General features: G+C 40.7%; 1 protein-coding gene, 1 non-coding gene and 1 pseudogene across 3 annotated transcripts; 1 reads left to right on the top strand and 2 right to left on the bottom strand.

Moving 5' to 3' along the window:
* Positions 1-15,002: 15,002 nt before the first annotated feature.
* Positions 15,003-15,132, bottom strand: LOC132654967 (small nucleolar RNA SNORA17). The gene has a single exon (XR_009592567.1). It is a non-coding gene; the product is annotated as a small nucleolar RNA SNORA17 (small nucleolar RNA).
* A 21,526-nt stretch (positions 15,133-36,658) lies between these two features.
* Plod2 (procollagen-lysine,2-oxoglutarate 5-dioxygenase 2) lies at positions 36,659-107,465 on the top strand. 2 transcript variants are annotated; one of them, XM_021642336.2, is made up of 20 exons: positions 36,659-36,792; positions 69,709-69,800; positions 71,422-71,558; positions 79,181-79,344; positions 81,539-81,651; positions 83,481-83,544; positions 85,212-85,309; positions 87,219-87,320; positions 90,356-90,481; positions 91,927-92,048; positions 93,934-94,038; positions 97,239-97,364; positions 99,261-99,402; positions 100,376-100,438; positions 101,390-101,503; positions 103,818-103,883; positions 104,376-104,480; positions 105,547-105,693; positions 105,796-105,921; positions 106,084-107,465. In XM_021642336.2, exons 1-20 carry the CDS (start codon positions 36,684-36,686, stop codon positions 106,237-106,239), a joined length of 2,277 nt encoding a protein of 758 aa, XP_021498011.1. In that variant the 5' UTR covers positions 36,659-36,683; the 3' UTR covers positions 106,240-107,465. The 2 variants fall into 2 exon arrangements, with proteins under 2 accessions (XP_021498011.1, XP_021498012.1); XM_021642337.2 differs by lacking the exon at positions 100,376-100,438.
* LOC110551633 (transcription factor BTF3-like) lies at positions 65,011-65,653 on the bottom strand (annotated as a pseudogene).
* Positions 107,466-144,179: the final 36,714 nt, after the last annotated feature.

Below are 144,179 nucleotides of genomic sequence, written 5' to 3'. Positions count from 1 at the left end.
TTTCTTCCTCCCATCATTCCTTCCTTTCTGATGGTTGAATATCTGGGAAAATATATAGACATGTGAGTAAATGTACTTTTGAAGTTTTGAACCATCTGATAGACAGAATCCTTGTTTTGTTGTGGTTGTTAGTAAATACATATCATTCATTCAGATTTTCCCCATATAGAGAGGAAAAGATGAGGGAAAGTTTATCTTAGAAAATGTACCAAATGCCCGGGGTTTTATTCCAAGCAACAATAATTAACAAATAAATTAATTAATTAAAATTAGACAGCATGGATAAACCTTACTGTGATCTACAAATTAAGTTAAAGGGAATTTTTAGGAGCGTCCACATCCTTATTCTTTTTTGTTTGTTGTTTTTTTTTTTGTTGTTGTTTTACAAGACAGGGTTTCTTTGTGCAGCCTTGTTTGTCTGAAACTCACTTTCTAGACCAGGTTGGTCTTGAACTCTCAGAGATCAACTTGCCTCTGCCTCCCTGAGTGCTGGGATTACAGGTGTGTAACACCAAACCTGGCTCACATGCTTATCCTTTATATGTACAGTATGAACAGTGGTCTGTCCATTTCTAACCTAGTATGTGAGGTAAAAGTATTGAGCAGGAGGTAGACCATTTACAAGCTGGAATCTCACGCTTGATCAAAATTCTTTCCCTGTGATAAAATTCCACAAGGCCTCAGCCCTACACAAAGAACTACAGGTAACTGAGAAAAGCCGTGAGTCAGTGAGGAGGACTTCCCTAAGGAAGAGCACACCAATTGCTTGTACAATGCCAAGACTCAGCCTTGAAGACATATATGCAAGTAACATTAGATAGTCTCAAGAGGTTATATTTGGTAAAATGCTGAATAATTTAAAATCACCTAAAGTCATGGTTCTGCTCCACGGTTCAAATATTTTCCCCAGAGAGAGTCAGGTAGAAAGGCTATAGCGTGGCTCTAGACATGCCATGTGTCCAGGGCACAGAAGGTAACAGAAGCCAGTACCTGAGAAGAGCTCATCGCAAGAGGCAGGGCATCTTGAAGCACAAAACGTGGTCTCACAACTGCCTCATTTTTCACAGTCCACTGAATCCCCAAGGAGATGCTGTTACTGGTAAAATCTGAAGCGATTAACGGAAGCAACAACAATGACAAGTCACGTTAGCAGAGCATGGTAAGGAAGACCATGCCTCATGGCAGGTTCTTCACACTGCCTTAAGCCAAAATACAACTTTATTCCAGCTTACAACAAAAAGCTGCTTCGGATTCCTTTCATAAAGCTGTACCCATGAAAACCTCAGCAATCGCCCGACCAGGAGGGAACCACATGGTACCCAATCTAAGGTCACCTTGTTGGGGAACCCTATTAGGAGAGTCTCCTCACCTCCCTATGGTGTTCCTCCATCATTTCAAGCCACCCACATGTTTTCACTACAGTGTAGGCTTTAGACTGATGTCATGGCTTCTTAGTTGAATTTTGGAACTGTGCCATGTATAATACTTAGAATGTATTCAGTCCTGGAAAGAATGAATCCTACCAAGATTAAATAAAGGTATGCGATGGAAACCTTCTCCCCTCTGAATGGATCAGCACTGACACTCACTCCAGGAGTAACAGTGATTTCTGCAATATGTTTTGGGGAACTGTCTTTGTTTAAAAAGGTATTGAATTTGAATCACTTCTGTGGCTATACCTTGTTAAACTTATTGACAACAGTAAGGAAAATTTATGCATAGAAACTACAAAGTTTTCTGACATGTGGATGCAATTACAAATCATATTCTGTCTGGAAAACCTGTTATTGTATCGTTTTACGTGCCTACATTCTAGCCGTGGTGATGTCATTACAACAGTTCATGTGTGTGAGTTACTGTACTGCTCTGTCCACCACAGGATAAACACATGTGCAGCCATCATACAGAGTTCTGTAGGCTCTAGACTGGGAATGCAATCTTATATTTTCATATTGCTCACAGTGACTGGAAGAAGCCTTAATATCAAACTGTGAGGGCTTTAAAAACCTAGAGGCTGAGCTGGAAACATGGTACAATGGTTAACAGCACTTAATTCTCTTGCAGAGAAGCCTAGGTTCAGTTCCCAGCACCTACATGGAGGCTCAGAACCATCCTTAGCTCCAGTTCAAGAGTGTCTAATGTCCCTTCTTATACCATGGAACCTGACATGCATACAGTGCAGACATGTATGCATGCAAAAACATCATACACATAAAAATTTAAATTTTGTTATGTAAATCATAAATTTAAATGTTATTAAAAGCACTGAACAAAGTTATTATTTAACTCAAAATCTTTGCCTTCTAGTTTTGTGTGTATGTGTGTGTTTGGGCATGTGTGTGTGTATGAAGTTTATTTCTGCTTTACTCTAAGAAAGAACCTTCTGCTTCTAAGTCTAAGTTGTTTTTTTTTTTTTTTTTTTTTTTTTTTTTACTATGTATGGTCTGTTTTGCTTTGATACTTGTAAATAGTCTTGTATGATGAATGCGGATTATTTTAAGTATGAATAAGATTCCATTTCTATGACTCACTGTAAGATGTTTTCTTCTGTAGAACCTCAGCTACCAGGTGCTGACCTGGGTCCACTCAGCTGCTGGCAGCACAGCAAATCTGGATCTCCAGGCTTGGAGATACGGCCATTTATAACAAATGGGTTAAGAAATACAAGACAGATGATTAACGTAGAAGTGTTTTTCTTCAAATACCTTTCTGCCGTATTTCATTCAGTATGCTAGATACATTTAGAATGTTTCTGGTTTCAAGATAATAATTACCAATACACTTTCATTTGTGATTTGGTCTGCTTGTCTGAACAAGGCAAAAGCCAGCCAAGTGTAAATGTGTTACAGAAACCACAAATCTGTTTTTATTAATTCCCAAAACTCCACAACTTGTCCCTTAAAAACTCTCAGAACTCAGCAGCCTGGGAAAATGTCAACTAGTGTACAACAAGTAAATTGCAAGAGGAAACTCTTCCTGCATGCTGCCGTTCATCATGCTTATGGGGAAATGACTGGCATTCACAATACTGCTATGGCTAAGCCAGGAAACACACAGTTTTATGATCTTACCATAATTTTATAGTTGCTAGAGAGCAATTTTTATGAGCGTCAGTTCCTCCCCTTTTCTTACTGATGTCATTGTTATGAAGGTTCTCTGATAGAAAACATGTTGGCTCTAATTCTATCTTATTTAAAAATCTATGTTTCTTTATTTGGGATAAAAATTCACAAACCAAAAAAAAAAAAGATTTAAAAAAATTCACAAACCACGATGTAAAACTGCAAAATGGCATCATTCTTTTACTAATACTAAAGACTTTCAATGTTTCAGAAAAGGAAAATATGGCGCAGCTGAACTCCAGGGGTCTAAAATTTCATAATCTACAGAAGCCAGTTCTCTCTTAAAGCCTTTATTATCCTCTTAACTCTAGGTTCCTGGCATTGCAACAACAACAAAGTGGAGATGGGAGGATTCACAAAGACATAAAGGAGAGAACATATGCAAATAGGGAGACACTACTATAATGACATTAAGAGTATAGATTAGGGTTCAACATTACAAGAAGTGAATCTTGTTTTATTTGGCCACATAGGAAGTTAAAGAGGTATGTCTCAACTACTGAAGAACTGCTCAGAGGAGGGAATCAATGAACTGGGTCTTTATATGTAGCAAAAAAGAAAAAAAAAGTAAATGTATTCATTCACTCATTCACTTATTCATCAAGTGGTTATTACATGCCTGCAGTTTCAAGGCGCTGTGCCAGGGCTTTTGGGCAATACAAACATGAGTCAGGCATGTCCCCACTTCAGAGGAAAATACATCCCTTGTATGAGGACCTTGGTATACTCAGAAACATTGCCTTTCCTCCCTCAGTTAGAAAAGTAAATAAAGTTTGGAAATTGATTAAACATTTACTTGTTTCCTTACTGTGCACATAAGTAGATCTTGTGAGCCTCTGGCAGTAACTCTACATGTGATAATATAAGCAATTAGACTCATAGAGACAGAGGAACTTAGAAAGGAAGGTTGAATGCCGAGATCTGCCAGACTGGGCAGAGCAGAAGGGATTGTTATTCTCAGTTGCAGAAACCTGGAAAACCCTTTAACTGATAAAACTGTTTACTGCTCTCTTATTTTTTTTTTCTTGTGAAAATTTGCTAATACCAAATTCATTCTTCAGTGACTAAACTGTTGGTGACAAAGTTTTAAAAGGATATATGTTTAATACGTTGGTTACTCAGAGTTTATTCACACATTTACAAAAGCTGAAACTTGGTTAACTAAGTTAAAATTCTACTGTGAAACAAAATAATTCTTACAAAAAAAAAAAAGACTTTGTAGTTTAGGCTATTGAATTTAGGGTATCAGATTATGCAATGGAGACACCAGTGAAAAGGTTTCTTTGTCCTCTGTCCAGAACATGTGGGATAGAAAAGTGGTCCAGCTTTGAGTGTATGCCAGTAAAATGGAGATTGACTCCCTACAGACTGTGGGGGTGCAAGAACGCAAATAAGATCAGCCCAACAAAGCACAAGACATCAGTGTATCACACTACTTTTCTTTCTTATCCACTTTAGGAACCACAATGTAACAGCCAGGCTAAAAATGTTGTAATCTAACACTAAGTTTAAAAGCTATGCCACTCCTACTTTTAGAATAGAGGTTTTTATCTAAAGATAAGTTTTATCAGAAGAGAAGGCAGACACTCACAGTTGGATCTGTCCCCAACAAAAGAAGAGTGTAGGGAGCAGAATATGTGGCCGCCAATACCCCTTTTGATTCCTGGGAGATATTTAGGCAATTGGAAATCTGATAGCTCAAAATGCCTTCAGTAGGGTGCTTGTCTGTCTGCAAGAGAAGGAGAGCTCCTGTAGGTGTTGTGGCCTGAGAAGCAGTCTGATCAGGACTCTAACTTCATATTCTTACATGGGATATATATAATCAGGAATGGGATAGCTGGATCATACAAACAGTAATTCTATTTTTTAGCTTTTATAAATCCATTATATTGATTTCAATACTTGCATTGTTTATACTTTATTTTTAATTTTTTATTATTTCAGTTTATTTACTTTACATCCCATGGATGTTCCCTCCCTTCTCCCCTGCCAGTCCTCCCTTCCCCTTCTTCCTCTTTCTCCTCTCCCTTTCCTTCCAGAAAAGAGCAAACCACCTCCCCCATATTAGCTCTCCCTAGCACATCAAGTCACCTCAGGACTAAGCATATTCTCATCTCCTGAGGCCAGGCAAGGCAGTACTGCCAGAGGGAAGTGATCTGAAAGCAGAGTCATGTTAGAACCCCCCCCCCCCCGCCTCCACTCAACAGGGGACCCTCCTGAGGACTAAGCTGCCCATAGGCCACATATATTCAGGGACCCTAGGTCCAGACCATGCATGCTCCTTAGTTGATGTCTCAGTCTCTGTAATCCCTCATGGGATTGAGTTAGTTGTCTCTGTTGGTCTTCTTGTGAGGTTTCTGTCCCCTCAGGTCCTTCCATCTTCCCCCAACACTTCCACAGGACCACCAGAGCTCCTCCTCATGCTTGGCTGCAAGTCCCAGCATCTGTCTTGATCCACTGCTGGCTGGAGATTTCCATACAACAGTCAAGTTAGGCTCCTGTCTGCAAGCATAGCAGAACATCATTAATAGTGCCAAGAGCTGGCTCTCTATACTACAGAGCAATAGTAATTAGAATTGCATGGTATTGACATAGAAACAGACAGGTTGATCAATGAAACTGAATTGAATACCCAGAAACGAACCCATACTCCTACTGGCACTTGATTTTTATTTAAGAAGCCAAAACCATATAATGGAAAAAAGACAGAATCTTCAATAAATGGTGCTGGTCTAACTGGATGTCTTCATGCAGACAAATGCAAATAGACCCATATTTATCACCCTGCACAAAACTCAAGTCCAAGTGGCTCAAAGACCTTGACATAAAACCAGAGACTCTAAACCTATTAGAAGACAAAGTGTGGAAAAGTCTGGAACTCATTGGCATAGAAGACAACTTCCTGAACAGAACACCAACAGCACAGGATCTGAGGCCAAAAATTCATAAATGTTACCTCATGAAACTGAGAAGCTTCTGTAAGTCAAAGGACACTGTCAGTAGAACAATGGCAACCAACAGATTGGGAAAATATCTTCAACAACCCTACATCAGAGAGAAGGCCAATATCCAAAATATGCAAAGAACTTAAGAAGTTAAACATCAAGAAATCAAATAATCCAATTAAAAATGGGGTACGGAACTAAATAGAGAATTTACAACAGAGGAATCTAGAATGGCTGTGAAGTACTGAAATGATCAATGTCCTTGGCCATCAGAGAAATGCAAATCAAAATGACTCTAAGATTCCATCTTACACCTGTCAGAATGGCTAAGATCAAAAACTCAAGTGACAACACACATTGGAGAGAATGTGGAGAAAGGGGAACCCTCCTCCATTGCTAGTGGGATTGCAAACTTGTACAACTTCTCTGGAAATCAATCTGACACTTTCTCAGAAAACTAGGAATAGATCTACCTCAACACCGAGCTACACCACTCCGTGCATACATCTGAAAGATGTGCCACCATTCAACACAGACATGTGCTCAACTGTGCTGTTTGCACTTTAATCATCGGTGAACAGGATTCTCTTTTCCCACATCTTTACCAGCATTTGATGTCAGCCATTCTGAATGGGGTAAGATGGAATCTCGAAGCAGTTTTCATCCTCCTTTTCTTGATGGCTAAGTGTGACTGGAAATATGGGGGAATCTCAAGAGTTGCCATATGTTACCTTGGAAATTGGGGTCTCATCTCAGGATTCTTAGTTGCATTAATAAAATAAGTTAATAAAAGATTGAAAAACTTGAGGATAATATTATTAGCATTTGACAGAAAAACACCAGGACAAGCAAGCTGTAAGTCCTGGCAGCTGCCCGAAGGAGGAAGATGATGCTGAGAAAAAAGAAACCGTAGTAGTGGACTGAGTGAAACTGGCATGGATGCCAAACACAAGGCAGACACATGGTGGGCAAGCAGGTGCCTCAGAGAAAGTGAAGCCCAAATTTTTAAGGAAATGGTGCTTAGAAAAGAGAGAGAAAGAAGAAAATGAGCAATTCAGAGAAGTCTGAAGACAGACTTACTAAGGTATGTGACTGTGGCTCTGCCAGCTGCTGTGCTAGGGGACAGGAAATTCTGGAAAGGAAAAGTACAGTATCTATAATTAATCCTCCTCTTTCTTTAGTATGCTTTAAGGCAAGGTGTGAGGGGTGGTCCCTTGGCTCCATGACTGACATGCACAACTGGAAGGTTTGGTTTCCACCCAGGCCAGAGATTCTCTTGGTCAAAAGGAATTTTTCCTAAGTGGACTTTTATTGCTCCTGCAAAATAAGGGTGTTGCACACTTTTTAAATTGTCCATTTGTCCATTGGCTATCTACATTTCTGTTATTTAAAAAACAATCAGTTCATTTCCTTAGCCCATTTACTTAATGAAAAATTTGAATTCTTTGGCATTTATATTTTCAGTTCTTTAGACGTTGTTATAAACATTTTCTTCCTTTTGAATATTAAAGGGCAACAATTTTTTTCCCCACTCTCTAGGCTGTCTTTTTACTCTGCTGTTTGTTTCCATTGCTGTGTAGAAGCTTTATGATTTCATGTAATCCCATTTGTCATTTCCTTGGTAGGATTGTCATTTGCACAGTATTAATTCTATTTATTGTGTGTGTCGGAAATCTTTCCATTTTCTAGTATTGTCCTCAATCCCTTTCTTCTTAGATTTAATGTTTTCACTGTGGAATTCTTTCATTTCCTTGGTTAAGCTTATTCCTAGATACATTTTATTATTATTATTATTATTATTATTATTATTATTTGTGAGTAAAGCTGCTTCCACAATTTCTTTCTCAGTATATTGTTATTGATATAAAAAAAAAGCTGTGAAATTTTGTATGCTGCCAATTTCCTGAGAATGTTGATCCTTTCTAAAGTTCTCTGGTGAATTCTTTGGGTTTTCTTATGCATACTACATCATTTACAAATAGACAAAATTTGATTCCTTTTCTTATTTGTATCTCTTCAATTTTCTTCACTTACTGGTCTAGCTAGTGCCTCAAGCACCATGTAGTGCGAATATCTGACATACCAGTCTTGCTCCTGGTTTTAATGGGATCGCTTTGAGTTTTCCTCCATGAAGATGATGGTGGTTCCAGGCTTGCTTATTATGTTGAGGTATGTTTCCTTGAGTCCTATTGACTCTAGGAGTTATATCACAAAGGCATATTAGATTCAGTCAAAGACCTTCTCTGCATCTATTAAGATAATTGTGTAATTTTAGTCTTTAATTCATCATATGATTTATTACATTTATTGACTTTTATATATTGACTCATTCCTTAATCTCTGAGTTAAAACTGATTTGATGTGGTGGATGATATGTCTGTATTTGGGCTTCAAGAACTTTATACACGATTTTTGCATATATATTCATCAGGGAATTTGTGTGTGTGTGTGTGTGTGTGTGTGTGTGTGTGTGTGTGTGTTTACCTGGGTTTTGGTACTAGAGCAATACTGGCTTTATAGGAGTTTGGGACTTTTCCTTCTGCTCCCTCTCTTTTTTGATAATTTAAGGATTGTGGTTGTAGATCTAAAAGTCAAGATCTAGCTATACCTCTCCTAGACATATAGCCAAAATATGCTCAAATATACAACAAGGACATTTGCTCAACCATGTTCATAGCAGCTTTTTTGTAATAGCCAGAACCTGGAAACAACCCAGATGTCCCTAAATTGAGGAATGGATACAGAAATTGTGATACATTTACAAAATGGAATATACTCAGTAATTTGAAACAAGGAAATCATGAAATTTGCAGGCAAATGGTGGGACTAGAAAAGATCATCTTGAGTGAAGTATTCCAGAAGCAGAATGACACAACTGGTATATACTCACTTATTAGTAGACATATAATATAGAATAAACATACTAAAATATCTATACCTAAAGAAGCTAAGCAAGAAGGAGGACCCTGGGTAAGATGTTCAATCTTTATTCAGAAAGGCAAATGGGATAGACATCAGAAGAAGGTGAAAACAAGGAACAAGACAGGAGCCTACCACAGAGGGCCTCTGAAAGGCTCAGATGCTGAGACTCATAACCAAACTTTGGGCAGAGAATCTTATGAAAGAAGGGAGAAAGACCTGGAAGGTCTTGAGATCTACAAGGAGAGCAACAGAACCAAAAAAATCTGGGCACAGGGGTCTTTTCTGAGACTGATGTTCCAACCAAGGACCATTCATGGAGATAACCTAGAATGCCTGGACAGATGTAGCTCTTGGAAGCTCAGTCTGCAGATGGGCTCCTTAGTAAGGTGAACAGGGGCTGTCTCTGACATAAACTCAGCAGCTGGCTCTTTGACACCCCCCCGGGGGTGGGGGAGCAGCCTTACCAGGCCACAGAGGAAAACTATGAAAGACAGTCCTGATGAGACCTGATAGGCTAGGGTCAGATGGAAGGGGAGAAGGTTCTCCCCTATCAGTGGACTGGGGAAGGGGTATGAGAGGAGATGAGGGAAGGAGAAAGGGCAGGATTGGGAGGAGACCAGGGTGGGGGCTACAGCTGGGATACAAAGTAAAAAAATCGTAATAAATAAAAAAATTATATTAAAAAAATTAAAGAATGCTATAGTTAAAGAGTCCGGGATGCTCTCCAGTAGGACGCTCTTAGCTCTGGAGCACCTGAGGCAACCCCCCCACCCTGGCCTGAGCCTTCAATGAACTGTTAGGTTTATTTTCCTGTACTGCACAAAGATCCTGAAGGCTACATTGGGAAAATTCTCTGCTTGAAAAGTAATAGATGGTCTATCACAGAGCTATACCAAAAGATGCCGTAACACAGAGCAAAGAGATTCCCCACCCAGACTGACTGCTGTCTGCTCAGTTTCCTCAACTATTGACATTGTATACTAATATGGTACGTCTACGATCAAATGAACCAGTTACTTAGCCTGACTACCATGTTTTGGATGCGCTCTATTTTTCACCTAATTTTTACCAATCCTAGAATCCCCCCCCCCCAGGACACCACATGACATCTAGTCTTTGTGTCTTTTTAGAATCCCCATGGACTTGACAGCCTCTTGGCTCTCTTGTTTGGGGTGACATTTCTGATTTTGAGGAACAATGTTCAGAGATTTTACAGACACTCCCTCCCCCTGTTAGACTGCAGCTTTAAATTCTTTAGAGAAAGATTGCAGACACAACTGCCCTTCTCACCTCAAGTCAATGGTAGGTACCATTATTGACCTTGGTCTCCTTGCTGGACTACTGTTTGTTCATTATCTCCTGCTACACTGCTTCTTTATCTCCGTTCCACATTAGACTTTTAGATGAACTTTCTGTGCGCAGCCCACATTAGGAGGAAACACTGAGCTCCATATCTTTGACAGTAGAATATGTATCTACGGTCTTTAGACTCATCAGTATGGGAGATTTGTCTATTGCTTTCTATTTGTTTATGCAGTCATTTATTTACGTCAGTATGGACTCATGAATATCTGTCTTTATGCTGTCAGTTTTGTGGCATCTTGCTTATATTGTTACTTACACAGATCATAACAAATCTTCAGTAGTCTACTTGAAAACCAAAAATTTTAAATTTGTGAACAATTTAATTTTTTTTAAAGCCACTGTTCTGATTTCTCTGGATATATGTGCTGCAATCCATTATTTGAGCTATTTCCTCACTCCACTTGCTGTCTGCCTCCCTCACTATAGCTACTGCTATGTGAAGGCAGTCACATAGACCTGGTTCACCACACTATCTTTAGGATTCAATACAATCCTGGTACATGTAGAGGTAGATGACAAAGATAGGGAATATTCTGTAGACGTCTGAAACCTGCTAGCTCACAAGTGCTCTGCTTTCAGACTTGTTTTCACTTGTGACTACACCAAACTAGAAAATTAATGTACCTTCCCCACCTCCCTCAAGCAATCGATATTTGAACTGGTTAGTTTTAATGTCAACCTGACACCGCTCACATTCAGCTGGCAAGAAAGAATACCAGTTGAAGAATTGCCACCATCAAATTGACCCCAGGGCACATCTGTGGGGCATTCTCTTTTTACTAAATGATACAGAAGAACTTAGCCCAGTTCAGATGGTGCCATCCCTGGACAGGGGATCCTGGGTTGTATAAGGAAGCAAGCTGGACAAGCCAGAGAAGGGGTTCTCCTAAATAAGTACAATACTTCTATGATTCCTGCTGAGTTACTTCCCAACTTCCTTCAATGATGGACTATGGCCTAGAAGTGTAAGCTGAAATAAACCATTCCCCCCCCCCCAAAAAAAAAAAAACCAAATGTCTGGTAGAATTCTGTGATAAATTCATCTGGTCCTTGGCTTTTCATTTTAGTATGATCTTTTATTACTGTTTCAATTTCCTTATTCATTAGGAGTCTGTTTAAATTATTGATCCAGCCATACCACTCCTGGGCATATATCCAAATGAGGCTCAAGTACACAAAAAGGACATTTGCTCAACCATGTTTATAGCAGCTTTATTTGTAATAGCCAGAAGCTGGAAACAAACCAGATGCCCCTCAACTGAAGAATGGATGCAGAAATTGTGGTACATCTACACAATGGAATATTACTCAGCAATGAAAAATACGGAAATCATGAAATTTGCAGGTAAATGGTGGGATCTGGAAAGGATCATCCTGAGTGAGTTGTCCCAGAAGCAAAAAGACACACATGGTATATATTCACTCATATAGACATACAACATAGGACAAACCCACTATAACCTGTGCATCTAAAGAAACTAAGCAAGAGAGAGGACCCTAACTAAAATGTCTAATCCCCATCTGGAAAGGCAAAGAGGATGGACATCAGAAGAAGAAGAAAACAGGAAACAACCTAGGAACCTACCACAGAGGGCCTCTGAAAGCCTCTGCCCTTCAGACTATCAAAGCAGATGCTGAGCCTGATGGCCAACTGTTGGGCAGAGTGAATGGAATTCTATGTAAAAACTGGGAAATAGTAAGAGCTGGAGAGGACAGGGTCTCCACAAGGAGAGCAACAGAACAAGAAAATTTGAACACAGGGAACTTCCCAGAGACTCATACTCCAACCAAGGACTATTCATAGAGATAACCCAGAACCCCTGCATAGATGTAGCCCAGGGCAGTTCAGAGTCCAATTGGGTTACATAGTAATGTGAAGAGAGACTGCCTCTGACACAATCTGATTGGCCTGCTCTTTGATCACCTCCCCCTGGGGGGGAGCAGCCTTACCAGGCCATAGTAGAGGACAATGCAGCCACTTTTGATGTGAACTGATAGACTAAGATCAGAAAGGAGAGGAGAACCTCCCCTATCAATGGACTTGGGGAGTGGCATGCATGCAGAGGGAGGAGGGAGGGTAGGATTGGGAGGGGAGGAGGGAGGGGCTTATGGGGGGATGCAAAATGAATAAAGTGTAATTGATGAAAAATTAAAAAAAAAGAAAAAAATTATTGAACTATTGTTGACATGATAGTAGTTTGGATAAATCTGGAAAACGGTCTCTCTTTTAGATTTTTTTATCCTTATAATATATAGGGTTTTAAAGTGTGCCCTTATTCTGAATTTCTCTGGTGTCTGTTGCAACACTGCCCTCTTGGATACTGATCTGCCTTAGGCTACTTCTGTGCAGGGGTTCTAAGTTATCTCCATGCGTGGTCCTTGTTTGGAGTATCTGTCTCAGAAAAGACTCCTGTGCCCAGATTTCTTGGGTCTGTTGCTCCCTTTGTGGATCTTCTGTTCCCTGCAGGTCTTTCAATTTCCCCCTTTTTTCATAAGATTCCCCGCACTCTACCCAAGGTTTGGCTGTGCATCTCAGCATGTTTTTCTCTTTCTCTCTTTAACTCTCTACCGGCATCATTAAGTCAGGTGCACTTAGAGCTCCAAATTTACTTCTTAGGACTGCTTTAATGTGTTTCTGAGGGTTTGATATGTTTCATTTTCACTTTCATTTCCAGCCTTTCAAACATTTCTTTCTTGATTTCTTCTGTGACACACTCATCATTCGGTAATGTGTTGCTTAATCTCTACGAATTTATGTAATTAGTAGAGACTTGTCTGCTCTTGATTTTTAGCCTCATACCGCTGTGATCAGACAGCTATTTCTGATATATCTGAACTTGCTATGATTTTTTCTTTTTTTGGTGTCCTAACATGTGTTTAGAGAAGCCTCCATGAGCTGTTGAGTAGAATGTTTGTTCGTTTGTTTGTTTTTGTGGAATAGACTGTTTTAGCTGTAATTCACTGTGAAGAGTTTCTTTTCTGAACTTGCCTGCTTACTCTTGGTGTGTTTCATATCTCTGCATGTGTACGCCTTTCCTTAATTTGGGGAAGTTTCCTTCTGCAATCTCATTGAAGATCTAGTCTATACCATCGAGCTGAGATTCTTCTTCTTACCTACTCATGAGTCAAGGGTTTGGTCTTTTCACTGTGTCTCATGGTTTCTGTGTGTTTCTTTCTTGTGTATTTTTGTTTGTTTTGTTTTAATGGTTTTTTTTTTCATATTACTTGCTTTTATATTACTTGTGGGGTCTAATTCAGCCACTTTATCTTTTTTAAAACTTTTTATTGGTTCTTTGTGAATTTCACATCATGAACCCCAATACCATTCATCTTCACCTACCCTCATATCCACCCTCCACCCCTGCAACCTTCTCCCAACACAGAAAAAAGAAATCATTGTAAAGGCTGGAACAGCAATACTGGAACATCACTGGGACTCCTTTCAAATATTATGTTGTCCTGTGCAATGAAGATCCTGTGGTTTTAGATCTGTAGGACTAGCCCCTTCATGCGCTTCAGGAGTTCACTGATGGAGTAGATGTTGGGATGGGTCATCTCAAAGCCCTGGATCTGGATTTAGAGGTGTCTGAGCAGTTCAGCTCACCAGTGGCTCTCCCTCTCTCACATCCTCAGGGCTGGCTACCAGCAATCTCCCCCCACCCCTGCCAGGGTTAACTTTATCCTGCTTCCCAGGCGAGCTGCAGGACCCACTCTCTTGAATGTTGCACCAGGTGAGGGACATGGCAGTTCTCCCACTCTCCTGACCCGGAGACCAGCTCTGCTGCCTGCTGTGTCAAGGAACAAGGGAGGGTAGGAGAGCATCTCTCCCTCATCGGCGCCAAAGCCCAGGAGACAAGAGGCAGCGCTAGCAGTAGGTGAGTGTTGCAGTGGGCGAGGGGAAGAGACAGCTTTCTGTTTTGATGAACCCATGCCCAGCTCTCCCACGATGCCTAGATGAGGGGGTGGGGCAAATTCTGCACAGCCCTCAGACATCAACATGTCCCTGGGCAGAAGGCCAGACCAGAGACAGCCACCTGGCCTTTTGTGGTAACAGACCCCTGCTGCTGCAGGGCCACAGACCGGAGGTGGACCCCAGTGGCAGGCCAGGCCAGGCCCCCACCATGGTCTCAGGTGGTGTCACCAGCCTCTCACATCAGCCTGTTCCTCACTAACTTTGATTCTCCAGTTTTGCTTCTCTTTATTGTGCCCACATCCTTCCGGTTCTGTTTCTCTTCCAGTTCTCTACCACTTACTTGGTCCTCTTAGGGGTGCCCGGAGTCTCTGAGTGTCCGGAGTCATTTCAGGAGTGGTCTCAGGAGTGATAGGCTCTACTCATCTACTATGGCAGTGGGCAAGGGTCATCTGCCCCCCACGGCCTGCAGCAGCACCAAACTGGTGGTCGCCTCAGGCTAACTCTCTGTCCAGGCCCCATGGATCCGGTCTGGTGGTTGTCTTGGGCTTGCTCCCTGCCTGGGCTGGCCCCAGTTGCCCCATCTGAGAGCCGTTTATCTTGGGCTCATTACTATCTGGGTCCTGTAATCCCAGGCAGGATTCTTCTAATCTCTGGCTAGATCCCTGCCCTGGGAGCCTGTCTGGGCCTGCAAAGTGATGGACTGCTGGTTGTCTCAGGTTTGCTTTTTTTTCAGGGAATGTTAGGCTACTAATCATTCGGATGTTCACAGGTCAGAACACTGAGTGTAGACAGCCTCTCTCCTCTCTGCCACCCACTGACACACATGTGACACAGCAGCCACACCTGCAATGCCTCCAGGAGCAGTCCTACTTTATCTTTTAGTCTTGATATTTTATCTTTGACCATTCTGCTTGCAAAGCATTCCACTGAGTTTTCGAATTGAGTTATTGGATTTTAAAATTTCAGCTTAATTTTGGCTTGATCTCTCTTCAATAATTCTATCTCTTTATTGAAATCAGTTTGCAAGTCCTGAATTGTCTTTATCCACTTATTTATTTTTATGTTTGTGTTTTCTTGGGCAGTACTCAGGTATTTATTGCCATTCTCTTTAAGTTTGTTAACATGTTTTTGTCTTCTTTAATATCCCTGATTTTTTTTTATCAAGGTCATGATTATTCTGTGCCATAGATAATTCTCACAGCATACCATTTTTATGGGACATGTAGATTTGGAAGGAGATACACTGTCTTGGTCTTTCATATTGCTTATGTTTGTTGTTGTTGTTTGTTTGTTTGTTTGTTTTTGGTACTAAAACTTGAGCACAGAGACTTCTTTTATTGGTTGTGTGTCTGATGTGAAATCCTTGGCTACCTCTGCTGAGAAAAAGTTAGGTTTTTGTTTGTTTGTTTCCCTAGATTGGTTGACTTCTGATCAGGTATACAGAGTTGGTAGGTCAATTCTTCAAATAGTCAGTGACGAATCTGCATTGGAGAAATGGAAGTGATTCCAATTCAGCGTAAAGCAAGAAAGCAGGTGAATGCAAAAAACGGCTGGATTGCTTAGGTTGGTGTAAAAGCTGTGCCACTCAAACTATGATTGGGAGTGTGGACATAGCATAGATGGGTCTTGAACCAGTGTCATGCTATGAGACTGAGGCTAGGGCTGATGTTGGGGGATGTTGGGAAGGATCCAGGCTGGTCTGGCGCAGACATAAATGTTCACATGGGATTAAGCTTTGAAGTTGACTGTGGTGCAAAGAGGCTTGCATCTGGGAGACTCACCATACTGAACCAATGCACAACTTGTAACTTGGGATAATTCTGGACATTAGGTACCGGCAGTCTAAAACCAAGCATATTTTCCAGACTGGACTAGTGCACTGGGTGTATGATTTTGGCCAAGCCTGGGGTTGGAAATGTATTGGAAGACTAGAATCTGTGGGACTCACCAGGATGAGCCAACAGATAGGACGTGTGATCCAGCCTATGACTGGATATTGGATATTGTGTGGAGGTCTGTGGTCAGCTGTAATCCTAAGTCTGGGCTGGTGAACAGAATTTTAAGCTAGACTAAGTCTGGAATTTGGGGACTATGCAGGTAAAACTCACCAGGCTGTGTAAATGCACCACATGAGTGGGATATGAAACCCAGGCTAGGTAACGGGATTAGAGAAGGTGCTGGCAAGCTAGAATGTAGAAGGCTCGCCAGACTGGAAAGGTGTACAAGATGTGAAACCTTGGGTAGGACAGGCAACTTGGCTGTTATAGGCGTGCTAGTGTCAGTCTGACTCACCAGGATGGGCTGGTACACAGGCTCCAGAATGATTATACTCTAAAGAGACATTATGTCCCTCATTCTGACCACAGAACTATTAATTCAAGAGACACCCCCCAAGCTGTAATTTCCATAGAAACCTCATACTGTGAGAAGGAAAGACTGAACTTACTATCAGTCAGAGAGTGATCCTGCCTCTCTGAAAGAGATTTCACACATCTCTAAGAACTTATCCGACTTTGATGGAAAATTGGAGCCCAAATAAAGATGAGCCAGTGGTGAGTGGCATGACGTCTTGACTGAGACTGCTGAGATACACATAAGCCTGGCCATCTATCATGTCAAGACCTCAATGATAGACTGGAAGGGAATCACTGGGTTTCTGTATCCTTATTTCCAATGTCCTCACATTCGGTAAGTCTTCTGTCTTTTGCTTTTTACAATTAATTAGACTGTTTTGATTGTCTTCTCAAAGTCAGGCGGCTCAACCAGGCTTCTGGAAGTCAGACTGTAACTGCCAAATTTGCTAACAGTTTCTACATTTCAGGTTTTTACATTAGGAGCTTTGACTCATTTTAATTGATTTTTGCTCAGGGTGAGACATATGAATTTTTTTTTTTCTGTGTGAGTTTTTCCAGCACTTTTAACACAGTTAAGAAATGGAACCAGCCTAGATCCTCATCAACAGATGACTGGATAAGAAAAATTGCTACATATGAACAATGAAATTTCATTCAGCTGTAAAAAAAACAAACAAACAAAAAATCAGGAAAACAGAATAAACTTGAAATCATCGTATTAAGCAAAATATCCCAAACTCAGAAAAGTGAATATTGAATATTTTTCATATGCAGATTCTATAATTAATATGTGTGTGTACATGTCTGTAGGCATAAAACCTACGTGTCTGTAGATTAGAAAGCTGGAAAGGAGACCATGAAATGGGAAAAGAAAGTCGTAAGGGAAGGTTGGCAGAGAAAAATAAAAGAATAAATGAATAAACAGAATAAATACGATATGAAAACAAAAGGTAGTCTAGTGGAGAAAAGGGAGCAGAAAGAGGTGGGATTAGAGGGGAGGGGAGGGAAGTAGAAAAGGAGAGTAACCAAAACCAGGTACATGTAAAAATGCCATCAAGAAACCCAGCACTGAGCATGCTAACCTTAAGAAATTAAACATAATACAATGAAAAACAAAAAACAACTTTGTGACAAAAAAACTTAGAGAATATTTAAGGTAGATGACAAGTTGTTTTGACCAACAGTAAAAACTACAAATAAGAAAGACAAAAGAATGGAAGGAAGAAAAGAAGAAAAAGAGAATAAGGGGGGGAAAGAAGAAAAAAAAGGAAAAAAAAAAGAATTGCCTCCTAGTATCTATGATTGGCATAAATATCAATTATATCTTTCCTTGGTTTGTGTTACTTTTCTTTTCTTTTTTTTTTTTACTTGTTTAAGATTGTTCTCATAACTTTATTGACTGTATTTTTTACTGTGTTTGAAATGTTTCTGTCTGTCAGCCTCTTAGTCATATTCAAATTTATTTATTTATTAATTACACTTTATTCACTTTGTATCCCCCCATAAGCCCCTACTTCCTCCCCTCCCAATCGATCCCACCCTCCCTCCCCCTTCTTCACGCATGCCCCTCCCCAAGTCCACTGATAGGGGAGGTTCTCCTTTCTTCCTTCTGATCTTAGCCTATCAGATTTCATTAGGAGTGGCTGCATTGCCATCATCTGTGGCCTGTTAAGGCTGCACAGTATTCTTTTAAAGGGATAATACAATCCAACATAGACAAAATAGGCACAAGGGCTGACAAGAAGACTCAACAAATAAACATGACTGCTGCCAAGCCCGTGTCCTGAGTTCAATGTGCTGGAAGAAGAGAACCAACAGAAGTTGGTTGTTCTCCGAGCTTCACAAATGTCTTGTGGCATGAGTACACACACACACACACACACACACACACGACTTGTGGCATGAGTACACACACACACACACACACACACACACACACACACACGTGTGCACAAAAGCACATAAAGTAAAAATCTAATAATTTCTTTAAATAAAACAACACAAAAGATCGTAAGCTTCAGGATGTTTTTTACTTAATGACACAGCAATATCAAACACATCTTACTACAATAAATAAGTTATCTAGGAAAAAGTTACTCAAATTATTTTTTACCTAGAATATTGAGATATCTTTAAAATGTCTATTATTCAATACTCAAATAGCATTTTTACCTAACAAACTTTTATTGAGATATACTTTTAAAAAATAACAGCAGTTGGTAGGTATTTGAAGGAAGAGAGTCTGATTCATTGTGGAAGTTACCCAGGAGTGCCGGAATGCAAAAGCAACCTGGCCATTGCTAGCTCTAGCCATCCCTCTGGTAGAGATGGCTCCATTTTGAGTAAGCAGTGACAATGGCAATTAAAGTAACTTGTCTTTCTAGGCTGTTGCCTTTCCCTCTCTGTTGACCTCTGTGACCTTTCAATGATGACTGCCTATGTAAACAGCCTTGAATGAAATAAAGAAAAAAAAGGAGATTTTTTTTTGTACTTTTATGAATCATTTTTGGGCTTTTTTTTTCTGCATGGAAATCATATGGTATTTGTTTTGAGTAAGGCAATAAATATTCAGTGTCATAAAGCTGAAAAAGTCAAATGAACCATTAAAATAATCAATTTCGTAGTGTTTTCCATTTCATGTTTAAAGCTTTTTCGGGAAAACTGAACCTTATTTAAAAACACAGTTTAAGTGGTCACATGCCTTTTATAGCCTCTACCTGTATTTTTGGATAGATGTTTATTATCCTTTGAACTGAGTAGCTTTTACTCTGGTATAAAATTCATGTCAATTATCTCAAATTGTGATATTTAACAATCATATTAATGGCTAGAAGAAAAAAACTAGGAGTGCCCACATGCATTAACAAGGTAACATTACCGTTCCTTAGGAAAATACCGTGATTAAGTGAGAGATAAATTAGAGGCCTGCTTCCAAATGGCAGCTTTTTGATACTGGAGTGGTATGATGATAAAGTCAGAGGACCTTATAAAATAGCATCTGCAAGGAGCTCTTGAGTATTTCATGTGCAGTGAGCAGGAAGCTGCATGCTCATTATGGTGAGGTTCACAAAGTATCAAATGGCTCTGAGCTCTGCCATCTGTGCCTGTAATCAGAAAATTACACCTGATGCAAAGTATGGCTTTAGAAACCCGTAATGGAAACTATTCTAAAGAAGACAGCGTGGGTTTCTGAGGTGGTGTGTGCAGACTCGGCATGGAATGGCCACCCGAGAGTGTTTTCTCAGTTGGCACACCATTTCAAGTACACGTTCCTTTCCAGTTCCGTTGCAAATACATTTCCCGATGCCACAGAACTCATTCTCCAGACCAAGAATGGTGTTAGTGCTTTCAGGATATATATCTGAATAATGGGCATTTCCCTTAGACCAAAGCTTTTAACTTCTATTATTTCATCTTCTGTTCTTTTCATAGCATCTTACACTTTCATTACCTGCAATTATTTTCATTACTGATGAATCTCTTTTTACCCATGTTGGGTTGTGTTTCATTTCAGGGTAAACATTCTTGGAGAGTTCACCACAGGGCATCATAATGAAATTATGTACATCAAACTGCTCTTGTTGAATCAAATACAGTCAATGTGTATTAAGTTCAGGTCTGCCAAAATAAGCACTGCAAGAATAAAGTTTAGAATACCAACAGCAGTGACAGGGCATGAAAGTAATTACTTGGTAGCAGCAATACAATGATTGGTGCCACCAAGAGGCCTACAGGAGTTCCAGGGGCTCAGGGAAGTGGTAGAATTCCACTTGTTTGAAGCTGTGTGTTGACGGTAACTTCAGCTTAAAATAGCTCAATGTAAAAACACAGCTATGGGCCTTGCATGCTATATGATAATATTGCCAGCCTTTGGGTTGGTGGAAGCTAGTGGTCTCTTGTACACAGCAAATTGATTTACTTAATAGTCACAGGATGGATATTAAGTGAGAAACAGTGAGGGGCAATGAATGACCATAATGAGGGCTAGAGGTAATCCAAACAGGTTGTTTCTTGACCTGAAACTTCCCAGCTCTCCACGGTCACAGCGGTTCTATTTGTTCCTTCCACCCTTATGGGATTCCGGGAGTTGAAATCATGTCTTCAGTCTTCTAAGGCAAGCACTTTACTTGCTGAGCCATCTTCTAGGCCCCATCACAGAGGTTCTTATCTATCCATCAGACTTGAAGAACCTTTAAAACTGGTGTGGCTGTTTTCTGTTTTTCCTCAAACATCAATTCATAGATGAATTCATCAAGATGAAGATTTTTAAACAAAGCTGTATAAGAAAGTGCTTAGTCACCGAGGAGTAAAATAATACCACCATGGGAAAGGAACACAGCATACAGAGCTGATCCAGGGAACCCTAGTGCAAGGCAGTTCTCAGATTCTCAGTACTGTGCGTCAGACTATTACAGATTCAAGGGAAAGACAAGAGGTCAAGCAAAGTCTATTAGGACTTTAGTATTTTCAAGAAAGGAGTATAAAGGCTGTGAATGTAAACAGGATAAGGATGTTATGGTGGGATGGCACAGCAGCAGGGAAGAGACTGGCAAGAAGTGAGTGATCTCAACAGAAAGAAAACCGGGTTATTCAGTCTACTGTCAAAGGCAGCAGACTGGACGGGGGGGGGGGGGCGGGGGGGGGAAGTGTCCCACCTTCAGTATGAGGCACTGGGTTGCAGTGTCTCCATTCTAGAGAAAAGTCCTGTTCTGTCAGGATGAGCTGCTTGCTACTCTGCAGTTTCTTGGCATGTCATCCCTGCCATGTGGTTAAAGGCAGTCAAGACTGATTTGTGTATGGTCTTGGGAGAATAACATGAGTTACTGTTTGTGTGTGTAATTGATAGTCATGGAATCTTCACCACGCAAATAAGGGCTGTCCTGAGGCTGTCTGAGGAGAAACGTAGGCTACAGCACTCTGCAGTTAGCAGTTTGGCTGAAGGCAAACTTTTCTCTTTGAGATTTCTGGACTAAGACGGTGACAGTTCCCTAACAAAGACTGTAATAATAAATAATGCTGGTTCATGGGGAAGTGGAGACTAATTACCCTTTAAAATGATCTTTTTTAGGGAGGTTGTAGCCACGGGGCCATGACCAGGCCTTGAGATGGGAGAACCTTAGAAGAGATAGGCTTCAAATGAAAGAAAAGAAAACACAGAAGGACAGCATGAAAAGGAACCTGAGGGAATCTTCCAAGAAAATCACAAACAAAAAGGATATCTGGCTTTTGTTAGTTTTTTTTTTGGGGGGGGGGATGGGAAATTCCACCCTACACTGATTTAGTTTAACATAGTGACTCCTGTTATGCACACAGCTAATACTATAAATTTCTCTTCCAGCTAAGAGAGAAAAGCATTCAGCTTGTTACAATGTTTTCTTGGTAACTGACTATAGAAGAGCATGGCCTTCTTATAGAGTGAAATTAGGGTTCCCTTTAGGCTCTTGGTCTCATTAATAAAAGAATTTAAAAACAGACTTGGAAGCAATCAAGTGTGGGTGGTTGGTCTAATGCTTGTACTTTGATGCTAATTAATGGACTTCACAATCTGGTTACTGCCCTATCCTTGTTATATAAAACTGCCTAAGGCATTACTCCTGAGAGAAATAGATAGGAAGAGAGGTTCCTTTTCCACACTAACCCATCCTTGGTGTCCTTCTTCCTCCTCTCTTCCTATCTATGTCTCTCCTTTCTGTGATTCTCTTGTCTCTAAATCCCAGGAACCTTAGCCACACCTACCTCCTTCCACCCTTGCCAGGCAGGGATCTTATTTATTAACCAATCAGGAGTAATGCCTTAGGCCTGGGAGGTGGATGGGGATGTTTCTGAAATAGGGTAGGTGGAATTATTTGCCCAGTCTAAGGTGTTATAAGGCACTTATAAAATCTAACAGGTGTTTGTGTCTTATTGATTGTGATACGGGCTTAGATAATACTGCTTTAATAATAATAGGGCAAATAACAAACAGTATATAGCCTAATACCAATTTACTGCCAACAAAACTTGAAGACAATTTCATTAAACTCTGAGAGAAAAACAACAGGACAGGAAGGCTAACAATTCCAGTGAGAGACCAAAGATTAAAAATCAGTAGCTATTATTAATGTTTAAGGCCTGAACTAAGACTAGCTGGGTGGAGAGATCCAGTAATGCCCTGAGGGGAAGAACTTGTCTTACTGCATTCTTTCCCTATTCACTAGAGATACAGTTGCTAGGAAACTGGCCCATCCCTCTAGGGAGGGACACCAGATCATTAATGGTTTGGGGACCTTCCTGTAGCCAATCAATTAAAAATGCAATATCCCTTTTGTGTTTCAACCAATAGATGCTTGCCAGGCAGGAATCACCCCTGCTTTGGGCACACTGGGAAGGACTGGAATCTTTAAATCATCCAACTAACCTGAGCACAGGGCTCTTGGTTGTCACCGCTTTGGCGGTGGGGGCGGGGGGGGGGGGGACGGACGGCAAGCTGCAGCTTGTAATTTATAATAAAAAGATCCTCATGTGTTTTGCAATGGACTTGACTCCTGGTGGTGGTCTTTTGGGGTATTGCGATTTGGGCACCAGCAACCAAAAGGTACAGGGGGTGTGGAGAAAAATGGCATGCTTGTTAACTAGGCATGGAGGCCAGAGAAAGGGTTAGAAAGCCCAGAGTGTCAGAAAAAAAAAAAAAAAAAAAAAGGTTTGGGAATGAGTCATAGATCTGAGTTCAGAAGGCACCCAATTCTAGTCACTTTTGCCCCACGGCAAAGGACTGCATTATAGATACACGGAAAGAAATAGGACTAGCATATAGAACTTAAAAAGACCCCTGACAGCCAAAACCATCCTGAGCAAAAAGAAAAATGTCAGAGGGATTTCCCTTCCAGAACTCCAGACATTTTATATAGCCATAGTAGTAAAAAAATATGGTGCTGACATAAAAAATATACATGTAGATAAATGGAACAAAATAGGAGATAGAATCATAAGCACATGTAATTACAGCCATCTAATATTTGACAAAGATGTCAAAAACATACATTGAGAAAAGACATCTTCAACAAATGGTGCTGGGAAAACTGGATGTCTACACATAGAAGAATGAAATCAGAGCCATGTCTATTACCCTGCACAAAAACCTAAATCCAAATGGAATCAAAGACCTAAATGTGAAACCTCAAACACTAAGCCTGCTACAAGAAAGCATGAGGAGTGCCCTACAAAGCACAGATGTTGAAAGGAAGTTATGAATAGGGCCTGATTGCCAGGAATTGGGGCCAGTGATTGACAAGTGGGACCTCTAAAACTAAAACACTTCTGAACAGCTAAGGAAACCACCAAAACAGATTTTGGCTATTCTGAACATTTAGAAAATTGTTTCTAGGCCATTTGTACTTCATCTTTGGAGAAATCTCTGTTTATATTCATGTCCCATTTTTACAAGACCAGTGCTCTCCTCTGAGCTGTGGAGCCATTTAAATTGAGTTGTGTGTTTTCTTGATGTGTATTTTTTTGTTATGTGTATATATCAGAAATGAATCCTATGTTAGACATATAATTGGCAAATATTTTTTTTCATTCTGTGGGCTGTCTCTTCACTAGGATGATGGTTTCCTTTGCTGTATTAAAACTTATAGCTTCACAAGGTCCTAGTTGCTAATTGTTGATCTTAACGTTTGTACTTTTAAGGTTCTATTCAGAAAGTCCTTTCACATTCCTGCAAGTTCAAGTGTGTTCCCTACTTTCCTCCCCTATCAGATTCAGGGTATCAGGTCTCATCTGAAAGTCCTTGATCCATTCGGAGTTATTTTGTACAAGGTGAGAGGAAAGGATCTCGCTTTCTTCTTCTCCATGCAGCTATCCAACTTGACTAGCACCATTTGTTGAAGATGCTGTCTTTTCTTTAGTGTGCATTTTTTAATTCTTTGTCAAAATTCATAGTGTGTGGATTTGTGTCTGGGGCTTTACTTTGCTTTGTTGGTCAATATATTTGTATAATGCCTGTGTCATTTTATTTACATTCTGTAGTATAAGTTATAATCAGAAATGGTTATACAGCTATATCCACTTCTATTATTTATGATTATCTTGTCTACTGTATAGTTTTTTGTTTTCAAATGAAATTTAAGATTTTTTTTGTCAATTTCTGTGAAAAACTGTATTGGAATTTTGATAGGCATTGCTTTGAATTTTTAAGTTGCTTTTCAGCAGGATGGCCTTTCTGCAATATTCATCCTATCAATTCATGAGCATGAGAGAATTTTCCATCTTCTCATGTTTTAAAAAATGTTTTCAGTATGTTTTAAGTTATTATATGTTTCATTTTCTTACTTAGAAATAATTCAAAGATATTTTAACTTTTCAAATGTGATTTTTTTCTTTGATTTCTTGGTATGAGTGTCATTTGTATTCAGGAAGGCTACTGTTTTTTTGTTTGTTTGTTTGTTCTTTGCATGTTTATTTTGCAACTTACTTTGCTGAAAGCATTTATCAGATGTAGAATTTTCAGGTGGAGTATTTAGTTTTTCTTCTGTGTGTATAGAATCCTATTTGTAAACAAGGATGATTTGATTTCTCTTTTCTATTTGAATTTTTTCTAATTCCTTCACTTGTGTTAATTGATCTGGCTAATGTAAAAATAAAAGAATAGACTTTTTTTTTTAACCCCTGCTTTAGCTCTCAAATAATGACACCAAGACCTATTACATTTATTACCAAACTTTGGGCACTCTAGCTGGGCAGGTATTGAGCTATTAACCCATCCACGCTGGTTTGATCTACTTTTCAGCCATGTTCCCCATTAGCTGCCTACTTTTACCCTAGCTGCTCCTGCTCCATCATGCCCTCATGGCGATTCTCTCATGTGACCTTCTTGTGATGACTTCCTCTCTCTCTCCTTCACCTGGGACCCTTCCTCCTGGGATTACAAGTCCCACCTCAACTTTCCTGCTGAGCTAATGGCTGTTCAGCTCCTTATTAACCAATCAGAGGTGATGGAGAACATTTTTTTACTCAACATTGAGACAGCAGATGCTTCAGTAGAAGTGGCAATGCCCATGTCTAGGCTCCAACTAGCTCTCTAGGTATAGAAGTCAGAATCTGAATACACAGAAAACCATCCCCGAGTCAGCTAAGGCTTCAGACACTATTTTGAAAAAACAAAAACAACAACAACAAAAAAATGGGGACAGCAGGTATCCTTGTCTTGATCCCAGTTTGATGGCAATGCCTTGAAGGTTTTAAAAATTCATTTAACATGACGATGGTTGTAAGTTTGTTGTACAGTTCCTTTGTTCTTAGATTTGTCACTTATATTCTTACATTCTCTACTACTTTTAGCATAAAGTAGCTTTTTTCAAAAGCCTTTTCTATAGCTAATGAAGTGACCCTGTGATTTCTGCCTTTGAGTGTGTTAATGTTGTGGATTACATTAACTGATTTATGTATATTGAACCGTTCCTACACTTTTGGGATGAAATCAGCTTGTTTATAGGGGACAATCTTTTTGATGTGCTTTTGAATTTCATTTTCAAGTATTTTATTGAGAATTTTTGAATCTATGTTCTTAAAGGTATTGGGACATAATTTTTCTTTCTTTTCTATTTATTTACTTTTTTCTTTGGTATCAGGCAATCTAGGAATCATAAAAAGAGTTTGGAAGTGTTTTATTCTTTTCTAATTTGTGGCATAATTTGCAGAATACTGGTGTTAGTTCTTATTTGAATTCTGTGCTAAACCAGTCTGGCTATGGACTTTTTTTTTTCAGTTGGGAGATATCCTCTTTGTTCCTATGGACCTACTGCCTATTATTGGTTGCTATAGGCCCATTTAAATTATTTACTTCATCTTAATGTAGTATTAGTACGTCATGCATATTGAAAAATTTATTCATTTATTTTATGCTTTCCAGTTTAGTGTATTTTACATTTTTTTAAGGTTGGTCTGTATAAGTCACTTAATTTTTTCAGTATCTTTGTAAAAGTTTCCCTTTTAATCTGTAATTTTATTAATTTGTGTCTTTACTTTTTCTTATAATTTGGCTATTTATCAATCTTGTTAGTTTTTGAAAAGAACCAACTCTTGGTTTCATAGATTCTTTACACTTTTGTTGTTTGAATTTCATTAAACCCAACCCTGATTTCTCTTTCTATCTAATCTTTTTGGGTATTGTATGTCCTTGTTTTTCCAGTGCCTTTTGGTGCAGTGTTAAGGTATTAATGTGGGATTTCTCCAGGTTTTTTTATGTAGGCGCTTCATGCTTTAAACTTCACTGTTAGGACTTTTAATTCTGTCTCATGATATTGTAATATGTTATATTTTCATTTCATTAAATTCTAGACTTTTTATTTTTTTCTTCTTGATTTCTTCCTTCACCCAGTTTTGATTCAGTAGGGTGTTCTTTACCGTCCATGACTTTGTGTACTTTCTGTTGTCGCTAGTATCTGGTTTAATCCCTTTGTCACATAATACACAGAGTACTTCAATATTCCTAAATTTGTTGATTCTCGCTTTGTATCCCAGTATGTGGCTGATTTTAGAAAACTTTCCATGGGCTACTGAGGAGAAGATGTATTCTTCAGTGCCTGGGTGGACTGTTAAGTAGGCGTCTGTGAGCACCATTTAATTTATAATGTAATTTTGCTCCTATGTTTTCCTATTTAGTTTTTGTCTTGATGATATATTAATAGGAGTATTGAAGTCACACGCTGTCACTGTGTTGTGGTCAATTTAGAGTTTTAAATATGACATTGTTTATGATCCTGGTATACCTGTGTTTGGTGCATAAATGTTAAGAACTGTAATATCCTCTCAGTGGATTTTTTTTCTTTAACGACTATGAAATGTCCTTCCCTATCTCTTCTGAATAGTTATTTTGTCAGATATTAGAATAGCTACTCTCCTGCTTCTTTGTCCTATTTGCTTGAAAACTTTTTCAATCCTTTTACCCTAAGGTGTGTCTACCCCACATGGTAAGGTGTATTTCTTGGATGCAGCGAAAAGATAGATTCTGTTTTCTAATCCAGTTTGTTAATCTGCACCTTTTTGTTGGGAAACTGAACGTGTTAATACTGAAACCATTATTAAATGGTACTTATTTGCCTGTTGTCTTCTTGTGGAGTTCTGTTCCTAGACCTCTTGTGGTTAATGCTCTGAGATTATATATCTTTTTGCCTTCTTGGGAATGTCAGATGTTCTCTTCAGCATGATAGCTGGGTTTATGAGTGTGTGTGTACACACACACACACACACACACACACACACACACACGTGTGTGTGTGTGTATTTTGGTATAGTAGTTTGGGTTGGTCATTTAGAACTTGAAGCACATCAGGCTCCCTGGCTTTCAAGATTTCTACTGGAAAGGCAGATGTTATTATGATGGTCCTGCTGTCATATGTAACTTTTCTCTCCTGACATTTTCAATAACCTTCTTTGTACATTTTGTGTTTTGATTCTGTAATTTTTTTTTCCTGGTTTTGTATATCTGGTGGTCTATATGCCTCTTGTACCTCAACAGGCATCTCCTTCTTTAGATTTTGGTAATTTTCTTCTACGACATTGCTGAAAATATTCTCTGATCCTCTGTCCAGTTTCTTCTCCTTCCTATACACATACTATTCATAAATTTGCTCTTTCTATAGTGTCACAGATTTTCTTCATGTTCTATTCATGATTTTTTTTTAGACATTTAACCTTTTTTTAAAAATTTATTTCCTCTACCTTGTCTTCAAGATTTCATATTATTGCTTCAATTTGTTTCAACCTATTGTTGAGACTTTCCTGGGCTTGATATTCCTTGCTTTCCTGATAGGCGGGTGTTCAATCGCATAGCTGTCTACAACTTTTCAACCTTAGGATGAAATGAAAGTATCTAGACATATAGGTTCATCTAGGGAAGACAGGGGTCTAGTGTCTCTGTGCTTCTCTTGTAAGCTCTAATGAACCTAACACTGATGATGGATGCTAATAAATCATTTCTTACAGGCTGAGGAACCCTCAAAGTGGTGAACCAAATCCCCTGACCCTTCAAAGGATGTTCACAGGATATTACCTGCCTCTCAAAAGTTTTTCACAGCATGAGCTTTTCTGGAGCATGCTCTGTTCCTTAGAAGTTTAGGGAACAAAAGCATCCTACTCTTCACCAAAGTGAGTTTTTTCTTTTCCATGTTAATCTTGGTGTTTCATTCCAGTCCCTGTTCTTTAGCCACAGCTTGATTGCTGAGAGAAAAGGTGAGAAAAGGAGAGGAGGGAAGAGGAGGTGAGAAGACAGGGAAAGAGAGAAGAGCAGAGAGTCTAATAGTTTGTGATATAACACAGACTGTTCCCATTTTTTCTCATTGAGACTAGGCTGTACTCTTTTATAAGCCTTTCTAAACTGTGGCTCTTTAGACTGTCTTTCCCAAACAGACTCCATTTACAGTCAGCTTTTGATTCCATTTTGATGAGGGAGGATAACAGTGCAGTTAGTGGGCATATAACCCCTCCCATCGATCTGGAAGTATCCAAGCACAGACTGATACTTAACTTATGCAAAAAAGTAAAAAGCTATCTGAGAATTTTATCAAAGAAATGTGGGACTCTAATAAGAACACAGGAAAATATAAAAATCGTTATTAAGAAAACTGCACCTAAGAACTTACTGGACATTAGGCTGGAGAAAAGGTGAAACTCCTCACTTGAATCCTGTTAAATTAGGGCTTTTCTATGCCCACTCTAGCTCGGAACTAATGACACAATGACCTATTACATCTATTAATAGGCTTCAAGCACTACAGCTGGGCAGATACTCATCTATTTTAACAAGACTGTGCTGGTCTGATCTATTTCCCAGTCAAATGTCCCATTACCTGCCATCTTAATCTCGCCTTGGCTGTTCCTGCTTGATCCATTTCATCATGGTGACTCCCTCATTGTGATGATCTTCTTCTCATGGCTTCTCCTCTTTGCTCTACACCTGGGACTCCTACTCTGGGATCAGAAGTCCCTCCTTATCTCCTACTGCCTTGCTACTGGCTGTGCAGGTCTTTATTAACCAATCACAGGGTGATAGGTAACAACTGTTACACAACATTGAGACTGGGGATGCTTCACAGAAATGACAGTGACACTGTCTGAACTGCCCTCGGATCTCTGGGTACAGAAATCAGCATTTGAATACACACTGGACAAAACTATCCCCCAACAGAAGCACAAGTGGAGGAGACCTAACACTGCCCACAGTTCTGCCATCTGATCACCGAGTGTGTTCATCGGAGACGTCAACTCAGCTTTGTGGATATAGCCTCTTAAAGTGCCATCCATTCATCACTCTTCATCTTGTCATCCAACTGTGCACCTATTCTTTCATCTGGATCTGGTCCTGCCCTTCACCTTCTATAGCTACCACAGTCCCACACCTCACTCCAGCAGCTCAACTCTCACCTTACAGACTGTCTCAATGGCAGCAACAGTAAGACCAGGAGTATCTCCAGCAGATTCCCCATCTAGGCTCCCTGTCTTCTGCAGATACTTTCTTACACTCCCATCGGTTCCCCAACTTCTCACCCCCAAGCGTCTTTGAAATTTCTTGAACTCTGCTTCAACCTCTTTAACCCTTACAACCATTCTGTACCAACAAAGAGATATTATGTTTATGGTGTGATATGTAAAGTGTGCTCTGAGAGTGATATTAATGATGAAGATTGAAAAGAAAAAACACGTATTCACTTTGGCTGCTGTCTTAAGAGTTTCTATTGTGCTAAAAACATAACTAATGGAGGAAAGGGTTTATTCCATCGAACAGGCAAGCACATTACCAAAAGAAGTCATAGCAGGAACTGGAGGCAGGATCTAATCATGGAGTAGTGCTGCTTACTGGCTTGCTCCTTCTGGCTTGCTCTGCCTTTCTTTTAGCATCCAGGACCACTAGTCCAAGGATGACACCACTTGCAATGGGCTTTGCTCTCCCAGGACATTCACTAATTAAGAAAATCAGTACAGACTTGTTTACATGCCAATATTACAGAGTCATTTTCCTCAGTTGAGAGAGAGCCTTTCTTCACTCATGGCTGCAGCTGTGTCAAGTTGACGTAAAACTAGGCTGTCAGGGAAGTGGGCTTACTTGGCAAACCTTCTGAACTGATTTTTTTTTTTTCAATAAATCCTGGCACTGTTGAAGGACACAAACTTGTTTGACTATGGTTCTAATGTAAACGTCTTCATGCAGTTGTCTTGTATTTGTGGCCTTCCTTTCACAGACTTGAGTACTTATTTAGTATAATGGAAAAAAAAAATCCTAATACTTTCCTGGATAAATCAAACTCACGCCCTGGGTCATGGAACTGCTCAGTGAGTTAAAGGTCTGTGCGCCGAGTGCCATCCCTGAAATTCATAAAGTAATCACTCAGTTCTACAAGGTTGTTCTTGGACTCCCACACAGCTGCTGCAGCACACATGAACCCCCGTGCTAAAAATAAAATGTAAATTAAATCTCACGCCCCTCTCTCTAAGACCTTCATAGCGCCGTCTAAGAGACCCTTTCTTAGTGTCTCTTCCTTATTATGCCCTGGCTTTCTTCCCAACCAAGACTAAGCGGCAACTCCCAAGTTACTCCTTATATCTGCAGAACATTCATGACTCCTGAACTTTCTTAGCTTCAGGGCAATGGGGCTTTGGGGTAGTACTTAAGTAAGGAAATGAAAAATAAAAAGTAAAAAAACAAGAGAACCAGAAGGAAATCATTAGAAACTACTGTTGAACAAGAAAATGCGACACTACCACAGGGCTTGTCGTAATTATTGGAGTTTTAGTGTTATCTATGTCAGGAGACATGTTGCAGCACTGGACTTCAGTGAAGCAGTAAATGCAGACACCACAAATGTCTGCCGACGGGCTCGTGGGGTGACTCACAGCGCAGACGGCTCTGTCTCCATTATTCTGACTCGTCAGAAAACATCTGCTAGAATCATCTTCTCAGAATACCAGGCACGATTTGGCTCTCTATGTGGTTCTGGCCTGCTTTTGTTCTTTTCACTTGGCTGGTTTAGTTTCATGTATGACATCATTTTCCAATGTACATGGACTTCATGACTCATATCTAACTAGGGAAGATTCTACATAAGATGACAAAAGCATGTAATCAAGGTTTAAAAAAAATGATCTTTAATCTGAAAGTGTTGGATGACAACCAAGATTTCTTACAGAAAACTGTATACTTATTAATCTCTAATGACATATAAAAAAGAAGAGTAAATTTTAAAAAATCATAATACAAATGAATCAAAGTTTCCTTTTATAAGTAAGTAGCTTTGTTTGCTTATTATTTGATATGCTAAGCAGCTTACTTAATTTTCTGTCACTGGCTGAAAAGAGATTCAACGCTAAAATATATGTACCACCTGGGAAACTGTCTTTCCTCATGCTACAGCTTGGAAAAGTGCTGGGGCCCCTGGAGCATGTTACAAACCTTTCATACTTGAAGGGCGGGGTCAGCTTTGTGGTAACTCAAGCATCCCCAAGTGGGGAAGGCTGCACTCTGACATGCGCAGAAAAGGCCTGGTTTAGATGTAGTCACAAAGGAAGGGTCCGCTGTTTTCTCCTGCTTTCTTCTCCACCACGTGGTTTCTACTGCCTTCTGAGGTTTTGATCTTAGACTTGTATACCTTACCTCTCAAACCTTTTCCTAAACTTTTTTTTTGCAGATCAGTCTTGTTTATCTGACTTTGTCGGTTTCCTTTACTGACTACTGCTCCTCCCTCTCCAGAAAGGCCTGCTTTCTTTCATTTTAATTCTTGGCTGTCTGGTTATTTTCCTTCTGGTTTGTTTCCTATAATGTTCCTCTCTCTGTACACCCCTGTTATGAAGGATGTTCTCAGAGCATTGCTCCTCAGTCACTCAACAAATATTCACTGAATAAATACTCCACATTTTTTCTCTTACACCCACATACAGACCATCAAATTTTCCTGTCTTTACAGTAAAACTTGTTGAGAAACTGACTTTGATTTACTAGTACCAATGTGTTTCGTGCCACCGTGGCTTCTTTGCTGGGCACCAGTCTCTAAATGGGTCTCTAGCGTTGCTTTTCACCACCACCAGCCCCTTGGTTCTTCATCTAACATCTGGAATCTCATCCTTTTTAAAACCCACCTCAAAGCACATTTGCTCTGTCTCAGACATTCACAGGACTTTTCACCTAGATCAAAGGAGGAAGGCTCAGGTGTTTGCCTGTTCCCTCATTATCAGTTCTTAGGCATTATCTTACTATTCTTACACAGTATAGAACCCAGTTTGGCTTCTCTTTTCCCCCTAACTTCAGGGTCTTTGCACACAAGTTAATTGTGCCAGGATCACTTTTCCTTCTTACCACATACAACCCAAGTATGTTTTTAGTAATGCTGTACCAGAACCCTTCACTTAAATTTACAGCAAATTTCTTCTTTTGTTGTTGGAGGTTGGTCTAATGCTAATTACTGGTCCTGAAGATCTATCTGGTTACTGCCTGCCGGACACACCCATCCTTGTTTGTGTAAACCTGCCTAAGACATAGCTGACCAGTTGATTAAACAGCCTATACCTGGGTAGGGCAGTATGGGGTAGGTGTGACTAGGGTTCCTGGGCTTTTGAGGAGAATCACAGGAAACAGACAGATGGGTGGAGGGGAAGAAGGAGGATGGCTTGATGGGTCAACTTAGAGAAGAAACCATGTGGGACTGGAGAAAGGACTCCAATGATGGCGTGGAAAGGTACCATCATTGATGGTACCATGAGATTATGGGTGAAAGGTAGTCCAACTGAGGACAACTAAGGTGGATCACATTGGATGGGGGCTCGGGGATGGATGGTGAGGATATTGAGACAGTATAAGTATCTGCCTGGCCCAAGGTATATAAGGCAATTATAAATCTAACACATGGCTGTGTCTTATTATTTGTGCCAGCAGGTTAAATAATACCATCATGATAGTCTTAGGGCTAATAGTAAACATTATAAAGCCCACCACCAATTTTTAATTTACTACAGTATTTTGTGGTTTTACTTTTCTCGATTTTTCCTCTGTATCACTCATTTACACATTTAATATCTTTTCTTCACTTCATAATGTTTTTACTGATATTAAAAAATGTCTAATAAAAAGCTATAAAAGAAGTAAACTTGGACAGGACGTAGCATGAACACAAACTGAATATTCTGCCCCATCTAAGTTGTAATAGGACAAGACATACAGAGTCTTTATGGTGGAACTTGAGCTGGTTAGTTCAATGAAGGAACAGTGGGTTGTTTGTTAGAAGGATAACGTGAACAGAAAGAAAGATACCAGGAACAAAGGAATACAGGCTTACACCCTGATTTCGCCCCCGGTCCTGCCATCTCTGAACACACCAACCTGTCTTCTTGTCGTCCAGAGATATGCAATCAGTGATGGATTGCTCCATCTCTGAACATAGCAGGCTGGCAATGTGCGGAAAGGAAGAAGCGTTTCATGGCCCTTCGGTCAATGAATGTCGGAGTAGAGAATAAAGATACCGCAGATACCTTCTTGAACCTGGGCTAGGTTATCTATGAAGTTATACATCAGGTCTGTGGACTAAAGACCATACCTACAGGGTTAGCTTGCTGAAATCCACTCCCGGTTGTCTTTTCTGAAATTTCTTCAACCTTATCTACTCAAGTTTCTCCTGAATACATTCCTCCTATAACCTTGGGCCAAGGTTGGCCTGTGTTGGAACCCAAATGATGACAATGATTGCTATCCAATTTTTATCCTCTGGAGGAAAAAAAAATTAAAATGTTTATCTTGCGCTGGGAGACAAAGTAAGACAAATCAATCAAGCATAAGGTATAAAATTAGTTGGCTTATATTTTAGTGGAATAATTTGAATTGTAGGTGAGTGGGTTAGGATGGCTTCCATATCTTCTGTGAGATCTTTGTTTAGAGGTGAAAAAAAAAATCACTGCATATGATAGATCAACCATAATATAGAGTGCCAAAGTTTGAGGACAGGAAGCAGCCATAGGAAAGTTGGTCAGTGAGAAAACGCTTAAGCTGGGATAGTAAAAGATGTGTTATTAAGCAGGAAAGAAAAAGGGGAAGGAGACAGAGAAACTATGAAGGGAAAATGTAACCATTCTCTGGGTTGGTGGTATTGACAGCAGAGATTAGAAACAAATCTGAAGCCATGTGAGAGCATCATTAACAGAGATGAAGAACTAGGAACTGGGTGTGAGATGTGGATTCGATAAGCTAAAGATGCTGAGTGCTTGCCATGGGAACATACAAATAGACAGCAGGGCTGGAAACCTGAGAGGGCAGGAAGTAATTTGGTTTCATAATGGGGCACTTTGGGGCTGTGATGGAAGCGTCTGGCTATTTTGAACATCTCAGAGACACTTCCTTTATAGAAGCTTTTAAGTTCTGACTCTGAGACTCAACAGAGGAGGAGAATGTCATAGCAACCCATAATTACTGGTGGCCTCCACAGTTAGGCCTACATGGAGTTTCCAGTTCTAGCCAGGCAAGTTGAGGAATCCAGAGGTTCGGGGGAGTAGGACTCAAGTTCAAAAAAACCTGGCAGCGTTCAGCCTGGAAGTCTGGAAACATATTTATCCGAACGACCAGCCGTTCTGTTGAGGGCTGGTCCTGTTTGCCCCTGCCTGGATTCGTGAGTCTGCACCTGCCACTCACTCACTGTAAAGGAATGCATCCCCTAGCTGTTCCTTCGTCAGAGGAAGTAACTCCCACTTCAACCTTCCTTTTTCCCATTCTTCTCCAGTCTCACAGTTTTCCATTTCCTTGATTACGTCTACTTGTCCCTGACCTTTCCCCAATTTTCCTTTATTAAAAAGAGAGGGAGTGGGGAGGGAGAGAGACACACCAAAAGCATCAAAACACAGTAATAAATGGCTTAGTTCTAGTCACACTCCAAATATGTACAGAATTTCCCACCTGTTTTCAATTTGTTAACCAGGATTCCTCTTGACTTTACGCTAAATGTACAAAAACTGTGATCATGAATTTAGGTAATTTTAATTAAAAAAAAAAAAAAGGAATTCCGAGTTAGAACGTGTATTTCCCGCCTCCTCTTATTTCAGGAAGATTTAAGCAGCAGATCTAGAATCTGATCCTTTGTTCTTTCTTAAAGTAAGCCTACCAGAGAATGTGTGGGATAAAGCTGTCGAAACTTTTGCCCTTGCACCATTCGGTGTAAATCTACGGCTAAAGTGTGAGAACAAAGGGAAAAAAACGACTTTGTATAGACATACTAACCAAAACCCAAAGTAGTGGAGGCGGCTCCCAGGAGCCCTTGACTGGCTCCCCTTACATCTTCGGAAGTAATTTTCCATGTGCCCGGCAGGAAGACCTTGTAAAGCGCAGCCCCAGGTCGCACAAGCTGGGCTTGGACTCCACTGGATTTACAAGCTTCATTACTGGAAAGAGTCTAAGGCTCTCCTGGCAGCAGCGGCGGGAGAGATGTTCACCGGACAGTGAAAAGTTTCTGTTCACCGAGTACAATCGAAGCAAGGCCTTCTCTGACACGGTGATGCTTAAGCTCAGAAGCAGCGGTGCCCCGGGAAGCCCCAACCCTGCTGGCTGGGAGTGTGACAGGAGCCTACTCAGCCAAGCGAGCGGAAGACCCCCGCGGTCACCACTCACCTCCGGTTCAGCAGAGAAGAAGGAGATCTAGGCAGGGCCCGCAGAAGTGGAAGCTTCTGGAACACAGGGAGAGGCAGAGGAGCGCACGTCCCGCAAGAACGCTCGGGGCCGGGGCGTGAGGCGGTGCACGTAGGCGTCGGCGACTCCGAGGGTGGGGGCGCAGCCCCGACGGCTCGGGACCCGGGGTTCCAGGAGCAGCGCCCCGCCCCCGGCCCCGCCCTCCTTGGCGGCTCTTAAGCCCGCACCGCCCGAGCCGCTGGTTCCGTCGTCCGCTCCACGCGCTCGGGCTCGGCGCTCGTCCGCTCCGTCCCCTCCGCCCGCTTCTCCATCCACGCAGTCCGCTAGCCGCCGCCGCCCGGGGCCCACGCCTGGCCGGGCTGCTCCTCGGGGTCTCCGCATCTCGCGAGAAGTCTCCGCCGCAGGCCTCGGGCTCCCGGGAGCAGGGGCGGAATGGGGGGCGGCGGAGCGAGACCCGGGAGACTGCTGCCCGTGCTCGCCCTGCTGTCCTGGGCAGCCGGCCTGGGCGTGGCGGAGGAGACGCCCTCGTGCATCCCTGCAGGTGAGGTCCCCACGCCGCCTCCCGCGGGCGCGTCTGGAGGGAACCGGGCAACTTTTCTTCCCTCTTTGCAGGCTTCATCCCTGCCGGACCCTAACTGCGGGGCTCCGTGCTTTGCTGCGGTTGATGGGGACATTCCTTCCAGCGCCCCGGAAAGCAGCTCGCCATCCTGCCCCGAGTAGCCAAGCCGTGCTCGGGACCTGGCTGCTGGCAGACGCCCTGCGCGCCCACCTACTCCTCCTCCTGTTCCACCTTGGGGCGCGAGTCAGGCTTCCCCGAGCCCTGGCCCTGGTGGGTGTTCGGAAGCTGAGCGAAAGCTAGTAGTTGGAGGCAAGTTCGTGTGAACAAAACTTTCTGGGTTCAGCCAGAGGAGAACCCCGCCGCCTGTTTGTCTTAACAGGACTTGCAGCGCTTTATCGCGCTGGGGAGTTTCTCTGGCCGTTTCCACTTCTGGGCCCTGGACTTAGCTCCCTGGAACTGAGCCTAGCGTTTAAAGGACCTGATGTGCTTTGGTGGTGAGTGGGTGGATGAGCTAATTTTGCCTTCCTCAATAACCAGCTAGACGCTTTCCTTCTGGAAAGTAAGACCACGAGCAAACATTTCCACCTCGGATTTCTAATTCCGAGGGTGACACTTGGCACAAGACCTGCTGGTCCGTGTAGCCATCTTTTTATCTTCTCTGGACAATTCACGAAGTCTGCGCTTGCTAAGCAGCCCCTCGCTCTTTGTGGAGCAGCGCTTGCTCTGTTGGCTGCAGAAATGGTTGCCCTTATCCTGTCAGTCACAAGGAAATCTGAACCGGTATGACTATTCTGACTTTGAACTAAGTTTAATCACAGAACAATGGTATTTCTTTTAGCATAACACTTGAAAAACCACACAAATAAATGCAAATAGAGACGCAAAATATAAAAACGTGCTCCGAAAACTGTCTTTGTTGAAACACCCAAATCAAATTTATTGATAAATAAAAATAACCTTGAGGCTTTGGCTTTTGTGTATTTTACGCCAACTCTCGATGCCAGCACTCACTTTTTACAGAGCTTATCCGTGCCAGGCTTGCTACCTTTAAATTTGTAGTAAAAAACCAATCCCTTCCCTGTGCAAGCTTTTACGTTTCGTTGAATTGGATGTTAAATTTAAAATGGATTGTAATATCAGAGGAAGGGAATTTCAGATATGAATGTTTTCCATATAAAACCCACGGTTGATATCTGAGACCTGGTTTCTGTGGCAGGTGGGCACGGAGTTATGAGCTAAACGTTGGAAATGTTAGTGTGTGCTAATGGGAGCTAGAGAGCAGAAGCCAAGCTGGTTGCATACATGGGCCGATGGTCTTAAGTGTTCTGTGCTAAGCTAAGAAGCGCAGAAGATACATCGTTTGGTAATTTGGTCAGATTTATCAGCGGTCTTTACTTTTACCCCTGAAGTAGTATAACTGAAAATTACCACACAAATACAGAAATGATCTTTGAGGTCTAGATTAGTAGGTCTTCAAGAAGAGTGACGTTGTCTAAGATCACCTCTGACCACATCATTTGTCAGTGTGTCCTAGTAGGTCGGTAAAAAGTGTACTCGGAGCTGGGGAGATGGCTGCGTTAGTTGTCCCGATTGTGTGAGGGTCTGAGTCTGCATCTCCCGGGTTCACTTAAAAGCTAGGCATGGTGGCCTACGCTTAGAATCCCATTGATGATGAGTCGGTAGGCCGACTTGGGCAGATCCTTGAAGCTGACCGGCTGGCTATCATAGCCTGCTTGACAGAAGTTGCAGGCTAATGAGATCATAGCCTGCTTGACAGAAGTTGCAGGCTAATGAGAGACCCTGTGTCAAGTAAACGCTGCTGGTACCTGAGGCATGGCTTCACACCTTCTCAGGCACACCCAGTGTGCCTCTGCTCCCACGTAAGAGGAGTGGAGTCACTCAGCATTTCTCCTTGGCTCTGCTGACAATTTGCTCTTGGTGACTGTTTTATGCATTGTGAGTTTAGCTTTGTCTTTGACCTCTATGCACTAGATGCGGGTAGCATCCAGAACTGAAATGTGAGAACAAAAGACATCTTCAAAACAGCCAAATGCCAGTCTCCTGAGGGGCAAATGGTCCAGGCTTGAGATAAATAGGTGTCCTAAAAGCACTGTGACATTTTCTGCTACTTGTCCATTGTTGCTGCGAATGTGCTTTTGGAATATGTTTCCTGGCTTTGTGCTCTGTGTTCAACAGTTGGGAATGTCCTGCTAGTTATAGTCTGCTGTGTGCTGCCCTGAGAGTCTTTTGGCTGCCCCTCCATTTCAGGCGCAGAGAGAATGTAGACAAGATTTCGGTTAAAGTCATCATTTGTCCTCATTTATCCTTGCAGCATTTATCAGAATTATCTTTCTTGGAGCTCTCCTCAGGCGGAGGTCTTCAGCCAAGTTCATACGTTGATGCTTCTTTCTGTACCCCACGCCTTCTAGATGAGAGAAGTGGGAGATTGTGTTCCTGCCAAGTCTCTGCAGTCGGGATCCTAGACCTGGATTGAGACTAGTGCGTGCTTTTAGAGGCACCTTGACTGTTTTATGAACTAAACTGGGGTGGGGTGGGGGAGTTTGGAGAAAAATTGAAGGACATGGTTTCAGACATTTCTGTTATGACTGGTATTTTTCAGTGATATTCATTTATAAGCTCTTTAATTTGCGATGGCGCATTCAAGGAAGGAAGAAAAAGCTTGTCCCTGTCTGCTGATGCAAACCAGCAATTTACAGGGTGGAGAGGGAGAGAGCAAATCTCTGGAAAGGCTGTGGGGAGGGAAGGAGGCAAACTCCTTCTCTGTACTTGGTCTGTCTTCTGCACTTTCCCCCCAGTCAGTCTAGTACCTAGGAAATGCCTCCCCTTGCTGTTTTTGGTTTTTTCTTTTTTTTTTTATAATGTCTTCATGTGGTTGGGTTATGCAGCTCAAACCTGTTTTGCTTTGTGTTTATGATTTCATGACTTACATTTGAAGTGGTGTTTTACTCCTTTTTACAGTCCTCAGCTTGCATGCTTGGCCCTTTTACCACAAAGAGATTCACTGTTTATTTTGTTAAGCTTAAGGTCTTCTTTAAGAATTGTGAAAAGTGGTATGCAGCCATTAAGGTTAGTAGCTGCTCCCTTTATAGGCACTTGGCCCAGTGTTCTTTCTCCCTTAGGGACCCTTGCCACCAAGACTGAGTACTTTTAAAACCATGTCCTATCAGCTGGGACCTTGTTTCCAAGCCACTGATGGCAGCTCTTCCCCATGGCTCATGTTTTCCCCGATTTCTCTTGATAAAAGACGGTCCAGTCAGGGTTCCTCTCTGTGCCGCAATCAGTTGTAGGGACAGAATTGCGATTTAGGATGATACTCAGTTGTGCTTATGTGCCGCAATCAGTTGTAGGGACAGAATTGCGATTTAGGATGATACTCATTTGCCACAAGGCCATTGGGGAGCAACAAGAGTAGCCTGTACCCTTTTTCCAGGCTGTTTCTGTTTCTTCTTGTCCTCATTATTGTTGTTTGACTTTTGGGTATGTGGGAAAGAAATAGCAGCTACCTTCATTGACTTAAAGAGAGAGGTGTTTATCAGGGAGAGCATGCTGTTTGTAGGTTATCTACATAGTGGTATATGTGCGAGACTGAAGGCCAGTTCACCCCTCAGCCAGGGAGAGACTGCAAACCACGGGCCAAATCCACAAGGTCAAACCCAGCTATGTATTTTTGTGTGGCCTTTAAGCAAACACAGGCCACAATTTAGGATGGGTGGAAAAAGATCAGGAGGAAAGTAATATATCATGGCATGTGAAGACTTAATGAACTAGAAGCTGTAGAGGCTACAGTCATATTTGTGTGCTGGTACATTGTCTGTGGTGGCTTTAGTGCTCCCAAGCAGAGCGGAGTAGCTCTACACAGATGGAATTGACCACACAGTCTTAAAATGTTTACCATCTTGCCCTGTGCTGGCCCTTGCCAAAGGAGATGACATTCAGACTGAAACTGTAACACATGTAGATTGCTCCTCTCTTGGAAAGAGCAGCATTTGGGACAGTAGCAGCTGGCTGTGGGCATGCCAGAGGCCTGGTTTTCATTAGATGTTGCCAGTGATTTTTGCAACTTTTGAAACATAACGCTTGAAATCTAACTAGGTATATACTTTGGTGCAAGTACTGTTTACGTCTTTAGAAACAAAATATCTGTATTTTGCCCAGATGGGAAGAGGATGCGTTTTTTCAAGGGACTTGGTGTGAACTTTGGCTTAGTGTCCTTGAATGAAATAATTAGTACATTTGTCACTTGGAAGTCTTCGTCTCCCATAACTGTAGCAGTAAATCAGGCTGAATTGAGAGAGTGGTGCATTTTCAAGTGACTGGAACTGTTGTGTGTGTGTATTTTAACTCCTTCCCTCCCCCTCCCCCATGCCCCATGAACACACTATAAAGGAGGAATTTTCAAAGGTATTACCATTGCAGTTACCCCCAGATAGCTCCTCCTCGGAGTCAGAGAATATGGGCACTGTTACTGCACTAAAGCTGCCTTGAAAGCTTGGTTTGTAAAGCAGTGGCTGGCATTCAGTGGAGCACTGTTAGGTTATTGCCCTACTGACTGGGTCACAAGGATACTTTTGATACTTGAAACACTTCATAGTTTTAAAATGTAACTTCAAGTAAGTTACTGTGTATGTCAAAATGCAGCTTATAATTAAAAACATAGTAACTTCATGTAAGTCTCAATATTTTTCACTCAGGATAACTTCACTTGAAAACTTAGATTGGGAGGTATGTGATTTTTTTTTTACCAGAAGAGTAGATTTCTTTTAGTTTTATGTGTTGTTAGGTGTAAAATTAAGTCTTAGTGGCATTTCTATAACATAAGTATCATTTTTTTTAAATATTTAAGCCAGAACATTTATACATTCTTTTTTGCTTGACTCATGACTTGGTACAGTTGTCTCAGTGTAAAAAGAGGGCTGTATTCACATTCCTGTTGACATGAGAATTTTCTTGGATTTCATAAGGGAGATGCAATTATGTGCAGAGGGACTTATGGTGACTTGATTTGTTAGTTCTGTGTAGCGTTTCTGTAGTGCTACCAGAACTGTAGCTTGACGTCTAGTCTATACAGGTTTAGAATGCTGACCAGCCAGGGACACGTCTCTGTGTAAGGAGGCCCCGGGCTGCCTTTGTGCCTCGTCTAATGGGCAGACAACACTGAAATCTTTCCTTTCCCTGTTCTTTTTGATTGCCACTTCTCATCTTAATACCAGCATCTGTGCAGGTTTCTGAGTGACAGGGACACTCTCCACGTTGCCAAGACAGGGAGATCCCATGCCTTGGGGTACTCTTCTCTTCTGCCTGTGGATTTCTGTTCCCGAAGGACAACTGATTGTAGAGTCTTCACAAGACATGAAAACAACAAACCACATTTAATTTATGCAACCTATAGAACATGCTTATCACTATAAATAGGCCCTGTAATGATTTTCAGTGGGGTTAATGAGGGCTTGTCAGGAGGTATTTCTGTCAAACTGGTGTGAGTTTCCTAAGTAGGACAAAGTTAAAATTACATCTCTTTTGTTTTACTGTTTGTCAATTTTAGTATTATTTAGCTTATTGTTGAATGAATAAGATATCTGTTTATTACATTAACTTATCTTTGGCTTTTTTTTTTTTTTTTTTTTTTTTGCTTAGGGTTGCAGCGTCAAATATTGCTAAGGAATTGCTTCATTTGCTTTCCAGTCTTAAGGTTTTTTCCAAAATTAGTGTGAAAGAGGCTTTTCATTTGGTTTCAATATGATGGTTATATTCCACACAGCGAGGTGACAATATTCTGTGGAATGAAGGACCTTTCAAATACATGTTTCTGTGTTTTGAGAAGAGGAGGTCTGACTGTCTAGCTTAGCCTGGCTTCAAACTTACCTTCCCCTGCCTCAGCCTGTCCAAGGCTGGGGTTATAGGCATGGACCATGATGTCCACGTCAGCACAGACAGCAATTTGCTCTCATTGCCACTACCCCAGACTCTCAGATATACACAAGAGATATTAGCTATCTCTTAGCTTTCAGTTCTTCACACATTGGGCCACCTCCACCCTATCTGCACTCTGGGCCACTATCCCCACTCTGGGGGGAGGGGGCTGACAGGCAAGTGCTGCTTCTTAGATTCCCCACAGATCCTACTGGTCTCATAAAAGCTAGCCTGGCTCCTTCACACCAGGCATTTACAGATAACTAGGACTGCAGATGACAGCCTGACTCATGACCTCCAGCTATGGCCTGTGCAATGCCGTTGGGACGTTTGTTTTTAACTTCCCTTAGCCAGAAGACAAGAAAGCATTTCCCTAAGTTCTAATTGGGTGATGTCAGATGACCTTGGGCCCATTTCCTTGGATGCAGCACCTTCCTTCTCCCAACTAATTGTCTCACCAGAAACTTTAAACATAACTCTGTTCTTTCTGGGCTAGTTGAAGCTTCCCCCTTTCCCCACTGTCCTGTCCTGTTCTCTAGTTAATTCTTGGCCTGAAAATTGGTCCTACTTGGTGTCGCTCTGTTGGATGCCTTTCTTCCCTATAACAGTATGCAGCATGGTTGACTTTCCTGCAAGCTTAGCAAGAAGTGAAAGAAGTGCACAAATTCAAGCAGTTGTTCCTGATGCTGGAGCATCATTGGTTGGCAGGAGACACTCCCAGAATCCTTCCTTCCCTCTAGAGCACGTTTCTGCAGCTGATTTTGGTTTAGTTACTTGGAGCCAAAGTTTATATGGGGTTTTAGGGCACTAATTACTCAATACTTATTACACAGAGGGGAGCCAGTTACTTTTCCTTTTTTTAAAGGCCACATCTTACTTAAATACCCCAGGCTGGTCTTAACAATGCTGGGATTACAGACCTGTGTCACCATGCATGCCTCTTGTTTTTGGTATTCTGGATTGAGTTTCTAGCCATTCCTCAAGCATTTGAAAACTTTCCTTCTTGGTTCTATAAGTATGCTAAATACCAGTAGCTGTTTTGTTTTGAAAAATCCTGCAAATAGATAATTTAGATTACGTCTTTCAAAACCCAAATGACCCGACTAATTCACCCTCCCAGGAAGTCCTGCAGGCTCTCGTGCCCAGGTCCAACTGGCTGGTTGGCTGGTTGGGTTTTTCCAGTCCTGCCCACGCCAACTCTGAGGCTTCTTGTCTTCAGAGGTCCCGGCTCCCACTCCAGCCATGCTGGTATTTCTTGGCTGCCAGCCTGCACTGTGGCTGTGACCAGAATGCCCTGCTCATCCAGGCTCCACTAATTCCTGCCGTCCGCTTCTAGAGGACAGTTCTCTTTTTCTTCTCAGTTTAGTGTAGACAAGGTTGGAATTTTTTAAACAGTGACTTTACTAGGTAACCAAGGGCTAAACAAAACCAAACCCAAATCTGGAAAATCACCAAAGCAAAGAAACGAACAGACCCATGCAGCAGACAGAGTTCTCAGTGTTTTCTGACTCGGCGTCCTTAGAACCCCATGCTCCTGGCACACTCCTGGATTCCAAAAATCCTTGCCCAACTTTTGTTTGGCTAATCCTTTATCTCCTTGCTTTTCCCAGCACTGTATTTTAGAAGGATAACTGTTTTCCAAGGTAGTAGTCCTTGACGTTCAAGGTAGAAAGGGCCCGGTGGATGGTTCTATTTGTAGCCTCTCGGTGTCGTGTTAGCATAAGCCTACCCATTTAGCAATCCATTTTCTTCATAGCAGGAAGATTCTGTGTCTTTATTTATCTACTTACTGATTTTTTTTTGCCTGTATAATTCCTTTTTTTTTCTTTATTAATTATTTGAGAGTTTCAATGTTTGGATCATATTCAACACCTCCTAGCTTTCCAGGAGTATAATCCCCTTTCCTACCAACCCAGCTTTGTGTCCTTAAAAAAAAAATCTTCAAGGCCAGTGTGTGCTGGCCAAATATTCTTGGATGTGTGGTTGTCCAGTGGAGCTGTTAAGCTAACTTGTTTGCTTTGCTATAATTCTTGATTTTGAGTAGTAATTTGCAATGGCATTTGTGATTCTGTAGTTTACTCAATGCTGATTTAATTAGCTTAAACTTTATGTTTTCTCCTAATAATACTTTCTGTTGGTAGATAACAGTTTCACAGTTTCTATTGTTTAATACCCTGGGTATGACAGTATTTCAGAGATGAAATATTTTTTGAATGCCTTGTCTGTTTCGTGTGGAGGGAAGAGAAAAGTAACACAAACAAACCCACAGTAGACTCAGTTCTTTTGTACACAGAAATTGTAGGAATTATGATAGGAAAATAACTCATAACTAAAGCGGAAGAACTCAGAGAGCCTGCAGGATGAAGCACAGAGAAAAGTGACACTAGCTGGCAGCAGGAGGAGGCAGGGACCTGAGAGCCCTTCTTTCTTCATCCTGAGCCCTCAGAGGCCAGCAAACATGAATGGCAGGTATGAGTTTTCTCCCACTGCTACTTGATATTTCTAGAATTCTAGCTGTACAAAGAGTGACAGAATCCAAGTACTGCCAGAATCAGAAATAGGCCTTGGGAAACTGACTTATTAGGCCAAAGAGAACAGAGCCACACAGTGGCCTTGTATTTTGAAGTTTGTGTTTCCTCCCACATGGGATTTGACTGAAATTTGATGTGGCTTTTTTTTTTCTTAATGAGCTTTTGATTTAGAGGTAAGATAATAATACTAACAATAACTGGAATGAAATTTACATTTTAAAATATTCCAAATGTTACATAGGAGGGAGGATAACAGTCTAGTGTTTATATGAAGCTAATTTTTTTCTTCTCAGAGGAATCAGATAATACAGTATATTCAAATATTATAAAACTTTTTTAAAAAGAACTTTTTATTGTTTCTTCCTATTTAGCAAAGAAGATGCTGGCAACCCCTTGGATGGCTAAAAGTCAACCTAAATAGCATGTGCTATTTAAAAATTGGCCCTCTTTCGTTTGTTCCTGAAATCGTAAGATCTGTCCTGTAGTTTTAAAGTATGATGGCATTTATTGCGTTAGAACCATAAGTTGAAAAGAAAGCACTTCATAGGAGAAAAAGTGCAGGAGCGTGTGCGTGCGAGTGTGTACGTGCGTGCTTGCATGTGCTGCTAGATACAGAGATCTTCTTTAAGCCCCTAGAATGGAGTGGCATGTGTGTTGCTAGGTTGCTGTCTCAGCAGGATTTGTTCTTTCTGTTTGCACCCCCACAACTGAATGTTATCTAGTGAGTGGTGCAATCTTTCCGCTGATCCTTGGAGGATTGCTTGTTCTCTCTCCTTCTTTCTTTCTTTCTTTCTTTCTTTCTTTCTTTCTTTCTTTCTTTCTTCCCTCCCTCCCTCCCTCCCTCCCTCCCTCCCTTCTTCTTTTATTTTGGAATCTTTTATCTACTGTTTCTGAAAGGACCACACCTCCCCTCCCACAGGTAGGGACCAAACTAACGGTGCTGCTCTTGCTAGGCAGGTGTTCTACCACTGAGCTAAACCCCTAGCTCTCCAAAGTGATTTTTAGGTAAATTAAAGGAAGATGTGGAGGCAGGACAATTGGAAGGAAAGAGGGTCTGTTTTAAAATAGCAAAATTATTTTTTGTTATGATACTACAAAGTTGCACAGATGCATTCACCTTGAGTGAATGAACCATGATTTGTTGAGTAAGTAAATAAACACTAACAGTTATTTGTCCCAATCTGCTGCATATTCAAGAAATATCTGGTTTATCAAAATGGGAAGCTCTTTTGTGTATAGGTGTGCATGCTCATTCATACATGTGTGGGTGCACGTGAGTGTAGGTACCGTGAACATGTATGTGTGTGTGCATGAAGGCCAGGGATTGAAGCTGGGTATTATGCTAGATCCTTCTGTACTTTATTGAGATCTCTACATGACCCAGTGCTCCTGCATGTTAGACAGCCAGCTTGCCCCTGGGATTTTCCTGTCTTCTTTGAAGTCCTTGTATTATCAGTGGGCCATACCTACACTGTTTTTAGTATGGGTGTGGAGTATCCAAGTTCTGGCCCTCAAGTTTTGGGGCCAGCACTTTATTGAGCCATCTCCCTAGCTACCCGTTAAGTAACTTTTTTTTTTTTTAAGTCGGTGTTACACATTTGATGTTTTTATGTTCTTTAGGCACAGCATTTTCCACCCACAGGGTGACAGGTCTTAAGTAGCTAAGCTCATTATGTAGGTCAGTTAATGGCTCAGTTACCTGATTGAGGCTTCTGTGTGGCTCATGAGGATGTGGGTGGGATTACATACTTCTGGGGTCAAGTTAGATGTTTTACAACATGCACAAGCTAAGAAAGAACCATCACTGACAATGCGTTTCTCTTCCTATTGCTAGGCTTGGATTCTTAAAGGTCTGTGTGACATCTCAGTGTTAGAGTGCCTCACTATCATGTGCAGTTCTCAACACCAAAAAATCAAACAAATTCCTCATATATGTAAGACATGCATTTTTCTCAATAGTCGTATTCACCCACCTGTGAGTTAACTGAAGAGTACGTTTGAGTTGTAGAAAAACCTTTTGAAATATTCTCATGTGAAGAGGTAATAGAAAGAAGAGGAGAGACAGAGAAATCGCTTTCCAGTGTGGAGAAGATTGGGTGCCAACAATTGCGAAAAATCTAAGTCAGAATCCTTTGATAAGATTTTGTAATCTATTTTGGTTATATAAGTGGAACCTTAATTATGTCCAAAGTAGAAATTTGGTTTGGCCAGTTTCACTGAAGGACTTTATCTAAGTTATGCTAAGCCATTTAATATTGACCATAATGAATGGAGTGTTCCAGCTGTTCTCCTGTGGGTAGGTCCTCACAGTAGCTTTCCTCCCTCCCTCCCTCCCTCCCTCCCTAAATCTTTCAATATCAACCACTCTCTCACAAACACACACTTACTTGCAGCAGATCAGCTGGCTGCTTCCATGATTAGCAGAGGTGGAAAAAGGTCCATACCATCAAGTCTGCATGGGTGTTCTACAGTGAACGGGGTGACGATTCACACGTCTCTTGGTACTTCTGATAAACTGAGGTGTGAGCTGGCTGTGCTGTGAGTGACTCGACTCGAATGGCTGTGTTAACTCCGTCTTCATTCTGGTTAACATGACAGCGAGTTTAAGGGTGGTAGTACTGTATTTTGCGAATTTTAAGAAATGCAAGAGGAATACAGACGGATGTGCTTGCTTGTTTTTTTTTTTTTTTAGGATTATCAATTTTTTAAAATTATTCTTAATTACAATTTATTCACTTTTTATCCTAGCTGTACTACTTCCTCCATATTCTCCCAGTCCCACCCCCCCTTTCTCCCCCATGCCCCTCCCCTAGTCCACTAATAGAGGAGGTTCTCCTCCCCTTCTATCTACTCTAGCCTATCAGCTCTCATCAGAGCTGGCTGCATCATCTTCCTCTGTGTCTTGGCAGGGCTGTACCCCTCAGGGGCAGGTGATCAAAGAGCTACAGAGTTCATGTCAAAGACAGCTCTGGCTTACCTTACTTTCTGAGAAGAGCCAGAGAGGGCGCACCATAAAGCACAGAGTTAAAAGTATCCATGAGGTTGCTTCTGATACTGGGATCCATGATGTGTTTGAAAGCCAGGAGCTTACAAACCGCTTACACAGCAACTGTGAAAGAAAGATGGTGTGGAAGCAGTGTGGGGGCAGCAGTTAAGTGGATAAAGCTTTGGACTCTATAGAAGCTTGTGAAAGAAAGATGGTGTGGAAGCAGTGTGGGGCAACAGTTAAGTGGATAAAGCTTTGAATGAAGAGATGAGCCTTAAGGAGTCACACGTGAGCAGATTATCCTCCACACAAGCCTCTTAACCTCTCTGAACTCTTCGAGTTCCCTAACAGTAACGCTGCTCCTTAGGCAATTATTTGAACATTAAGTATATGGCAATGCCTGTAGTGGAAGCGTGACTACAAATGGAAATCGCCCAACTTGTGCTATTACTTTTGTACCATTTTAAGAAATACAATTCCAGTTAGTATTTTTCTAAGGTGGAACTGAAAAAAAATATTATTCTTATGTTCACATAGTGGGAGAAATACAAGATCCCATCAGGTTTTAATAAGCTAAGCTGTAAGACAATATTTTCAAAGGAACTCGAAGGAAGTAAATGATAAATTTAACAGTGCAGATGCTTCCTCTTTTTGATGATGCAGATTACTTACTCAGCATCAAAACTTCTTCCTTTATTCTTATACCTTATTTTTTTTCTCCTCTTTTTCCTTTGAGCCCAGATTTCCTTGGAATCTATGATCATGAATCTATGATTCACTTGTCTCCTGAGTCCTTCAGGCTCCTCTGATTAGTCTAGGTCCTCAGATCTGTTGTTTTAGTCATCATTAGCTTGTCATCTCTGCTTTTCTCGTCTTCAGAAGAAGTATATGCACACATTATTTAGTGTCTCAGATAGCTAAGGGCTTTTAATACATAATTTGAAGCTATGCATTTCTCAGAAATGCTGTCTCTAGGAGGTTTGTTTGACCAGACTATTAATTTCTGTCCTAAACTCTACTCACAGCTGTGCCCACCTTGTCCCAGGCGGCAGAGTCAAATCCTCCTGCTTACGGGATTTCAGAAATGTCAAGTAGTGTTAAGTTTTCAGCATCTGATAACTCTACCTGAATTTTTTTTGTTGTTTTGTTTTGTTTTGTTTTGTTTTTTTCTCTTGGTGGAGAGAGAGGAAAAAGGGGAGGAGGGAGGAAGGGGGAGAAGGAGGAACAGACAAACAGGCAGGCAGACTGACAAAGATATCCCAGAGTTCCCTCCCCCCCAGGATACTGCGCTGCAGATGGACCCTGGGGGAAGGGTGCATTGCTGTCCCTTCACTCTTTGGTACCATGCATTCCTGTACTGGGCAGAGGTCGCTGAAGGAGGTAACCATAAATGCTTCTGACCATCCTACTCTTGCCCCACTCAAGTCCAGTGGACCCTGAGCAGGAGACATTCTCCCAAAGGATACTCGATAATGCGTTTAAATGCTGAATTACGAGCAGTAGGGGCTGCTGGAGTCCTGTGGATAAACATTGCTGGGTGGATGAGCGGGTGGGGCTATCTCCAAGGTATGGCTCCCAAAGAAGAATGTTTGTCTGTCCTGACAGCCAGTCTGCTGAGTTTGGGGAAAGATTCATCATCTCAGCTCATTCCTGATTATACTGCCTGAGTCCCGTGCTTCTCATGATTCCGAATATATCCGAGCTCCCTCACTCAGTGTTCACAGTGGATTCTCTGTTGTCAGCCGAGCCCACTCTTACCTGTATCTATCAGCTCTGTGTCGTATTTCCAGTGCCTTTGACATTTAAAATCCTGCTTAGCAATTTTATATCCCCTGTTAGTGCAACCATGGAACAAATGTTGGTGGCATTTTATCACACTATTCTCTAAAAATAAATAAATAAATAAATAAACAAAACAAAACAAAACAACATCTTGCTAGAAGTGGAAGCCTCCTTAGAGAAGCAGGATTTTACTATCTTCTCAGTAGAGTCCTTCATCCGCCGGTGTAGAAAGCGGAGTGTAGCGGGGTCTCAGGAATAGTCTGGGTTTCCTGCAGCTCTCCCTGCCACTCCGACCTCCTGCAGTGCCCTGGCCTGATAGGACATCAGTTATTAGATATGTAGCAGGTACTTCTCATTACTTTAGGATGAATCAAGGTCTGACCTAGAGGTTTAATGGGTTGGAGGACACAGGACCTCCTGTTGTTGGTTACGAAATCTCTGCAGCACAAGCCTCTGGAAGCCTTTTGACTGCCATCCCCACTCGGGTGGGCGGGACACTCATGTCATAAATTAAGAAAATGGGAGGAGGGCTGCCACTAGTCAGAGCGCCACTGAGGAAAACTTCATCTTACAATTTATAATTTTATATTTTAAAATCTGCATCATGTATCTCGAGCAGAGGGACTACAAGAACTCCTTAAGAGCTTTGTCTTTGGTTAGTGTTGTCAGCTTGACGTACTGGGAAAGAGGAGAACTTCATTGCTAAATTGCCTACTTCAGAGTGTCTAGGGGACATCTAGGGGGCATTTTCTTAACTGCTAAATTGATGTAGTAGAACCAGTGGGTGGTGCCATCCCAGAGTCCTTGGAACTGGGCACTAGGAAAAGGGGAGCTGAGCAAGCCGGAGGAAGCAGTGTTTCTCTTTGGTCTCCAGTTCTTGCCTGCAGATTCCTGCCCTCGCTTTGCTCGGTGATGGATTAAAATAGTCTCTTGCTTCCCCAAGTTGCTCTTGGTCAGTGTTTTGTCACAGCAACAGAGAAGCAAACTAGAACAAGAGTATGTGGTTCTTGGAAGGCCGGAGGAGCAATCTTTACACTGACTCTAGAACAGCCAAGGGTGCTGAACAAATAGAAGCTGCTGCCTCTGTTTCATTGGGACTTCAGGAGGACCATCTGTGCCCTTCATGAATCTGGATTGTGCTGCTTTTCTTAAATACTTAAATATGGTATTGGAGGCTATCCCCAGTGACTGTACACCCCTGAGATTGGTGCCGGTGTCTGGATTCTAGAATGCGGAATTAACTCGTACCTCTGCCTGTGGCTGACCTTGTCTTTCTTGCTAACTTTGGCCCCCTCCCTCAGTGCCCACAATGAGAGGCCTCCTCTGGAATGCTGATTGATTATATACTCTGTATTTCTGGCCTTTAGCGAAAAGAAATGCTAGAAGGTAGAGGGAAAGAAACTGTTGGTGACAGGTCTTCTGCAAAACGTCGGACAGGGGGCAGCTGTTTTCTCACAATGCAACCTTTTGGTTTTTGATGTTTGAATTTTCTGTGACTTTCTTCAGTAATTACAATTACTCGTAGCATGAAAAGTCATTCTGTGGCTTTAGAATTGCCATAGATGTCTGTTTGACAGTAGAGATCCAGACACAGGCAACAGAACACATCTAAGAGGGAACTCTGCGCTCAACTTCGATGGTCAAGTTTATTGTGAAGTTTCAGGATGAGCAGTTGATGGAGAAAGTCCCGGGAAAAATTGAATAAAGCTCTGAAATGGAAGTGAGCATTGGAGAGTTCATGTCCCCTCATTCTCTCTTTCTTAATGACTATGGATCATAATTTAGCAACAGAGGCATTGTAGCACTGCTTATCTCTAATTGCACTTATATGGTATTGATTTTCAGCTGTTAACATAATTTTTTACCGTGTCCATTTTATTCAGTAGCTTTTGTGAGCTCTTAGCAAATACTTAGTGGCTTGAGTTACTTTTCTGAGAAAAACCAGGGCTTGCTCAAGAATTTGAGAAAGGGCAAGCGATAACAGAAAAATTCTGCCTAATTTAGGAAGGAGGGATTTACCTGACTCAGCCTCCAAGTACTCCAGAAACTGAAAGTACTGAAGCAAACAGCCTTTTGAAAGGGTATGCAGCAGCAGCAGCAGCAGCAGCAGCAGCAGCAGCAGCAGCAGCAGCAGCAGCATCAGGTGGCAGCAGCATGGCTTGCTGCTGTTGCAGTGTTGTAGCTGCTGAGCAGCCTCTTCTTATCCCTGCCCACAGTCTCTGGTAACCATGATTCAAATCCTCAAGGTCTAACAGGTCAGTTTGTTCAGATCAGTTAGTAAGAGTGAAAGCACACATTTTGTACTTCTGTGTCATCTCTTTTCCATTAATGTAATGATCGATTCCCCATTTAATGAGTTGTTGCAAAAGGTTCTTTAACTCTTTTTTATGGCTGAGTAGCATTCCACTGTGTGTATGTAATCATGTTCCCTTCTGCTGCCATGGCAGTTGTAGCTATGTGGCCGTATGTGTGTTTAAAAAGATACATTTAAAACCTTTACTTTCTTTTTATTTAAGATTTATGTTTGTTTTTAACTATGTGTATATCTATATGTTCTTTGTGTGAGGTGGTAGGTACATACGAACGCAGTTGCTAGCAGAGAAATGAAGAGGTAGTGGGATCTGTCGGGGCTGTAGTTACGGTAGTGCATTCCCAATACGGTTGCTGGTTCTCTGGAAGAGCAGGAAGCACTCTTAGCTACTGATCCAAAAACTCTTCGGTGACTCTGGGTTTATTTTGATAGCGTGTGTCCTGAGTGCAGGCTTCACATCTGTAGCGTGTTCTAAAATGCCCAAGAAATAACAGAGTTCTAGTAAGACAAGTCAAAGCACCGATAAAATCAGTGAAGACTGATTATGTCTTTAAAACTGTAGTCTTGCTTGCAATAAAATGGATTTCTGTAACTGAAAAGAACAAATTAAATTTGTCTGTGATCCCACTGTCAACTTCCTGGAACTGCCTGAGCCCAGGGTGTGTGTTGAATAAAATAAGAAGGATACATAGGTTTATTATTAATAGCCTATAATTATTGTGGCGGTTGTTACTAACCTGATACCTAAAATGGCAGTATCAATGTCAATAAAAGACACAGACACCTGTTATATTTTTCCTATGCCTTATTTCTGGGGCTGGGCAGAATAAACCTCCTAAGCTACCTTGTTACCCCCCAGCCCCACATCCCATACCATCTGTTTTAATCATTCCTGTCTGGGCTACTTCCCATCGACTATCACCATCGATAGTTGCTTATGCTTTCCATCTGGGCTGCTTCTCTCCACGCCATGACAATCCTCAGAGTAAATTCCTTTAGGCCATATGGTTCTCTCCAGGCTAACCCATGTCAGTCTGCGTCCTTCTTCTTTAATTCCTGTCTCTTCCCTTTCCATGATCCTTCTCTCCTCTAGCCCCTTAGCCCTGAAGACTCTCACTTCTGCCCTGCCCAGGTATAGGACTTTTATTTAGCTAATCAGGGATAACTTTGGAGGCAAGGTTATACAGCATTACTTGGGGGCTGTGATAGTCTGCTCATAAAAGACATCAGGCAGACCTCAGGGAGCAAAATAACTAACAGTTAATACAAAGCACCAAACCCTGAGGGAACAGGTGTGTCTTTGGAATAGACAGTCCAGTGGGCCTGTGGTGGTGTTAAAAGTTCACACCCACAGACAGGTAGGGGATACCGTGGCAGAGAGTCTGGGCTTCACTGAAAACAGGAGAAAAACTGCGAGATTTTTCTGAGGCGAGAGAAGATTTGTGTGACCCAGCAGGCCTCTTCTTCAGATGCAGTGTAAGGAATAGATCGATGTGACGTGATTGCTGTGAGGTACATTAGAATATGGGTTTTCACGACCAAGGCAGGAGGGGGCTGTGTCAGATGTAGGGGAGGTGGCAGAGAGGCTGGATCACGTTAACACTGGTAGAATTTGCAGGCAAGTTGCACATGAACATGGGAGAGGAACATAGGACATATACGACATCTCTATTTTACATATAAAAGGCAGGATAAATGCTTAAATTTGCCATAACCTTCAAAGAGTAAAAATGCCCTATGCCCTCTCTAATTGTATTTTGACATGGAGGCAAACTAGAACTTTGGCAACCGTTTTACTTTTAGCAATCGCTTGTTAAAGTTTGTAGTCTGTTGGCCCTGTACTGTTATCTGAGGGCTTAATTTAGTGGTGTGCCAGGGCTGAAAAGAACTAACTGATGAAACAGGGATTCCACGGAGGGACTTGAAGTGTAAAAACTCCAGGAGGATCTGGAACAGCTGCTGCTGGTCACTGAGCCCGTGAGCGAGTTTGGGACGCGGCATTGTGCAGAAGTTTAGTTATAGTACTGAGAAGTTAGATTCCCTGGAGGCTCTTGCAGTCACAGCAAGGGAGAGGGCGGCAGTCTGGCTCCAGGGCTCTGGGATTGCTGCCCCGGTTCAGGTTTCCCCTGAGTCAGCAGAGGGCGTTCCAAAGTGATAAGATTAGCTTGTGCTGAGTGGCGGGCCGCCTCCCTCATCCTCCGTTGCAGCACGGGAATTAGAAGCTTTATTTTGAGTTTAACTTTTTATCTTTTGTTATCTGTTATAAATTAAAATTTGTTTAAAGACAGGCACTGCTTTGTCTGCACTGTTTTGGTTTGTTTCAGGGGAAGGGACGGAGAAGTCCTGGGCGTTTATGTTTCCTCAAAGATCTTTCCTCATACCCCTCTGTCCTTTAGCTCTTGGAGGCTGCTTTGCAGTGCCTGGTGATCTTTTCTGGTTAAATACTCAGCGTATGCAATTTAAACTGGGTGTTTAGACTTGGTGATGTTGATACCTGTTAGCTTTCGCTTTCAGTAATGGGTGAAGGGAGAAATAACTGGAAAAGGGTCTGAAAAGGAAGAGAGAAGAGAGAAAATACTATTGAGAGGCATCAGTGGAGAATGGATTGGTGGAGCTGGACAGTGAATTTGGCAGCAGGCGGGTTTGCTAATATGCAAGGGAACTGATTGCATTACGTAATTTTCTAGTTAGTGAAAAGGGGAACAGCTATATTTCTTCACATCCCTCCTCCTCAGTGGCTGTGATAAAACACTGATAAAAGTCCCTTAGGGTTTATTCCAGTTAACAGTTCCTGTGCTGGGAATGTTACTGGCAATAGCCCGAGGGACCTGGTCACACTGTGTGTTCAGTCAGGAAGGAAGAAAGCATGATAAATTCTTGACCTCAGCTCACTTCCTGCTTTTAGTATAGTCTAGGAAGGATCCCAGTCTAGGGAATGGTGCTGTCTGCAGTTTACCTAATAATTTTCTACCTCAGTTAACCTAGTCAATCTCTGAGGTGATTCAGATCCCATCAAGTTGGCAGCTGACAGTGTCCATCACATTATTCCTAATGATCCAGAAAGTAATTTCTCTGTGGCAGAAATCAGTGTTAAGAGTCAATTCATGGCCAAAAGGATGGCTCAGGAGTTAGGAGTATGTATCGCTCTTGCAGAGGTCCTCAGTTCAGTTCCACAACAGACCAAACACAGCTGCCTGTAATTCTAACTCCAGGGACAGCTGATGCTCTGGTTCTGTGGGCTTCCGCACTCACAAGTACATACCCCAGCACCAACTAAAAATATACGCGGATCTTTAAAAGTTTTTTTTTTTTTAATGATGTGAATTAAATAATAACAGTCATGGTTCCATTACAGTATATTTAAAAGCACTTTCAAAGGTTTAAGCACTGTCTTGATCACTTTTAATTAAGAATCTTTCTGAGGGACTGGAGAGATGGCTTACCAGTTAGGAGAATAGTAATTGATCTAACAGAGGACCTTGGTTTGACTTCTGGCACCCCCGTGGTGGATTACAGCCATCTGTAACTTCAATTCTGAGGGGAGTAGACCTCTTTCTTTTTTTAAATTTCTTTTTATTTTATTTTATTTTAAAATTTTATTTATATATTTATTTATTACAGTTTATTCACTTTGTATCCCTGCTGGAGCCCCCCCGTCTCCTCCCAGTTCCACCCTCCCTCCCTCTTTTCCCCCATGCCCTTTCTCTAGTCCTCTGATAGAGCTATACATGGAGAGGACCTAGACCCCCTGTTCAAAGAAAGGCCATTGGCTGCTCCGTTTCCAAGTGGGTTCCCTAGTCTTAATTTCTTCTTTTTTTAATTAAAAAAATTTTTATTAATTAAAATTTATTCACTTTGTATCCCAGTTAGTTTGTAGGACCTTATGGCAGAGTGGAGCCTGGGTTTAGTTTAAGTGTGTGGTTTAGGAGGCAGACTTGCTCCGAGAAGGAAAGCTCTTTTCCTATAAAATTTCAGTTGTCCTCATACTCTGATACTCTTTTGCTATGCACAGGTTTTTCTTCTGACTATAAAGGAAAAAGAAAATAAGAGTAGCCTCGAGATTTTAAATTATTAGTTAATCTAGGATCTGTTCTAGGCATCTGTGTTTAAAACGTTTTTTAGGTGTTAGAACTGCACAAAGGTTTCAGAGTCAGATCCCACAGGAAAGATAAAGCTGCTGTAGAGTGTTAAATGGGCAGAGTGTTCACCTTTTTACAGTAATTGCTTGTTTTCCTTTGGCAAGAGGATCTCTAGATAGGGTTTTTGTGTGTGTTTCTCCAGAAGGAGTTTGAAATTCTTGCCACGTCATTCGAATAGCTATCAAAACATGGTTACCTTTCACTAGATACCGTGGACGCTTGAGATACTTTCCACTGCTGCAGTCTGGAAGCATGTTGGGTCAGTCTGGCTTTTCTTTCAATAGAAAATATAACCTCCCTGGGCTTAAATTCATTCTTACGGATTGTATCAGAGGAGGTATATGCACTGTGCACGTTACAGTCTCATCCAGTTTCGTATTGGTGAAAACATGGCATACAGATATTTTAACAGAGTTCACTCGGTTGTCTGGTCATCACTTAAAATCCAGCTATTACTTGTATTACGTGTAATTAAAGACTATGTACAGCATATGCAAATGAGCTTTCCACAGCTCAGTATCAAAGACACTTTAAAAACCATACAGGGATAGACAGTGAAGGGATGCTGGCTGGTGGCATCAGGTACCATGACCCTTCAGATACTAAGGTAGAGGCCCAGAGCCGGAATGCAGCTCAGTGCTAGAACACTGTCCTCCTGTATGCAAAGTCCCGAGTTTAGTCCCTGGCATCACAGAGCCAAAAGCAAAACAAGAAAAATGAAATGAAAACTGAAAAGTGTGTGAAGAATAATCTGTCTAGGACTCTTCTCATGTGGCAATGAACAGTCACAGAGACGGTATAGTTTTCATGTCCCTTTTCTAATTATAGTGTGATGTACAGTGAGTTCTCTTCAGTAGTGGAAATGTGTTGTAACAAAATATGGAGAGTAATTTAAGAATTTGAGAAACTTTCTTATTTTACTTTAAGCCATATTGCACATTGTGTATCCCTTGAAAGAAATACACACACATACACACACACACACACACACACACACACACATACACACACATCATAGATTAATTGGGATTGTTGATCCTATTTCGCTCTAAATGATATTGCTGTTTCCTCTCTGAGAAATCTTGGAATTAAGAGCATGCAAGGCATACTGGGAGAGGTCACCAATTCTGTGGAATCAGCCAGAGCAAACACTGCTTGTGGGCTGTAGAGTCAGACACGATGAGTAATAGCATGAAGCTTTGCATAAGTGAGCAGGGTGACCCTGTCATGTAAAGATGTTTGGAGAGCTCACAGTTCTGAGGATTCCTGTTAGAAGCTGGCCTCTTGGGATATTGGCCATGTTCTCCAACAAGAGTGAGGGGTATGTTCATTTCCTGCTCCACAAATGCTCTTCATGAACTGCTGACCGCTCCAATGCCGAACAACCTGGCGAGTGAGTGCTCAGGGGCATCCTGCTGTGTGTGGATTTCTACAGGAGCCACTTCATGAACATCTGCTTTAAATGTGTGTCATCTTTATGACTGAGTAATCCCTTGTTGTGTTTCTGTGGAGTGATCTTAGTGTTTGAGCAGCCACACGGCCTGCCATTTATTTCTAATCTGTTGTAGCAAGAAATTGAGTCAATACGACTACGCAGAAGACAGAGAAGGAATGGCGGGACCAGGGAAATCGGGAGCTAGGTAGATGAATGCTTCACTGTGGCTGCCCTCATTAGTTCTCTGCCAGCAGGGTATTCTTGCCCTGTTAAGTTTCAGTGTATATATTCCAATCCTTGTAAAGAAAAAACAAAAAAACAAATAAAACAAACAAACAAACAAACAAACTGTCTTAGTAATGACTTAAAATGGTGAACTTACATAGGGATGCACAGCAGTGGCTTAGTTTAAATTGAGGAAAGTCTACACACTGACTGCTCGAGTCTGGTGAAATCCAGACTAACATGAAGTGCAGAAAGGCTTTTGTTGTTGAGATAAGCTCAGTTGCTGGTGTTCACACAGTGTGGTAAAACCCGCAGTAGTATATTTAGGTTTCCTGCTAGTTTGCGTCTAAGGTTCTCCTGGAAACAAAAAATATCAACACAAGAAAGTTGCCAGGGTAGCATGCCATTGCAAAGGGAGAATGTTGCATTTGGAGTGCCTAGGATCTGCATTGTCCCTGTAAAGGCTTTTAATGTAAACGTTTTCTTGCCATTTTACTGATGCGCCACGCTTATGTTCTGGACAAGTCATCTTAAATAATTTGGAATTCCTTCTTCCCTCCCTTCCTCACAAACTCATTTTGGTATATCAGTTAACTTGTTGAGTTATTCAAAACACACCGAAATTGGTTGTTCTTCCCATCCTTCGTTGCTGCTCCTTAGTTTCCGTCATTATCTCTTATCTAGTGTGTTGTCAAAAACCCTCTTCTAGCCAACAGTTCCTCAATTTATCCTTGCTTCTTTCAGTGAAGCCAAGACATCCTGATAAACTTTAATCATATGACGAGAGAGTTCCCTTGCAAAGCACCGAGAGAATAGTTTCCAGAGCCAGATTGTCTGGCCTCAAATCTAGGATCCTGTCACTTCTTGGATACAGGGTTTGTCTATGTAGCCTTGGCTGTCCTGGACTCTCATTGTAGACCAGGCTGACCTCGAACGCACAGATCTCTGTCTGCCTCTGCCTCCCTGAGTGCTGGGATCACAGGCGTATGCCATGGCACCCCGCAGTAGATACTAATCCCTTCCCTCAAATCCCGATAGCTTCAGATGTCATGATTAAAGCAAGATTAAAATCTGCGGTGACCTGTGAGGGCCATTCATGAGCAGTTCTGAGTGTTGCCTCTTCTCTTGCTTGATGTCTTCTGTCCGTGTATACGCCAGACACCATGACCTACTGTGTATTTATTGTTTCTTCTTCCTAGAAAACGTCCCCTGCATTATCTGCATGACTCACTGCCTCAGCATCAGACCTTCCTCTTAGTGTGCCACGTGTGCGACTCAGAATTGCATCCACCATGACTCCTGTGTTTCCTCTCCATGTGCCTCAGAGCAGAAAGTTAGCCAAAGCATTGTGCCTTGAGTGTGTCGCCCTGGCCTGGCAGCAAAGGTTGATTTGTTTTTCCCTTTTACTGAGCTTTTAGGACACTGCCTGGTACATGGTAGAGGACAACACATACTGAGGAGGCTGGTGGAATTCTGGCATCTATAGAATGTTTATTTCTCACTTGCAAACCTTATAAGACAGCCTCCTCCCTGGACAGGGTCTGGCACTTCTCAGAACTCTGCATGGTCTTTTTCATCTTGGCCTCGCACTGAATGCCTTTAACCATTTCTTTTCTCTTTCATTGCAGAGGATGGGATTCTGTTACCTCTATCTGTTATTGTCTAAATCTTATCATTTCTTCAAGAATCACTTAACAGTTTATTTCTTCTGTCCAGATTGCTCTTGTTCCTCCTCTTATGTCTTGTAGCATCTCCTTGTGGATACTTGCTGGCATACCTGGGCGAGTAGTTTATAATGTGATTCCCATTCACCTTTATTAATCAGTCCCCTGATTAATAAAGGAATATTGTGACCCAGCATCTATGGTTAATGAGGCCTTGGGTAGTTCTAACACAGGTTAAAGCCTGCAAACCGGTTGACAGATATATCGTATGAATGGAAGACTGGTCATACCTGAGATTAGGGAACCAGTTGGTAAATTATTACTACTAGTGCTGAATTATCCTTAGGAATAGAAAAACAAAAATGGAAATGGGGGCCAAGTGCTTTAGTGTTCCAAGAATGAATAACATGATCGTTTCACTGCATGTATCATTAACTGGGAGACGTCCTGTAGGACAGAGAACAGTCAATGAGATGGAAATGTCAGTGTTTACATCTGTGGCTTAGACTTTCTTCTTTTGAACACATTTTGCATAATAAATGGTTAGCTGCCTCGCTTCCTGTGGGATTCACAGTGGGGAGATTTTGAGACTGGTAAGCCCTGCTAAGACTAAATGTGGCATACATGGCTTTTTGGGATGGGCTTTTTGAGTACTTTAGCTCTAGCTTCAAGACTGGAATGTGACAAAAGGGCTGGTGACTGGTGGGAGAAAGAAAAAGAAAAGGACCGGCTTTTCAGAAGAACTTAAAATTGGAAAGCACATACACTGATAATAAGGGTGGCGTGTTCTTCAGGTAAAGGTTAAATAGTCTCAAGTGTGGTGATTGCTTCTTAGGGACAAGCTACACGAATATCACTAAGGTCAACCAAGTGTCTCTGGGAGCTGTACATCAAATTAAGTGTTTTGCTTGGAGACAAGCCATGTATGCTATGCATCCTGTATCTCTTTGATACCTGGCTAATGGATTAAAGTAAAATACTTTGATTAACCTACTGCTTATGAGTAGACATTTACTATGTGTGTCTTTATAAACCTGACCAAAAGCAGCCAGTAACCATCATGCCACAGACTTGAGTGCTAGGCTGTCAATAAACTATCCTGCCAAGTAAATAAGTTCATTGCTTTAGAGATCAGCCTCATTCAGATGTCCAGGACACAGGCAGAACGTAGAGTGGCTGGCCCCCAGCCCAATTTGTAGTACTCTTTGTCGCTGCCTGAAACCTCATGAGAATGGTTTTTACTGCCCATGCTTCTGTCAGAATCCCTGCTCACAAAATTCTAGAGTTTCTGTGTCTCTACTGGAAGGTCTTTCACAGAACAGTTCCTAATGGCTGGTTTATCATACTCTGGTTCTCTAACCTGTTTTCTGAACTCCTTAATTTTCTTGCTGCTGGGACAACATTCCTGACATACAGCTTGAGGGAGGGTTGAGTTATGCCAGCTGCTCTTTCAGAGGACCTCAGTGTATCTCTGCAGAGAAGGGATAGCAGAAGGAGTGACTCCAGCTTGATGGTGAGTGACACCTTGGCTCTTCACAAAAGGCTGGCTGAGAATGCCCCAGAAGCAGGGCCAAGCCATTACTTTCAAAGGGCCACTTCTCTGGTTTGGCTTTTTCTAGGCTGACCTAACCTCTTAGAGTCCCCAAATCCATGCCAACAGGTGGAGACCAGCTGCTTTGTGCCTTTTTGGGGACATTGCACATTCAAATAATAATAGAATTGAACTTGTAACTTACTGTACAGGTAGAGTGTACATGTAAAAGCTTATGTACATCAGGATCAACTGAATGTTCTTAAATCTTTTTAAGGATAGCAGTGTTTTAGAAATAGCTTAACTAAGTCCGCAGCATAATGGCTAAATAAGTTATAGCTTATGTAAACTAAATAATGCTCTCATGTTCTGTTTGAAAAGAGCTCAAATATATGCAAAAACCCATAAAAGGAAAATACAGATTAGTACGTAGATTGTGTTCATGTACAAGAATATGAAATGCCCACTTGTGTGGCATCGGGATTTCTTCAGAAGCAGCCAGCAGAACCACTTTCCTTAATATCTTTTGTGGGAACTACTCAGACGTCTGAAAAGATACTTTAATTTCATCATATAATCCAAAATCTAAGCTATAAAGAAGGAACAAAGTTTTAAAAAAAAATTATGTATGTGAGTGTTTTGCCTGGATGTGTCTGTGCACCACTTGTGAGTCTTGTATCCACGGAGGCCAGATCTGTGCCAGATCTGCTGGAACTGGAGTTACAAGTTATGAGCCCCACTGTGTGGATGCTGGGAATCAAACCTGGGACCTCTGGAAGAGCAGCCAGTGCTTTTAACCACTGAACGAATCCTCTAGCCCTATGTATACATTTTTAAAAATCTTGGCTTGGAGTAGTGAAGTTGACTATCTGAAACACTTCAAAATCTGGTAACTTTTTCAGCAAGATGAGAGTGTCATGGTTGGTTGTGTAGGATACAGATGATTTTTGAGATGGCTGTAGTAATTCCCCCGAGACTCAATCTGGAAAGATGGCATTATGAGTCATTTGGGGGTTACCTTTATAGCCACAAATTATCATCTAATACGCCAGTTCATCCTTTTAGTGATCTCTTACATGACAACTTCTTCTGAATAATTTGAACTGAAGCAGCAGCAGGAAGGTCTTACAAAGATTCTGACTTCCGGAAATTGATGCTGCATTTTAAAACCTTAAAGATGGAGTGAGGCTGAGCTGCTGCCTAATTTAATGGACTTATCTGTACACAAAAGGTAGAAAGGGGGGGGCGGCATCACCTGTTTCTGTTCATTATGTTTGTTGTAGAATTGAAGCCAGGCTTGAGCGTGCTACATAAGCACATAAGCAGTCTAACTAGGAACCGAGAAACAACATTCCAGGCCTGGTATCGCAACCCTTTAAAAGTAATTCCGTAGTGTTCTCATAAAAATGCAGGATAGAGAAACAGCTCTTCCATTGTAACTGAAGATGGTAAGTTGTGGCATTCCTGGCAAGGGACCTTTGGGGCTCACGGCCTGAGTCGACTTCTGCTGACTGCTGAGGTAGTAGGGTGGTAATAGGGCGGAGGGTGCCTGGCGTGACATTGAGGAGCCTGCTGGGAGACCTACAACCAATGCAGGAACCCCATTGGTCGCCCAAAGCTATATAATGTGCTCCTCTGCCAGGAATAAGCCAGTCTGCATCCGCCTCTCCTCAGATTGCATTCAGTCCACTCCAGGTGTCTGTGTAGTGACTCCAGCGCCTCTCACCCCTCGGCTTGGACCCCCGTCCTCACCCACAGGATGGACCCTTGGAAGGAGGACCAACAGTAGGTGAAGTTCGGGACTTTGCTTTCATCAAATTTCAGCAGCACATGTTTCTGGATCTTCTTTTAGTTAGAACGTTCTCACAGAGCGCTGTCTCTGACACCCAGCACTGCCGAAACTGACCTCTGCGTCTGCTGCAGATCAGTTTTTACAAATGTGTGACCTGGTGGGAATGGATGTTATCTGTATTTTTTTTTTTGTCCTCATCCCTATATGGTGCCCCTTGCATATGAGCATGTGGAATGTATTTGGTGCCTGTATAAAACATGGAATGGTTGTAACATGTCAAATGTGTTTCAACAAGTTCCATGATCTGCTTCCAGATTTTGGGGAGGCGGTTCCCAGTCTGTGATGAACGAAGCATTTGGCCAGCAGATGCATTACTCCACTCTGCTCAAAGAGCATTCTCATCCTTCTCGTGCATCTTTCTATTTTTGAGATTGTTGGCTTCTCTGAAGCCTTCGGATTCATTAATGCCCACTCTTCTTTGGGGTGGGTGGTTGGCAGCTCTTTATTCCTTTGACATTAGAATTACACCTTGGGTTCACATTTTGTAATTTGTGGAGATATCAGATATGCTGCATAAATTCTGGAAAGTTGCTCTGTGTTTGTCTTATCTAAGGGATAGGAGGCACATTAGTTTTCCCACGTAGCCCATTTATTTTGGATACTTCTTACTGTTCTTGGTATTGACGTATCTTCTTCAATTAATTACTCCTCTTCCATCACATCCAGCTCTCTAAAGTTATACAGAAAACCCTTTTTTTCCCCTTTTCCTCTTAAATAAAACGAATTACTGTAAAACAAAAGGTGGTTGATTCCATTGATCTTCTCCCTCGTTTTTGACTAGAGTAGAAAACAGTTTTACTTCTTGTTCCCTCAACTATTTTTATATGGCATGACTTCCAAATCTTTTGCCACCCTGTTTAAACTTCACACCATCAATGCTTCTTGACACAGCTCAAGACTGTTTCACAGATTACTGTTTTCTTTGCTTGTGTTAGCATGTATTGGCTGTTTTTGATCTTGTGTTCAACTTTGTCAGGTTTTGTTTTGTCGTTATTTTTTTGGTTTATTTTGTTTTTCATTTTAAATTTTTAACTCAGGTTTTACTTGCTTGCATTGAAACTCTTTTAGCGTGATCATTCTCTGGTGTCTGAATTTTGTTTTCACAGTATAAACCCCGAAAGGAATTTTTTGGATCTCTGTGTATAGTTTTTGGCTGTCATCCAGTCGTTGTGTAATTTTTATTTCCATGTTTCTGGGAAGGGATTAGTATGGATGTGGGGCAGTAGATCCCTTTCATTTTTCTTCCTGCTGTTCATCACATTGAGGTTGGGCTCTTCTAACTTTCATGTCCAACTAATTGAAGAGAAGCAAAAGTGTGGGCTTATACCAATGATGAGGGGTTACTGGATGTTCGTGAGGTATTTTTACAAAGTAATTGTGAATGAAGTGCATTTTATACAAATTAAATAAGTTATGTGGCTCATGTTTTATGAATCTTTTTCTTAAGCATGTGATTATGTTGTAACAAGGGCATGAACTTATTTAAACTAGTAAGTGTATTATGGCCAACCTTTCTCATTTTTATTTCTGTGATAAGTGATTCTTATTATAATTGACATATTGACATAAATAACATATATGTCATATATTGACATATATAGACACAAAATATGATGTAGCCAACAAATATATTAAAAATTACATCTCATAATAGGATAGAGTTTTGTAGTTTCAATCTTTTTTTTTTTTTTTTTAACTAGGCAAAGAATTTTATTAACGTTTTCCAAACTTTATTCCCGGGCTTCTTCAGTTTAGTTTCCTGCAAAGAATGAATTGTGTATAAGCAAAACCTGAAAAGAGCTGAAGTGTCCAGGGGGCTTGGCCTTAAAAATATTAGCAATCTAGATTTTATCAGATCCATAAACAAAAGCATTTTAAAAAGCAGTCATGATACTAAATAGCAGCCCCTGTAACTTCTGCAAATGTCACCTTCTTCAGAAGTTGCCTCAGTTCAGTTTGCCTCGTTCTTAGACGCCTCGTCAAAATTCTCCACCAGATCTGGAACTTCATCGTCGTCATCTTCTCCAGTAGCAAGTGGTGCTTTTCCATACACAGATTGTTTGGGCGGAGCTTCAGCCAGTCTCCTTAAACTAGTCAGACTGTCTGCACCAAGCTGGTTAAGGATGCTGGGAAGCATTTCTGTCAGCTAATTTGTCTCAGCGTGGCCTGTAATGGTGAAGGTGTTTGCTGCCAGAGATGCCTGAACTTTAGGGTTGTTAAAGTGGATCACTGTTCCTTGGTTTGTAAACATATTCACCTCTTCAATACCAGAGATATAGTTTACCCCTAACTTCTTTAAGGAGAACTGCAGTTTTTTATCCTCTGCTGTGGCTGTTCTGTGAACTACCTTCTTCTTTCTGCGAGCAGTTCCTTTCCCACCAGTGCGCACTTGTGCCTGCAGCTTGGCGAATTTTTCCTGGTTCATGATTGTTTCTTTCATCTTGTTGGAGTGAAAATGGGGCTGTGCGGGGACTAGGGTTCGGGCTCGGGCAGACCAGCTGAGATAAGGCGCACACATGCGGCTGTAGTTTCAATCTTTACCTATAATCGTTTACTATAAATATACTAATTATGATTTTTATTTGCAATATGAATAATCTACTTGCATGCTTTGAGAATATTTTTAGGCTTCTATAGCTCTCTGAAAGTTACCTTGTCTTCCAATCACCATGTGGCTACCTATAACAATACACAAGACAAATGGCTATGTGTATATATATATATATATATATATATATATATATATTTATATATATTTAAAAAATGGTATGTAAGGGAAAGAGTAAATCTAATACATGTTTTAAAATTTTTAATTCTAGTATGTGCTCAATTTTAATTGAAATAAGTCTGTAGAAATGTGTTGTAGTTTGAAGTATTTGGGAAGATCCATCACAATGGCCTCAGTGATGTTTATCACTTCTTGGAGGTTTAGTCAATTTGCCTCATCTGGCTCTTAGAAGAGTTTTCCTAGAACTCACAGCCTTCTCCCTAGGACAGATGATCCCTCATACAGCCTGCCTGCGAACAGCTGGTGACATGCCCCTTCCCACCCCACAGTGCATACGCTGCTCTAGTGCTTGGCTTATCCTGGTTTGTGCATGAATTTCCTACTTGTATATCTACAGGTGGGGTGTTGGGAAAGGGAGTTGGGTGGAGAGCCAATCCGTATTCCCGCCACTAGCACATCTCTCGGTAGACTGTTTGTCCTCCATCAATGCAGTCAAGTGTGGAAGTGCAGATGAAAACGTTCCCCTGCCGCCCATTGTTCTTGCTGAAATTATGATGAGGATTGCTTTTGACACCCTTTTGTCTTGGATTTCTTCCAGAAGTTTCACAAAAATAAAACGTACTCCCTAGCAACCTACACTGCAGTGAGACCGTTGGTGTGGCTCAGTGCTTAGCAATGAAATGGTGCTGTAAGACTTAGGAAAATATGTTTTGAAGATTTATTGTTTATTTATATGTATGCATTCCTGTGAATGCTCCCTAGGTCCAGAAAGGGGCATCGTATCACTTGGAGCTGGAGTTGAAGACAGTTTTTCTTTAACCACTGGGTTATCTCTCTAGTACCCCTACCATAGAATACCTTATTTTTATGTAATTTGTATCCCAAATTTAGTCTTAAGTTGGTAACTACTTAGCTACAGGATCCTAGGATCCCTTTTTTCTTTTTAGGGCATTTTTTGTTTCCTTTATAAGAAGTGGGTTTATTCTTCTATTGCCGTGATAATTTACACTGATAGGAAATGACCATCAGTGGAGGACAGGGGTATGTCTGCCTTCTGCATGAATCTCATTCTGGCGTCTGTTTGCAGTCTTCTCTGTATGGCTAGCCTGCGTCCCGAGTCTTGAAATGACAGAACAATCAGATCACATAATTGACCAGGTAGCTTTGCTGAGGTGTCAGAGTCCTTCCTACACCTAGCTGTCAAGGATGCGCCAGGAGGACTAGGTCAGCACTAGTTATCCTCAGATCTGAGTGCATCAGGGTGTTACAGAGCAAATGCCACTGAGCCCAGTGGCACATGCCTGTAATCCCAGCAATCGTGGAGGCAGAGGCAGGCGGATCTCTGCGAGTTTGCTGTCAGCCTGGTCTACGAGTGAGTCCAGGGCAGCCAGGGATACACAGAGAACACCCTGTCTCAAAACAAACAAAACAACAACTGAAAACAACAAAGCAAACGCAAGTTGCGGATCACTGGGGAGCTACACAGGGGTCTCCTAGTCTTCCCTGGTGAAGTCAAACATGATGGGTTCAGCTTCCCAGCTAGAATGCATGAAATGTTGGTAACAGGGGAAGCATCCTAGTGACTGGGTGCCCTGTTTTCACTGCGGATGGCTGACATACCTATGCTCCTTATCACCATTCCAAAACCTGACAGAAAATCAGGTGTTCACCACAAACCACGGTGGACCACTTAGGCAGACTGCGCAAGTCTTCGGAATAGAGTTGTCTCTCTCGAAAATGTTGTAGACAGTATCTGGGATCCAGCTTTCCATGGAGGACCAGCCTTTCAAGCAGGCCTTTCTGAAGAGGGAAGCCTTTGGCCTGTCATTCCTTTTCTTCACACATGACATTCCACAGTTTGCTTTCGGCCCTGTGAGCCTTTGCCAAATGAGACCACCTTAAATACTGAAAACAAGCTGGCTTTACAGTTTTATGCTTTTATGTATCAACTGAAAATGAATTTAAAATGTTCATTAATCGACAGCATACTAAATGATGAAAAACTTCCTGGTTTAGTTAACGGTTGAGGACAGCTTGACTCTTTGGATATAGTCTCATAGGAGTTAATGTGCTCATAAATTTTAACTGTTCTAATGAATTTGTAATTACAGTTTCTGGGGAGTATTAGGAAACAGACGAAGAGTCTAAAAGCAGTTTGCTCTTAACTGCTGAGTCATGTCTTCTGCCCTTAAGTTGGGTTCTTGAGTTGGTTGTCAAAAGTTTCTGGGTAGTTCCCATCAGCACTTTGTTTCCCTTTATCTAATATTAATTATTAAAATTCATTTCTCCTAATAGTGATACTGAAATGCAGGTGAAAAGGCAGCTTTCTGTGGGTAACAGCAAAATACACCTGCCTTTAAAGAAGCTGTGTACATGTTTTAGTGGTTATTAGCAACAGTCTGGAAGCAACAAGAGTCTTTATTTGTCATGATCAATAGGTAATGTCATTTGTGAGTTTGTTACTGAGTTCATTAACGTTTTTTATCTTCCTGACGGTTTTGTAAAATTATGAGTCCTAGTGAGGGTTATTTTTTTGTTTTTAATTTATACTGGCAATGGTAAATGTAACATTCTGTCCAATCAAATCTTTGAACTTGTAGTTCAGTTTTTGATTTATGTAGAAAAAAAATATTTTGAAATCATTACAAGAAAAAGGATCCCTTATAAAGTATGCTCTTTGTTCCCCTATGATCTGGGGCTCTGTTTTAATGTGCACTAGGAATAGTGACTTGCCAAATCATTAATCAGTTCAGCCATGTTTGAAATATTAAAAGTGAGATTAAGTCATATGTATTAGATTTTGTGTTTAATCCCCCGAGTAGAGATTGTGTATGACTCAGGGGTCCTGCAGGACTCTTAGTTTTCTTGTATCATGGAGAATTAAGTAGGATAGTTTGGGGTTTACAATGCTGAGGTGGTAGCTCAGTTGTAGCCCATGACCGCTCCAAATTCTGGAAACAGGAATGCCCCAGTGCTTGTGCAGAGGATGGAACTTGTATGAATTTTCCAGTGCCCTTTTGTCTGATAAATACTATCCATCTTTCTACAGCAGCTTTTATATGTATTTGTAAATAGATCCTTAGTCCACTTGCCTCTGTTAAGAAGAACCTATATTAGAGTAAAAGACATTATGAAAGGCAACTAAAAGCTCCATATTTACTGAAGCTGTTATTGGCATCACCGATTTTTGTTCCAATTACTGTTTAAGCAACTACACAATAAGTAAGTGATATAAATGTGATGACTTTTAAGACGTTTAATGTAAGAACTTATAAATTAGGAGGGAAGCAAGACTTTTTTTTTCCAGTTTGTTCAGTCTATTTTAGAGAATAAAAATTAGTCTTGCAATTAAGTCCTCCTATGTGTCAATACTGAGTGGATAGAGCTTGCTTAGGAAGTTACGTGATAATATGCCTTAAATCCGGGATGGTTTATACGTAACAGTGGAGCTGGCTGATGAAATGGTATCTACAAAAGCTTCAACACTTACAGATAAAATAGACATTTTGTGAAAACTCTTCTTCTATTTGTGAAATACTCTATTTAGGACCTGTTTTTCCTGAGCTACTAGTGAACTTTATTTTACCATTAAAATAATTTCTTACTACATGGATTAATCATTGGGCAGTAAAATGGCACATTTTAAATGCCTGTTTTTCAGTAGCTCTTTGTTTAAGTAATCAAAAGCATTCTCATGGGGTGATGAGTTTTTAATCACCATAGTGAGGTATGGAATAACAGCATTTAATTTTTTGCTAAACTTTCTTCTTTATTTCTTTACAGATAAGTTATTAGTCCTAACTGTAGCAACAAAAGAAAATGATGGATTCCACCGATTTATGAATTCAGCCAAATATTTCAATTATACTGTGAAGGTATGATATATCCTTAAATCTTTGAGGTCCTCCCCTATCAGTGGACTGGAGGGGCATAGGGTGAACAGGGGGAGGGTGGGATTGGGAGGAGATGAGGAAGGGGGCTGCAAAGTGAATAAATTGTAATAAATAAATAAAATAAAATAGAAAGAGCTCTAGTGATAACAATTAACGTGTTTAAAGAGGATAAGTGAGAAATATTTTGAAGTAAATGAGAAATACTGTTAACATGCATTGATGGGAAACACTTTGTAAGTACAAAGAAATTAGGGTGCAATATGGTTGGAACTCAGTGGACCAATCTGCAGGGATCAACTTGAAGAGAGAATATAAAGTTTCTTATGTGCAAGCATTTGATAAGAAATTTCCATGTGGTATGCTGTTAATTATTTTGTGACCAAAGTGAGATGAAATATACTTATGAGCAAAATTCATTTATTTTTAAGGAAATCTTGTCCTAGAGTACATAGCTCTAACCTCTCATATCTTAGAGGCCAGTCCCATTTGAATACTATAAATTTTGGCACTCTCTTTGTCCTCCTATTAGGTGGTCCAGGTTTCTAAAGTGTGTACTTTATACCAGTGAGAGCTTCATTACTTGAAAGGAATTAGAAAGGAAATTTCTCAGGTTCATTTAAGGTCAGTGAGTCACAGAGTGGACCCGGGAGTCTTTTGCTTTCATCATGTGTCCATGAGACAATGGCTCCTCCCTGTGCTCTGCCGGGATAGGTCTCAGATGTAGTTGGGCTCAGTGGGCCCAGTATTGGGGACTACAGAGGACTGTGGAAGAACTCTCAGCTGAAACACTGGTAATTCAGTAGATTTGCCCCAGCTGGAATCCAGCTCCACACCAGCTTCGGTCTGTTTTAAATGTCTTTTACTACAGCTATGTCAATGGTAAAACATGAAAGGTTGTGTCCATTGCATTTGTTTTCATTGAAATTTCATTCCCCTTTCATTTTCCAGATCTAGTTGTGTATTGGGAGATGGGGCACGTGTTGGTTACACCTCTCTCCCTCAAAGCCAGGGGCATCAGCTACCACTTACAGTTCAGGGTGAAGTGGTGGAGGCAGAGGCAGAACCTGAAGACTCGAGTGCCTGTTTAGCCCAGACTAGCTGTGCTTAGGTGTCTCCTGCATTGGGTAATTCTTAATAAACTTTCGGACTGATACAAACTTAAGATTTGCCAAAAGAAGTAAGGGTCTCTTTTTACATGCTTTCTGTGTGTCCTTGCTTGAGAGCCCAGTCTAGGCGTCTCTGAGCATAGGGACTTTCTTGTAGCTTTTCTCGCCACATCGAACAGGCCAGCTGTAAGGTTTCTCCATTTTCATTTAAGTCTGAAAGACAAGAATAAGATAATACGGGGATTGCTTTGAGTCTACTTCTAGAGGTTAGAATCAACTTTTGCAATGTTATTAGGAATGTTATTTGGAATGGTGTGATGTTGGTGGATAGCACTGAATAATTAGGACCTGCCTATGCATTAATATTCTTTTCATTCTAGCATTGTACTTTGATTATATATAAAGGGTGGGTTGCTAGTACAATTTACTGTTGACCTTTTTATGCTGTTGTCACCAGTGTCATTTTCCTCAGGATGAATTCTTGCTTTCGTTTATAGGTTCTTGGTCAAGGGCAAGAGTGGAGAGGTGGTGATGGGATTAATAGTATTGGAGGCGGCCAGAAGGTGAGATTAATGAAACAAGCCATGGAACAGTATGCCAGCCAGGAGGATCTGATTATCTTGTTCACTGAATGGTAAGAGAAATAAATACACTGTGGGCTTTTCGGTCTACATTATATTACTTTTAAAGATTAAAATGTATAACTGAAGTTTAAATGTTGAATTATTTTACTGACAGAGTCATTAGTGTAAAAAGTATTTTTTTCCTCAGTTATAACTGACTTCTCTAGTGAGCAGCCTCTGCTTCTGAGCCCCAACTTGAAAGCAAGGTTGTTTTTACACTGAACTTTTTTTTTTTTTATTAACAGAAAATTTTCCCTGTAAAATAAATGTATTATGCATGAAAAGTCACAGTGAGCCGATCTTGTAATACATTAAAGGTGATGAGTTATGGCAACTAATGAAAAAGCATGGCATAGTCTAACATTTTTGTGAAATTCGTTTTTGTCTTGAGCTAGAAGCGCAGTCGAGAGCATACTTGAGCATGCAATTGAGGGAGACAACCAGATGAACTCAGTTTAACCCCTAACAAAAATATCTGATAAAGTTGCAAGTACAAGGTAGACAGACCCTGTGCTGTCAAGAACAAAGGGCCTTTTGTGCCTACATTTCTTTGCGTTTATTTACTTTTGAACCTGGGCTGAAATCCACGGGGATAGACACCTAAAGCATGCATTCTGCCATCGAACCATCCCCCTAGCCCACAGATACCATTTTGCTTAACTGCCTTATTCTCCTAATCCGTTTGAAATATTTAACATCTTTCCTTAACTCCTTACGTATTTTAAAAACACCAGATTGCACCGTATACTTTTCTTTCTATCTTTCTTTTTCATTTTTATAATGTTGGCACTGATCTTTCATTTTTAAATCCTGTTGAATTTTCCTCATTGGTGTAGTAAAGTCACCTTAAATCTCTTATTTTCAATTTCCAAGTGGGAAGACACACTATTTGCAGATGAAAATCAAGATGATGATGGTTCTTAGACAAAAGTATATGTGAGGATGGCCTCAGCTTTGACCTAAAAATAGAAATAATGACGTGTCAGTTCAATACTTGTATCATTTATACTTATAATTTTTTGATTCCAAACAAAAACTTTATTTTCTTTTATGTACATGTTCTTGAAAGATAAATTGTGACGTGGCGGGCATAGGAAAGCATATGCGCCATATAGATTTCTACATTGTTCAATACATCCTTGTCCACATATAATATGCGTTCTGCAATATCTCGATTAAATGCTGAGCACAGATGAGCCTGACACAAGCAAATTTGTATTTGATTGTGAGGCAGGTAAGTCTGTGAACAAGCAGCCACATAGAAGCTCACAGTGATTTCTGTGAGTTTGGGGAACCTGCTTTTCTCTGTGCTTCCCTTCCAAGCCTCCTGTCTCCCCTGCTCATTGAGTTTTAGTGCTGGAGAGCTGGCAGTCGGGGGGGGGGGGCAGTTGTTTTTGACAGAAGAGGGGCATTATAAGACACCCATAGCCTGAGGCAAGTCAGTCTGATTCATTTGGATTGTAGTTAAGACTCAGCTTAGCCGAAAAGACGGGGTTTGAGGAAGGCCCAGCATCTCTAGGTATAGTCAGGATGAGCTTTAAGTCATTGTAAGGACCCGTGTCTCTAGGTACTGCCAGGATTGGCCATGTGCCAGTGGACCAGCTTGGCTTTCTTGAGAGCAAAGTTGTAGAAGCAATCCTATAGTTTTATTGAGAAAAGCAGGTTTATTTGGTGATGCCCCTTCCCTGGAAGTAGTGACAGCTTACGTGTGCAGACAAAAAGGATTTCATCGTTAGCGATGGGCAGAACTTCATGTATGATAGCTGTGACTGGTAGGTGTGGAGGGCACGTGTGCATGCACAAGCTTGCACTTTACATATGTATTCACAAGCCAAATTTCCTACTTGAAATTTGTTCTACTTTAGCTTAGAAGCTTTAAATATCACTGTGTTCAAAATAAGATACTGGTTGTAGGGACTGAGGGCCTTGCTGGGACAGAGACCCAAGTTCTAAATGCTCTATGTGTTGTAACTGACACATAAGGGAGCCAAAAGATTCCTTATTTCTTTACTGAGTGAATGAATACTCACTTTGTACCGATTATTTGAAAGTTTTAATGTTCAGAGATGACTCCAACAAGATAGAAGTTTTCATCTAATTCATCGTATCATTTTACAGTGTAAGGGACAGACCAAGAAACGAGGAGAGATTCTGGTCTGGCCGGAGGCTGTGCTGAGGAGCATGCGGCTTTGAGATTTGCCCCATTCTCTCCCTGGCTGCCCTCTCTGCATTGTGGTTTCTGTACTTGCACCCTTCTGAAATGGTCAGGAGGCAGCGGCTTTCCAGATAGATAGAGCTGCACTGACTTTGCCTCTCTTCAGCACTAGTGGTAATTTCACACCCTACAAGTGTACCTTCATTAGGGGGCATATTCATCAAGTAATGTTCTGCTTATGAAGTAGAGCCCATGTTAACCCATCAGCTTCCTTTTCCTCCATCCCAAATTACTAACATTTATTTGATAGTTTTTCATAAAGGCTTAGTCTGAAAATTTGCTTGGGTGGGTATTTTCAACCAACTAAAATGCTGTGTGTGTGTGTGTATTTATGTTGCAGATACTAAAGGTTCAATACTGTTGCATTATGGGTTTATCAGAAATACCAACATTTTATCTGAGGGGAGACTTAAGATACATAGGTTTCAGGTGTGGGCTGCATCTGTTCCAGTTTTGTTAGACTTTATTTCAGCCTATACTTTATGGTTCAGATGATTAAAATTTTTGTTTAGTTCTATGCATGTAATGATCAGTAACATACTAGATTAGGGAAGAAAAACAAGGTTAGGGGGGTACTTCTGTGGCCTTTTTCCTTGGCTGCCCAGTAGCTTTTACTTCTCGTTTAGATATAGTATAATTTATTCATTGGTTCATTCACTCCTTTGTTCAATAGACATTTCCTGAGTATCTTCAAAATCCTTAGCTAGGGGTCTCTACAGATGCTAAAGGCATGAGTCCATGCAACTGGGATAAGAGATGCTTTTTGATTAGGTGCATAAAATAGAATGGACAGTTGGGTGGGTAGGGGGAAGGAAAGGATAGTGAGAGTTAAGTGGAAGGAAATGGTATTTTTCTGCCATGTTGGTGTCTAGAGGACCTGACAGTGGAAATGAGCCTTGAAAGCAAATGGCTTGGGGCCAGTTGGAAAAATCCAGGCCAAGTAGATGTTAATTATGAAGACACACTTGACCTCACAGGAAAAAGCTTTAGATTAAGCTTCTGAACAGGATAGTAAATGGAGGTTACTAATATGAGCCTGGTCCATTTAGATTTTATTCTATAGTGAAGGCATCCACAAATGACTCTTGTATGACCAAGCACTGTTCTGTAATTCAAGGACCTTCATTTGCTCATGCCTTGTTTGTGACTGCTTTTGTGCTAGGCTGGCAGAACTAAGTAAGTTGTTTGACAGAGCCTATGTGGCCGTCAGAGTCCAAGCTCTCTTCCGCAGGCCAGTGTCAATATTTGGTGACTCTTATTTTAGGCCACAGCTGCAAACTAGTGACTGACTCTGGGGTGTGGTACCTTCAGGAGAGTTCAGACTCCCTGGGCCAGCAGTGTGTGTGTGGCAGGGGTTGGCAGATCGCTGGGGAGGTGCCAGCATAGCCTGTAGGGTACGTAAATCAGCATAGGTTGTTGCTGTCTGGGAGAGGAACTGAGTGGTAGGTCCTATAGGGTGGGATCAGCAAGACACTGCAGAATGGTTTTGACGGCAGCTGTCATGAAGAAGGATGAGCCCAGGGTGAATGATGAATTTTCATCCAGTCTTGGTGACTGTGTGGCTGAAAGTATCACAAAAATAACACAGAAGGACAAACACTCATAAAAGTCTCAATGACCTGTTGGAGATAGAACAGTGACATGTCTGGGTTCAACCTTATGGGTTTTGCAGAACTTGGGAATATTTACCGTGCTGAAATGTGGAAAGTTTCATTTTATTCTTTGTATTTAAATGGACTGCGTTCCTGTGAGAATTATTTTTATGACCTCTGTGCATTCGTTTTTGTTTTTTTTTTTTAAGCATTTTTGTGGCTCAAATAATTTTAAGTAGAAAAACTTTCTTCCCTTTGGGAAGTTTTAAATAGACACAAAGACTCCTCCCCACGCCCCGCCCCAGGAAAGCAAACGAAATGACACCTGCTAGAATGAAATAGGAAAAATTTCACCAGGCTTACCTATTTAGTTGTGTGTGTTGGCGTCCGCCTGAGTTTAGGGCCAGCCTGGACTTCCTTGGCACAGTCCTCCTTTTTCTGGGCTACATGAGACTCTTTCTCAAAAAGAAAATATTTTACATTTTCAGTCAAAGTAATATTCTTACCTGAATTGTGTGAAAATAATTTCTTAGTTTACCTTAAAAGAATTGTATTTAAAAGTAATCTTTATAAAATGCTATATTAGCGAATTAAACATTGTGCCTCATTTTATAAGCTATTGACTTTATTAGTAGTCTGAAATACAGTTTTATCTTTGTGCTTCACTAGCATTTCAATGATGAAAAACATTCACTTTCCAAAAGGCATCTGTAACCAAATCCAGGCTTTCTTCACCTCAGGCCAATGCTGTACCTTGAGTTTCACACCTACCCTCATTTTAAGTGTTTGAGTATGTAGTGCTACTTATATTTTTCACTGTTTTCAGAAACTATCTTGGCTTCCACTGAGTCTCCCTCTATGCCTGACTCAGAATTTGAATTTTTGGCCTCATCTTTGGTCTTATTTTCACATACACACTGACATACACAGGCACAATTAACAACTACTACTTTGGAATAAAACAGCTATGTTAGGAATAGAATTGATGAAGTCAGTTATACTAGAAAATGTATTTGTTTTGTCTTGTAAATCGTATTAGTTTGTTTACTTTTTAAATAAATACACCAAAAAGTTAATTTTCAGATTTCAGAATACTTTTATTGAGATATAAAGCTTTTTAAAAATATACATATACATTTAAAGCTTTTTTTTTACACACACACAGACGTTGTGCATTGACTTTTCCTATGCCCTGCGTTCTAAGCAGTCCCACCTCCAGTTAATAACCAATCGTCATTGCGTTTACTTGTTAAAGGACTGGTGTGCACACTCTGAGGGCCAGCAGCAAAGCTGCAGTCAGACTGCAATAGGCAGACGACAATTCCACACTGTGCTGGACTTTTGTAGTGCTAACAACATCTTGCCTATTGATTCTGGAAAGAAAAAAAAATTCCAATATGTACTTTTGTGTCTGTAGTCTTTCTCTGTCAGTCTGCCTATCTGGGTATTCAGGAACAGAAATTTAATTTTGAAGTGCAAAAATAGTAGAGATAAAAGTAACTGATTAACTTTTCTAGAACAGTTTCAAGAGAAAAGAAATTCCCTGATTTCAACACCACTTTTAGATATAATAAAAAGAAATTGGGAAGGGAGTGGGTTGTTGAGTCAATACTTTCAGCCCTCAGGTGCTGAGCTAGGAAGATTTAAGTTCAATGGCAGTCTGGGCTATGAAGTAAGACTCTCGTCTCAAAAGAAATTAGCAAATACCAAATTTGCTTAGCAGAGTCACAGAATTTAGCTGTACAATTTTTAACGCGTTTTTCACTCAGCTGCTCTTTTTTTTATAAAGCTGTAAGGTGTGTTCTGCCAGCAAGCACTGGTTCCCTGTGCAAGGGAAAGTGCAGAGCAATGCAGGCAGTAGCTCTTTCGGGGGACAGGGCCTGGTGGTTGTGTGTCCTACTCCCTTCAACGGTGCTGGACAGGCTCGCTCCTGCTGCGCATCTTCCTTCATAGTACACTCTAAGCAGGGTAGCCATGTGCTCAGCCTACACATAAGCAAGGCCCGAGTATAGAAGAGGGGCAGGTATGGTCTCTGCCAGCCTAATGGAGAACATAAAACTTACGCTAAAAGTTATTTAATACAGTGGACTATAAATTACTAAGTCTTTCATGAGACTGACATTCAACCAAGGACCATGTATGGATATAACCTAGAACCTCCACTCAGATGTAGCCTGTGGTAGCTCAGTAACCAATTGGTTTCCCAAAGTGAGGGGAACAGGGACTATTTCTAACAGGAACTCAATGACTGGCTCTTTGGTCTCCCCACCCCCGAAGGGAGGAGCAGTCCTGTTAGGCCACAGAGGAGGGCTTTGCAGCCAGTCCTGAAGATACCTGATAAAACAGGATCAGATGAATGGGGAGGAGGTCCCCCCTATCAGTGGACTTGGAAAGGGGCACGGTGGAGATGAGGGAGGGAGGGAGGGAGGGACTGGGAGGGAATGAGGGATCGGGACATGGCTGGGATACAGAGTTAATAAAATGTAACTGATAAAAAAAAATAAAATAAAATAAAAAAAAGAAATTAAATGAGAAAAAAAATAAATTACTAAGTCTTTCATGTGCATATCCAATCCCTCAGTAGATACAGCTAGAGAGCACAGATGGAGCAGCCGTGTGCCTCCAGGACAAGTCCTCACAGTACTTCTGTAGTGTCAGCAGAGCATGAGCTTTGCCCTCCATGTTTGCCATCTAATGCAAGCATTAGCTTAGCACTCTGCAAATACTATCTTTCGGGTGCCTGGATGTAAAAACAACTCCAGGTAGAATGAGGTTGTAAAAGGCTAAGGCTTCTTGCAGAGAGGTTACATTCCTGATAGAGTTGTTTTACAATTAATTTTCTGTTAAGTTGTGATCTGGTGAGTTAGCCCTAAAAAGTAAAGACCAGGGGGAAAAATCAATAAAACTGCAGACCTTAAATTAATTTTACCTTGTTTCAAATTCACAGAGCATTAAAAAGATGAACTTGTCTGGTTAAGATTCCATGGCAGCTCAGTGTCGAAGTTGGTTCCCTAGGAAGGGGAACAGGGACTGTCTCTGGCATGAACTCTGTGGCTAGCTCTTTGACCTCCCTACCCTCCGTGGGAGGAGCAGCCTAGCTAGGCCACAGAGGAGGACATTGCAGCCAGTCCTGGTGAGACATGACAAGCTAGGGTCAGAGGGAAGGGGAGGAGGACCTCCCCTATCAGTGGACTTAGAGAGGGGCAGGGAGGAGATGAGGGAGGGAGGATGGGATTGGGAGGGAATGAGAAAGGGGACTACAGCTGGGATACAAAGTAAATAAACTATAATTAATATAAAAAATAAACTTTTAATAAAAAAAGAATCACCCCCCCATAAAGATTCCATGATTCCATATTACCAAGTGTGTCAAGTATTAATACTGACAGCAGTGTGAGACTTATTAGTCAAGACCAGTTTATCAGAGGTAATAATGAACTGGTACACATGTCATTGAAATATTTGGCTGTTAGAATGGAAACTTAAAAGTGTTTATGCCCATGACATTAATTTATATTAATAGTAGCATTTGCACACCAATTTACAGTTTTTATTTTGGAGATAAGTTATTATCTATTATAGTGAAAGATATCTTATATTTAGGTTTCATTTGTCAGTGTAGATAGGGCAAAACCAACATCAAATGTAGTTCGTATGATGTGAGTTGGGAGGAGGTTCTCTGATGTGTTCTCTAAACATGTTTTAATCTTGTGTTGAGTCTAAATTCTTATATTTTTTTATAGTGATTTCTGAGTTTTTGTGCTTTAGGTTCTGAAACATGCATTTTAAGGCTTGTTTGTTTTTTTATTTGTTTGTGTTTAAACAGTTTTGATGTTGTGTTTGCTGGTGGGCCTGAAGAACTCCTGAAAAAGTTCCAAAAGACAAATCACAAAATAGTCTTTGCAGCTGACGGGCTGCTGTGGCCAGATAAGCGGCTGGCAGACAAGTATCCTGTGGTGCACATTGGGAAACGCTACCTGAATTCTGGAGGTATGAATGACGCTGCAGGAGACAGCAAGTTCCGCAGCCTCACAGCCCTGGTCTTGCTAGGAAAGATTCTGAAAGCCCATGCGCAGGTTAGAGCGGAAGAAACACTCCCTGAGTCCTTTCGTGTCTAATCTGTGTATCAAGGCTTTGCAAGTGAGAATTCAAGTCTTCTCATTACAGTTCATTGGGAGAATTTTGGGTCCAGGATATTCAGCTTAGTAAGTTTACTTTGAGAAAGTTTGTGTGCAGTTTGTAATCACATGGTTAAAAAGCAGTCACTTGTTAGTGTGGCCTGTTTTTAAGTCTGTTGGTGCTAAGTTACTTATTTTGACATGTGTAGCCAAAATTTTAGATGGTGTCTGAGTGTGCAGAACTGATGCACTGTCCAGGTGAGTCACCAAACATTAAAAAACTGTGATCACACTCAGTACTTTAAAGATGAAAGAAAATTTGACCTCACACACGTTATGGCTAGAGCACACATTTCCCTTGAGCTGAGATTAATGTGAACAGATAGACAGAAGGCAGAACCACATAGGATGGACGACATGTGTCCCATGTGAGATGTATAGGCTGTATTTTCTAGTCCATTAATTTTTTTCCTGGAATTGGCATGTACCTGGCATCCTGTGGTACACATTTTTTTCTGGACAGCAAAAAGCCACTGAGGGGAATTGCAGAGGATTTACAGTGCTGTGGAAATGACAGATACTAGCAAGTAAGCTCCCGTTTTCAGCAGTCTGATACGGGGAACAACTGGGAGACAGTGCGGAGCTTCTGTCTATAGTCAGGATTGTTAGAGAGAGAACAGGGAGCGGGAGTGTCTGCAGACAGAGTGCTTCAGAGGCACTTTGTGACAGATTTAAAGGACGTGACTTATGACTTAGTGAATATATGCCATTTAGTTTTAAAACACATTAATAGGGAAAAATCATAAATCCTGAATGTAAATGAATGTAATTTTAATCTCACTTATTTAGGGATGGTTGTCCTTAGAAGAAGAGTAAGGAAGCAGTTTTTTTTTTATAAGACAGTAATATAAATCATTGGAAAATTATGTTACCAGTTTTTTTATCATAGAAGATTATTCATAGTAATTAAAAGTGCATTGTCGGGCTGGAGAGATGCTCTGTGGTGGAATGCTCGCGGCTTCACCAGTTCACAGCACCCTCATCACGTCAGATAGCTCACAAATCTGTAAGTTCAGTTCAAGGGGGTCTGATACCGTCTTCTAGCTGCTGTGAGCCCCTACACACACATGCCGCACATACAAACGAGCAGGCAAAACAGTGAGGACAATATGCTGGCAGGCGGGAGCCTAACTTGATCGTCCCCTGGGAAGCTCCAACCAGCAGTGGGTTGGGACAGATGCTGGGACTTGTAGCCAAGCATGAGGCAGAGGTCCAGGGGTCCTGTGGAAGTGTTGGGGGAAGTATGGAAGGACCTGGAGGGACAGGGACAAAAAGTCTTTGTTTCACGGGTATGGTCTGCGCGTGTTGGCGAGCATTATCTGTAGTGATGCAGAGCAGCTGGCTGCATGCCTGAAACTCAGGGGAAAGCTTAAGAGAACAATCCTGTTGCCTGTTGTCTTTATAGACACAGGCCATTGGCAGATTCATTGCACAGGCTTGAAGGCCAAGGGGAAACACTCCAATTTTAGACATCCTTTTCCCAGACAATGACATATAAAACCTAGCCAGAAAAACAGTCTAGCAGGCACAGGAGTGGTTCAAGTAATGGAAAAAATTCCCCCGGTTCCCTAGATAGAAATTTTTTTCATGATTTTTGTAAGTCAGTGACAACCCACATTCTTTGCCTACTCTGGAATCTTGGCAGAGGAGGAGACATTTCCTTCATTCAGAAGCAGGGCTTCCTTTTCAATGGGTCCAAGAAGAGATCAATTCACAAGGTTGAGAGGAATGTCATCTTACCCTGCTCCTTCCTCACTTAGCTTTGCTTGGCAACCTTCCAAAGTTAGTTCTTGTAGTGAGTTAACTTCAGGAATGCATGTGTTTCCAAGCCTCTTTGGCTATCTTGCTTTGTATTGTGGTTGGTATCTTCTCTCTGCTGTAGCGTACACAGATATGTCAGACAGACCTCATGACTTTTCAACATTGTCAGCTGTTCCACGGAACTGACGTTGACTTGCATTTCGGTCTTCGAATCCTGAGCTCTCTGCTGTGTGTGTGTGTTGCAGGCTTTATTGGCTATGCGCCATTCATCAGCCGTTTGGTCCAGCAGTGGAATCTGCAGGATAACGATGATGACCAGCTCTTCTACACCAAGATTTACATCGACCCAGTGAAGAGGGTGAGCAGTCGCTTGCAGTTTCTCTTTTGTTTTGGTCGCTTTGATTTTTTTTATATTTCCCTCCATACAGTACTGAGAAACAAAGGATTTTTAAGAAGGTGAATTGCAAGTTAGTTTTGTTAACCTCACAGCTGAAACACTGTAAGCCACTGGAACAAGTATTGGGTGGTGACTTTGGTCTCCCTCCCTGTGTTGGATATGAGATTATCTCTCAGTGGCTGAGTCCAGCTTGCCCAAATTGGGTTCATCAGAGAGGAAAAAAAGTAGGTTTAAGACCTCGTTGCTTGCCAAATTATGTGAAAACGCACATCAGGCATCTAGAAAATTTTGGGCCAGCCTCTACCAGGGGGCACACTTCCTCGCTATGTCCTCACTGCCAGGCCTCTAAATATTAGAATGAGGTTAAGACAGTAAAATTTCTGAGCCTGGAGACCAAAGACAAAACCAGACAATAATGTCAAATTTTGAGCAGATATCTATTATTAAGACACCGTGTTCTAGCAATAACACTTTATTTTTATTTACTTATTTATTTTTTATGACAAGGATTCATGTAGCCTGTCCTTAAACTCCTTATCCTCCTGTGTCTGTCTCTGGAGTGCTATAATTTACAGTTCTATATCACTGTGCCTGGTAACACTTTGTTTGATATTTTGAAATGGCATATGGAGAAGCCCATTCCAAAGACAGTTTTTGATTTGAAAAAATGACCTATATCACATTAGAATGGGCACACGTCTGTGAAACTTGGGCCTTGGAGTTCGAGGGTGCCTCACCATTTTCCGGTGGCTGGTGCTGTGATACCGTGTGGTTGACCTGGTCCTGTGAGGTAGATCTCGCTGGATCTTATACCCAGTTGGAGGGCTAAGAATGTCTGCAAAGAGGCTGAGTAGATGGCCCAGTGGGTCAAACACTCGCTGTGTCAGCTTGAAGACCAAGCTGGGATCCCGAGTATCACATAAATGCCAAGCAGGCTTACCTGCAATCTCAGTGCTGACAAGCAGAGACTCAGAGGCTGGAGGTCCTGCAGCAAGCTGGCTAGCTGAATTGTTGAGCTCCGTATTCAAGTGGGAGACCCTGCCTACATTTAAGGTGGAGAGCAATGGAGAAAGATAGTGGATATTTCTGGCTCTCATACGTGTGTCCTCACACACAGGCTAACACATACCCACATATACTATAACACACACATGCATCACAGGGGGAGAAAAAAAAAGAGTGCTTTGGAATGTAGATCATGGGATGAATTGATCATGAGATTCTAGAGATTATGGGTTGAGATTCTAGGGGCCCAGAGACAGGGCCTGTTTCCTAATAAAAATGCTGTAATTGTCACAAACAGAAAGCAGGAGTGGGCTAAATAAGATAGGTGCATTGTCTATGTATTTATTGTTTCCGCCTGACATACTAAAAGGGAGAAATAGACACGCAGAGAGACGGGGAGGAGGAGAGAGAGAGCGCGCACACACATGCCATGGGATCTAAGTGTGTTTCACTATGCAGCTCTATATGTGGTTAAGTAATCTGAAGTGGTGTTCTGTGCGTTTTGTGAGCACTGTGGATGTAACTGCAATGCGTCTTGAATTGTGAGTTCTGCACGCTGTCGGCTGGGAGGCAGGGCCTGTGAGCGTGTTCCACAGTGCTTGCACCTACGCTGCAAGCACACACCTGCAGGGCAGTGTACCCCAGCAGTGCAGTGTACACTTCCAGAATGGTGTGCGTGTACACTGTGTTTTAAGCTGTACATCCCCGCAAAGATACATTGTATCAGTGTGACTGTGCTGTTGGCTGTTTCTGTTGTAATTTTCGGTGTCATTTCCTGTTTTCAGGAAGCTTTGAACATCACGCTGGACCACAAATGCAAAATTTTCCAGGCCTTGAACGGAGCCACAGGTACAGATGCTCACGCTCTCTTCTCGTAGATGTGCTTGTCTGTGTTCAGCATTCGCTCCTGTGCTAGACTGCTTGAGACTCTCGCTAGGGTCGTGACTTTTAAAATGTCCAAAGCGTTCAAACCCTGAATTTAACCTGACAGGTGTCCCTGTAGGAAAGCTCTTCACCCGAAGAGCTAAGTGCTGGCCTTGGGTCGCTTCGGTTGGATGGGTCGTTGGGAGTTACTCACGTCTCTGCGACACGTTGCTCTTTGGGTCCTGAGTTCCCTGGAAGGCTTAGCTAAGGTCCTTGAGACTTAATAAGAGTCAGTTGCTAGCATCTGTAGAGGGACTGAGGAAGAGGGAGAGTGCGTCTGCACTCCCGCCCACAGAGCAGCTGTGCACACCAGCACATGTGTGTGTATACTCCTGCAGAGTGTGTGCACACATCCGCACACTTAGGAGTATTGCACACACACCTACGTGTGTGTGAACACACTCTCACGGACTGTACATTTATGAGTATCTGCAAAAGCTATGCACACTCCTGCATGTGTGAGTATACTCACAAAAAGCACACGTGCACACCAGTATAGATGTGAGGACACCCTCACCGAGGCTATGGGCACCTGTGTACATCTGTGGGCACACAAACAAACATACTTGGATACTTGTGAGTGCAAATACGGGATGCGTGTGTGTGCACACTAGTGACGTACGTACAGGCGACGTGCGTACACCTGCGCGTAATTGCACACTCGGCATCCGTGTCCACTAGTGTGCATTTGTCATCCGTTGCTCACAGAACATGGGGATACCCCTGCACACTTGTGAGTAAATGTACAGTGTGTGCACATTGCTTGTGCACACCCTTGCATGTGTGTGAGTACATGTGCAGAACTTGTGGACACCTGCCTGAGTAAGCACATCTTCACAGAGAATGCCCATGTACATACGTGTGAGTATCCTTGCTTGCATTAACTTTCTAGATACACATATACACATGCATAAGGCAGTGATATATCAGTGCATTAACTTGTGTACCAGAAGTCAAAATATTTTTATCTGTGGACGCCTTATTAGCTTGAACATTAAGATTGTGCTAGAGTAGGCACAGGGCGCGGTGCTGCCCGCACCGTGAGCAGGTTTGGGACGGAAGGTGTGTAGTAGTTAGAGCTGCGAGGGCAGAGGCCTGAACGCCAAACACCATGCCTCTCTCATGGTCCTCCCTGTCTGTGTGGACATCACAGAAGGTCAGTTTCGAGCTGAACGACCTGTCACATGGCCGGTGAGCGTGCAAGTCTTGCTCGTGCCAGGTAATGGGCCTTCACCACACACGTACACGCACACGCACATGCACACGGCTTGCAGTCTCTGGAAGTCCCTTCAGGCCCATCCGGGTCGGCTGCTGGAGGAAAGTTGTAGTAGTACCACTGGTGCCGTGTTGCCCGGGACCAGGCAGCGGCCAGCAAGTCCACTTTGTGCGGCTTGACAGCCCAGCTTAGCGCTGAAGCATCTGGTCATCTGGTTGGGGTTACCTTGTGTCTGTCCGCACTGCCCTTCGACTTTTCTAACTGTGGGTCTGCAGAAGATGGTTTGTGTGCTTTGAAAAGTGTGAGAGTTTGTCTCAGAAATCCGAAGACCTATGTATGTTTGAAGTTGACAAAAATTTTTCTTTTCTTAACCCAGATGAAGTCGTTTTAAAATTTGAAAATGGTAAAAGCAGAGTGAAGAATACATTTTATGAAACCCTGCCAGTGGCAATTAATGGAAACGGGCCCACGAAAGTGAGTACTGGTGTCCTGTAGTTCACTGTTTCTCAGAGTTGGACTCTGGGAGGGTCATCATTCTTTAATAAAATCATGTGAAAAACTTTAGTGTGAACAACTTATTTGCATTGTCTTTTATGCAGTGTAGGATATGATTTACAATAAACAGGATTTTTCTCTTAGCAAGATTATGACCTTTATTCTATAGCTAGATACTTCACTTTAGGGTTTATTGTTTTAGGAACAGTAAAGTCCAGAGGACAGGACAGCAAAGCTTATTCCCCTCTTTTGCCAGAGACCTTAGACTAATCACCTCTTTTGCACATGAAAAGAAGTAATTGCTTCAACTAATCTGATTTATAATAAAATGACCTTAACTCATTGCCTCAGAATCAACGTGCCTAGCCACTGTGACCTTAAATAATAGCTAGAGAGGGGTGGCGGAGGTCCTCTGCAAATGCAGATGACATCATAGTAGGAAGTGCTTTGAAGAGGACTCAGGAAAGTTTAGTACCCAGTGCCCATGAGCCCAAGGCAGCCTCACCCTGTAGGCAGCTCTCCACACCTTCCACAGTAGCCAGCAGAAAGGCCTGCAATTGTTATGAGGAAAACAGATGCCCTGCTGTGTGGGAATTGGGAGGGAAGGTGGATAGCCTCTGCCATGGGATGACAAATACAAGGCCATTTCCCATCAACATGACTGTTTCGTTTACTCAGGAAACAAAAGGGCAGAAGGTGGAAAGTTACAAAATCAACTTCTAATTCTAAAAACGAAGTTATGCCCTTTTGTGCTTTACCCCCCCTTGGAACTATTGACCATTTTCATATTCATACAGGGAATCTAGTAGACAATTTCATGGCATAAATATTAAACTTTTTTTTATGTAATTTCTAAGTGGGAAAGTTGTCAGTCCTTATATGTTGTGAGGATTTTTAATGTGTCCAATTCTGTATTTCATGCTTTTCATTTTTCATGTCCTTTAAAAGCTACGTGTATTAAGGTGACCGTTTTTATATAAGCTTGTGGTGTTTTAATATTCAACTTTTGTTATTTCACAATCAGGAGTACTTTTTGTGTCTGTTTTTGTTATGCTTTTTACATGCCACCATTGCCCTTTTCAGAGGATGTCACTGTTATCGTTCTGCTAGCCTGGAACTCACTTGGTAAACCAGGCTGGCTTTGACTCCAAAGAGGTCCACCTGTTTCTGGCCTGGCATGCTGGGATCAAAGGTGGGCACCACCATTCCCAGCCACGTTGACTCTGGATACGTAATAAGGAGTGTCATCACCAGATGGTTGCTGACTTCTGAGTTATCATAGCATCCAAAGCAAATGCCCTTGTGGGGCTTGTCCATCCCTTAGGTTTGGTGTAGCCCCATCTGTAGCATCTTGGCATCACAAAGGCCTTCCTGTACCCCAAAGCCTGGCTGACAGATATGTCTCTGGAAATAACTTAATGTCGTTTGGTGATGAAGTTTCCTCAGTATTTGTTTTGAGTGATGTGTTGGCAAGAGATCACATTACCCCATTTCCTGCAGGTGTCTGTGCTGGACATTTAAACATGTTTATCTCATTACTAAGTTACTGCACATGGTTCATGGTGGTTGTCAGAAATGTCTTATTTGCACCTTTAATAGTTTGGCATATTTTTACCATGTCCCTTTCTAGTACTATTTCTTATGTTAAATTGTATTACATAATATAACCTACATTTTTTTTTATCATAACTTGGACATTTCAAGGCATGCTTTGCAGCACTTTCATCATCTGAAGAAAGCTTTGCTTAATGTGTATATGTTAGTGATAGGTGTTACTGTGATTAGGGGAATGCACCCCAAACAGACAGAATCCCATGAAGCTTTATGAGAACCTTTGTGGGTAATGACTACTGTTCATCTGTTTTTCCTGCATTTTCCTGCATCATAGATTCTTCTGAATTACTTCGGAAACTATGTTCCAAATTCATGGACACAGGAAAATGGCTGTGCTCTTTGCGACTTTGACACAATTGACTTGTCCACAGTAGAAGTAAGTGGAATTTATTTGCATAAACTTGTATTGAAAAATCTACATTGTTCTGTATATTAGTCTTTTGTCAGATGTCAGGTTGGTGAAGATCTTTTCCTGGTCTGTAGGCTGTCGTTTTGTTCTGTTGACACTGTCCTTTGCTTTACAGAAGCTTTTGGTGAAGCCCATAGGCTGCTCAGTTTCCAAGTAGGTTTCTCTAGTAAGGGTAACAGGGACTGTCTCTGACATGACCTCAGTGGCTGGATCTCTGATCACGTCCCCCTGGTGTTGCAGCCTTGCCAGGCCACTGAGGAAGATGATGCAGCCTGTCCTGATGAGACCTGATAGTATAGGTTCAAACAGAAGGGGAGGAGGATCTCCCCTATCAGTGGACTAGGGGAGGGGAATAAAGGGAGAAGTGGAAGGGAGGGTGGTACACCAGAATACAAAGTGAATAAATTATAATAAAGAAAGAGGGAGAGAAAAAAGAAAGAGAGAGAGAAAAGAGAGAAAATCTACATTGTAACAAAATGTAGTGACTCAGGAAAAAGGCAAATTGTTTTATAGTGTCCATTGACTATTAGATAATGGATTTATAATGTAAAGGTACAGGGACTGAGAAAATCTATAGGCTTGTCCTTTTGAATTGTTTTGAAACCACTAACAGCTGAAAGTTGCACTCGCTGGCCATGAGGGACTTGTGCACCAACAGCATGTCAGGGAGGGTAAAGCAGCACAGGTAAAAATAAAGTCCCTGGAGAAACCCGTGACCGCAGCATCTGTGGAGCGGCGAGGTCCCCCGAGCAGCACACTGGAACTCCCAAGATGAATGCTTGTCTTTTCACTGCTGCCTAAAGGGAGGATAAAAAGTAAATTGTCTGCATTTAGTAACTTCTGAATGGAGCTCTATGTTGCTTGAAAGTAAGGTTTTTTTGGCCAGACTTTTAAGCAACAAACTAAATGTTTCCTATCTGGAGAGCAAGCCAGAGCACTCCTGAATGAGTCTGCACAGCAGCGATGTTGAAACATTTGTCTTGATCTTTTTTGCAGAAAATGGTGTTGTCCTCTGGAAGGAGAATTAATTCCTTCTGTTTGGATTTTCCCTTCTAATATAAACTTTCTGGTTCAAGGATAAAAATGTTAGTGTTGAGGTTTTTTTATTGAACATATAAATTTTTTTTTTTTTTTTTTGCTTATAAATAATTTCATTCTTAACTATTTGATTTGCAACTTCCTACAATGTGCTGGAGCAGGAAAGCAACTTACTCAGTTAGTTTCAAAAGGTGGTGGTCATAAAATGGGGACATAGAAATTACACACGTGTTGGAGTTAAGATCTCAGCTCCAGTGTACGTTTGGGTGTGTGTCATTGCACACCTAAATCATTGGGTTAAGATTAACTTTCCGTTACATTTTTATTTATTTATGTTATGCTGTGCATGTGTTTGTGTGCATTCTATCTGTGCGTGTGGAGGTCAGAGGGCACCTTGCAAGAGTGTGTTCTCTCCTCTTCCTATGTGAATCCTGTGAGTCACATTGACAGGCTTTGTGGCAGTAACCTTTACTACCTAAGACATTTGACTGGCTATACGTGTCCATGTTTTAGAAATATTTAGTGTTTAATAAATGTTTAGCTGTTGTTCCCACTGTTATTTTTTTAAAAAACTAAAATAGAAGTATGTAATTTCCCTAAATTATCCTGAGCTTTGTCTTGCTTCTGTGTAAGTGAGGGATGGCCAATAGCTTCTAAGGCATGAAGTCATTGAATGATACACGAAGAGAAGATTGTGTTCTACTCTTGACTCCTTTCCTCCATTAAACTGAAAGCTCCTAGAGTGTAAAAGTGCTGTTTCCCGTTTCTTTCATTTATTTACACATCTGATGGCCACTGTTGGGATGAATGAACCGATAAAGCACAGTGCACAGGCTTGCTCACTTTCTTGCGAACATATGTTCACTTATTCAGGTAATGGAGGGATATGTGTGTGTGGAGAGAAGGGAAGAAATAGCCGATTTCAACACTTACCACATCGGATCAAAACACATCTGAATTTCTGGGTCTGAGAGTCTAGTGCAGTGGCAGTGGGCTTGCTCAACATGTCTGGGCTCCATGAAGCCTTCCGGTTTGGGTTGCATACATACTAGTTCACTTCTTTGTCAGCTTTATCTCCTTACTTGTAACCATTTCAAGCCAGGAGCCTTACCAAATCCACCCATCACAAAGACTGCCGTGGTCAATATATAATCTAGATATTTTCATATAAAGAACAAAAGAGGGAAACTACACCTAAACATTCTTAAAGCAGATTTAAGAACATACATGAAAATTTTTACTTTAACAAAATAAAATATTAATGAAAGAAAGTAGTTTTTATATAAAATATAGAAACAAAAAGCCTATTAATAAGATGAGATTGTTCCTCTTCTTACCCTCTTACTGTCTTACTCTCTTTTTTGGGGGGTAGGGTTCAAAACATGGTTTCTCTGGATAGCTTTGGCTGTCCTGGACTTACTTTGTAGACCAGGCTGGTCTTGAACTCACAGAGGTCCACCTGCCTATGTTTCCCCAAGTTCTGTGATTAAAGGCATGTCTTCCTCCTTTTCTTTTTTCCTTTCTCCCCATCTCTCCTCCTTCTCCATGTCCAGGGAAAGGTAGGCACTCTACCTATAAGGAAACCCCTGGCCTAGAATCCTGGTGTTTCTTTTTTAGAAACAGCATTTATGTCTTTGAGAACAACCTTGAGGGAAATGGATCACCCAGGTGGGCTTTATTCTACATTCATACAATGAATAGGATAAAACTTACATTAAGTTATAAATGCAAGTTACAGGGAAAGGATGTGATTTAATAAAATCACTTTGATTGTCTTCCGAGAAATTGATTTGCAGTGCTAGAGGATCAGGATCAGAGGTTGATGCAAGTATAGTGATAATGCTGATGTTTTGTCGTTGTTTTTGCTTGCCCCCTCCTCCCCCCACTGTGGTACTGCGTAAGATTTGAGTAGAATTTAAAGTCATAATGATCATAATTTGTTTTTGTATTTGCTGTAAACATAGATCCATCCAAAGGTAACAATAGGTGTCTTTATTGAGCAACCAACCCCCTTTCTACCTCGATTCTTGGACTTACTGTTAACATTGGATTATCCCAAAGAAGCGCTTCAGCTGTTTATTCATAACAGAGTAAGTATTTCAGTTATGGGTGTTGCAGGTGAGAATTCTCTTGAGTGGAGTGGAAGGGGTTACTTCCGTTCTGTGTTAAGACTGGAAAGTGAATCTAATATGAGGCTGAGCTGCATGGAATTGACCATTTCTGTAGATCAGAATGACTGACTATTAGCCATTTTCAGACAGCTTGTCAGTGAAAGATGTGCGGAAGAGCCTCTGTTCCTTCGCATACAGGTGACTTTGGTGCTTTCTGTTATAAAATGGCCATCGATGATTTTCTAGCAATAACACCATAACATCAGAACTGAATCTCTCTAGAGAGAGCACAACTTCCATCCATCTCAAAGTGGCATGCTCTTCAGAGGAATTTGTTACTATTTTTTTTACAAGACATTCATAGCCTCCCAAACATATAACTTAAGCATAGTCATTTCTGTTAATATTTGTTTTCTTTTGCTGAAAGTTAGTTCTTACTCCTTGTAGAAAAAGTTGACAGCCATGAAGCATGCTATTTTCTATTTTTCTGGTAATAGGTTTTTGTTTAACTGTTGTCTTTTTGGATGTTTCGTAATCATTTATTTTTCTGGAGACTGTTTTAAAATTGCAGAAGCCCACCTTTAATAGTTCAAGGAGTAAATATCAGACATTTACTGTCCAAAGTTAATAGTAATAGAGATACTTAACACAGACTTTTTTACTTTCATGGTATTGTGCTTTTTGTTTGGGTTTTACATGGTTTTAAAAATGGCCGTAAGTTCCAGTTTTATCATTGGGTTAAGGCTGTGTCATGCAGCCTTACGTGACAACTGAGCTCACTGTGCTGTGACAGCACGTTTGAGAAGGCGGAGTGAGATGTGCTGCATGAAAAGCTCCTCACGATCTGGTGCTGGAGAGAGAATCCACCTGAACTTCAATATGACGGAATCATGCAAATCGATGGTTTTACACTGCCCGCTGCTACATGTCAGTCAATGTGAATTTATCAAACAGCTTTTTTCACTAAAACGTTTTCATAGGTTGTCTTAATGGCAGTCTTAGGATTCAGATTATTGTTACATCTTATTTTGCACAACTGTTTATAGTAATAACAGATTAATGTCATATTTAATAGACCCACTTTTCTGGATTTTTAGAGCAAATGTCTAAGATTATTAGGCAACAAATTTTTCCCCCTTCAGTTCAAATCCTCTTTTTTTTTTTAATGACTAGCATTTAAATATTATTGCAAGACTTAACCAATAAGCAAATACTGAAATATTTTTGAAGCAGCTTCTCTTTTTGGATATTGATGTAAATGGATTTAATGTTCTTTTGTGTGATTTTTCAAATGATAGTTAAATGCATATTCTGTAATTGAGCAACTGTGAATCATATAATTCACACTTTCAAAATGATGCACTGTCTTTATGAATAATTCAGATAGTCTCTTTTCTAATGTTTTTCTGTTTAAAATGTTACAGGAAGTTTATCATGAAAAGGACATCAAGGTGTTTGTTGATAAAGCTAAACATGAGATCAGTGTAATAAAAATCGTAGGACCGGAGGAAAATCTAAGTCAAGCGGAAGCGAGAAACATGGGAATGTATGTCTGAATAGTTTGTACTGGCTTGTTATTCTAGTAGATGAACACTGAGAAAAAAACTTCCCCCAAATTATTCCATTAAGGTTGCAAGGCACCTGTTTGCATTGGCATCACAGATACAGCCATGGGCATAAGTTCTGCAGGGTGTAGTTACACGGGTGTGACTGTACAAGTTTCTTATATTTTTCTTTAAACCGAGTCAAAACATTTAATCTGGTTACGAATTGAACTGGAGATAAAGATCAACACAAAACGACAGTGAATATTATGACTGTAGTAGCAATGGCTTCCATTTAAATTCACCATCAAAAGGCCACCTGTGGGAAATATATCTACATGACATTGCTAATTGTGTATACGTGGAAGAGCTGTTTGGGGTCCTTTAAAACTTCCAATAGAGTCTGTGTCAAATTCTGCTCACAGAGCACTCGTGTCTTCGGCGAATGCCAAGCTGATAATGCAGACATTTTGAGAGCTGCTTGCACAAAGGCAAACATATGACTTTGCACAAAGGCAAACATATGACTTTGAGAGCTGCTTGCACAAAGGCAAACATTCGTGACTGTTGTTGACTCTCATGCCTTGTACTGTGTAATTCCAGCCCACAGCTCAGGGTTCTGCTTGGGAAGGGCCTTTAGAATAGTCAGGAATGCCTGTAGCTCAATCCTTGGACAGTTTCTCGAGTCCCCATTCAGTACTTGCTCTTTCTGCTGGTTTGCATGACTGCTGTAAGTCTTTCTATCAGCTGTCCTGAATGGCAGCTACTTTGAAAAAAAAAATGGACTTAAGAGCAGAAAGTGGTCAGCGGGGCCAGTTGTCAGGGTGGAGAGATGAAGCAGGCCAGAGAATCCCTCATGCCGAAGCTGGAACACGTGAAGAATGTCACAGGTCAGCTTGGTGTTGGCGTGGCTCAATCCTTGCCATCCCTGCTGATAACTCTGCAGGCTCTCCTAGGAAAAGAGCGAGCAGGCAGGACACTGCTGTCTTAAAAAAAACATTCTGTGCAGTCAAGCGTAAAATACCAATACTTGAGGAGCTCTTAACGTCATCTCCATAATCTCTTTCAAATGAAGTTCTGTGGGTCTAGGTTTGTAGTGAGTGGTCTTATCATGTGTAAGGGTGGGATTAATCTCCATCACCACACTTACACACACACACACACACACACACACACACTAATCAAAAACAGAAACCAAGACAAAAAACAGAAACCCCTAAAAAATCTGAATTATTGTAAGTATAGTATTTCATTGTGTTTATCTATGTGTTTGCATGTAAAAAGTAATTTAAAATATACATAACATCTTCCTTAAGAAAGCGTTTACAAGTTTCACAAATTCCCAGATGTTTTGGATGTGTGTGCATATGTGTGTGCACCTATTATGTATCCAGAAGCCAGAGCAGGACATCAGATATCCTTATCTACCAACATCCACCTTATTCCCTTGAGGCAGCATCTCTTACGTCCCTGGAACCAGGCTGGAGGCCAGCCACTCCCAGCCACCGCTCTCTGTGTGAGAACCTGCTGAGGTTACAGGCCTGCAGCTTGCGGCCTGGCCTGCCTGTTGACCCATGCTCAGCTCCTTACATGGATTCAGGGCATGAGACCTAATGCTTGCATAGCAAGCACTATCATACACCGAGCCATCCCCATGGCTCCTAGATGTTTTTATGCCTTAAAATATTTAGTGACATGAAACTATAGCTCACTTGGCCTAAAATTAGAGCGATGTCTACCCGTGTTGATGAGTCAGGGATTTTCGGCATCAAGTCAGTTTTGATTGAAAAATACATCAGAGCATCCGCACTTACATTTGCTTTACACTAATGGTTTCAAGCAGGAGATTTTATCTAACGCTTATTTCATTTTCCTTCTCAACCTCAGGGATTTCTGCCGTCAGGATGAAAAGTGTGACTACTACTTTAGTGTGGATGCAGATGTTGTTTTGACAAACCCAAGGACTTTAAAAATTTTGATCGAACAAAACAGGTACTAAGACTTAGCATGAACTCATTAGTAATGGGATAATCTCCCACATCTGTGTGGGCTCTCTACATAAGTGTGTACTAAATTGAAGTAAGGCACATTCCAGTTTCGCTAAGTCCCTGTCTTCCGTCCCTTCTGTGCTCCCAGTACTCAATACTCTATTAGCAATCTTACAAACAAAACTCTTCAGTAACACTGGCGGTCTAAAAGTGGCTGTCCAATGATATTTATTTTTCTATTTAAAGCTAAGTATAATTATATTATCAATGTATCTGATACTAGTAAGTTTTTGAATTTTTTTAGCATTCATAGATATTTAAATATAGGCTTTCATAAAGTACATCAGTTATTTCATAGAGTCATAGTTCTGAAATTAGATAATTCAGGTATTCTGATGGTTCCACAGCCAGCAGTACCTGCATTTGCTGTTGAACTGAATGTCACAGAGCCCCTGCTCTCACTGACTCTAATTGAAATGGAATGAAGATATTATGGATACAAGGGTCTTCATCCTACTCGTATTACTACAGCTACTGCTGATCCTGTTGCTAGCTTTCCTCCCTTTTGTTACTGCCCAGAATCTCCTGTGTAGGGAGTGGTGCCACCCACAACAGGCTGAGTCATCCTACATCAGTTAACAGTTAAGATAATCCCCCCTCTGACATCCTCATTGGCCAACCTGATGTGCAAATCTCTTCATTAAAACTCCTCCTTTGTGATGCTGACTTTTGTCAGGTTGAGAGTTAAAACTAACCAGCACAGATGAGATTATCTTATGAGAGTTTGGGTAGTTATTTGATTCTTAGTTACTGTCCTAGTGCAGCAATTACTTCATACCAGGTATTAAATATGCATTCCACTTAATATTAATCAAAGGTTTAAATGGTCTGAAAAATAAAGTTCATTTCAAAAGGAACTCAATTGCCTTTTTTAGTCCTTCCTGTTTACTGACTTGTAAAACAAATGGTTCCTAGTTCCATGGATTTCTCAGTTAAAAAAGTCTACATTTCTATGATCTCTGTGGTTCTTGATTCTTTATCTGAGTCTGAAGTTTCCATTAGAAATGTACACGTAACATTATGTGTGAGATAACGAGGACTTGAGTGCAGGTGAGAGGTTTGGAGTAGGATATGGCGCTTTGGAGCACCTGTCAGGTTCTGTTTCCCCTCTGTTTCCGCCACCTATTTTGTTGTTCCAAATTTTACGTCTTAGGAATAAGAGAAGTCATCTCCCCCAGATCCTAGCCTCACATTTTCCATTCTTAAAAAATACCAAGGCACACAGCAGGAAAGCATTGGTTTCCAAGTCCCTCGGTATAATGCTTCAGGAGCACCTGAGATTATAAATTATAAGATTTCTTTTGTCTTTTAAAAAACAATTTGTAATATTTATATTTGTTTTATGCAAATTGCTATCTTTTCCTGCATAGATGTTTGTGTCAGGGGTGTTGGATCCCCTGAGGCTGGAGTTTTACACAGTTGTGAGCTGCCATGTGGGTGCTGGGAATTTTACCCACGTCCTGTAGAAAAACAGCCAGTGTTCATAATTAGTGGGCCATCTCTCCAGCCCCTTTCTTTTTTATTTTAACTGTTAAAATACTTGATGTCAGTTATGGACATTGACTCATCACTCTCTGAATTTATAAAATTATTTCTTTCGGTTTGTTTGTTTTTGTTTTCTTGGGGTTTTTTGTTTTTGTTTTGTTTTGAGACAAGGTTTCTCTGTACACAGCCTTGGCTGTCCTGGACTCACTTTGTAGACCAGGCTGGCCTTGAACTCACAGAGATCACCGGCCTCTTATCTCCCAGAGTGCTGGAATTACAGGTGTGCACCATCACTCCTAGCGTGAGCCAGTACCCTTGATGACTGAGCGTTGTCTCTAGCCTTGGTATATAGTATTTTATATATTTATCTTACTTTTGTACATGCAGAAGAAAGAGGCCAGCTGACCTTCCCATGTATTAGACGTTTTGAATTAGTATTCTTGTGGAGAATGTCCAGTCCATAAGCACCTTAGAAGAATCAAGTGAGCTTTTCTTAAATTGTATGGCACCGTGGCAATATAAAATGAAACACAAAGCAACATCAGACTTTTTACTCATTTGGAAAATGTTGATATTATAAATAAGATTTCCCAAGGGAAAACCTGGCCTATTTCAAATGTGTACTGAGTTTGTCTCAAAGGGACCACTTTCTGAATAGATATTAAGGTGGAATATTGTCACAGTGCCTCACTATGTTTTCTATGGTTATACCGAAAGGCCACCAGTGGGGTAAACTGTAAACAGTAGACATTTATTATTGTACTCATACAGACTTGCGGGCTGGGTGGTTCTGTGTCACTGCCGCAGAGCTGCCTCATACTGTTCTCGGTTCACATGAGGAGAGTGGGGACAAGGTGAGGCCGTAAAAGCAGGGAAGGAGGACAGGTTTCAAGGTCTCTCCTCATCTATAACCTCTCAGGTTAGGGACTGAGATGCATTGGAGCCTGCTCAAAGTTCCGTTTCTCAGCACCATCGCAATAGCGATTAAATGTAAACTCCAGTTTCCTAGGGGACTTTCAGTTCCAGGCCAGCATCTCTGTTTTGTTTTCTGAAGGAGAGGCTGACCTAGTCATTGCCGTGGGGCCAGCTTACAACTACAACCCAGTTTAAAAAGTCATAAAGTACTGGGGACAGATGAAGTGATTAGGATTTGTTTTAGGAACATTGCCTCTTCAGTGTCTCAGCCCGTGTGTGTGTGTGTGTGTGTGTGTGTGTGTGTGTGTATGTGTGTGTGTGTTAGTTTTCATTCAACAAATATTCATTGACTACCTTAATACTGTAGAGAGAATTCACTTCAGCTCAGTTTGCCAGTTAAACTTGAATTTAATATAAATACTACAAAGAATTTAATTTAAATACAATGAAGTAATTTAGTTTGACTCCCTTAGACGTAACTAAGGTTACATCTTGCTGGCACATTCAATAAATTTTTCCCTTTTGTTTATCTTTTTAGCTAACATAATTGAAAATTTTCAGTGTATCCATTGAAGAAATGATGTTTGGTTTAATATTTTTTATTTTGTGATATTTTATTTTGTGATATATATATCACAAAATAAAAAAATATTATATATATAATATATATAATAGTAATTTATATATAATAGTAATTTATTTATATATAATAAATTAGTAGTGGTGTGGGTTTCTCTTTCTTAGGAAGATCATAGCTCCTCTTGTGACACGTCATGGAAAGCTTTGGTCCAACTTCTGGGGAGCACTGAGTCCTGACGGATACTACGCTCGCTCTGAAGATTATGTGGATATCGTTCAGGGAAATAGAGTGTGAGTTATATGATTTAATCTTTCCATATACAATACCGTAAAGACCTGGTCTTATTAATATTACTTGAAAATCACCTTTATGTATATCTGTCCTCATTTTTTAGTAGAGAAGAGTAGAGCTCTTTCTTAAAAGTAGGGAGAGACAGTTTAGTTAATTCATGTAATAGCTGCAATAAAAAGTTGTCTTTTATTTTTATAAATACAGAAATAATAATACGGAAGTTAAGAACTTCCCAGCATGCCCAGTTGCATGAGGTTATTTTGGTGATGGGGTAGCTTTTTGTTTTGTCATCTCTGTGTGTAACAGCTAATTGTATTCAACTGTGCTGACATCTGATTGCCATCTTCTAGATATTTCAACATTCAAATTCAAACAAATGTACAAATAATATTTACTTCCTAGATGATAGGTGATATTTTCTAAATTAAAAACATTAGTCAAATATCACAAGTTTTGTTAAGGGAATACTAGGCAAGGATGTGACTCTCGTTTTGTCAGATGGTAGGCTAGCGTACCTGAGTCCTGAGTGTTTTGTCTTAATTATCATACTCATCAACTCAGTTAAAAAGTGGAATATACTCTGACATCTGAAAAGAGGTGCCCTTAGATTAAATATCATGTACTTCCCTTGAGAAAATAGTGGATAGGAAAGATGCTTTCCTTCTGAAGCCTGGGCTTGACATAGGAGCTTTATATCTGAATGGTGCAGCTATTATAATGTTTTTGTTAACGGATAAGCATGGTAGGTAAGAAATTAGTACTAAGACACTCTTCTTTATTTCGGTTACTTTATTGACTCTAAAATGACCTACATATTGATACTCTCCTTGGATTGGGGGGAAATGAAGGTTGTCAGATGCAGAATATTGCATTCACGTTGACTGTAGTAAGTCATTGTTGTTGCTTTGTACACAGTCAGTTCCTGGCTGATTTACCCACAGGATAAAGTGAACAGGATGAGAGGGACTGGGCCTTGGTCAATTAGTGAGCTGGAGGAAAGAGTAACAGCTGATGGCATGTGCGAGGGCACCTGCCTTCGTGCCCTTAAAAAGGAGCATCATGCACCTCATCACGGTTAATGTTTGAATTTACCTGACCAATTATACAAGGTTAAAGGCCTGCTATTTTTTATATTTTCTTTCTAAGTAAGACAAAATTATGTCTTTATACTTCATTGCTCAAGATTTCTCTTTTCTGTTTTCCAAACGTGACACACACAGGCCTCCAGGCCGGAACTTCTCAATAACAGAAGGAGTCCTGTCAAAATGGGGTTGGGAATGATGAGGAAAGAGGAACTTACCAACACTTACACTTCCCACTGTATTTCCTCGAGTCTTCTTTCTCCACACATATTATTCATTAAGGAACGCTTAATGAATTTCATGAGAATATAATTTAACTGTTTTGTTTTGGCTGTGTTTGGATGCATGCCCCCTCAACGGTAGTGTTTCCACAATTCTGTATTATAAAGACTTCTGTGGCCTATTTAATTTTCTAGTGCAGTCGTTGCCCTGATGTCTGCTCTTGGGAGCTGTGCCTGCTAGTGCCAGCTCACCTCTGGTTCTTTAACTATCAGATGTTTGCTGTTAGAGAGAAGATACTCTATATAGTAGACTAGCATGACCTAACTAACAACAGTGATCTGAGAGCTACACAGATAGGTACAGCCTAAATTAAAGTCTCTCCAGAGATAATGACTTCTCCCAAGCCTTATTATAGTATATGTTTACCAAAAAATTTCACATTTGTCCGGCGTCATCATATTTTTTTCCTACTGAGTAATTTATATATACAAATCCTGAACATAAACAAAGTATTTGCTTAAAAATGTAAACATGAAACATTTTTTTTTATCTGTATGCACGGTGTTTTTGGAATGTATTTTTTACTTTCAGAGGAATTTGGAATGTCCCATACATGGCTAATGTGTACTTAATTCAAGGAAAGACACTCCGATCAGAGATGAGTGAAAGGAACTATTTTGTCCGCGATAAACTGGACCCTGATATGGCTCTTTGCCGCAATGCTAGAGAAATGGTAAGGTGCACAGCCGGGGCTTGCTGGGACGCCGGATGAGATGGCTTGCTTTCCAGTCCGCGTGTCACTGTATTTGGATGTCCATTTTTCTCCCTTATGTATAAATACTAGCCAATTTTTTTGGTTCTATCATTTTTGAGAATAATTTGCCCCTGTTTGTAACATAGTTTTGAAATATTTGACTAGGCTTGACTCATAAGCAGCCTAAGAAGGCTTTAATAAAAGCAGAACGACAATAAGCGCTGTTCTTTTAAGAAAGTGTATCCTATAATATTAGTGATGGTGCACTCTTACAAAGCAGGTTCCCTAAACTATGGACATATATTTAATCTCTGTGAAAATTTGATGATACATTAGTGTTTTAGAAAGTACTTTTACAACAAGATTTAAATGCTTATAGAAAATAATTTTTCAAAACTCACAAATATGTTTTTATTCAGAAAACATATTTATAAGATTTTCCTGTTTCAGATATTGTTATTTCATTCCTCAATTTAGAAAAGCAGTCATGGCCTTAGTAATATCAGAAAAGTTGGCAAGTGTTTTTTCTTAGTGTAACAAGGCATGTCTTTTTCCAGTATGTTTGTATTGCCTGTCTACCTGTGTGCATACTCATTGAACGCCCTCAGTCCCTTTGATTGTATTTGTGCTCATGTCTGGCTGATTTCACTCGACAGCGCATCCGGAATGGCCTCTGTTACTCATTTTTTTTTCCTTTGTCTTAATTACGTGTCTAATGACGTTTTGCTAAGGAATGAGCTTGGATATGTGTTTCACCAAACAAGTTAAAATGAAATAGTGGGGGGAGGCTTGAAGTTCTTTGTGGGCTCTGTAAGCTTTGCTTGTTTTGCATGTTGTCCAGGGAGGACATTTCAGAAGGTCAGCTTTTTATCAGCGCTGCTATATTTATTTACCAAGATGCCTGGCTAATGGGTGCACAGATCAACTGACCCAATGCTTCTCTTCATTTTAGACCTTACAAAGGGAAAAAGACTCCCCTACTCCGGAAACAATCCAAATGCTCAGCCCCCCAAAGGTGTCATTTTTATTTATTTTTATTCATTTTTCTTTATATAATTATGTTTCATATGCTGTTTTGAGTGGCAGTAAAGCCACTTCCTTCAGAGCCTCCTTTGCATTGATTGGTAAAATGTTGGTGTTCATGAGATCTTTATCTGTTCATATGTCTGCCTTGGGATTTTGGAAGAGTGTTGCTGAATGGTCATTAAAGTAATTTACATTTTATAATTAGCAGGTAAGAGAAATAACCTCAAATACTTTTACTCATTTTTGTAGGGTTTGGGGTGCTGTGGAGAGAGAAGGAAGTAGCTGTAAAACACATCTCCATTAGAGCTGACGCTTGGGAACTTGCTGATGAGTTTGTTTGCCACTAATATCTTTATAACAAAAACAGGCACAATGGGACATCCCTGGCCCAGTGGTGTCTGCCACATTTATGCGGTTTAGGGCATAAACAGGAGACTCCCCTTTTAAGCCCTTACATTGCCTGCAGAACTGTGTTAAGCGTTGAAACAATGCAATATAAGAATACAGAGCCCCGAGGAAAAACTTCCTACACCTGCAGGTCTCATAAAATATGTGTTTCTTTGAAAGGAACCGAAGACAAAAAGAAGATACACTTAAAAAGAAGATGCACTTCATTGGCCGTTGATGTCTGAAACACTTTTCTGCTTTCAAACAGGGATCTTTTCTTCTATCTGTGTCTAGGGGTCACTGAGAAAGTAACAGAACAGCCCAAAAGTCCAGCCCTCCTCTTCTTTTCAGTTGCCCGTTAGTGCTATTAGTTTTATGTGTTGAATGAATTTGTAACAATTTATTTTAAATAACACATGGCTTATGAAAAATTAAAGTGCATGTTTATGAATGAAATATTATAAAAATGGAAATTAATGCAATCTGTTTATTTCCCCATGATTAACGTGCTGTACCTTGAGATTAATACTGTTTTTTTTTTTTTGGTACATAGGGTGTGTTTATGTACATTTCTAACAGACATGAATTTGGACGGCTGTTATCAACTGCTAATTACAACACTTCTCATCTCAACAATGACCTCTGGCAGATATTTGAAAACCCTGTGGTATGTTCATGTTCAACTCTTTTGTTGCGTGTCTTCCTGACACTTGAAATGGATATGAATCATGTAGTAATATCTAAACATTAATGTTTTTAAGTGGGTACAATTGTATTTTATAATCTATAGTAGTCCTAAACTTGACCAGGAACTTTACAGTTAAGACACACATCACCTTAAAGGAAGGAATTTATCAGTTTCTTTGCTTTCTCTCAAAATTTCTACTTTCTGGTATTCAAAAGTACTATCTACTTCTTAACCATAATTTAGAAAAAACCATGAACAATAAACATTTTTAAACAGGCGGGGAAAAAAAAAAAGACCTCAGTGACTAAGATATGGCTTCAGAGTAGAATTCTCCCCTAGCATGCAAAATTTATCAGGTTCATTCCCCAGCTGTCCCCCTTCCCGCAAGACACACACGTATTCAGAGACATATATCAAGAAGTTGGTTTGGTTGCTACAGTCTCTGCAGTGACCCCTGGCCCAGCTTTTTGTTTTGTTTTGTTTTGTTTTGTTTCTTGGCTTTGTTGGTCTCCTTGTGTGGCTTCTGTCTCGTCCGGGTCCTTCTATATCCCCCTTCTTTTATAAGACTCCCTGCACTTTGTCCAAAGTTTGTCTGTGAGTCTCTGCATCTGCTTCAATCCCCTGCTTGGAGGTGGAGTCTTCTAAAGAACATTTGTGGTAGGCTCCCATCCTGTTTCCTCCCTTCTGCTGCTTCCGGTACCGATCCTGTGAAGGCTGATGCATCAGCCAAAGACCATGCATCGAGAGGACCTAGAGCCCCTGCTCAGATGTAGCCCATAGGCAGCTCAGTCTCCTTGTGGTTCCCTAGTAAGGGGAGAAGAGACAGTCTCTGACATGAACTTGGTTGCCTGTTCCTTGATCACTTCTCCCAGATGAGGTAACCTAGAGGAAGAGGATCCAGGCAGTCCTAATGGGACCTGTTAGGCTAGGGTCAGACAGTGGAGGGGGGGACTTCCCCTATTTGTGGACTAGGGGAGAAGGATGAGGGAAGAAGAGGGAGGGAAGGTAGGACCAGGAAGAAATGAAGGAGGGGTCTACAACTGCTATACAAAGTGAATAAATTGTAAATAATAATAATAATGAAGAAGTTAGTTTGGGGAAAATACCCATTATTTTTCCACTTAATAAGGTATTACAGCAAATTTGTAAATATATACTAAAGATAATAACCAAAGGAGAATGCAAAGTGAAACTTTCTCCCATACAAAAAAGTGTTCTCAAATTGAAGAAATTTGAGTGAGATAGTAATAGTGCCTGGTTTTAAGTTTAGCGACCTCCTTCTTTAATAGGGTTGGCATATGTATCCTTTCAGAAAGCTTTCTTGACTAGTCATTTCAGTTACCTCCTTTTTCACAATCTTCCCCTTGCCAACAGTAAGTTTTAATTACAAAGACTCCAGCCACCTGATGAGAGTAGGAGGCATTTTGGTACTTTAAAAGTACCTTTTCCCTGTTTTACGTGCATATCTTCACCTTGCATGAGGTGGGACTTGAAATGGTTTCCTTTTGTTAATGGAGAGGATAGAGTCTACATGCTTAACTTGGGTTCTGAGGTTTTGCATGTTCTGAGGGTTAGAATTACTTGGTTGTAGCTTCCAGGTAAGCTTCAGTTTGTGCCACGCATTGTGTATGTTCCTGTGGGAACTGAGCTCTCCTGAGAGGTTACGGCGAGCCTGCGGAGCTGAGCAGGCTCTCCTTACCTTCCCATGGCCTTGCCATTCTTTCATAATTCAGCAGAAAGATGTACTGGGGCGGAATATACTTAGAGATTTTCCCGTTTTCATAGTTTATAGAAGATCAGTGAAATCGTAACTGACTTAATGACTGGAAAGGTGTTTTCAAATGAAAAGTTAGTGATAGTGCCCGGTAAAACATTAGGGACTTTAATAACATCAACAAATTTAAAATGATGACCCAACTCAACCAGAAAGTGAGATCTGTACCCAAGAAAGGAGTTGTTTCTACCCTTAGCACTCTGGATTACAATCCCAGTTCTCTTCTTTATGGTAAAACATGCCATGCTTTAATTTCCTAAAAACTGCATACAAATCCATCTGTTATATTACCATTCAATTTTAATAGCCTGAGACATAAAACTTTATAGGTAAAAGCCTTGGTGTACCCATACACAGAAAAAGACAAAGGCTGAAATAGAAACTGGTTTCTGAAAATTATTATTTTGTCCAATACGCAGCTGCTTATAAGTTATTTGCATATTTTTACAGTGTATATACTTATTGTGGAAAGTTATGTGTTTAAATGTGAATTTTTGTTTTGTTTTGTTTTGTTTTTAGGATTGGAAGGAAAAATACATAAACCGTGATTATTCAAAGATTTTCACTGAAAATATAGTCGAGCAGGTTTGTACGACTAGTTGTAAGATGTAGAGTTGTTTTTGTATAATTTCCACAAAATCCTGCTGAAGTAGTATTACTTTAGCAGAAACTATACAATTCATGAGGCTTACTTTCAGCATTAAGACCTCATGGTCTTCGACTCACTGGAGCTCCTTCAAGCCTGTGAAACAGGGGGAACTCTTGAGAGTTGCATGGTACAGTGGAAACTCACCTTGGGAAACGATGGATTATCTTTCTTAAATAGTCTTTACTCAGAAAGACGTATTAAAAACGTGCTATATTTCAGTGTTTAAAACCCACTTGGGTTGTTTCTGAGGAAAGAAAATTTCTTAAAACAGTGCTCTGTGACACACCATTTTTTATGCATGAAGAGGAAGAAACATTATAATTAATGTGATAAAATTATTTTCCAGTGAAGATTTTTTTTTATTATGCATGCATATTCAGAGCTATTGCTGGTGTTACCCTGTCTTCTAATGGTGCACTGTTTTACAGCCTTGTCCGGATGTCTTCTGGTTTCCCATATTTTCTGAAAGAGCCTGTGATGAGTTAGTAGAGGAAATGGAACATTATGGCAAGTGGTCCGGGGGAAAGCATCACGTGAGTTGGCATTTTATGGAAAAGAATAAAATGGGGAAAGGAGGGGTAGATGGAGATTTCCTTCTTCATTACGAGTCTCTGAGACCTTGAGCTAAGTGAGTTAGCCATTAAGAAACTAAATGAGTTAGCCATTAAGAAAACTTAGTCTGATTTTACTGATTGCTGATGGTTTAAAATCAGTCTCTACCTGGGTCCCTTTCTCATTTATGAGGGCAATTACACTGTTCAGCCATGAGGGACCAGTGCCCGCAGATTGGAATTGATTAGGAAATACATGTATTTACTGATCAGTGTTCTTTCTCAAGGACAGTGTTTCTTTCCTGTGCTCCTCTTCCCAGTGCACTGTAGTGAAAATGTCAAACATCCACTGACTGTCAGCGTGATTTTGTGTGTGCGTGTAAAATAGTAAGGAGGAATCTGTAATTCTGCTTTTTATTGATGCGGAGTTCAAAAACTTGGCAGGAAACAATACCAGTATTGATTCCATGTGTGCCTCTGTAAGAAGCCACAGGGACAGCCTGCTCCTTAATATTACAGAGTGATTTTAGTAGGCTGCTTCGGACTCTCACTGTATTTGTCCAGGTTGGCTCACAGCTATGTAGCTGACCAGGAAGAGATGCTTTCAAGCTTTGAGGAGAACCTCACCAGCTAGAGATGATAGCATGGTGGCAAGCAATCGATGAAAGACTTGGCTTTCCCCAGATGAAAGGAGGGTTTGCAGAGGCTCTGAAGCCCAGAGCACATGAGTAGAATCTACCCTGAGGGTGGTCATTAGATTATTTTCAGGGGTGGGGTGAGGACTTAGGGAAGCCCGTTTTATCAACTTTGTAGGAAAACTCCTATCTACAGTTAATAAGTAGAAAAGCTGTTTCCAACCGGCCGACACACATCATGTGCCACATGGTGTGAGCAAAGCTAAGCTACCTACGTGATCTCCTTCTCATAACTGAAACAGACGGCACACCATCATCCAACAGCTGCTCATTTTACTACGGTTCCTGATTGAGAAAAAAGAATGTCAGGATACCCAGTACAAACTGTCCTGATGTAGTCATGTGATTTCCAGGATAGCCGTATATCTGGCGGTTATGAGAATGTCCCGACGGATGATATCCATATGAAGCAAATCGATCTGGAGCACGTTTGGCTCCACTTCATCCGCGAGTTCATTGCTCCAGTCACGCTGAAGGTCTTCGCAGGCTATTACACAAAGGTGCTTGTGCTGCTCCTCCTGCCTGCTCGCTCCCTCATTCCTGCTTGGGCATGCTCTTCTGTGTTTCCAGTGTTAAGCAAATCTACCGCGTTGCTTTTCTAGGGGTTCGCACTGCTCAACTTTGTGGTCAAGTACTCACCCGAAAGACAGCGTTCCCTCCGTCCCCACCATGATGCCTCCACATTTACCATCAACATTGCTCTAAATAATGTCGGAGTGGATTTTCAGGTGATTATGAAACACATTTAAAACATTTTTTTCCGGAACTGTGAGATTATGGGAAAGGCTGTGTAGATGGCACGGTCTGCATGTCGCTGCTGGATTGAGAGTGTAAGCTAATGATAGCTTGATGTATTTGTTGATATGTTTGTTTGTGTTTACCTTTTTTAGGGAGGTGGATGCAAATTCCTAAGATATAATTGCTCCATTGAATCTCCACGAAAAGGCTGGAGTTTCATGCATCCTGGGAGACTTACACATCTGCATGAAGGGCTTCCTGTTAAAAATGGAACAAGATACATTGCCGTGTCATTTATAGATCCCTAAGTTATTTACTTAACGTGGACTGAATCTCTGAGATGGAGGACTGGCATGAACATGGCTTTGAAGTTGTGCTTGAGACGATGAGAGGAATATTTAAATAATGTCAACAAAACAACTTCACTTTGGGCCAAGCATTTGAAAACTTTTCATAGGAAATTGTTTGATGTTTCTTAACGTCTGCTCTGAGCCTTAAAACACAGGTTGAAGAAGAAAAGAAAGGAAAAAAAAAGTGACGGTCGTCGGTATTTATTTCTATGCTTTAATTGTCTTTGAAAGTAATAACAGTTTATGAAATGTTTAGGTACAAAGTCATGAATGACAATAAATAAGTCTAGTAATATTTTCTTATTTAAGGAAAACCTGAGATTTTATTTATCGGTGTGGAGAAGTGTAGAAAACAGTTATAAATGAAAATCAGCAAGTCTGGAAACCCACATTTCTGAAACATTACTGAATTTGTACGTAATTATTAAGTCGTGATGACCTCTGTGCGGGTCTGTTGTTCAGTAATTAGGAAGAAAACCCAAAGAAATATTGCACAAAGCTTTTCCTTAAGAAACTCTAGTGCAAACAGCCAGTGGGAGCGAATCCATTGGAAATACACATAGTGTGTGAGGCAGATCCTCTTTTCTGTTGGAAATTGGACCCTTGTGTTACTCCAGGGCAAGCTCTCAGGGGAAGCTCATGGCTTTCTGCTTTGCTAAGTGCTTCAAGTGTAAACTCCCAAGTGTCCTTATGTCAAGCAGGATTGTTTGTTTCTTTCTGTTTTTTTTTTTCCTAAATATAGAAAATAGTGAGAGGAAAAAAAAAAACAATTTTATTGAGATTAGTAGTAAATTTTATAATTTTTTTAAAAACTTCTTAAGTACTTGAATTTTATATCAGGAAAACAGTTTTTGAGCCTTGTTTCGGTAACATTTAGCCTTAGTTGTTCTTTGTTAAATTTTTTTTTGGGGGGGGGCATGCTTTTTTTTTCCCCTCACCATAATCTAATTTATCATTTTTTAGTCTTATTACTTTTGCTTTATCCCACTTTTTAAAAAATTTCCACAGCAAAAATTATTTCAATTTTTAATATTTCTCTGAATGAGGTTTAAATATCTTTTCTATAGCTACTGTTTTTAATTTAAAGGTTAAACTTGAAGAAAGTTCTTATTCATGGTGCCAAAATTCATTTTTCTAACTCTGTGTGTTAGAAAATGATGAAAAATAAAATAACTTAAAATAAACATTGTGCTTTTTCTGTGTTATTGGAGATTCTTTAGAAGCGAATGTATTATAAACTCGCCTGAAAGCATATCTGGATATAAAAGCCATAATTCTTTCATTTAGCCTGATGGTTTAATATTATATCAAAGTTGCTACCTAAAATTTAAATTTAATCAACACATTTCTACTCTCTCAGCGACCAGGGAGTTGATACAACTCGTTTTACAGGAGTGGAAACGAAAGCCACACATTTCACCAACACGTGTGCTTTTCTAGTTGTAGTCTGGTGTCTGTGCGATCATCCAGGTTATGTCCCAAGCAATGAGAGTAGTGATTCAGCAGCGGTGATCACTAGAGAGTGACTCGGGAAGTAAGGAAGTCGGGTTCCCTTCTCGGTGGCCCTAAATATACAAAGTAGATCAACTAGATTGAGGAAGTGTCTTGCTGAAGATGTGGGAGTTTAATTGCACTTCAGGCAGAGTGCACACCATACGTAGATCTGGCCGGGCACTGATGCCATCCGGGTGCACCATTTGTAAAGCGAATGGAGTTCTTTTCTTTTGCAAGCTGCCCTTCCACTCAGTGCTATACTGTTCCTAGGAGGCCGGATGCCAAGCATTAGCTCCTGCGATAGAGTACATTAGGCTGCCGCCTGGCATAAGGAGTATCATGTGATGCTTCCAGAATTATTGAATAAAGACAACTGACTTAGCAAATTTTCTGGTTTCCCTTTTATCTCATTTTAATGAAATAATACAGAATGTACCTTAGAATCATAATTAGTGAGAGTAAACCTCCCACAAGTAGGTCATACAAACTAAAAGATGAGAAAATACAGGGTTACTGGGTAGATGGAGAAACTGACCGGTGAGACACTGATGGGAAGAGTTCCCAGAGCAGCTTCTGAGGCATGATTCATGCATTCTTTCTTTAGGAATAACAAAATGACAGATGTCTCTAAAATAGCAGTATATGAGGGAAAAAGTCATACCATTAGAGTCAATATCAGCTATGTTAAAAACAGATCCATGTCTGTTTCCACTGTTCCCCCTGCCCGCCTCCCCCGTGTGTGTGTGTGTGTGTGTGTGTGTGTGTGTGTGTGTGTGTAAAATATTCTAGAGAGGAACATAATGGTCTTAGATCTTGGAAGGGTAAATGGGTTTTGTGCTTTTTGTTATTGTTTCCTTATAACTGAAATTTTACTATGTGAATACATTTAGGTATGATTGAAAGAAAGAGGCAGAATATCGTTTTTGTGTGTCTGATGAGAGGCCTTTCAAATCCTTACAAGGTTGTTTTGTTCCAAGTTATTTTTCTTCTCTTTAATTTTTTTTTCTTCCTTCCTCCTCCTTTCCTTTGCTCCTCTTTGAACCTAGAACCTCTCATTCACATTCTTTTTACACCTCTATGGTCTGTTTTTGCCAACCGTTAATTCACATAGGAATGGTAGGAATATTGTCTCTTAGAATAGATAATTAATTATATTCTAGTATTTCCACCTCCGTTCTGCTTCACTTTTAAAAAAATACTAGCTTTTTATCAGTAAATTTATAAAGTAAAAATATGGGGAACCCTACTTACATGTGTTAAGGGGGGCTTCTTGTGATCCCTGCGCTCCTCTCTGGGCATACACTGATTAATGCGCCTGCGTGCTAAGCACGAGAGCCCATCTCATGTATTAGTGTTTGGACATGTCATTCACTCAGAATATGGGACCATTTACATTACAGATCTCTTCAAATTGCAGACAAATCTAATAGAATTCAACATTGCTGCTGTTCACAGTGGAGAGCCAGTCTGTGTAAATAGCTTCGTTTCACTAGATGCTGGTTTTGGAAAATTAAATTATTTAAGGCATCATGAAAGCAGGCTTTGTCAGCACTGTTTTTCTGTGGCCTTTCAGAGAACAAGTATAGACTTGGGACTGCTATTAAGAAAAAGACATTGGAGAAAAACATAGAGGGAAATCCATAAAGGGTTGTGTGTGTGTGTGTGTGTGTGCATGTGTGTGTTTATGTATGGAAGAAATGAGCTTTGGATTCAAATTAAGAAGTAATGAAGAGAGTAGAAAACTACATGGAAGTATACTTCTAAAATGCAAACTGAGCTTTGGACTGGGCTTGAAGCCCAGTGGAAGGGCTCTTGCCTTAAAAGGTACAAGACCCTGCATTCAGTTGTGAGAGCGGCTTTATTGCTAACAAATTTATGATGTGTATATTTGTTCATGTAATATATTAAGACCAATTAGCATGTTCTCTTTTCACTGAAAAATCTGTGACTGTCTTTGAATATTGATAGTCTTTGTAAATTAGGAATTTCTGCCTATATAATGGTTAAAAAAAACAAACAAGTCATTAATTTAAAATTAAAACTATGCCATAGGAAAGGTTACCATTCCAAACTGCATCCTAAGAGTAGATGTTACTTTGTCACTTAGAATTAAGGAATGGAGATGGTTTCCTGTAGATTTGTGGTAGATTACAGCTCTGTGCATAACTGCAGAATAACTTTCAGAGTAGTTTTTAAAGATGCTCCTTACAATGTTGCTCAGTGAACTTCGAGACTGTAATAGGTTCTCTTAGAGGAGCAAAGGAGACCATTCACGTGCTGGTTGCACCTGGCAGGACTCAGTAACAGCCAGGGCAGCACTGAACAAATGGAAGCATATTTCCTACTAAGCATCAGTGGTGCAGAATTGATTCACTGGAAATAGTGTGTAACTGCAAAATTAAGTTAGCCTTTTACTTTGTGTGCTATTAAATTATTCTCATCTGAGTTTACATGTTTTGTATTTCCAAACTGTGACATCACAGCTCCACCTTGTGGTTAGAAGCCACAGATGATGGTGTCTAATCTAAACAGAATGCAAAAACTTTATTATTATTATTATTTAGCTGTTGCTGAGCATTTTTTTTTTTCCTTCAAAGCTAATACAAATGAGGCTTTTACAGAGATGATTTTTAATGGTGTTTTAAAATGTTTTGTTGTATTGTAAATCAGTGTTTTAAAAGGAGAAGTCACAACACCTTACTCTCAAGGAATGGGCACGCTTCCAGTTAATGCTGATGAAATGCTTAGTCCTCAGTTCTCACCTACTCTGTAGGCCTCTTGTCTATGTTCAGTAGGGACTGCTACCCTGTGTTACTAATAAAACTTGTGTAGATGATGTCAGATGCAGGTACAATTGATAAGTATTGGAGTTATACAAGTTATACCACCAGAGGAACCCTTTTGTAGGACTCTACTGTACGGTGGGAAATCCTGTGAATCGCTGTGAATGCAAAAGAAAAAAAATAGTAATAATTGTGAGTGATCACCAAAATGCTGGTGGCTGTAACATAAAGGACAAGATTACTGTGGTTAAAAAAATAAAGTGGAAGTGGGTGATTGAGACTCTGAAAGTTACAGTGGCTGTGTTTTTTGACATGAATGATGTCCTTGATGATGTAAATGGAGGGAGAGTCAGGTATGCCTGCTCTGTCTGTTCACGTGTTCACAACCACCCTTTCCTTGTGCCTTGGCTCTTCGAACCAAAGCGATTCAGCATACACTAAGGCAGCGATTCTCAACCTTCCTCATGCTGCGACCCTTTAATATAGTGTCTCGCGTTGTGCTGACTGCTATGGAAAAGTCATTGAACTCTAAAAGGGGTCACAACGCACAGGTTGAGAATCACCGCTTTAGGGTGCCGTCTGTACACTCCTCCCTGAACCTCCAGGACAAGGAATGGGAAATACAATGTTACTGGGAGACCTGCATGCTTGTGGCAGTGAGCATGTGTGGAGCTGCTCCTGCACGGGTAGTAACGCGGGCCTTTGTGAAGTCGCCGACCTGCCCATCAACTCCGTGTGGACACTCCAGAAGGAAAGGAATCCATCCGGAAGCGGTAGCATAGCTTCCAAGTTGAATTCCAGGGGAGCTTAGAGCTTTAGTTCTTTGGACGGTGACGCTCAGGGAAGTACCTCTGGACTCCAGGTGCTGCCATCTTTACAAGCTCTGCCAGCAAAGCTGGGCACCCACTTCAAGCCAAGTCTGTGTCAAGAGGCAAGGTCCGGCAGTCAAAGGAGAGCGATGACACTGAGCCATGCAGCCTCCACGGGAAGCAGGCTGGTGGCCCAGTGCCTCCTCTTAGCACACGGTTTGTTTATGTTTCCCTCTCAAGGCTGGAGCTTCCCAAGCGCAGTAAGGAAGGCTCCTCCCTCAACAGCCTTTCCAGCCCTGGAGCCTCTCGCATTCTGGCTACCCAGTCTGGAGCCTGCTGACTACCTCACTGTGTGTAATAGGGAGGTGCTTCTATTTCTAAAATTGTATTGTGCTTGAAGCAGTATTTGCTGGGGGGGTGTCGGTGAGGGGGCACAGGCTTTGAACTTAAGAGGTAAACGTTTTTGAAAATGCACAGATTTCTGCATCTATGCAATGAAGGCGTACCGTCTGCCCTTGAATAACGCTGTGTGCATTATACAGTCCAAGTTGGAGAGCGTGATGCATTAAAGCTGTAACAAGAACCCGCTGTCCCTGCAATCCTCATTATTTCCTCAGTTTATGAGGGACCTGCTCACTGGTGGCATGTGGTAGACTTCCAGTAGGCACTTTAAGTACAACGAATTGGTGTTGCATTTCTTAAAACAGCGTATTTATATGTTCTTTGAAAAGTGCCATGCCTATAAACTATCTAAAAAGCTCCCATTTAATCCTCTTACTCTGAAGTAAAACGTAGTTCTAAAACAGCAACCCGCGAGGAGAGTGGCTTCGGATGCTGAGGAAAAGAGTGGCCCTGCCGTGTTTACTGGAACCACAAGGTTACCCTGGTTACCGATGGTTTTGCTCACCCCTCTTGGCTGGCTGATTTGACCAAGCACCATTTCAACATCTTTTCAGATTGGTCTGAGAAATATTATTTAGGAGAGTTAAAACTAGAGTAATGTTGAAAGAAAAGGAAAGGAAAAAAAAAAAAAAGGCTAGAACTTAGAAACACTTTTGGCTGAAAGGTAGATATTAGTGAATCACATAAGCTTAGAAAATAGTAATTTTTGTAAAAGTATGAAGAGGTTATTTTTAACTTTAAACTTGCTGTAAGTGAATTGTGTAAAGGGAATTTGCAGGGAATTCAAGGGGAAAGTAATGATGAAGATAGCAGGCAGGGATCAGGGAGAATATTATTTTTATTCATGAATTTTATTATTGTTGTTATTTATTTATTTATTGACATGGTTTCTCCATTATCCTGACTATCTTGGAGCTAGCTGTGTATACCAGGCTGGCCATGAACTCAGCGATCCGCCTGCCTCTGCATTACAGGTGCTGAGATTAAAGAGGTGGGCTACCACTACCAGGGTGAATAATCGGATTTTATTACCTGGCTGTGGGGCAGGTAGCTGTGTGGAGCTCATCCCACCTTAAAGGGCAAGGAAGTAGAGCCTGAACGACACCCAACAGATGTGGGGGAAATTGGCATGAACTCACATTGTAGCTTGTCACTGGTTAAATAGCCTTCCTCTACTAATTTGGGACATTTGTCTTGGCAGTGCTTTTTTAGATAACAGTGTTTGTAATACATTTTGTAAAAATTTAGTCCAGTGTTAGACTATTTGTGGTCTAAAATGAGGATACACCTATTCCCAAAGCACACACTTGTCTCTGTGACATAGTTACAGGTACTCACTGAGTACAGATGTACTTCCTGATTCCCTGCCTTGTCACATCACGTGACTATGGCTCAATCCGCAAGCAAGCACTCAGCACCCATTTGGGACACCTTTTAAGGCTTATACACAGAGAGGACTGATTTGTAGAGTCACTCTTGGAAATAAGTCAACTTGAGAACTGCAAGACCTAGAACATTTGTGTGTGAGAACCAAAGCTGATTATGTTAATTTAGTAGCTGAGACCTTAGAGTTTTCCAAACGGTTTATTGGGGTGTAATTGACGGTTTGAATGAGATGTCCTCCATGTTCTTGGACATTTGAATAAATGATCTCGAGTAGGTGTGGCTGTCTGGGGAAGTTAGTAGGTGTGGCCTTGCTAGATGAAATGTGTCACTGGGGGACACAATTGGGAGAGCTCTCAAAGCCCCCTCCAATTCCCAGTTCTCTGCTGGCCGCTTGCATTTCTGAGCTTGTAGCTGTTTCTGGCCCCTTTGTCTTCCTCCCACCATGCTTCGCAACTCTGACGGTGATAGACTCTTACCCCTCTAGAACTCTAAACCCCAAATAAACCTTTCCCTTGATAAGGTGTCTTGGTCATGACGTTTTCTCACAGCAACAGAAATTATGTTAATACAACAGTGGACGAGAAGAGGAAAAGATATAAAAGGATACTCACTAATTTACCAACGTAGTTTTTTTTTAACTTGTGTTGATTCAAAAGTAAAGCACATGAAGTATGAAATTTTTGAAATTTTATCTTTTCTCAGGTTATCGATGCACATAGTACTGCCTCTTTGTTGCAAAGTGTCAGTGTGCTGAATTTCCCAAGAATCCTGGGCTCAAAGGTCTGGTGTTCCATACTGCTGTGCTGGGATGTCAAGCTTGTGCCAAGGTGCACGCTCAATTTAAGATTTTTTTCAATCAATGGTGTGTGTTGAGATATAACTCCACTTTGTCCAAGGAACATCTGGATTTAGTGTGTGTTGAATTTCAAATAATAAAATGGTAGCATCATCTGAAGACTTGGTAATTGAATTTGTTGTCTAAGAGAGAAGATGTGTTGGCAATGGTCTCAAAGGTTGTACAGTTCAAGCTCTGTGCACTTACACCCTAAGCAAAGCCTTTTAACCTCTCCTTGTTGACCATCCGCACTCGGTCCTTGAAGTCTTCCTGTACTGAGTGACCCATCCGTGAACTTGAAAGTTGTAAATGTGAAGTACACTGTCATGCACTTGCAGACCAGCAGGAAACAAACTGCAAACTTCTCTTGAACTGTTAAAATCTGCCATTTGTAAGTTCTGCTATTTGTAGATCTATGAACAATATCAAAGAATACACACACTAATAAAGTTTAAAATTTCTGCTATTTTAAAAATAATTAAAGAGTGACCATAATTACTACTCTGGTTAAAATGCTTTACAGAATGTAATTATAGCTTAGACTGAACTTTCTGAACCGGTCTGTACATTACAGATGTGACGTGCTCGTATTTAGGTGATGTGAACCAGGAGGTGGCTGCCAAACTATGTTAGATGGGAGGGAAAAAAAATCACCTTTTACAGATACAGCAATTACTTAAAACTACAATTTAAAACCAGAAGGAGAAATTTAATAGCTTTCTGTGCTTAGTTAAAAAAAAAAAGTAAGTTACGAGATTGATTGTGAGGAGAACAAAATTTTACCTGGTTACAAATATATCCGTGATAAAATACTGCTGGGGTGCGCAGTAGTTGATGGATGTAGTTGGAGGCGACCAAGTTTTCTGAAGTCTATGGGGGTGTGTCTTCAAAAGAAGTAGCCCAAGTGTGAGGCGGAAAGCATGGACTGAAGAATTTATCCCCTGATATGCTGTAGCTCATGAGGTGGTTAGAAGTACCACTGTGGTCTTTCCCTCTAGGCTGAAGAGAGCCTTGGCTGTGTTTTCCTTTTTCCAATAGATCAAAGCAGCTGGATTTAGCTCATGTTCCTTTAATTATTAATGTCTGGGAACTCTCGGTGGAAAGATTCTGTAATCAATTCTGAATTTTTAGTTATCAGGCTTAAAGTTTCCTCAGAACAGTGTGCCATGGCTGCCTTTAGCCGTCTTTTGACCATATTTTTATAGGCTGCGTAGCACTTTATAAGGAGATGTTTTCTCCTTATAAAGTTGGTCAAGTTTAACAGTTGGTATCTCTCGTTCATTTAAATACCAATGGAGCTCAGGTGTGAGGGTGGGCTGTGGGTGAGAGAAGGGAATTATTTACCACTTTTCCTCTTCCCAAAGTGGCCACATCAGAAAGAATCTCACTTCTCTATTTGTTTCACTATTGTTTTTTTAATTGGCCTGCTGAGGATGTGTGGCTGATAGCTCTTCAGGCCTATTGGAGCCCAGGCTCTGACCCTAACAATTCCAGAGACAATATTTTAAGAAAACAATATATTAAGAAAACTATGTTCTAAATAGAAATTCAGCTGCTATATCTGAATTAAAGTATTGAATTTTGACCTTGGGAATTTCAATGACTTCTCATTATAGCCAGTTTAGCCTTGGCATATAATTGTTACTTAAATTTTAAGTTTTATGGCATTTTGATGATTTACTTTAACTTTTTTAGTGGTATGTTCATCTTGTATTTTCTATTTTGGAACAATCTTTTATTTTAGGGTGTATATAATTCATACTCACAAATCCTTTTTACCTAAAAACATTTTTTTTCTTTAACCAGCTTTTCTTTTCTTTTTTTTTTTTTTTTTAGCAAAATACACAACTTTTACTTTTGTTTTTCTCACTTGATGGCTTTATTTTTTACTGTTTATTGTAGAATTCAGGAAATGTGATCTAGTGAAATGGCTCAGCAAAGGAAGGTGGTGGTCTCCACCAAGCCTTAAAACCTCAATTTGATCCTTGGGATCCTTTTCTTGGAAGAAAAGACCCATCTAGAAAGAGCCTTGTCACAATAAAACAACTGTATCATGAAATTACAAGAATTTCAAACTAATTAAAATGTGGACATCGCCTTTGAATTCACTGTATTTCCAAGGTGTTGATCTGTATGTATCTTGTAAGTGGAAACAAACAAGGAAAGAAGAAAAGGCTTGGACGCTGATTGAGCAGGAATCAATGTGTAAAAACACTCATACATTTATCACCTTCTAAGCCAGTTCTGATGAGCTCAGCTCACACCAGCAGCCTGCAGTGCTTCAGGCCATGCCACGCAGACAGCCACGTGGGGGTTTTTCTCTCTCTCCACAAATCTGAGAACACAGAGTAATGTTCCTTCCAAATTTACGACCCTAGGATAAGCACAAGGCCAAGGCTAGTAATTCAGCTTGCCCACAATAACAGCAAGGTCATATTTTTATCACATCTGCATATATCTAGCACTGACCAACATCCATTGGCCATCGCTGAGGGATCAACTGTACTTTCTGGAGAGCTCTGCATACACCACAGTTTACTTTTATTTAAACTGTTTACATAGTTGACTGTTTTTTGGCAAGAGCCAAAGCCATGAAAACTAACATTATAAAAGACTAATACTGTCAATAACTTCCTTTTTAGCTAACAGACTTGTTCTTTATTGTTTTATCATCAACTTCTCCAGATAATCAGAGTGTAGAGACATGTGTGCTTCAGTTTCTCATGTAGTGAAAGCAGAAAGATCCATTCCCAGGCTTACCTAGATGGGGCATCACTGTAGGTGAAAAAGATGTGCTACTAGAAAATGAAATTTTAAATGACTTTGGTAACATTCTGAATTTTGGACCTCTGTTACCGTGTACTATGGAGAGAAGGTTCAAGGTTTTAGATTATCAAGAGTAAAGCAGGTATAGAAATTTTTTGAAAAGCAAAATGAATCCATATATGTCTGTTAAATCTCACACATGTTTAGTTTGAGATCATTCTTCCGAAAGCCACCCTCTGGGATATGAAACCCCAGCTATTTTGGAAAAGTGCCTGCGTCAGAAAGCAAGCTGCTGAGAATTGCAGGTTGTTCGGTGCGCTCTTAGCTGCAGCATCAGAAAGTGGTACTGCGATTTAACTGTTCCTCTCAGAAGTTTTTCAGCAGACCAGAGAGCTGAAACTGGTGTGGTCTGTGCTCTGTTTGGAACGTAGTAACAAAAACCTAAAGGAAATCTCGGCAGGAGAAGGTTCTGTTCTGGGTTTTGTTTCTTTATTTAATGTATCTGTCCTAATCTCTTCTGTCAGCCTCTGCCAATCAGGAGTTGGATGGGGTTTGACAATGAGAAGTGCCCTCTGAGGAAGAGTTTCTGTGTTTAGCAGAAATGTTACACCTCTTGCCTTACATCACTTCTGCCTTCGAGGTTCCATGAACACTTGGGCATATTTTTCACTCACATCACTTTGAGCATCTCAAAGTGAGACTTCACTAAAGCAGTGACTTGACAATAATTCCCCGACATTTAATAATATAAATTGCTGACCGGAATGCAGTAAGAAATACCATTAGTTTCATTAATAAAATAATTTAAGAATGGACTCAAACAGAAGCTTGAGGACACTTTAATAATGTTTAAAATGAAAACCTAGTGTAGGGAAGCTGTAAATCTCATAGGCCAGAAAGGAAGGAGAGTACAGAAGAGAAGGAAGCCACCTAAAACCAGACACAAGGTAGGAAGGGAAGCTTTAGTAAAAGAGTAAGGGAAAGCAACGGAAAAAGACCTAAGAGAAGAGAGAGACATCACTACACTTCCCTTTGTGAGCGCTCACAAAGGCAGGTGACCCAGCCCAACTTTGCTTTGTGTTTAGGTACTACAATAAGAGATGGAGACTCTGAGACAAGAAAGTCCATTATCTTAAGGTGAACCTGCCATCATGAGCTGGTCCCCAGCCAGGTTCCTGACCTGTCTCCCTTATGGGCAAACCCATAAGGGATAAGACAAGGCAGAGCCCACCTAGAGACCGAGTCCATTCCTGAGGTGTCAGCGGTACCCTGCCCTTGTGGTTACTGTACATCAGTATTTTTTTTATTTCAGTTATTCTAGTGAATATGGGATGGTATCCCACTGTGGCTTTAAAGGTGTTGAAATTCTATGTATTTAAAGGCCTTTAGAATTTTTTGTTTTTTTTTTTTTTCATTTGGGAAAGAACTGTGTAGGTCTTGGCCAACTCTTATTTGTCTTCCTTCTGTTGCGGTATTTACTTTATATCTACTGAATACACTAAATATCTTATGCCAGTCAGAAGTTGCCTAATCATCTTTCTATCAGTATCTTTTAATAAACAGAAAGTTTAAATTTTGATTTTTAAAAGAAACATATGTATATGCGTGCATCTTTCTGGGGGTTGGTGCATGTGAACGCAGTGTCCACAGAGTCCAGGTACCCTGGACCTACAGTTATAGGTGGTTTTGAACTGGTCAGTGTTGCAGGAACTGAACCTGGATCTACTGTAAGGGCCGTTCATGCTCTAAACTACTGTGCATCTCTCCAGCCCAAATTTTGACTGTTGATAAATTTATCAATTATATACATTAAAGAGTTTAATAGCTGATAGCTTTAAGGACATAACCTTTTTTTTTTTGTTTTTTGTTTTTTTTTTCAATGCAGTTTATTCAGGAACCTTGAACAATCCTCGGACCCTGGAGAAAGCCAGCCCACAGCTTAAATAGCCTCTGGGTAGCCAACCCAGGCGTGCCACGTGGGCAATGCAGATAGGTCCACATACATGGAAGCAAGCCAGATCCTCAGCCTTAGCCAAATGTGGAATTGTTCGTGACAGAGAGCACTCACCATCGGGAAGGTGGAAGGCGGAAACCAGCTCCATCTTTAAGGCATAGCATTGCGCAGCTCTCTACAGTTCCCCCTTTTTGTTTTAGACGCATCAGGCAAGAGTAGAGGTCTGATCTCTGATATTAGAAATAAATTGGGACTTTGTACCGATGTTCATTTAGGTGTCATCCACCCAAAGAGCATCAGACCCGACCGATACCTTTTTCTCAGAGGCGGGACCTGGGGCATCAACCCGCATGCAACCAGACATGCTCTTCTCTGGGTCGAAAGCGGCTGACCCTGAGTGCAGTGCTTAGCCTCGCATCCTGAGCATAACATTTTAGCTTTTTATGGTATCCAACCATGCTTGGGGAGAATGTCCTGCTTCAATGGGATCTTGGAACTACAGCCACCATTGTTACTACCATCTCATTGGCGGCTGTTGGAGCTACCACCGGGGCATTAGCCATGAGTCATACTGGGCAGACTGCTCAGACCCTGAACAATCATTTAGCCAATGTAGCTCATGCCTTAGTTGTACATAAAGGAATTAATGCTCAACTAAAAGGAAACTTGATGGTGTTCAATCAGAGGATTGACCTCGTGCAGGAGCAAATTGATACCCTATGGCAAATCGCTCAACTTGGCTGTCAATGAAAATATGCTGGACTTTGAGTCACTAGCATATAACATGAGAATTTTTCCTGTGCTGCAAATCTGTCTAAACAATTGTCGAGCTATATTTTAGGTAATTGGACTGGAGAATTCGATACTACGATGGAGCAGCTGAGAGTGGCCATTGTCACAGTAAATTCTACCAGAGTGGACGCAGGACTAGCCACAGGATTATCATCATGGATTGCTGCAGCCATGAATCATCTGAAGGAATGGGTGGGCATGGGAGCGTTAGCAGGCCTTCTGGTGTTGGTCTCCTTTGTTTGCCTGTGGTATACATGCAAGATTAGAGTCTCACAACAGTGTGATGCAGCCATGAGGACATAACCTTTTTAATTTAGAAAATTATTCTAGAATTTCAAACAGTGTCATTAGGGAAAATAGGGCTCAAACTTTTACCTTGAAAGCAATGGTTGTGTAATCACAGAGGCATCATCAGCATTATAGGTAGATATTTTCTTTTTCTTTTTTCTGTGTTACATGTTGTATAAATATGTGCATGTGTGGGTACATTAGCCTATGTGAACTTGTGGAGGCCAGTGATCAACTTTGGTGTCTTCCTCTGTTGCTTATTTCTGCTCACGTTGTTTTTCAGAGAGAGGCTCTTACTGAAGAGAACTCACTGTTTAAGCTGGACTGTTTGGTAAGGAGGCTCTGGGGATCTGTCACCCCTCCCCTTATCCAGATTTTACAGGTTCTGTGAATCTGAACTCAGGCTCTTCTGCTTACACAGCAGACATTTTACCTCTTGAGCTGCATCCCTGGCCTGGCATTTAATTTCCTTATTAGCCTGTGAAGAGCCAATTAATTTCCATTGAACCTATAGAATGGGTTCAGTAAGGAAGATACATGATAAATATATCATGGATGTATGTGAGTGTGAAGAAAACTTGGCAACAGAGGCAACTGAAATGGCCGAGGAGGCTGATGTGACGCACACAGAACAGCAGAGAGAGAGAGAGAATAACCAGCTCACAGCCTGGTTACCGTTTGAGATGCTGGGTCATTGCTAGTTTCTTCTTCTGTTAGGAAAGCGTGTTTGCTTTCAGGGAAGGTGGCAAGCTTCTTTAGTGTGATGAGTTTTGGTAGTTGGAAGATGAACCACAGCATTAGGAATGGGATTTGCCTATTAAAAACAAAAACAAAAACAAAAAAAAAAAAACACATGCGGGCTCTGCAGTACAAAGGTGGTTGGTGATTGACCAACACACAACTGGATGAAGACCTCACCCAGAGACGGAGCATAATGAGGCCTTCTGTAAGGGTTTGTCCTAATGACAGAGCAGGGGAGTTCTGGAATGATGGAACTTCCCTCTCAGTGAAGCAGCAGCTGGTGGGAGGAGGGCCCCACGCCCATCAGTTCTCCAAGGAGGTCCATTACTCTTGTAACCTCAGCTGTCATCAGAAGAAAGGATTTTTCAGGGTATCTGTGCATTTTCTTCCGTGGTGGCGCATTTTCTAAAATTAGATTGGACTATTGCAAAACAGAACTTGGAACTGATAAATAGAACAAAATCTTATGAGAACTTTGTTCCATTGTCACTGTGGCCTGTGCTCCCCTCTCCAGCTTTAGTAGTAAATGCTGCACACACATCTTGTCCCACCAAACGTTAGGACATGTTGACTGCTGCTGTGAAAAACAGCAGACACGTATAAAGATTTGGTTTAAAATACAAGATGTATGAAGCATGTTTTATTAAATTTCGGTGGCGAAGAGAACATAAAAGAATTTTGCATTTGTGTATAGCTCCTGAGTGACTTTACTGACATCTCTAAGCAGTTTCAGGGGACTGCGGGAAACAATCACCTAGCTAGTTTCTGAGAGTGGGCAGTGCTTCAGGATTCAAGAGCTCCAGCACTTTCCAGTATCTGCAGGTATCTCCCCTTCCTTCTCAGTCCCAATAGTGGACATATTTGTCTTAAAACAAATGTAGATACTATTTATAACCCACATTAGTCACGATGGCTACTCAGGACTGTGATTTCACTAAACAAACAGAGTGCAGTTTAGCAACAGCCACTTCTCTGACATCTGCAAACATCTGTGGAGCAGGGGACTTGAATTTTCACTTTGAAGTACTAGATGGTCCTATGTGCCTCTCAAGATATTCCTCATTTCCTCTTTTGCTGTTAAACATTTGACTATTCTAAATAGAATGCTGCTTCTTTCAAGAAATCTTATTTTTTATTTATTTAGGTCAGTTTCTGTCTTTTTGTTAACTCATACACAATTACTTGTCTTTTGGTTTGCTGAAGCAATCATTCAGACAACATTGTTGCACCAACGTCAATCAAAGGGGCTGACTATGAAAATCCAGCACCGAATTCATAGAAAGACATTCTCCACAAAGGTGACTGATTTTATCATTTTTATGCATCATATAGGTGCGCTCTCAGGACAGCCATCATGTTCTTTCACTTCTGCTTATTTCTTTGGAGCTGCTGTTGAACAGGAGGAACTCCTTTTTTTTTTTATGTCTGGTTCAACCTGGATAGTGATGATATTCCTCATCAGAGTCTTGACACAAATATGCATTTTGGTGGCTGTTTCACTGAGCTCTAAATTTCCAGAGTTTATTCAGAGTATTTCTAAAAATCTAAGGTACTCAACACATTTTTATCTTCAGGTTGATGCTCATTACCAGTGCTTAAGAAAACTGCTTAGCAAGAAGAAATGAGCACAAATACTGCTCAACCTTAGGCAAGTGTACAACAAAGGCTCATGTCCTGCTCATATAAGACCTCAGATTACCATAAAATGTACACATATTCAATCACAGGTATTCCTAAATTTGCCTTCCAAATTGTGGGAGGTCTCTGCAGGCTTTACAGCTTCCAGGGAATGTAATCTGCTTGAGAGAAGAATGAAACTCGGTTCAACCCAACTTAGGTACCTGGTTTGCTGGGCCAAGACTTCTTGGAGTCTGACATCAGCTTGTGTATTTTTGCCATATTTTAGCATAGCACAATTTTGAAAAAAGTTTTCAGATAACAGTGAACCCAGCCCCATACGTACAACACAGCTTAAGGCTTCTTTACATTGAAGCTCTCTACAAAGGGCATAAGGCTTTGTCCATAAGAAGGGTCTTTGTTGACTTAGAAACAATGCTCAAGATAAGGGCCTACAGAGAGTGACGTAGGTAAAAATAATCCCCTTGGGGTCAGAATTTGGCCTGGCCCTAAGATAACATAGAACTAAATTTGTAAAGTACAAATGATATCTCTCACAAGAATAAGTTTTATAGCCTAGAAGCAATGCTCAAGCTTTGGGGTATACACAAACATAATGTTCTGGTTGACATGGGTAGAACCTGGCTCAAGAGACGGCAAAGAACTACCAGGTTCTCAACTTCACTTCCCCCCAGCGTTCCTGGAGAACAGCCAAATGTCTTTTCCCTTTGGAAAGATCAGCTGTGTGTTTAGTTTTCCTGGCTTCTCCAGTGCTTATCTGTGTGCACAGGGACCTTTTTGTCCTCTACACCAAATCAGGAGAAAAACGTATTTGATAGACCATAGCAGTCTTCTCAGGGGAGCTTCAGATAGTATGGTGGCTTCTCAGCTAAGCTGCAAAGACAAGGCACACAGGCAAGGCTCTCTCCAAGCTCAGGAAGCTTTGAGAGATCTGCATGGGATTCCACGGACACAGGAATCTACAAAAAATTGTCAGGCACTGAGCTGATAACACGGGAGTCTTCATCCTAATCCTCGGGCCTGCTAGTAACCGATGTGATCATGGCCAAAGCCTGTTCCCATCCCCGGCCAAACTGCTCATCTGAAATATGTGTATAGGCTGATAACTCAGGAAGCCCATGGAAGTGGTAAACATCACTTCCACAAAAGTCACTCCCTCTCCCTTCTTTCCTCATTGCTCATACCTCGAAAGGCTTAAACACTTAATAACTAAAGATTTTTTTTTTCAGGATATAAGAAAATCAGCTGTGAAATGTGCTGCCTGGGGGGAGGGGGACCTGTCTCCCACCAGCGGGCCAAGTCAGGAGGGGCACTAGACAAGGTGCGGGGCTGGAAAGGCCTGGTCCCATGTGCAGAGATCAAACACTCCGGGAAACACTTCAGGGAGCTAGTTCCACTTTCATTCCAGAGAACAAAGGCTGTGTACCCCTTGGGGAGTGGATACAGGGCTCCAAGCATAGCTGTACATAATTGGTTAAGACTAGGCGCTTCAAGGATGCTTGATTTGCATTAAACCGCACAATCCTATCACATGAATGGAAACACAGTACCTAATTACATAGGTGAGGGCAGGGGAGAGCTGGCAGGGAGCTGTGTCAAAGACCATATAGCAAATATGGCTAGGGTCATCTATGTCTGGAGACACTCTTCAGATGAAGTCAGGCAGAGAGGTCAGAGGCCCCGCTGGGGAGAGGGAGTCCTGCGCCTTAACACTGAGGTCAGAATGGCTATCCAGACTGGGAGGACCGCAGCCTCAAACAGCAGGGGCCTTCCAACATGAAGCAGTCGCTCCTAGAAATGGCTGCGTAAACAAGACCATTGCAATGGCAGTATCAGCAGACGTGTTAACTTGGAAGGGGAACATTTTGCAGGGTATCACTTTTGGACGAGGAACTACAGGCAACCAATGACTGCTGGGAGAGGGAGAATTAACCTCCCTCAGGCACGTGCCGCCTTGTTGGTTGTCAAATGCAGAGCTGTCAGTCCTGAAACTATATGCACACAACCTAAATGGACTCAGTAGATTATATGTCATCTACATCTATATCATCAGTGTCTATCCATATCATCTCTATGTTTTTGCATACACACGTTTGTACATATAAGTGTCTATGTATATAACAATGGTTAAAAAAAAAAGAGGCTACCAATTTAAGAATGGGAGAATATGGGAGGGATTCAAGGAGGACAGCTGAGAGGTTTTGGAAAGGGGAAAAGATATAGGAGAAAGTGATGCAATTCTGTTTTAATTAAAATGTATAAAATAAATAATAACGAAAAACTAAGTAACTTACTCATAATGTATTTTTGCAGTTTCAGAGGGGGGATTGAGAAGCTTTGGCCATGTGGAGTCTGGGGTGCTCACGGGGTGCGTAAGCACAGAGCCGTAGGGCCAGAGCGGTGCCGTCACTTCACGTGGGTTCAGACTGCATTGCCACAGTGCCCGCAGCCCCGCTCAGCCTTCACCCTGACCTCAGAAGGCCCACTGGGTTTCTGACCTACGGGATTTTAGGCCTGTGATTTTCCTGCTACTTCCCTTTCATCACAGCAGGATGTAATTCTCAACGGGTAAGCTAGTAATTACATCTTATTTATACTGCCATTTCAGCAGCCTGGCACGTAAGCTGGAAAACCTTAGAACAAGACCAGACTAAATTAGCATAACCGGAGTTTTTTTTTTCCTTCTACCGATTTTCCTTGTAGGTGGTACACTCTCTACACTGAGGATCCTTTCCACATCTTAGGTATTGGCTTCCTTTCCTTTCCTTTCCTTTCCTTTCCTTTTCCTTTCCTTTCCTTTCCTTTCCTTTCCTTTCCTTTCCTTTCCTTTCCTTTCCTTTCCTTTCCTTTCCTTTCCTTTCCTTTCCTTTCCTTTCCTTTCCTTTCCTTTCCTTTCCTTTCCTTTCCTTTCCTTTCCTTTCCTTTCCTTTCCTTTCCTTTCCTTTCCTTTCCTTTCCTTTCCTTTCCTTTCCTTTCCTTTCCTTTCCTTTCCTTTCCTTTCCTTTCCTTCTTTCCTTTCCTTTCCTTTCCTTTCCTTTCCTTTCCTTTCCTTTCCTTTCCTTTCCTTTCCTTTCCTTTCCTTTCCTTTCCTTTCCTTTCCTTTCCTTTCCTTTCCTTCCTTTCCTTTCCCTTTCTTTCCCTTTCCTAACAGCATAGCCTCCAAACCAGAAGGTGTTCACTTAAAGAAATCAGACTCTCGTCTTTTTTTAAACTGAATGATCTTTAGAACAAACCAAGTATGCAGCTTCGAAGCTCAAAATGCCATAATTTGTATTGTTTTGCCAATTGTAGATCTAAGAAGTCCAAAAATGATACCCCAGTCCTGTAGGAAGTCCGGAAATGATTTCCCACATGTTCACCTACTGTTTTCACCCTGATCCTTTCAAAAGACACTTTCTCCCTTGCCCTTTTGTCTTTCCTCTGTCTCTGTTGACATCTATTCATCACCCAGCCTGCAGTCTCTGTGGTCTGAAACTGCCCTGCCAATTTGCCTTCTCATCTTTTTCAATGACAGGAAGAATGCAGAGAAATATGGAGGCAGTTACAAAGTGTACCCTTCAATAGTTTCCCACTTTCTGATAAGTAACTCTGTTTATACTATACTCCCTCCCTCACCCGTCTTCACCGGCTTTTCCGTATTTATGATTCTGTGACAAAAAAAATCAATCATTTCCCTTTCTGAGAGAACGACTGATTTCCTGTGTCCCTCTAAACACTGTGCAGCACTTACTCATTAAAAGAGAACCATTTGGGCTAACAAAGAAACATGTGACATTAGGTATAATCTTCCCACTGTTTCTGCCCTGATCTAACCCTGGAAAATGCGAGAATGCCCTCCCCCTCCCCCTAGCTGCTTAAAACTTATGCAGATACTGGCCTCTTGCCACGGCTAGGTAGAAGCAGTTCTTTTTCCGTCTCAGGGAAGAGTGCCCTGGGGCAGCATTTACTTGGCAATAATGCAACGGCATCTCTCACAACCTGCCGGCTAACTCAGAATCAGGACCCCATGTTGAGTCATGAAGATACGAGAGGGAAAGCAATTTCCTCACAGTCTATGTCATATCTACATTGAAGGTGGATTTTTCTCAAGTCCTACTCAAGGGTGTGGAATCTTGTAGGTTTAACATCCACAGCAGAGTCTGAAATCTTACTGTGTGCCACTCTCAAGGAGGACTGGCCTACACTGCAGACATTTGTTTTCTTGCCTGCCAAGTGTGGATTGTTGTAAATCTGTCAGCTTGGCTACATCACCAGCTGCTACCACGCTCTCTAGCAGGTCTAAATGCCAGCCTCCATAGTACCACATTGGTGTCTTCTTTCTTATAGCATTATGATAGTTTCCTACTACAATTTCATGTTTCTTTACATTTTCTCTTTTAGATTGCTTTATTTCTGTGTCCTGATTGTACAGACTTTGACTTATCATTTCATAGATGAAGTGAAACTTCCATCCACACAATATTGTGACATTGGAGTCCTTCCAAAAGAAAGGAATCTGGAGGACACCAAAAATCTCAGTTGCTTCTAAGAAACAATGCTGGAATAATGTTTCTGGCAACTAACCCCTTTGAACCTAGCCAGTTTCTGCAGATGCTAAGTGATGTAAGAATGCGTTAGAAAGAAGGGAAGACTCTAGAGACCACTACTCCCGACAGAAAAGGGAATTCCACCTTTTCAATGAGTTTTGACAACATTTGTCATCATTTCTGAAATTAAATATCTTCTGTAATAAAAATTATAACATATTTGAAATCAACACAGCAAGGCCTATTAAAGGTAAAGCTAATTCAATATCAAGAGAATTTATATGTATGCCTTTAATGCTTATCATGAGAAGTAAAAAAAATTAAAGCAATGACAAAATTTTTATGTACTAGACATGAGAAAGAAATAATAAACGGTAAAAAAAGCAATTTTTTCTATTTAACAGAAAAATTTTCTATTTAACAGAAAAAAGAAATAGAGCAAAGTAAAATGAAAAGTTCATCATTTCAAAGGCTCAATAAAATGAATTAAAGTTAGCATAAAAACTCACAAGTTCTAGGATGAGAAAAGGGTTATTATTACATATCTTGAAGACGCAATAACAAAAATACAACGTTATGCCATGAAAACAGCAATATAGATTGAAACTACCTGTAAATGCTTATTTAGAAAACCTTAAATCTTTGTTTTTTTAAAGAAGCATTGAATTTAACACACACAATCAGACACACACACGTTCACATCACACATTACATTCACAAGCACATACACACTCTCTCTTTTCCCCAAACACTCAAATGCATGTGCACACACACATAAATGGACTGGCTCAACTGGCATCACTGATGAATGAAATAAAGTATTTAAGAAAGCTGTGATACCAACCCTAAAGAAGCTTTCAAAAAAAAGGGCGGGGGTAAGGAAGCACTGTAAACACATCATCCTCAATTCCAAAGGCTCGCAAAAATTTAAGGAAAAAGTAGACAGAGGGCTTTGTATTGCAGACACAGATCCACAAGCTTAGTAAATCCACTGTACGTGAAAGAACAACAAATGTGTTCAAGTAAGATTTTGTTTTAGAAATGCCAAGTTGACTTAACGTTAAAGGAAATACAGATAGAACAATTGTACTTACAGAATAAGAGAAAAGCATCGCCAATTACATGTAAAACAATTGAAACATTTCAAACTGTAGCTTTAAGAAAATTTTAGTGGATTAACTTTCTTTCAACTGGATAGATTTACAGATACCATCACAATTAATGACAAGCCTTAGTTCTTCCTTCTAAAATCAGGGCAAATGTTGAAGTTGTCTTTTTTTTATGCCTCCTTTTGTTAGAGTTCCTACCCAGCCCAAACAGTGTGTGTGTGTGTGTGTGTGTGTGTGTGTGTACACCTGCATGCTCATACTAATATATACATAAAAAGCATGTAAATTGGCAAGAGAAAACTGCTTTTAACTCATAATCGTGAAAACACGTAAAAAGCTACAAAAAGCTATTCAAATTCAAAAGTGATTTTAGCAAGGCAAACATGCACAGACATACATGGAACATATATGGTAAACACATTTGGTAAAACATATATGGTAAACACATATATGGTAAAAGAGGTGACGTAATTGTATCTAAAAGCAAGAAGTTTTTAAGTTTATCCCTAGCATAATATTTGAAGTATGTAAGTGTTGAAAAATACCACCGCCAGGGACTTCTTAAAAAGAGTCTGAAGAGAACTGTGTCATAGTTACTGAGAAGAGGAGCCTTTCCAGTGAATTATCTCAGCAATTTTCTTGAAAATTAATCACAAGTTTATGTGTCTGTCATTTCTGGAGTCTCTCTACCAGTGTTCCAGCTGTCTATAAATATGTATATAAGGTAGGGTGGGGCCTAATGAACTTTTTCTTACCCACGTTAGGAGGTCTACTGGTTGGTCATGCAGGTCTGGTTTGGTTAATGATGTTGTTGAGATTAATGGGTACAGTAACCCCGTCGTGTTTAGAATACACTTGCTCAAAGCTTTTGCCCTGGTCCTCTGCGGTTTACAAGATTTCCACCAGACATCAATGAGGGTTTAGCTGTAAGTGTAGAAGTTGTGCTCTGGGTGTTTCAGTTGTGGTTGGCCACTATGTGCTCAGTTATTGTCTGTATTTTGTTCAGTTGTAGATTTCCACAATGATTTCTGATCATTGCAAAAAAGGCATGTCTTTGATGATTGGAGAAGAGTCACACTTCTCTGTGAGTGTAAGGCCAAATATTTGGAATGAAATGAGACATCACACTGGTTTGGGGAAGTGGTGGTCTAACTTCAGTTTTATCAGTTCTACCCTCAATTGTCATGATTTCATGGTTCTTTATGGATGTGTTTGGATAGAGTTCCAAAGGACATATGTGATACAATTTATTTATCTATCCGTCGGTTGAAGGATATCTAAACTGTTTCCATTTTCTAGCATTTGCAAATACAGCAGCAATGAACATGGGTGAGCAAGTAGCTCAGTATTAGATATCTTGTCCTTTGGTCATATGTCAAAGATTGGTATAGCTAGGTCATACGGTAGGTTTATTTTTAGCTTTTTGAGAATTTGACACACCGATCTCTGTATTGCCCGAACCAGTTTGCAACATCCCTAACTGTGAATAGAGTTTCCCCATTCCCAACAAACTCTCTAGCATTTGTTGTTACTTGCTTTCATGACCATAGCCATTCTGACTAGAAGAGGAGAAAATTTGCATTTCCCTGACTGCTAAAAGTGTTATTAGCTATTTTTTCTTTCTTTCTTTTTTAAACCTCACTGTTTAGGTTCATAACCCAGTTTTTGCTTAGGTCTTTTTTTTTGTGGGGGGGGGAAGGTTCTTTGTTTGTTGAATTCTTTGTGTATTCTGGATTTTAAGCCTATGTTTGATACATAGCTAACAAAGATTTTCTCCTATTCTGTGGGATTCCTCTTTACTTGCTAGTTTCCTTACGGCGTAGAAACTTTTAATTTTATGAGGTTCCATTTGTCAGTTGTTGTCATTTATTCAAGAGTGATCACATTATATTCAGAAAGTCCCCTTTCTTGCACCTGTATCTTTCAAGGTATGCTTTCTGTTTACAACTTTCAGTGTCTCTAGTTTTACATTGAAGTCCTTGATGCACTTGTTGGTTTTTGTGTTGGGGATAGGTAGAGGTCAATTTTCATTTTTCTACCTGTGGGCATTCGGTTTTCCCTGCACCATTTGTCTACGACACCCCTTCCTCCCAGCCTGTACTTTTTGGCATCTTTGTCAAATATCAGACAATTTTAGGTTTGTGTGGTTCGAGTTATATCTTCCATTTTGGATTGTTGACTTCTATGTTAGAATTTTAATAGTATGTCTCTGTAATGCATTTTAAAATCTGGAAAGTATTCCTTCCAGAACTGTCCTCTTTGCTCATCATTGCTTTGGTTACTTGGGAACTGTATTAGTCAGAGTTCTCTAGAATAACAAAATGTATAGAATGAATCTCTCTGTATATCTATACAAAGGGGATTTATTAGAATGACTTACAGACTGTGATCAGCTAATCCAACAATGGCTGCCTAAAAACAGAAGATCCAAGAATACGGTAGTTGTGCAGTCCATGAGTCTGGATGTCTTAGCTGGTCTGCAGTATAAGCCAGAATCCAGAAGAAGTAGGCTCTAATGGCATGGAAAGGAATGGCTTGTTAGCAAGACAAAGCCAAGCAGACAAAAAGAAAAACTTTCTTCTTCCAGGTTTTTATCTAGGTTTGCTGCAGAAGGTCTGGCCCAAATTAGGTCTGGATTGAAGGCAGGCCTTCTGACCTCAAATTCTTCTGGATTAAAGCTGTGTCTTTCTGTTTCAAAGATCCAGATTAGAAGTAGATATTTTCAGTTCAAATTAAGAAGTTCTACACAGGTGTGCACTCTATTTTTGTTTTAGTTAATTCCAGATGTAGTCAAGTTGACAACCAAGAATTGTCATCACAGGAACCTTTTTGTAACTTATGAACTTTTGTATGTTTTTTTTTTCTGTTTCTATTAAGAACATCCTGGGTATCTTAATTGGTACTGCATTTAATCTATAACTTGCTTTTGAAAGGATGGTCCTTTCCCCAACATTAATTCTACCAATCCATGAGCATGTATCTTTTACAGTCTTTCTTAATTAATATATATTTTTAGAGACTTGGTGATTCAATTGTACAGGTCTTTAACCTCGTTGGGTAGGCTATTTCCTTCATATTCTTTTGTCAGGATGTCATTAGAGAGAATATTTTTATGATAACTTCCTTACAACTCTAGTTTTTTCTTTTTCTTTTTTTTATTTGTGGTGTGCATGTAGGAAGTTTAATGATTTTTGTATATTGATTTTATATCTTGACTTTTTTTTGAACCTGAAGATCATTTCTAGTCATTTTATGGTAGACTTCTGAGGATCCCTTATGTAGAATACAACATTTGCAAATCAGTATAATTTGAGTTCTTTTTCATATTTGTACATCTTTAATTTTCTTATCTTTTTATTTCATTTGTATTTATTTTTATTTTATGTGTGTAGGTGTCTTGTTTATATGTTTCTCTGAGGACCGTTAGTCTGCCTAGTTCCTGAGGAGGCCAGAAGAAGGGGTTGGATCCTCTGGAGCTGTAATTAAAGGTGGTAGTTGCCATGTGGGTGTTAGGAATCTAACTGGGGTCCTCTGGAAAAGCAGCAAGTGCTCTTAGCCACTGAATATTTCTCTGCCCGCTCTCTGCTCTCTATCTTATCTTACTATTCTGCCTAGTGCTTCAAGTCTATAGGCATAATGTGCAGCCCTGTTTCATTCCTTATTTCAACAAGATAGCGTCTAAGTTTTTCTCATCTTTGCTATGGATTTGTTATATGTAGCTTTAAACAGTCTCTCTCTCTTTGCAACAAGATCTCTCTGTGTAACAAGCCTTGGCTGTCCTGGACTTGTTTTGTCAAACAGGCTGGCCTCAAACTCCCAGAGATCAGACTGACTTTACCCCCTGAATGCTGGGATAATAATCTTAAATGTCTTTAAAACACCAGTTTCCTACCCCTTGCCTTTTTCTTTTATTTGTTTCGCTTGACCACTGCCATCCAGTGGCTCATTGTCAATTTCGACGCTTCATACCCAGACATTCAGAGGAATTGTTAGCAGACTGAGGCTGATTACTTCTTGGAACTCTTGACAAAAATCTTACAAGCCCTTACTCTTTTCTTAATTTGTGGGACATTTACCTAATGTGAACCTTAACACAGTTTCCAGAAAGTGACCAGTGTATAAAACCGCAGTGGATGTCCCTTGGTTATTGGCCAGCCTCTGTGAAACAGCTGTTTAATTGCTGAGCTGCTGATCATGTTTGTAGACTGATTGCCCACTCAGACTGGAGGGTGTCTGAGGAGGGAAGTCTCCTTAGGCATACTCATGCAGAAGAGCTGTGAGCACGCTGGGGTGCTGGGGACAGGTGTGTCTTTTGATACTCACAATCCCCAAAGATAATTGCTTCTTTTAATGACTGTGCTATAGGAGCATAATTTTCCTGTTTGTTTTTAAAACATTAGAAAAATCTATATTATGGCTTTTAGTCCATAGGAGGGCAATGTTGAGCTGTAGGAAAACCTTTCTATATTCTTACAGAGGAGCATATAGAACTGGTTAATTTAAAAATTAATGAATTGAAACAGATTAACTAATTTAAACACACTACAAGAAAACACTTGTTTAAAATTGTGCCAGGCATGTGTTGATCGTCCGCATGTTTTCAATGCTGAAAATTGTAAACTGATGTCAACAAGCTTTGTCATCCGAAGCCAGACCGCAACTGTCCCTTGGGGGAATGTTGCGTTTTCTGTGCAATTCTTTAGTGTAGAGACTGGAAGAACTTGAATTCCTTAGATATGAAATATTATATGGCTTGCTTACAGAGGTCCCCTTAAGGAGATGAGGAAGATCCGTAGCTCTGATTCTCATGTTCTGTGACACCTCTGCTAGGGGCTGAGTTTTTGGTTGCCTTTAGCCAAATGCTGTCACAGAGCCCTTAGAGCCAAAAGCTGACCAACCGTTCTGTCTTAAATTAGTTATAAATTTTGTTTCAAGTTTAAATATATATGATTATATAATTGTTATTGCTGCTGTTATTATTACTAGTGTGTGTGTTTGTGTGTGTATGTATGTATCTTTGTATGAGAGGACAACTTTCAAGAGTCAGTAATTCTTTTTCTCTTTCCATCTCGTTGAATCACTGTAGCTTAATTGTGCTGAGACTCAAGCCCAAAATTGGTTGGGGCTCAGGCAGTCTTGTGGTAGAATAGGGGGAAACGATAGAAGGACCCAGAGGGGACAGGAACTCCTCAAGAAGACAAATAGAGCCAACTCACCAGGGCCCAAAATGGCTTCTGGAGACTGAAGCACCAACCAAGGACCATGAACTGGACCTAGGCCCTACACAGATGTAGCTGATGAACAGCTTGGTCTTCATGTGGTTTCTCTAGTAAGGGGAGTGTGGACTGTCTCTGACATGGACTCTGTTGCCTGCTTTCTGATCACTTCCCCCTGGCTGGGCTTCCTCTTTAGGCCAAGGGGAAGAGGATGTGCTCAGTCCTGATTCAACTTGATGTGCTGGGATGGGTTTATTAGAATTTAAATATAATTATGGGTTTGTGTGGGAAAGTAACAATTCTGAACCTCTGTGAAGATGGAGCAGTGGCAGTCTTCACTAGCATGAAGAAGCGTCTCCTTCCTCTGAACTGTATGTCCTTCCCTCATGGATGCAGGTCTGCATGTTGCTGCCCCAAGCCACAATCTGGGTAGTGAGGCATCAACACTTCTCCCAAGTTCCTGAGGAGAAAGAAGCAGCCAGGCACTGAACAACTGCAGTCCATGTCTATCAGATGCTGAACACATGATAAACACTGTAATACAATGCATTGCTGCTAATTCAATTTAATCTTTATAACAACAGCTTATACTGTTATTAACATAATTTACTAAGTGGGGAGACAGCTCCATAGTGAGTAAGTAACTTATTTAAGGTCACACATCTTTCTGAGAGACGGAGCCCAATACCCCAGGGGAATCTGCCTTCATCAATACTTCTAGTTTAAAAGTGAAGTGAAACACAGATGGGGGGGGTCGTTATTCGCTGTTTTTACAGAGAAAAAGGGAAAGAAAGTAAGCTGGGATGATTCCCCATGAGCCTCTGCCTAACCAAATTTCTGCCACGACAGAAAATGAACTTTGATGGTCTAATATGTTTTAATTTTTTTTTACAGTAGTGCTTCTTCATCCAATATTAAATTGTAATGTCCTGATGAGTAGACATTGCATCTTTAAGTTTTTAAAATCCAGGTCGGCAGGGTGTGTCACAATCATGTCAACATGTCATTTCTGGGACTTTTGGGCAAACACACACACTGGAGATGACATGGTTCTCTATGAAGCTGTCCAGCATAGTTTCTGGAAATAAAGATGTGTTGGTACACAGTATCCAACTCTAGCCAGCTTCTGGCATGCTAATTTTCTAGGAAAATTATATCACAGAATTCTCCACAGGATACAGACAGGGAGGAAAAACAGGCTATGTGTTGAGAAAGAAGGTGGCAAACAGAGAAAACACAGAAGAAGAAAGACCGGACTGTGAGCATTGTTGTAAAGTTACTAGATTGAAATTTGAGAATGGCAAGGGATTAAAATCATGCAAAGAACCCTACCATCATAATATAAAATAATTCCATCATGTTTCCCGTACTCAATTTATACAAATGAGTTAGTATGATTCAAGTGGAATCCCTTCCACCGTTCAATTGATTCTCAGAAGCCTGAAGTAAAAATGCACTGGTAGAAACCAGCCAATCTACCACCCCAGTTAGCTCAGATCTAGAACCATTCAAAGCTGAAGAGGTCAGTGCAAAGGAAGTGGTGAGGGTAAAAACAGTGTTAAATGATCACCCTTTAGTGGTTTCAGTACAATTACTAAAAATGCACAATCTCACTGAACTTCAAGTCTAACTGAAACAGTGACAGGTGTCAAAACGAGCAAGTGGAACTGTTCCAGAGAATTGGTTTTTGCTCTAGTTGAGCTATCTGTCCTCAGCTCCTAAGAGGTTTTTCACAAAGTGCAGGATACAGTTCTTGGCTTGGCTCTCTTGCACCTAAGGAAGTTTCCCGTTAACTAAAATGCTTTATATCTAAATAAAATATTTAATCTGAGGTAACTTTAGACTTATGAAAAGTTCTCTAAGATATTACATGCTGGCACACTGTTAATGAACCAATATTGTTATATTATTATTTACTGAACTCTATACTTAAGCTTTTTCCAATGCTCATTTTAAAACTCTCTCTTTCTGTGTGTGTGGTGTGGTGTGTGTGAATGTGTGTGTTTGTGTGGTATGTGGTATGTACGTGTATGTATGTGTATGTGTGTGTGGTATATGGTGTGGTGTGTATGTATGTGGTGTGTGTGTTTGTGTGGTGTGTGGTGTGTGTGAGGGTTTGTGTGGTGTGTGCATGTGTATGTGTGTGGTGTGGTGTGGAGTGTGTGTATGTGTGTAATGTGTGTGCGTGTGTGTTTGTGAGTTTGGGTATTATGTCTGCCACAGAGTGTGCATGGAATTCAGAGGATAACCTCAACTGTTGATTTTCGTCTCCCACCTTTTTACAGATCCATGCTTGCTGCTTCATAAATCAGGATGGCTGACCCACAGGTTCCCAGGGACTCTCCTTTTCCTGTCTCTTGTCACCTTGCTTCAGGGGCACACTTGGGTTACAGACAGGTGATACCGCATCCTCTAACGTTTCTTGAATATTACCACACCTTGAATGAGATACAAGACTTGCTTCAGTTATGCCTCCTCAGCCTTTTCATGCTCTGTCATGATGTGAATGGTTTTGAGGGGTTCTAGGATGGACATTTGTAGAGCGGTCCTCAATTTTCTCTTTTTCTTATGTTTTTGTCAGATTAGCTGTGTTTGGGGGCAGACCACAAGGATGAAGGGTCATTGTGAACACAGATCAAAGATGCTTGCTTTAAATGTAGTGTCATTGTAGATGTTCTTTCTGATTGCCTGGAGAAGGAAGTACCTTCCAGGCCATACCACAAGGGATTACTCATTCCCATATACCTCACCATATCACGCAATTTGAAAGCAAGTCACTAAGAATAGCACAATCTTCACGTCTATTCCATGGGACAAGTGATATGGTGAGTTCCATCTAAAATAAATTATTTGTAATTCTTGTGTAGAAGTGTGCCTAGTTCATGCACTTACTTATCCATTCGTTGCTTTGCTTATATCAGTATGGATATGCACAGATGGCTTTTTAAAATGTAACGAGTTGCTATTGTTCTGATTGTTCCAGCTTTAGCTGACACGGAGCTCTGAGATTGGAGCTCTGTGTCCCTTTGACATGTGGTCATTGTTTCGTCCTTACAGTTTGTTCCGCTGTGGTTCTGCAAGATACTCAACGACAGTTACGAAGTCAGCCACACCTTTGACGAGGAACTTGAGAATGTCATTAGGAACCAAGTTCTGAGAGCAAATAATATTTAAAATATTGTTCTTTCTTCTTTTTTTTTTCTTACTTTTTCGTTGTTGCTGCTGCTCTTATTTTCTGTTGGAAGAAGTATTATGAAGAAGTACTGCATACATTTTTGTGTTTAAGTAAATGTTCAACAGACATTGTGTGCCAGTAGGAGTGTACCCATCTTAGTAGCCAGGGAGAACAAGGGTGAACAAGGGCCACTTTACCTTTTCTGCAGATAAGAAAGATAATCACTTGCTTGCTCTTCACGTGTCTTCTGGAAGGCTCACTCTTTAAAACCCCCAACTGAAGGATGCAATTTACCAGGTTTATCTTCAAGGGGAGTAAAGGATGAGATGCTACCAGGGATGAGGAAGAATGGGAAGCTGATATTTGTTTGGGCAACATCTTGACTATGCTCTGCAGTGTGATTCATGTTTCCCAATAGAAATGTGAGATTTCTATGCATATAATTAAAAAACAAAAGCTGAAAGAGGTGGGCTGAGTTAACAGATAATAGAAGACACATATAAATTTAACACAAATATTCAAATATCATCATTTTAAGAGTCAGTACAATATTGTGATTTTATTTTTATGCAAACTTTTAAGGTCTCAGTAGCATTTTTTTTTTTACTGACCATTTTCAACTTTATTTTAAGTAGTTAATATTTACTTGTAAGTTGGGAGTTGTGGCACATGCCTTTAACTTCAGAACTCCGGAGATGGAGGAGGCAGGCTGATATCCAGTTTTGAGGCTACCTTGGTTTACAGAGCGATTCCCTGGACAGCCAGGATTATACAGAGAAACCCTGTATCAAAAACCATACAAACACACAAGTAAACACGTGTGATTAAATAATACAGTTTTAAGCAATTCATTCAATAAATACGTATTGAATGTTAAGTGACCCTAAGCTGTGACTGTTTTATTTTCTCCTCCGTAATACCATTGGTACTTTAGTGTTCAATTTTACTTCATCCTATGTATAATCCCTGCTTAAACCATGACCCAAATAGCAAAGAGACTGCTGAGAATTACAAGCCAAGACTTTCAGAAGAATGTCATTACATGAGCCTTAATTTTTGCTCACTTGGCTGTTTGATGTGTTCATGTTTTTTGCCGATAGCTAGCATTTCTTGCTCCTTCTTCTGTACAACATTGCCGCATGTCAAGGGACCATGAGGCTTCCCAGTATTTTGCCAATTTAATCTGCTTTTATGATGTGTAAAGCACTGGTGTTAAAGTCAGGGCATTGCATTCAAAAGTAACATCTAGTCCACAGACTATGAGTAGTGTGCTGTAGCTTGGAGAGCTGAGGTTATGCTTACAGTTGCCCATTAACTCTGTGAAATGTGGTAGCTTTCCATTGCCAGGACCTCCTCTTTCTATCTCACATTTTTCGGAGTGTGAAAAACCTGCCAGATGTGTTCTGTTTATTTGAAAAAGCTTGGTAAACCTTTCAAAACGGCATATGTGCTATAAATGAAAAAGTAAGGTCTAAAATGTAATGTGTCTCGTATGAAGAATATGAATACTTGACAGATACTACTATTTCAGAAAGAACTATTAATTCACCATGACACAAACTGGCCCCTTACACTAAATAGGTGTCCTAGAGGTGGGCAGATAGTGTCTGCCAGTGCAATATCTGCCCTTTCTCAGGAAGCCTCCAAGGAAAGGCTTCCCAGAAGTCTTTAACTGGGATAAGTATACTGTAATCTGGTTTTGTCTTTGTCTTTGGGCTTTGGTTAAAATACCACTGGACCTGCGGTTTGACCTATGGTTTGGAGTACACTTATTATTCAATATACTTCCAAAGTCTTCTTTACACGAGGTTTGTTTTAGTGTGGTGCTGAACTGACTCTGAGAACTGTAACCTGAAAAAGAGAATTTGGTTTGGGGTGATAATGAGAGACCAGCTTGCACTTGTCCAGCTGCAGGGGTGTAGCTCTGTGCGACTTCAGGCACTGTGGAGCTTTGCAGACATCACAGGCTTTACATGGAGTGTTTACAACCAAATGATTGAGCACAGCTGGAATGGATTTGGAGGTTGGAAGCTTTCGGTGAGTCATGGCACTCTTCTAAAGGCTTGTGGACCCCTGAGTGCTCTGCCAAACTTTCCTTCCCCTGACTCCATGTAACTTGCTCATCATTTCCATGAGATTCAGTAGAGCTTACTTGCATTTAGACAGCTCTTCCTGCTAGTCTGGCTCCTCTGTTTTCCTGTACATAGTCATTGCCTTAAACAAACCTTTACAAAATGAATTTGCTCTTCAGACTTGCTCCTTGGAGGCTCTAGGAGTAATAGGGTGATCTGGAATCACCTGGCATTTTGACTTTTGAATGAAAACTTTTTTTGGGGGGGGGCGGTGGGGAATGCAGGGAGGTGCGGCAGTGTGAAAGGTAGCCCTGCAGGGTGCTGGTAACATTGGCTGGTACAAAGCGTTGGATCCTGTATTGGACAAAAAGAACATTTTCATAGGAGTACAGGGAGACTGCAGCAGCTCAGAGTGTGCGAAGAGAAGAAGGGAAGAAAGACGGGGTAACAATGGGAGACTCATTGTACATTGCAGGAACTGAACCAGAAAGGCAACGTAAAGATAATGGGAGCCAGGTTTCACCCTTTTAGACACAGCAGGTATCACGTGTAAGTGGAGGACTTTGTAAAAACCTGTAGTGTTAGATTTGCCAGTCCAAACGGTCAGCTCTCAGTGTGATGTACAACTGTGTGTGCATTTGCATGCACAAAACCTTTCCCAGTTCTGACTGAGAATTTCCATCCCAGTAATAATGAGCATGCATACAGTGCGGAATCTCATTATTCTTAAACAATTTTCATTGAAGAAGTGGGCTTCCTTTTTGACTTTTCTTCATGTGTGTTTATGTGTTTGTGTGTGTATTCGTGTGTTTGCGTGTGTGTGTGTGTGTGTGTGTGTGTGTGTGTGTGTGTGTGTGTGTTTGTGCATGCAGAGTCTGGAGTTAATAGCAGGAATCATCTTCCAACAAGCGTTCTTCCTTTATTCATTGAGGCAGTCAAATACAGAGCTCACTATTAGGGCTGGTCTTGTAAGTGTGAATGAAAACCTCTGAATAAAAGCTTCATTTACTTGTGAATAAAATCTGAAAAAAAAATCTGTATCCGCAGACACTGATTGGCTGATCTCAGTACCAAGGAAAGATTGGAATATTGCAAATCTAGAGGCTAATTACCTTATCTTGGGCTAAATTCTGGCCCTTCTGAGCAGCCATCCCTTTCCCTTCTGTGTTGGAACCAACATCTTGTGATAATAGATAAAAACTTTTTAGAATCTACAGACTTAGCAGGCCACTAGCTTCTAACAATCCAAAAGCCAGGAACACCATCAGATAACATCTTGAGCCTGTAAAAAAGCTTCCTCCAACTCAATGCACCTGCCTATCTGATGCACCCATCACTGTGATCTAAACTCTTCTTGATTTGTGACTTTCTCTGTTCTGTAAAACTACAGAAGCATTGTGAAATTGCATCCACATTGGAACACGGGATTGAGGGTAATCTAAATCTGTGTTCCTGGGCCATGGGCACTCAAAATGGCTCCAGAATAAACTATCTCTTATTTCCTTAAAGATGCGAAGCTGTTGTCTTTGCATCAACACCAGCAAAATTATCTTTAAAAGTGTGATGAGTAATACTATATTTAAAGGTATTTTTAAATTATTTATATTAATTACAGTTTATTCACTTTGTATTCCAGCTGTAGCCCCCCCTTCATCCCTCCCAATCCCAATCTCCCTCCTTCATCTCCTCTCCAAGTCCACTGATAGGGTAGGTCCTCCTCCTCTTCCATCTTAAAATATACCCCCAAATAATCCACAGACAGAAGAATAGCCACAAGTGGAAAATAATGCCTTTCAGGAGCCCACATGTCAAATGATTGATGCTAACGTCAACAATGAGGAAATTAAATGTGAGATTTAACTTAAAAGGGCAATGAGACCTTGGGTATCTTCAGTGAAATCTCTCTTCAAATATACTGTCGGGCTCTCATAACGAGGCAATAACTACAGAAACACACTGAGGCACATTGCAGGCTAAACATATATGCACTCGTTAGCTTTTAGGTACACTTGGATTCAGCTCAAACTTCTTGAAAGAACTTGGAAAACAGAAGGGGGTTATCCTGGCCTATATCGGAGGGCTTGAATCCAGGTCCAGGGAGAAAAGAGCAGATGTAAGTTTCAGGCTGGCCTTCATGGCTTGAAGCGGACAGTTTGCTGATGCATGGTCCAGAGCTGCCAAACATCTTTATGTGTTCCTTCCCCACTCAAGAAATTGGGGATGATTAAAATTTTCTTATACTTGTAGGAAAAGGTCAAATTCTTTCTGAGTAAAAGCTCTGAGGCTAAAATTTGTACGTCTACCTTTTTTAGAGTTGATTTATGGGCTAGATATATACTTTCTTGATATTTGTGTTAGTTGGTATTTTAAAAATTCTCTTTTTTGAGAATTTCATACATGCGTATGACCAAATGCACTTCCCAATCCTCTCTTTAATTCCTCCACATACCCCACACTTGTTGGAAGACTACACATTTTGTACATTTGTTTGCTCCTTTCTTTTAAAACCCGCTAAGCCCATGTAGTGCTTCCTATAGAGGTATGAGTGAAGGGCGACCCTCTTGGGGGGATGCGGAGTTTCTCTGAGACAATCCTTTAAGAATACTGACCATCACTCTTCCACCAGCAGCAGATTACCAAAAGCACCTCAGCTGGGGTGGGGCTTCAGGAGCCCTACCTCTTCCCATGCCTTAATCTCAGCCAGATTTCTCTTGTTTATGCCCTAAGCATGTAGTTACAGACAATGAGAGTTCATGCATACAGTGACACTGCCTTTGCCTTCTAGCTCTGCCTCTTACATTCTTTGTCACCCTCTCTTCAGCAGTTATCGCTGTGTTTTAGGAGAAGAGGGTGTAATAGAGATGTCCCATTTAGGCCAGTCAACTGTTTCATATTCTCCTGCCCATTGACCAGTCATGGGTCTCTGTGTTAATCACCAGCTAGAGTTAACACTGATGTGGGGGAAAGGAGCTGATTATTCACCCCTAGTGCTTGGAAGTACCAATAGCGACCAGAAGATGCAGCTATACCACTTGTTATGGCCAAGAATGTTATATCCTACTACAGAGAGTGGGCTCATGATCACCACTGCTCTGTTAACATAACCAGGAAATGCGGACAGCCTAGATATTTGTCAGTGGATAAGAGGATAATGGAAATGTGCTACACAGCTGTAAAGAAAGATCAAAATCTGTTGCTAGTTTTAAAAACAATGTCTACGTTCAAGCTTTTCCTAAGTAGTGAGATGATCTGTCAAATAACCGCAAGCTCGTTGAAACTGAAAGTAGAAATGCTCTCTACATGTCAGTAGGTGGGTATGTGTGTTTCTTTCAATATAACATTTTTGTGGGCTTTTTATTTTTTGAAGTGTAGGTTTAGCAATAGAAGCAGGAAAAAATATCTTGAATTTTATAGACTTTAAAACAAGGTTATGAAAACTAATGATTTTATAGTATTAAAATGTATTTGAATTATTGTGTTATAAACCCTCTCAGATAAAACAAAGTATTATCATAAAAACTCGAGTTAACATGAACATCACAAAATGTCTAAAAAATGGGATTAGGTTTACTAAATATAATGTTTTTAAAAGATATAAATACAAAATGTTCCATGAATACTATTCAATTTTTTAAAAACTGATATATTACAGAATAAAATATTCATTTTCGTATAAATTATTTTTTATTTTTATTTTTTTCTCACTTTTATTAGTTTTTAGGGAATTTCAGGCAATATATTTTAATCATAGTCACCCCGTTTCCACTTCCTTCCCTCTACCCTCCCAACTTTTAACACTTTTTTTTAACCCGTCAGGCACATTGGGCTATGCCCTGGGCAAAACTTCCCAGTGGAGAGTAGTCAAGCTACCAGCGGCCTTACTCTTATAAAATTTCCTCCCCTACTCCTCGCAGTTATGCATTGCCAACTGCTACTAAGCTTGAGGTGGGACTTCATGTCAAAATGCTGAATGAAGGATTCAGTTGGTTTTGACGAACATATATTCATTCACTCCACACAGGGTATTTTTATAAGCTGAGGACATAACCTCGGCTTCTTCTTGGTCTGCTTCCATCATCCATGATGCTAAATTTACCTACCTGTGATTCTAGAGTTGGTCTTGTCCTTATAAAACTGCATATGACAGTGGTATCTTACAGGACCTGTGAGGGCATGGTAATAGGCACTTCAGCACACAAATGTTATTATCATTTTCACGGTGGTTATATTTCTAAGCAACCGCTGTCATTTCAGTGTGTAAGAGAGTGACAAAGAACAAGAATAAGAAGACACTTCTTTAGGTCCAACGTTTAAAACAAAAATATACAACTATTTGCTTTTGTGTACTTTGTAGACTCCTTTATATTTTGTATTTATTTTAAATGTCAACAAATCTTCAAAGAATTAAATCAAATACAGTGTACTTTTCTAACCACTGTGAAAATAAGCTAGAAAGAAGAAAATTAGGAGGACAATCTCTAAACATTTGAATTAAGTGATAAAGTTTTTAATAAACAATGACTCAAAAAGAAAATAAGAAATAAATTAAACCTGGGTTTTGACTGACTGATAGTGAAAATGCAACACATCACATTTGAAAGCCATTTGTAACTATAGTGTACACATTCAAATACAAGAAAGAGTGAAAAATAAAGAAAGCCTTATGTTACACAATTATATAAACATTATATTGAAGTTGATGGAATTTTATGTTGTTGTTGTTCTTGGAATTGAACCCAAGCCCTTGCATTTAATAAGCGAGAGTTCTACCACTGAACTATGACCACAGCCCTAGTGGTCATTAAAGAAGAGGAGACGGTAATAAAAGAGAAAATATATACAACAAAGAACAATGCTACTGCAGGCATAGTTTATGAGACTAAAAAGGTGAAAAGTCTAACAAGATAATAATAGAAAATGCAAAGTGCTCATCTGAGATGTAAAATAGGTAACTCCTCTGCAGATTAGCCAGAAGTTGAAAATCTAAGTGGGAATATTGTGTATCTCGGACAAGACTGTCCTTGTGCCACATAGTGGGATCCTATCAATCAGTCAAAAAGAAGCAAAGCAAAGCAAATGCAGCACAAATATATGTTGATGCCAGCATTAGTAATTACTGGGAACCTGAAAATCCAAACTAGTTTATACTCTCTATAAAGACTTGTGGGATGAAGAGAAACAGGGACTTCTCCACACTGCTCTGTTAAAAATGTAAAATGGTGCATCTGCTCCTTTTGGCAACTCTCATCATATTGAAGCTAGAGTTAGGTTGTGACCCAGAAGTTCCCTTTCTTGGATTTTTATACCCATGTGATTAAAAACAAATGCTCAAACAAGCATTTCACTTGTTGGCGTGGTAAGAGCCTTCATAACAGCCCACAGAGAAAACAACCCAATTTTCTATTAACTAATAAATAAATTAAAAAAATATGGTGTGTCCATTTCCCAGGAATACTGATGACCTCCATAAAGGAACAGACTACTGACACGCCCTAGTTCATACGTGAATTTCATAAGCATTCCACTGAGTGAAAGAAACCAGACATAAAATGTCACACAGCGTACAATTCTATTTGTACAAGATGTCCTCAAAGGGCCAATTTTTAGAGACTTAAGGTATGAGGTTGTCAGAAGCTGGGAGGAGGAAGAGCTAGTGACGGCTAACAGGTGTCTTTGGGGATTTGCAAAAATGTTCTGGAGTTAATAGCCATGACGGTTGCATAATCTTGAACTCCACAGAATTGTATACTTTAAAGTTATGGATTTTATCATATGTGAACTAGATCTCAAAGACAGAAATTGGGAACTGGTAATATGCTAAGCTGTTTGAAAACAAACCAAATAGATACTTTCTCGCCAAAGACAACTTACATAAAGATTTTTGGAGAAACTTGAGGGTTGAGAGATGGCTC

Source organism: Meriones unguiculatus, chromosome 6 (genome assembly GCF_030254825.1).
Source record: "Meriones unguiculatus strain TT.TT164.6M chromosome 6, Bangor_MerUng_6.1, whole genome shotgun sequence".
Lineage (NCBI taxonomy): Eukaryota > Metazoa > Chordata > Mammalia > Rodentia > Muridae > Meriones > Meriones unguiculatus.
This window is presented reverse-complemented; position numbering and strand designations above follow the sequence as displayed.

What these genes read in the sequence shown, in the direction of transcription:
- Plod2 (XM_021642336.2), top strand. Translation starts at nt 36,684, where the DNA reads ATGGGGGGCGGCGGAGCGAGACCCGGGAGACTGCTGCCCGTGCTCGCC. An exon ending in AGCTGTTTATTCATAACAGA is followed by an intron (nt 90,482 to 91,926) that starts GTAAGTATTTCA and finishes AAAATGTTACAG; the next exon opens with GAAGTTTATCATGAAAAGGA. An exon ending in GCCGCAATGCTAGAGAAATG is followed by an intron (nt 99,403 to 100,375) that starts GTAAGGTGCACA and finishes TCTTCATTTTAG; the next exon opens with ACCTTACAAAGGGAAAAAGA.